This window comes from Bos javanicus, chromosome 16, assembly GCF_032452875.1.
Source record: "Bos javanicus breed banteng chromosome 16, ARS-OSU_banteng_1.0, whole genome shotgun sequence".
In the NCBI taxonomy this organism is placed as follows: domain Eukaryota; kingdom Metazoa; phylum Chordata; class Mammalia; order Artiodactyla; family Bovidae; genus Bos; species Bos javanicus.
Window position 1 is genome coordinate 1,561,078 of NC_083883.1, and position 142,620 is coordinate 1,703,697.

Below are 142,620 nucleotides of genomic sequence, written 5' to 3' on the forward strand. Positions count from 1 at the left end.
GCAAAACTAACACAATTATGTAAAGTTTAAAAATAAAATAAATTTTAAAAATAAATAAATAAATAAATGACATCTTTTCAAGTGTGCATACTCCCCTAGTTTCAGGTCACAGGGCCTCTGATCTTAATCCAAAGATACATTAATGAGATAACCTTCAGAAATAAACCTAGAGTGTCCTTTTAATAATTCAATTAAGCTTTACAAGGTAGCAAACAGCTGTGTGTGACGTGAGTCTTAGGCAGTAAATACAGACCTCAATTAACAAATCTAGAATTTAATATCGACTGAAACACCATCTTTCTATCTCTAGAATTACCCTCATTTCTAACAAATACTGCAAAATTGACTAATTTGTTTGCAAAATAAGTCTGGTTTCAACAAACTTGGCCTGATTACTTATATACTTGATCATATAGGCTTTTTAAAAATTTAGCTTTGCTGGTACTTGTCAAAAAGTTCTTGCTAGGGGCTTCCCTGATGGTCAGTGGTTAAGAATCCACCTTCTAATCCAGGGGACTAAGATCCCACATGTCACACTAAGACCTGATGCAGTCAATAAATAGATAGATACATATTTTTAAAAGTTATTGCTATGAGTCTTCTTCAAGAGGAAACATTTTTGCAAAGGCATAAGTGTAAAACAATGACCATCTATGAATACAAAAAAGACTTAAGAAGGTACAGTTAAGTGCCTGATTATACAATGCCATTGACAAAGAAACTCGGTTACTCCTAAGTAACTCAGTTACATACAATGTTTTAAGATAATAACTAGAATTATGACTGATAATAGTTTATCAGAACATACCATATTTTTAGAAATTCTATATAATTTTTAAAATATCTATATTTAAAACAGTAACCCAGTACTTCCCTGGTGGTCCACCAGTTGAGAATCTGCCTGCTCATTCAGGGGACAAGGGTTTGATCCCTTGTCCGGGAGGATTCCACATGCTGGAGGCAACTAGGCCCGTGTACCAGATCTACTGAGCCCATTCCTCCAGAGGCTATGCTCCATGACAAGAGGAGCCACCGCAACGAGAAGCCCTTGAAACACAATTAGATAGCAACCCTCGCTCACAGCTAGAGAAAGTCCAAAGACGGCACAGCCAAAAATAAAATAAATAAAAATTTTAAAAGATGAGGTTTCCCTCATTAAAAAAGGACTACCCATACAATATAACCTAAGATTTATTACCCATTTGACACTACTTGCCATTAATTAACATTCCAAATGAACCTAATTAAATATCTTTCTTTGGGATGTTTCAGGGCCCCTTAAAGCATCCCAAAGTAAGCTAGATGTTAAACTTCATTAGAATTTTATTTGGGGAGTTGGTCAAAAAATATCAAAGAAGTTTTAAAATTCTTGGTCAAATAGGATCATAGGTCACTGTGAAAAAATACTTATTCACTTAACCAATGTGACAATAAAATATATCAGAGGCAAATACAGAGGCAAATCAATTAAAAGATAAAGAACTTAAAATCAGCTATCAAAGCAGATCAACATTTTAAGAAAACTTTGTTCTCTTAACAGAGAGAAAAGCCAAATTTAAATTTCCACAGTTTACTTTTAAAATTGATTCAAAATTTAGTCCATCTTAATCATGCACAAATCTCTTCTCAAGGCTCCTTATCCATCACTTTCTATATCCATATTAGTTTATCCCTTATTTTCTCCATCCAGAAACAACCAGCTCTAGGACAAAATTTCTTTTCCTTAATGAAATGCAATTCCATTCTTCATATCTTCTTTTATTGAAAACATACATCCTACTTTCTTACTGCATACTGAAACTTTTATTATTTCCAGTAGCTTTAATGATATTTAAATTAGAATCCTCAACTCTTAAAAACCTTAATTTCTAGTGAAAACTAAAAAGTAAGCAATTGTGAACTGTCTACTACATTAACATCCTGTAGACTGGAAAGCATAAATATCAATAACAATTGCTAAAAACATGTACTTTTTTATATCAACTATCTCAGTATGGCACCAAATATATGTATTAATAGTAGTGAATACCTTTGGTTTCTCTGTGAAAGGAGGCCGATGTTTAGTAATTAAAGTTTCAGTATCTTATTTTATTTAAGAATGATAAACTTCTATCATTTAACTTAGCACAACTCTAAAATTTTAAGTTACCAAATACCTGGAGAGATTATTTTTAAGTAAACATTCCTGGGGGGGCTTTTCCGGTGCTCAGCTGCTAAAGAACCTGACTGCCAGTGCAGAAGATGCAAGAGCTGTGGGTTCAATCCCTGGATCCCTTAGATAAGGAAATGGCAACCTCCTCCAGTATTGTGCCTGGAAAATTCCATAGACAGAGGAGCCTAGCAGACTACAGTCATGACATGACTGAACACACATACACATGCACAGATATTCCTAAAATAGAATTACTCCTAAAGAGTTCACCCAGAAGCTCTTATCTTGTTTATATTTTACTTATAAAAATTTCGTCATACCAAGTTACTTCTCTTGCTGACAAATTTGCAATAGATGTTAAGACCTTATTTGACTTCTATTAAGCTTAGGTACAGTATGAGTACTACACTAAAATATCGATGTCTCTAAAGACATGTCCATATTAATTAATCAACAAGCTTTATTGTTGTTCATTCACTCAGTCGTGTCCAACTCTTTGCAACCTCGTGGACTGCAGCATGCCTGGCCTCCCTGTCCCTCATCATCTCTCAGAATTTCCCCCAAGTTCACGTCCATTGAGTCAGTGATGTCATCCAACCATCTCATCCTCTGTCATCTCCTTCTCCTCCTGCCTTCATTCGCAGCATCAGGGTCTTTTCCAATGAGTTGGCTCTTCACATCAGGTGGCCAAGGTATTGGGGCTTCAGCTTCAGCATCAGTCCTTCCAGTGAATAATCAGGACTGATCTCCTTTAGGATGGACTGGTTTAATCTCTTTGCTGTCCAAGGGACTCTCAAAAGTCTTCTCCAATACCTCAGTTCAAAAGCATCAATTCTTTGGTGCTCAGCCTTTTTTATTGTCCAGCTCTCACATCTGTACATGACTACTGGGAAAACCATAGCTTTGACTAGACAGACCTTTGTCAGCAAAGTCATGTCTCTGCTTTTTAATATTCTGCCTAGGTTGGTCACAGCTTTTCTTCCAAGGAGCAAGCATCTTTTAATTTCATGGCTGAAGCCATCATCTGCAGTGATTTTAGATGGTATTAATTTAATACTAGGTAACTCAGCTGGTGGGAGAAGGCAATGGCACCCCACTCCAGTACTGTTGCCTGGAAAATCCCATGGATGGAGGAGCCTGGTAGGCTGCAGTCCATGGGGTCGCTAAGAGTTGGACACGACCGAGCAACTTCACTTTCACTTTCCACTTGCATGCATTGGAGAAGGGAATGGCAACCCACTCCAGTGTTCTTGCCTGGAGAATCCCAGGGATGGAGAAGCCTGGTAGGCTGCAGTCCATGGGGTCGCACAGAGTTGGACACGACTGAAGCGACTTGGCAGCAACTCAGCTGGTAAAAAAATCTGCCTACAATGCAGGAGACCCTGGTTGGATTCCTGGGTCTGGAAGGTTCCCTGGAGAAGGGGTAGGCTATCCACTCCAGTATTCTTGGGCTTCCCTGGTGGCTCAAAACTTTAATACCAGGTATTAATTTAATACTAAAAATTTCCCAGTTCATGTGAGTACAAAATTCATTCTGGCAAATTTTTTATTCTGAGAAATTTATATAAGCTCTTTTCTTTAAGCCAATTAAGTAGAGCTAATATCATCCAAAGTTAGATGATATTAACAGACATATAGACAGATACAACCAGAGATCACGTAGCTTCATTTTAACACTTAACCATGAATCAAGTATTACAATATAAAACTCATTAGAGTGCCTTATTTTTGATCTCTGCCCCGAACTCCTGTGTTGAAAGTCAGTGACTGCAGTGGCTAGTGACCTAACCCTCGTAGAGGCAGATGGCAAATGGCAGTTTTAGTAGGCACCCACCTCGCAACAGAACCCCTCTCTTGACATCCTGAAACCCAAGAAGAGTGCAGTGACCTCAGGGACTGGGGTGTGGCCAGGTGGCATTGGGCTCCCCCCACTTGACTCTTTGCCCTTTCAGAGCTCTTTTCCAATATCCATGAGCAAGGACTTCTCAGGTCGGGATCTTTGTAAGGCACCCGGTCTGAGTGAGCATCTTCCTTGGGGTGGTCCTGAGGCAGTACCAGTGGCCCACGTAAACTGAAACTGTGGCAGGAGATTGCCAAGAGAGGGGTCCGGATGGAGGAGAGTGGAGAGAGCACTGTGCGGGGAGTCAGCAGCCTGGCTTCTTACTCCAGTTCTATTAGGACTCGCTATGGTAACTTACAAAAGTCTCTTCCTTCCACTGGCCGGTTTCTTTATCAATAACACGTGGACATTGGACTGGATACCCATGGTTTACGTACTGTGCTATGAAGAGGGAGATAGAGAAAAGAAACGAGGCACAAGAGGAGGTGGCACTGATGGAAATGACCTTGTGAAGCCAGGTCACTTGTCTGCATCTGGTGCCCTCATCTGAAAAATGGGAATTGCTAATAGATGAAAAGGTGTTCTGAAAGATAGAGGTAAAGCGAACGTGTTGACTCAGGATAGAGCCTTCAAAGCAACGTGTGCTGGAAGAACATTCAGTCAGTTCAGTCACTCAGTCCTGTCCAACTCTTTGCGACCCCATGAATCGCAGCACGCCAGGCCTCCCTGTCCATCACCACCTCTCGGAGTTCACCCAAACCCAGGTCCATCGAGTCGGTGATGCCATCCAGCCATCTCATCCTCTGTCGTCCCCTTCTCCTCCTGCCCCCAATCCCTCCCAGCATCAGAGTCTTTTCCAATGAGTCAACTGGAAGAACATTAGCGCCTAAGAAAATGCAGGGGCTGGTTTCATGGGAAAGGAGGGTTTCAGCTCTGAGGGGTAGGAGAGTGTGCCAGGGCTTCCAACTGACTGTTGAGGCAAATGGAGAAGGGGCGTCCTAGAGACTCGCAGGTGCCATGCCCTGCTGTGACCTGGATTCGCACATCAGACCCTACGGAAAGGTCTCTCACTCGGAATCACGGCCTTTGTTTAGAGGAGGGGATGAGGGAGGAGACAGAGGCCCAGGAGGGAGGGGCCGGGGCCGCCCCCGCCGCTCCGGCTGTGCGGAGCCGGGCAGCCTCGCTCCCGCGCCGGGCGACGGAGGCGCCGGGCGCCAGAGTTGAGTCTCAGCCAGTTTACTCTCCCTCTGGATTCTTCAAGCATCCCTGGAGCGAGCGACTGCGCACGGCGTGGAGGTAGGAGGGCGCTTGGACGGAGCCGTTCAGGTGGCTCGGAGCTCTGCCAGCTTTGGTAAGTCTGTACCTCGTTCGCCTGCCGGTCATCCCCAGTGGGGATGAAGGAAAGGGCTGACAGGGACTCCTAGAATCCCCCCCACCCCGGGACCGAATGTTTACGAGGGTCCCTGGGCAGAGCCGGACCGGGATTGGGGACAGCTAGGAAGCAGGAGCCAGCCGTGTCTCAGGTGGGGGGGGGGGGGGGGGGCCTATGGCATGCATGCGCGGCAAAGTGGGAGACGGGGATCCCCGCACCCTGGCCTCTGCTGGGCTCAGTCCTCCACACCCGCGTCTGCCAGACCAGTCCCAGGTGCGAAACTGGGGCGCTACCTCTTTAAAAGCGTCCAGTCTGAGCCTCTGCTGCACCATGTGATTGCTTGAAAGGCAGGGCTGGGAGCCTGGAGGATGGTGAACCGCTGCGCGGAGCCCAGAGCCCAGCCCAGTCTGGCGCAGCCTCTAGCCTCAGGAGGCACCAGGTGCCCAGAACTTTGAGCACCGCCTCTGGGACTCGCTGGCCCCCAGCAGACAGGATGGTGAGCTCCCTGCATCCTGTTCTATGAGCATGGGTAGGTAGAGTCAGGCACCGGGAGCCCTGTGGGTTGTGTGTGTGCTGGGAACTGCCTCACACCTGATAAAAAAAAAGCCAGTGGAGGAGTGAGTGCTGCTATTTTAAGTTGTTGAATGGATCCTCTGGGGTTGACAAGGAGAGGGGACAGAGATTAGGCAGAGAAAGGGTTAGCGTATCCCATCGGCTTGGGTAGGCACTAGATGTGCCAAGTGGGGCACATCTCCAAAGGGCAGCTGGAGTTCCAGAGCTGCCTGGCTCCCCTCCCCCCAGGCAGGCCTTCCCACCCTAGGCTTCCGTGACCACAGGTGCTTGCCTCCTGCCCCTTGGCGCCTGTCTGCTGATGTGCCCAGCCTGTGCCCACCATGCCGCCCTCCATCTCGGCCTTCCAGGCCGCATATATTGGCATCGAGGTGCTCATCGCCCTGGTCTCTGTGCCTGGGAACGTGCTGGTGATCTGGGCGGTGAAGGTGAATCAGGCCTTGCGGGATGCCACCTTCTGCTTCATCGTGTCACTGGCAGTGGCTGATGTGGCGGTGGGCGCGCTGGTCATCCCGCTCGCCATCCTCATCAACATTGGGCCGCGGACCTACTTCCACACCTGCCTCAAGGTCGCCTGCCCTGTCCTCATCCTCACTCAGAGCTCCATCCTGGCCCTGCTGGCAATTGCTGTTGACCGCTACCTCCGTGTCAAGATCCCACTCAGGTGAGTTTAGAGCAGCTGCAGGTACCCCATACCGGGAGGCTCGAGGGCCATGTGAAGAGGATAAAAGGTAGAACATAAAACCCCACGTGAGCCGCACTTTCCTTGGGCCGTTATGCCCCAGCTCTCACTCTGCAGCGCCAAGCTGAACTGAAGTTGAAGCAGGAAGGGGCTGGGTGGTTGGAAGAATGTGAACCTATTAGTGCTTGGGCCCCCAGAGCTGAAGCTGCTGCTGTTCTCCTGATCCGGCCAGGGCACCTGAGGCTGCCTGTCCGGCCCGCGGAGGCGGTGGTGGGGAGGGGCTAGGTGGTGGAGCTGAACTCCACCTGTTTGAGGCAAGTAGAAAGAGCAGAGCAGGTTGCTCGGGTGGGCTGAGGGTGACGCACTGCAGACAGGGATGCTGCTTCTCTAGCCAGACCTGGGAAGGCTTCCTAAAGATACTCCATAGCTCTCCTGTTCTCCAGATACCCCTGCGCTAGCCAGCTCCAAGCTCCAGGGCTGTCCTGTCGAACCTAAGCAGTCTGATTACCTCTGCCCAACTCCCACTTACGGAATCTCTGTTGCAGGGAGGAGGAGACAGGCTCTTAATGATCCCGTTCTGTTGTGAAATGGGTGTTTCTCCAGTCACAGCAGAGGTCCTTACGCTGTGTCCAGGCAGCACTAGAGTGGGTGGCCCAATAATGGCCGTCCTCTCACGCAGGTGTCAAGCCCACACTGGGGTTCCTTCCCTGGGCCTGCCAGGCCATAGGCTCATCACCAGGCAGTGCCTGGGCCACCAAGTGCCAGCAAATGCCTGGGCACACTGCCAGTGCTGCCTTGCTGGGACATTCTTGTGAGGCGTGCTTGCCTCCTCCTTAAATCTTCTCACTGGTAGATTCCCTCTCTACTGTGAAGTTCTAGCCATCTTTGTCACCAGCCATCCCTGGAGTAGCTTCCATACCTGGGACATGGGGCCCCTGGCCTCACTTGATAATTTTCCCAAGCAAGCCTAGGCACCCACATTTGTCCTGTTTGTACATTTAATTTTTCAAAGCTTCTTTAATGCACCATTTTTTCCACCTCTTTTCAACATGATTCTGTGAGGGAGGTGAAGTGGAACCTGGTCAAGGGGAAACAGATCCAGAGGCTCTCCTGGGGCTGGCTGGGAACGCAGCCTTAATCCCACAGCCTCCCTTCCTTCCTGACCCGCCGTGTCCTGCCCCTCCATGCCGTGCTCTCTGCCTTGCTTACCCCCCTCACAACACCCGAGTTTTCTAGGAAAGGTGAAGACTGCTGCTCAAGCAAGAGGGGAAGGCAGCCCACAAAGCCTGTGAGCTGAGGGGCCTTCATGCTGTTATCAGCCCCAGGTCATGGCTGGCCTGTGCTGACGAACCTGGTTTCAGTCCATTAGAGTGGTCTGGGCCTCTGAGCCTGGCCATTACAACAAAGTGTTGCCACAATCGGAAAGTCATGCAGATGTGTGAATATAGGAAAGCTGCTTAAGAAATGTGGTCTACTGAGTGGGTGCCAAGGTGAGACAAAGGCCTGGCCGTGATGTAACAGTGATCACAGACTCACAGAATGTGCCCAACTTGTCCTGTGGGGGTGGGGATGGCTGTGCTGGCAGGAACTGCAGGCTCATTCCTGCAGAAGGCAGCTTCTGCCACTCCTTGCTTCAGCCTTGGGGCGGCGGAGTGGCGGCGGGGGAGGTGGTGGTCTTTAGGGGCTATCATTGGAGAGCCAAAGCAGAGGCTTTGGCGTAGAGGCTAAGACTGCAGGCCTGGGTTCAAATCCTTGCTATGAATTCCTAGCTTTATGACTTTAAGAAAGTCACTTATTCACCTCCTTCATTTTTAATTTCCATGTCAATAAAAGGAGACATTAATAATAGCACCTTCCTTCTAGGGTGCTTGGAAGAATATAATAAATTCCTACATATAAAGCACTTAGTACTGTATTATACAATTAGCATTATATGCAGTCCTTAAGTGGTAGGTTTATTTTGTTGCTTTATTATCATTATTAACATATGGGTCTGAATAGGCAAGCCCTGTACTCCCACGCCCCACACGCTCAGCTCTTATATAATAACACATATGCCCATACACACATGTGCACACACACAACACACCACATTCCCCGGGAGGTGTCAAACTACTACGAAACTATATTTATACATGTTTCTTCTCCCTTGCTAGATTGTCATGCCTCAAGGGCGGCAACCTAGCAGTGACCACATTTTGTTAATTCTTACAGATTCTCTAAAATGCCTAGCATAGTGTCTGGCACATAGCAAATGTCTACTCAATGAAAGTCAATTGAATTGGATGAGTGTTCAGAGTCACACGGTGAAGCCTCAGGCAGGCCTCCCAGGGGTCTGACCTCTAACCATCCTGCTGTGGCCTGTCTTCCTGGCTTCCCACCTCAGGATCAGGACCACAGCTGCCCATACCAGCTCAGGCAGCTGCTTCAGAGCCACGTATCAATAGTGCCTGCGAGAAAAAGGCTGCCAGGCCTGGCTTCCAAAGCTGGGATCCCAGAGGCTGGGCTGAAGTGACAGACTCCTCCAGGTCCTTGCTGGTCACTGCCCAGGTCCCTCCTGCAGGAGGAACAGCATGCACGACTCCACTCTGGGCAGCTGGAGTCAGCAGGCTACCAGGCTGGGAGAATACCTCTCAGCCAGAGGCCCCCACATACCTGATTGCTTGCCCTGACAAGCCAGTCCGAGGCGGATGGGACCCTGGGAGCCAGGGAGTAGCATTGCCTAAGCATTGGTGAAGCATGTATGGGGCATTCAGTGACAGGAGTTAGCTGGACCCCTTACTAAGCAAGGCATGATTGGACTGGTCAACCACAACTTTTATTTCTTTCCATTTGGAAGTAACAGCAATTTTAAAAAGTTTAAATTGTTGATTCATCAATAACCTGTGGTTATTTACATGTATTTTACAGGTTATTTGTGTAGTACCTCCACATGTTTGGCAATGGATACCCTATCCCCCTCATTTCCTGCTTCTAGGGAACCCCTGGATTTTCTTGGTGGCACTGTGTCATCTTGATACCTACACCAGGGGCTTGTTATGGTGAGGAGTGCCACTCCCCAACCACCAAAGCCCTGTCTGTGGAAAGGGGATCTGAGCACGATCTGTCTGTCATCTGGGTTGGGGTGGGGGGAAGGGGTGATGGGCATTTGGGAGTAAGAAATACATGAGTTTGAACCTTGCTGTGTTACAAACTAGCTGTGCAACCTTTAATAAGCTATTTGATCTCTCTGAGCCTCCTCTTTGCTACCCCGCCCCTTGCTACCTGCATTCTGGATTTGAGGTCTCTGAGGTTCCTTTCACCTCTAACTTTCTATGGTTATTTCTCATCATGACTCCTGCCAATACTCTGTTGAAATCCTAGGAAGATTGTGTTGTGTTTTTTAGCTCCTAGTGGTGATGAGCTACACACAGTACTATATTTGTGTGTGTGTGTGTGTGTGTGTGTGTGCGTGTGTGTGTACACGTGTGTGCATGCACTCAACCGCTCAGTCATGTCCAACTCTTTGCTGCCCCATGAACTGCAGCCTGCCTGGCTCCTCTGTCCATGGAATTTTTTCAGGCAAGAATACTGAAGCAGGTTGCCATTTTCCCCTCCAAGGGATCTTCCCAACCCAAGGATTGAACCCGCATCTCCTGCATTGGCAGGCAGATTCTTTACCACCAGCCCCCTGTGAAGTAGTCATATTTTTTTTTATTATTATTAAATGAGATAAAGCATAATGCTCATAGTTTCTTGCTGGTAGAGATTATTATCCCCATTCTAGATACTTCTATAGATAAACTAAAGTCTAAAGCTCAGAGCATTTCAGTAATTTGCTCAAATATCTTATCAGGAGCAGAGAGAGGATTTGAATCCAGGCCTAGTGCATGCATGCATGCATGCTAAATTGCTTCAGTTGTGTCCAACTCTTTGTGACCCTATGGACTGTAACCCACCAGGCTCCTCTGTCCATGGGATTCTCCAGGCAAGAATACTGGAATGGGTTGCCATTTCCTCCTCTAGGGGATCTTCTGACCCAGTGATCCACATTTTGTCTGTTATATCTCCTTCATTAGCAGGCCAATTCTTTACCACTAGCATGACCTGGGAAGCCCTTAACTAGTGAGCCCATGTGTATTTTGAATCAGCCTCTAGAAGCTATAGGATTTAAGGAGGAGTTGCCTCCAGGCTGTCAGTGGGGGTGATTTTGCTCCTCTTATTTTTACCATGGACTCTACACTCTGCTCCAGCCCATGCTTGACGGCTCTCTCTCCCTCCTCACCTTTTCTCCAGTAGGCATTTGAGCCTCTGGCAGCCCTGCCTCTGTCCACAGCTGGAGGCCTGCCCAACTGGGCTGCTGACCAGGGAAGTACAGCAGAGTGTGGGGGAGGCCAGATTACTGGACCAGAGCTCTGACAGGGAAAGAAATTTGATAGATTAAGGTATGTTTGCTCTTAGGCATCAATTTAGGCAACCCCAACTCTCCAGCTACCCTGGGCTTTTCTGGACAGGTTAAGTGCCTCCTGTTCTTGAACCAGCAGGCACTCATCTGTGACCTCAGGGTCCCAAAATAATTGCTCTTCAGTGGCGCCATCTGCTTTCAGTAGACATAGGTCACCTCTAGCTCCTCTGTCTAAGGATGGGTTAGTCCTTGGCTTAGAGTGTCTGAGACAGAAGAGGAGTGACAGCAACCCTGAAGCCCAACTCCCTCACGTGTGGAGAAGAGGAAACAGAAGCACAGAGTTCCAGCGTTTTCAAGGTCACTCAGCCACAGGCTGTTTTCTCCTCCTTATTCTGACTGTTGTTCCCCAGCCTCTGATGTAAAAGGCAATCATCCTCAAGGACTAGAACAGAGAAATTCAGCCTCTACAGCTTGCCAGCAAATTCATGATGGGTCTAGAAGGGAAAAGTGATGGAGAGATGTCAGCTTTGTGATTAAAAAAATAGTGTCTTTGCTTGGACTAGGGATAGCCTTCAGATGGGTTATGTTAAAGATCGTGCTAAGCACTCTGGATTAGATTCAGTGGTGAAAGCTCCCGCTAGCTGGCATTGGAATGGCATCTAGGAAGCCTCCAAGTGCTTTAGGAGCAAGATACCCTGGTGGAAATGCTGCTTGGAAGCAAGGAAACAGCCAAGATACCTTCTGGATAACCCCTCTACCCAGAGATCATGGGGTAGAGTTTTAGAGGCTGTGCCCTGACATTTTATATTTATTTCCAAGCATAAAAGCAATCCATATTTATTGTAAAATTTTTGAGAAATATAGAAAAGAATAAAGATGATAAAATGTTAGTAGCTCAGTCATGTCTGAGTCTTTGTGACTGTAGCCCACCAGGCTCCTCTGTCCATGGAGTCCTCTGGGCAAGGATACTGGAGTGGGTAACCATTCCCTCCTCCAGGGGATCTTCTTAACCCAAGGATCAAACCTGGGTCCCCCACATTGTGGACAGATTCTTTACCATCTGAGCCACTCAGGTCTCCAAAATTACCAGTAATTCTGCCACCTGCACATGACTACTGTTAACTTTCTGGTGTTCCAGAAAATTTTCCCACATAGATGATAGATGGATAGATAGATAATTATGTTTTTATGTAGTTGAGTACATCAATGATTTTTATATCCTATTTTATTCACTTAATGTTATAAGCATTTCCCCATCAATAAAAATATTTTCTAAGGATTTTTATAATGATATAATATTGAATTGGCTTTTTACTCATCTTTTACGTTTTAGCTAAAGCAGCACCTTCATAGAGAGGCCTTCTCTGACCCCCTCCTCAGCTAACCCAGTTTCATTTCCTCTGTTATTTACTTAGGTTGGATATATTTCTCCTTCCCATCTCTCCTGGCCCAGGTAGTTCTTTCTGGATTTAGTAAGCACCGAAAGGGCAGGAACACATCTGCTCACATACTGATGTCTATCCCATGCCTGGCACAGAATAGCCATGCTGTAAACATTTTTAAATAAATGATTATCACATTTTGTTGATTCATTCTTATAATTTTGACTTTTTAGATTATTACTGATTTTTAAATTTTTACAAATGACACTGCAGTGATATCCACAGTTCACATTGTTTGTAGGATCAGGGCCAAGCCTAGAACTCTGGATTGTGCCTCCTAGAAAATGGCACAGCTTCTACCTGTAAGAGATTTTACAAGTTTACATATTCCCCAACTCCTTGTCCTCCTACTCTCCCTGCTCCTCCTGCCCAGTTTCATGAAAACTGCAAATCTCCACAGCTGCATGTGGCATTGCTCTGCTCATTTGCCCTTCTGGGCTAGGTAGGGCAGGAATGACTGGGCCCCAAGGCCAGTCCACAGGAGGCCTGGGCATCCTGTTTCTTTGTGTCTTGTTCAGGAGAGCACCCCCTAGAGGAGAGGGGCTTGGAGTATGGTACTTCTTGGTTGGCCTCATCTGGCAGGGTGGGCACAGGACAGAAAAGAAGGGTACCTGACTCCTTGAACTGCATGAATCACCTCTTTAGCCTCAGTCTCTTAACTCAAGCCCAGAGGAGGCTATCAGCTGCTGCAGAAGAAAGAAAAGGCTAGCAGCCGAAGGTGGGGTGGGATACAGAGGAGAGACAGGTAGGTGGGCCTTGGTATTCGTATCTCCTTGGAAATACTGGCTTGGGGGTGGGCAGACAGAGTGGGGAAGCTGGCAATGGACTTCCCTGACCCCTTCCCCAAAAAAAGGAGATCAGACATCTTATCTTGCAATGTTCCTCACCTTGGAATTTTTTTTCTTTAGCAGGATCGCAGGGAGCTGTTCAGTTAGGGAGCTGGTTATATCCATTTGTCTATTTCATAAACATACTTTTTTGTACTGACCATTTATTGGGTACTTTGTGGGGCCTGGGGATACAGAGATGGGTGGGTTGGTTTGGTCTCTATCTCTGTCTGGGGGTGCTTAGATGCTGCTGAAGTTGTGGATTCCTATATGCCAAGGTGGCCAAGTAGAAAATCCCAACCTGTCTATGGTGGGAGTAGGGGTAGCTGGAGAGCTGAAATCCAGCCCCTGACCCTTTGCAGTGCTTGGGCTAGTTGTCTGGGCCTGACTCCACATCTACTCTCTGTAGCCCCGGTAATGGTAGAGAGGGCCTTTGGGACTATCTTTCTACCACCTGCTTTCAGAACTCTGTTCTTCAGGAGAGGAGGGTAACTGATTTGTTAACCCTAATTTTTCTCCACTATGGTCAGAGGTTCATGACATTGTACAGTAGACAGGGATCAAGACCATCCCCATGGAAAAGAAATGCAAAAAAGCAAAATGGCTGTCTGAGGAGGCCTTACAAATAGCTGTGAAAAGAAGAGAAGCGAGAAGCAAAGGAGAAAAGGAAAGATATAAGCATCTGAATGCAGAGTTCCAAAGAATAGCAAGAAGAGATAAGAAAGCCTTTCTCAGTGATCAATGCAAAGAAATAGAGGAAAAAACAGAATGGGAAAGACTAGAGATGTCTTCAAGAAAATTAGAGACACCAAAGGAACATTTCATGCGAAGATGGGCTCAATAAAGGACAGAAATGGTATGGACCTAACAGAAGCAGAAGATATTAAGAAGAGGTGGCAAGAATATACAGAAAAACTGTACAAAAAGGATCTTCACGACCCAGATAATCCTGATGGTGTGATCACTCACCTAGAGCCAGACATCCTGGAATGTGAAGTCAAGTGGGCCTTAGAAGCATCACTACAAACAAAGCCAGTGGAGGTGATGGAATTCCAGTTGAACTATTTCAAATCCTGAAAGATGATGCTATGAAAGTGCTGCACTCAATATGCCAGCAAATTTGGAAAACTCAGCAGTGGCCACAGGACTGGAAAAGGTTAGTTTTCATTCCAATCCCAAAGAAAGGCAATGCCAAAGAACGCTCAAACTACCGCACAATTGCACTCATCTCACATGCTAGTAAAGTAATGCTCAAAATTCTCCAAGCCAGGCTTCAGCAATATGTGAACCGTGAACCTCCAGATGTTCAAGCTGGTTTTAGAAAAGGCAGAGGAACCAGAGATCAAATTGCCAACATCTGCTGGATCATCAAAAAAGCAAGAGAGTTCCAGAAAAATATCTATTTCTGCTTTATTGACTATGCCAAAGCCCTTATCACAATAAACTGTGGAAAATTCTGAAAGAGATGGGAATACCAGACCCCCTGACCTGCCTTTTGAGAAACCTATATGCAGGTCAGGAAGCAACAGTTAGAACTGGACATGGAACAACAGACTGGTTCCAACTAGGAAAAGGAGTACGTCAAGGCTATATATTGTCACCCTGCTTATTTAACTTATATGCAGCGTACATCATGAGAAACCCTGGGCTGGAAGAAGCACAAGCTGGAATCAAGATTGCCGGGAGAAATATCAATAACCTCAGATATGCAGATGACACTACCCTCATGGCAGAAAGTGAAGAGGAACTAAAAAGCCTCTTGCTGAAAGTGAAAGAGGAGAGTGAAAACATTGGCTTAAAGCTCAACATTCAGATAATGAAGATCGTGGCATCTGGTCCCATCACTTCATGGGAAATAGATGGGGAAACAGTGTCAGACTTTATTTTGGGGGGCTCCAAAATCACTACAGATGGTGACTGCAGCCGTGAAATTAAAAGACGCTTACTCCTTGGAAGAAAAGTTATGACCAACCTAGATAGCATATTCAAAAGCAGAGACATTACTTTGCCAACAAAGGTTCGTCTAGTCAAGGCTATGGTTTTTCCAGTGGTCATGTATGGATGTGAGAGTTGGACTGTGAAGAAAGCTGAGTGCTGAAGAATTGATGCCTTTGAACTGTAGTGTTGGAGAAGACTCTTGAGAGTCCCTTGGACTGCAAGGTGATCCAACCAGTCCATTCTGAAGGAGATCAGTCCTGGGATTTCTTTGGAAGGAATGATGCTAAAGCTAAAACTCCAGTACTTTGGCCACCTCATGCAAAGAGTTGACTCATTGGAAAAGACTCTGATGCTGGGACGGATTGGGGCCAGGAGGAGAAGGGGACGACAGAGGATGAGATGGCTGGATGGCATCACTGATTCAATGGACTTGAGTCTGAGTGAACTCCGGGAGTTGGTGATGGACAGGGAGGCCTGGCGTGCTGTGATTCATGGGGTGGCAAAGAGTCGGACACAACTGAGCAACTGAAATGAACTGAATTTGTCTCCACACAGGGCCCTAATTTAGAGGTATCTGTTCATTCATTCATAGGAGGCATCCTATGTGCCAGGCATTTTTATGGACACTTGAAATACATTCATTAATAGAACAAAGATTTTCATGGAGCTTGCAGGCTAGTTGAGTTGGTAGACAGATGCTAAATAAAAAACATAAAACCAAATATGTAGAGTGTTAGAAGGTAAAACATAGGGAGCCCAGCCTGGCACTCTGTTACAACCTAGAGGGGTGGGATGGGGTGAGGGAGGGAGGCTCAAGAGGAAGGGGATGTGTATAGAATTATGGCTGATTCACATTGTTGTATGGCAGAAACCAACACAACGCTGTAAAGCAATTTTCCTCCAATTAAAACAGAAAAAAGAGCAGGGCAAATGAAATTGGAAATGCCAGGATAGGGGCTGGCGGGCTGGGGGTGGCGGTGGTGGTGTTGGTTTTGCAATTATTAATGGAGTGATAATTGAGGCTTTCTTGAGAAGATGCTGTTTGAGCACAAACTTGGGAATGAGGAACTCTGCCATGCAGATATTGGGAGAATGATCCACGCTGAGGAAATAATTAGAGCAAAGTTTCTGGGGAAGAAATGTTTCTGGGGAAGAAATGTACCCAAAGTGGTAGCAAGGAAGTCTGTGCAGCTGAGATAAAAGGAGAGACTGGTTGAAGATAAGGCTGAAAAGTTTATAAACTGCTGGCTTGGAAGCCACTGGAAGGACATTGGCTTTTACTCTGAGGGAAATGGGAAGCTATTACAGGTTTAGAACAAGGAAGTGATATGATATTACTGACTTAGGTTTTCAATGCTCACTCTGACTGATGTGTGGAAATAGAGTGGAAAGCAGAAATTCAGGCAAGAGAAGAGGGAAGTGACTTGAATCAGAATGATAAAATAGCAAGCAGAGGAGATGGTAAGAAGTGATTAATTCTGGGTGTGCACTTTCAAATTTTAACATTTTGTATTGTTTTTACTGTATCCTTCCCTGGTTGGCTGAGATGGTAAAGAATCTGCCTGCAATGAGGGAGACCTGGGTTCAGTTCCTGGGTTGGGAAGATCTCCTGGAGGAGGGCATGGCAATCCACTACAGTACTCTTGTCTAGAGAATCCCTATGGACAGAGGAGCCTGGTGGGCTGCAGTCCATACATTCGCAGAGTCAGACATGACTGAGGGACTAAGCATACCCTTTTTATTGGGATAAAATATTCACACAATAAAGTACATAGTCTTACATGTACAGCTAAATAAACTTTTTCACATATGGATATATCTATGTAACTACCACCCAGATCAATATTTGGAACAATTTCAGCACCCTTAAGGTACTTTCCAAAAGATAATCACTATTCTTTTATCCCCATAGATTGATGTTGCCTGTTTTTGAACTTTTATAAAGAGAATGGAGTAGTATACCCTCCTTTCTGTCTGGCTTCTGAAGCTTAAAATTGTGTCTGAGATTTATCTGTACTATTGAATGAAATAGTAGGTTTTGCTTGTTGTTTTTTTTTTTCTCATTGTTATTAGAATTCCATTGAATGAATATGCCATGATCTGTTTAATTCTGGATATATTTGGAAGAAAGAAAAATATGTTTATGGCTTGAATGTGGAGTGTGAGAGAAAGAAGAGTTGAGAATGACCAAGATTTTAGTTCTAAGCAACTGGAAGTATGGAATGTGCATTATCCAAGGTGGAAAAGGCTATTGGTGATACAAGTTGTGGGAGCAGTAAAAGGAGTTCAGATTTAGACATGTTGAATTGTCTGTATCTATTAAATACCTCAGTGAAATGTTGAGCAGGCAGCTGGATGGATATACGAGGATGGAGTTCAGGAGAGAAGTCTGGGCTGGGGATGTGAATGTGAGAGCCATTGGCATGTAGATAGTGTTTAAATCCATAAGGCTAGATGAGATCACCAAGAGAGAAAGTGGAAATAAAGAAGAGGATGCAGATGATATGATACTATACATAGAAAATTCTAAAGACACCATCAGAAAACTACCAGAGTTCATCAATGAACTTGGTAAAGTTGTAAGATACTAAATTAATATACAGAAATCGGCTGCATTTCTATATACTAACAATGAAATATCAGAAAGAGAAATTAAGAAAACAATCTCATTTACCATTGCACCCAAAAGAATACAATACCTGGGGATAAACCTACCTAAAAGACAAAAGATCTGTAGTCTGAAAACTGTAAGACATCAATGAAAGAAACTGAAGATGATGCAAACAGATGGAAAGATACACCATGTTCTTGGATTAGAAGAATTGATATTGTTTAAATGACTATACTACCCAAGGCAATCTACAAATTCAGTGCAATCGCTGTCAAAATACCAATGTCACTTTTCACATTTGTATGGAAAGACAAAAGACACAGAATATAATCTTGACACAATCTTGAGAAAGAAGAACAGAGCTGGAGGAATCACATTCCTTGCCTTACGTAATCAAAACAGTATGGTAGTCACACAAACACACACACACACGGATCAATGGAACAGAACAGAGATCCGAGAAATAAACCCATGCACGTATGGTCAGTTAATCTGCGACACAGTAGGCAAGAGTACACAATGGAGAAAAGATGATCTTTTCACAAGTGGTGCTGGGAAAACTGCTGCTGCTAAGTCGCTTCAGTCGTGTCCGACTCTGTGTGACCCCATAGACGGCAGCCCACCAGGCTCCCCCGTCCCTGAGATTCTCCAGGCAAGAACACTGGAGTGGGTTGCCATTTCCTTCTCCAGTGCATGAAAGTGAAAAGTGAAAGTGAAGTCGCTCAGTCGTGTCCGATTCTTAGCGGCTCCATGGACTGCAGCCTACCAGGCTCCTCCATCCATGGGACTTTCCAGGCAAGAGTACTGGAGTGGGGTACCATTGCCTTCTGGATAGTTACATGTTAAAGAATGAAATTACAACATTCTCTAATACTGCATACAAAAATAAAGTCAAAATGGATTAAAAACCTAAATGTAAGACTGGATACTATGAAACTGCTAGAGGAAAAACATAGGTAGAAGACTCTTTGACATAAATCTCAGCAATATTTTTTTTGGATCCATCTCCTAGAGTATTGGAAATAAAAACAAAAACAACAAATGGGACCTAATTAAACTTAAAGTCTTTTGCACAGCAAGGGAAACCATAGACAAAATGAAAAAGCAACCTACTGAAGGGGAGAAAATATTTATAAACAGTATGAAACAATATGGGATTAATATTCCACACATATATAAACAGCTTACACGACTCAACGTTAAAAACAAAAAAAAAAGCTTAAAAAGTTGGCAGAAGAACTGAATACACATTTTTCCAGAGAGGAAATGCAGATGCCCAGAAGGCACATAAAAAATACTCAACATCACTAATTATCAGGGAAATGCAAATCAAAACCACAATGACACAGCAACTCACACCTGTCAGAATGATGTGGTTGTTGTTCAGCTGCTAAGTCAAGTCTGACTCTTTGCGACCCATGGACTGCAGCATGCCAGGTTTCTTTGTCCTTCACTGTTGCCTGGAATTTGCTTAAATTCATGTCCACTGAATCAGTGATGCCATCCAACCATCGCATCATCTGTTGCTCATTCTCCTCCTGCCTTCAGGCTCTCCCAGCAGCAGGGTCTTTTCCAGTGAGTCAACTCTTCACAACAGATAGCCAAAGTATTGGAGTTTCAGCTTCAGCATTAGTCCTTCCAATGAATATTCAGGGTTGACTGGTTTTAATCTCCTGTTGTCCAAGAGACTGTCAAGAGTCTTCTCCAGCACAGCAGTTTAAAAGCATCAATTCTTGATGCTCAGCCTTCTTTATGATACAGCTCTCACATCCATACATGACTACTGGAAAAACCATAGCTTTGACTATGCAGACCTTTGTCAGCAAAGTGATGTCTCTGCTTTTTAATATGCTGCCTAGGTTTGTCATATCTTTACTTCCAAGGAGCAAGTGTCTTTTAATTTTATGGCTTAAGTCACCTTCCACAGTGATTTGGAGCCTAAGAAATTAAAATGAGTTACTGTTTTCACTTTTTCCTCATCTATTTTCCATAAAGTGATGGGACTGGAGGCCATGATCTTTGTTTTTTGAATGTTGAGTTTTAAGCCACCTTTTTCACTCTCCTCTTTCACTTTCATCAAGAGGCTCTTTAGTTCCTCTTCACCTTCTGCCATCAGAGTGGTATCATCTGCATATCTGAGGTTCTTAATATTTCTCCCAGCAGTCTTGATTCCAGCTTGTGATTCATCCAGCCTGATATTTCACATGATGTACTCTGCATATTAGTTAAATAAACAGGGTGACAATATACAGCTTGTTGTACTCCTTTCCCAATTTTGAACCAGTACATTGTTCCAAGTCCAGTTCTAACTGTTGCTTCTTGCCCTGCATACAGGTTTTTCAGGAAACAGGTAAAGTGGTCTGGTATTCCCAATCTCTTTAAGAATTATATGCAGTTTACTGTGATCCACACAGTCAAAGGCTTTAGTGTAGTCAATGAAGGAGAAGTAAATATTTTTATAGAATTCCCTTGCTTTTTCTATGATCCAGTGGATGTTGGCAGTTTTATCTTTGTTTCCTCTGCCTTTTCTAAATCCAGCTTGTACATCTGGAAGTTCTCTATTCATGTACTGTTGAAGCCTAGCTTGAAGGATTTTGAGTTTGCCACCATGTGAAATGAGCGCAGTTGTACAGTAATTTGAGCATTCTTTGCCATTGTCTTTCTTTGGGATTGGAATGAAAACTGACCTTTTCCAGTCCTATGGCCACTGCTGAGTTTTCCAAATTTGCTGGAATATTGAGTGCAGCACTTTCACAGCATCACCTTTTAGGATTTGAAGTAGCTAAACTGGAATTCCATCACCTCCACTAGCTTTGTTCATAGTAATGCTCCTAAGCCCCCCTTGACTTCTTCATACTCCAGGATGTCTGGCTCTAGGTGAGTGATTGCACCATCGTGGTTATCTGGGTCATGAAGATCTTTTTTGTTTTGTTCCGTTTATTCTTGCCACCTCTTCTTAATATCTTCTGCTTCTGTTAGGTCTATATCATTTCTGTCCTTTATTGAGCCTATCTTTGCATGAAATATTCCCTTGGTATCTCTAATTTTCTTGAAGAAATCTCTTGTCTTTCCCACTCTATTGTTTTCCTCTATTTCTTTGCCTTGATCAATGAAGAAGTCTTTCTTATCTCTCCTTGCTATTCTCTGGAACTCTGCATTCAAATGGGTATATCTTTCCTTTTCTCCTTTGCCTTTTTCTTCTCTTCTTTTCTCAACTATTTGTAAGGCCTCCTCAGACAACCATTTCGCCTTCCTGCATTTCTTTTTCTTGGGGATGGTTTTGGTCACCACCTCTTGTACAGTGTTACAAACCTCCGTCCATAGTTCTTCAGGCTCTCTGTCTACCACTTCTAATCCCTTCAATCTATTCGTCACCTCCACTGTATAATCATAAGGGATTTGATTTAGGTCATACCTGAATGGTTTAGTGGTTTTCACTACTTTCTTCGTTTTAAACCTGAATTTTCCAATAAGGAGTGGATAATCTGAGCCAGTCAGCTCCAAGTCTTATTTGTGCTGACTATATAGAGCTTCTCCATCTCTGGCTGCAAAGACTATAATCAATCCGATTTTGGTATTGACTATCTGGTGATGTCCATATGTAGAGTCACCTCTTTCGTTGTTGGAAGAGCATGTTTGCTATGATTAGTGCGTTCTCTTGGCAAAACTCTGTTAGCTTTGCCCTGCTTCATTTTGTACTCCAAGGCCAAACTTTCCTGTTACTCCAGATATCTCTGGACTTCCTAATTTTACATTTTAGTCCCCTACAATGAGAAGGATATCTTTTTTGGTGTTAGTTCTAGAAGGTCTTGTAGGTCTTCATAGAACCATTCAACTTCATCTTCTTTGGCATTAGTGGTTGGGGCATAGACTTGGATTACTGTGATGTTGAATCGTTTGCCTGTAAGAATGGATTTCATCAAAAAAGCCATTGTTGATGTTGGATTTTCACATGTTGGAAAGGATGTGAAGAAAAGAGAATCCTCCTACATTTTGGTAGGAAGGCAAATTGGTGAAACCACTGTGGAAAACAGTATGGAGGTTTCTTAAAAAACTAAAAATAGAACTACCATTTGAACCAGCAATTCTAGTACTGAGTATTTATCTGAAAAAAACAAAAACACTAATTCAGAAAGATACATGCATCCCAATATTCATAGAAGCATTATTTACAATTGCCAAGATATGGAAATAACCTGTGTCCATTAACAGATATGGATAAAGATGTGGTGTGTGTGTGTGTGTGTGTGTATGCAATGGAATACTGAAAGTGAAAGTGTTAGTCACTGTTGTGTCTGACTCTTTGTGACCCTATGGACTGTAGCCCGACAGGCTCCTCTGTCCATGGAATTCTCCAGGGAAGAATACTGGAGTGGGTTGCCCTTTCCTTCTCCAGGGTAACTTCCTGACTCAGGGATCGAACCTGGGTCTCCTGCATTACAGGCGGATTCTTTTGTCTAAGCCACCAGGGAAACCCAATGGGATACTACTGAAACATAAAAAAGAAACAAAATTTTGCCATTTGCAGCAACATAGATGGATTTGGAAGGCATTATGCTAAGTGAAATAAATCAGACAGAGAAAGTCAAATACTGTATATCACTTATACATGGAATCTAAAAAATATAAGAAACTAGTGAACATAACAAAAAAGAAGCAGACTCATAGATACAGAGAACAAACTGGTGGTTTCTAGTGTGGGGAGCAGGCGGGGTGAAGGCAACACAGGGGTGGGTGAGTGGGATGTACAGACTATTGGTGTAACACAGGCTTAAGGGTGTATTGCACAGCATGGGGAATAGAGCCAAGATTTTGTAATAACTGTAAATAGAAAGCAACCTTTCAAAATTGTATAAGTATATTTTTTTAATTTAAAAAAGAAGAGGAAAGGACCAAGGACTGAGCATTAAGAGGTTGGGGAGATGAGACACCAGCAACCGAGACTAAAGGAGAGCCACAGATATTGGAAGAAACCCTGAGTCCCTAGCATGGTGTCCCAAAGGCCAGCTAGAGACAGCAAGTGAAGGGGGACCAAGAGGCTGGCTGCCACATGCTGCCAGTGTGGCAAGGGAGGCGAAGACTGAGAATTACCATTAGCAGAAGCAATGTTAATAGACGGTGGGAGAAAAATGTCTAATTGAAGAGGACTCAGGAGAGAAGATGAACGGAATCGAAGGCAGCTGGCACAGATTACTCCTTTGAGGAATTTTGTTGCAGAGCGCAAAGGCAGGAGGCAGGAGTTGCCTGGGGAAATGGGAGCTAGGCATTTTGCTCTGTTTTTGCTGAGGAGGGACATTGGTATGTCTGTGTACTTACTGAGACAATTTAGTAGAGAGTGCAAAACTAACAATAAGATAAAGAAGAGAATTTCTGGATTGATGTTGTTGTTCAGACGAACAGAGCTGGGACCTGGGCAAACTCTGAGGGGTTGGCTTTAGAGGAGCATGGGGGTCATCTAACTGGCAGGAAGGCAGGGTGTGGGCACTGGTAGGTGAAGTTCTTTTCTGAGTGTTTCGGTTTTCTTAGCAGTGGGAAGCAAGGTCATCAGCTGAGAGGGAGGAGGTGATGGAGAGAGTAGAAAGTGTGAAATAATTCTTTAGGAAATGGGAAAATGACTAGATTCAGCAAATCTAGTACAATTGGAGGCAGCGTTAAGGGCCCACCTGAAGTTCATGGTGATCAATAGGAGTGTTCAGCTGCATGGGCACAGGCATAGCGCAGGTGAACAATTCATTCTTTCACTTAATCAGAAGTGTCAGATTCCTTGCCAGGCATTGCGTATCTTACAATGGCCAAGATGTCAGCCCTGATCCCTGCCCTTGTGGAATTTAGAGACTAGTGGGAGTGAACCAAGACCCAGATAGTATTAATGCATATATGTATGGAATCTAGAAAAATGGTACAGATGAACCTATTTGCAGGGCAGGAATAGAGACACAGATGTATAGAACAGACTTGTGGACATGGGGTATGAGTGGGGGAAGGAGAAGGTGGGACGAATTGAGGAGTAGCATTGACATATATACACTACCATGTATAAAATAGATAGCTAGTGGGAAGCTACTGTATGACACAGGAAGCTCAGCTCGGTGCTCTGTGACAAACTAGAGGGATGGGGTGGGAGCAAGATTCAAGGGGGGATATATGTATACATGTAGCTGATATAGCTGATTCAGCGTTCCTGGTAGCTCAGTTGGTGAAGAATACACCTGCAATGCAGGAGACCCTGGTTCAATTCCTGGGTTGGGAACATACTCTGGAGAAGGGATAGGCTACCCACTCTAATATTCTTGGGCTTCCCTTGTGGCTCAGCTAGTAAAGAATCCGCCTGCAATGTGGGAGACCTGGGTTCGATCCTGGGGTTGGGAAGATCCCCTGGAGAAGGGAAAGTCTACCCACCCCAGTATTCTGGCCTGGAGGATTCCATGGACTGTATAGTCCATGGGGTCACAAAGAGTTGGACATGACTGAGCAACTTGCACTTGCACAGCTGATTCACTTTGTTGTACAGCAGAAACTAATACAACATTGTAAAGCAATTATACGCCAATAAAAAATTTAAAAAGCAAACACAAGCAGGTAGCTACAATTGCAACTTGAAAAGAATTTGAGGAAGGAAGCCATCCTGGAATCCACTGTAGCTGGCACTTGACTTTGGCTTCTGCAGACTTTCTGTCAGTCCAGCTCACTCGGGGTCCAAGCACTAAGGCAGGATCTTGTAGGCCCCAGGTGGTTCATGGTCAAGAGTTTGGTTTGGATTCTAGGTACACAGTGAAGCCTTTGAGTGCTTGAAGCAGGGAATGACATAGTCCAGATTACATTTTTAAAATGTCAAGTCCTTAACAAAAGAGAAGCAAATCAAATCCAGTGATACATAAAAAGGGTAATATATCACAACCAAACAGGTTTTATCCCAAGTATTCAGGTATGGTTTAACATTTGAAAAAAAATGAGTATCTTTACCACATTACTGTAAGATCACTCTGCCTGGTGTGTGGAGAATGGTTTAGAGCGGATAAGAGGAGACAGTAAGAGACCATGGCTCAGGCGGGGGTTGAGGCAGGCAGGTAGCCAAGGAGGCAGTGGCGATGGAGAGAGCTGCAGAGACTGCAGGCATGTTAGCATTAGAACCAGCTGGTAAAGAACTGGATGTGCAAAGTAGGAGAGGGATCAAGTGTGACTCCCCCAGATGAAGGCTGAAGCCACGGGGTGGACGGTGGTGCCATTTCTGGAGACAGGGAATGGTGAGGAAGGGAGGAATTGGAGAGGGGGCGACTCAGATCCTAGTAGGTATTCAAGTGGAATTGATGCAATGGCAGGTCTGGTGCTGGTCTCTCTCTTGCTGATTCACCAGCTTCTGTCCTTTTCATGTGGTCCAACAAACAGCCTTTTGGCCTCAAACCGCCTTCTTTAAAGAGTCCCTCAAACATCGAGCAAGCTTCCCGGGTGCCTCCAGCTGCTGCGTGTATTGTTCCCACCTCAATTCTCAGGGGGAGACTGGCTGTCTTAGGCTGAAACCCCAGAAATAAGGACATGCGACTTTGGACTCCCTAAAGCTTCCAGAAGGAGGTGGCAGAGTTGGGGGTTTGTCCTTCTTGCCAGGCTTCATTTAGAATGAGGCACAGTGGCTTCTGTGATAGCGAAGGCCACCTCGAGTCTCTGCCCATCCTCAGTCAGCCAGGCGCTCTCCGCAGATACTCTGTGTCCACAGCCTCATTTCCCACCCTCATCGCTGGAACCCGCCAGTGACCAGGCACTGTGCTGCTGCTGCCCAGTCACTCAGTCGTGTCCAGCTCTTTGCGACCCCAGGGACTGTAGCCTGCCAGGCTCCTCTGTCCGTGGGATTCTCCAGGCAAGAATACTGGAGCGGGTTGCCATTTTCTTCTCCAGGTCTGGCAGTGTGGACTGTGTTAATCCTCTGCACAATGGTTGTTCCTCTCCCACTCCACAGCAGGGTCCTCTCACAGCTGCTATATTGGGCACTGGGGGCCTGGTTTTAGCTAACACAGTAAAGATGGTCAACCAGTAAGGAGGCAGTTATCAGCTCTAGACTAGCCCTAGTGGGCAGAGCAGGAGGGCTGGGGAAAGCCCCAGGCTGGCATAGGCCACACAGGGACAGGGTCTCTGTCGCCATGGACTGCTTGGTGGAGCACTGTTAACTCTTCTATGCAGAAACAATCTCCTTTAGCCTTGTGTAGCAGAGAAAGCTTTGCATTACAGTTTGTGGGGTTGGTGCCAGCCCTGAGGGCACCATGCACTTGTTCTTAGAGCCCACAGGCTTCCGGTTCTCTGCTTCCCACCCCTGGGAAAGCAGGGACAAAGACTACAGGAGGGCAAGAGTTACTTCCTAGTCCTGTTTTTCTAGCCCAGTGGAACCAAGTGCTCTGATACATACCTACCCAGTTGGAATGGGAACATATCAGGCCATGATTCTCTTGGGGGTACCAGAGGGAAACGTTTCTTGGAAAAGAGCCTCTTAGCCCAGATATATTTCATTTTTTATTGAAGTATAATTGATTTACAGTATTATATTAGTTTCAGGTGTACAACATAGTATTTGATATTTGTATACATTATAAAACAATCACCAGGATAAGTCTAGTTGATTTTTTACCATACAAAATTATTACACTATTATTGATGATATTTCCTATGTTGTATATTACATTCCCATGACTTATTTTACCCCAGATATTTAAAATTTTTATTTATTTTTAATTGAAGGATAATTGCTTTATACTATTGTATTGTTTTAATTTTATCTATTTTTAATTGGAGGATGATTGCTTTACAATATTGTCTTGGTTTCTGCCGTATATCAACATGAACCAGCCATAAGTATACGTATATCCCCTCCCTCTTGGATCTCCCGCCCGATCCCACCCCTCTAGGTTGTACCAGAGCCTCCGGGTTGAGTTCTTTGAGTCAGATAGCAAATTCCCATTGGCTATTTTATGTGTGGCAGTGTGTATGTTTCCATGTTTCTCTTTCCACTCATCCCACTCTCCCCCCTGCCCCCCACATGCCCGCCACTCTCCCCCCCTGCCCCCCACATGCCTGCCACTCTCCCCCCCTGCCCCCCACATGCCCGCCACTCTCCCCCTCTGCCCCCCACACGCCCGTAAGTCTGTTCTCTATGTCTGCATCTCCACTGCTTCCCTGCAAATAGATTCATCAGTGCCGTCCTTCTAGACTCCATATGTGCACATTAATATATGATACTTGCTTTCCTCTTTCTGACTTCACTCTGTATAATAGACTCTAGGTTCATCTACCTCAGAATGGACTCAAATGCATTCCTTTTTATAGCTCAGTGATTTTCCATTGTATATATATATACCACAGCTTCTATCCCAGATATTTTTAATGATCACCTTTTCAGAGAAACATCTCTCTGGTTCTGCTTTATGGAGGTACACGAGCAGAATGAGGGGCAAGAGCAGTATCCCCAGACAGATAGTTCAGGTGCTTAGAACTAGTCATCTTGGAGTAGCTACTTAACCTTTCTGATTAAGGTTACTTAACTTTAAGGTTAATTAAGGTTAACTACTCAGCCTTTCTGATTAATGGTGGCTATTACTATCGTCAAATAACCCAAACTTGGTTTCACTTACCACTTGCTCTTCTGCGGCCACTGTGGCCCCACAGGGAGGAAGCTCTTGCTGAGACGCGTTGCCTGCTCTGTGAGAGAAGGACCTGGTTCTCTTCACCTGCCTCACTGACTGTATTTCAGGACCGAACAACACATGCCTGACTGGCACTTAGTAGGTGGCTGGATCAGTGTTTGGTGGGGGAAGGAAGCGTTAGTGGGGCAGACTGAGTAGCTAGATTGAGAAGTCAGTTGGATATTTTATATTCACCTGCAGAGTGCAAATGCAGGTATTGGAGAGTGAAGTGTTATTTTATTAAAACATCCCCAGGAGATCAGAGGAGTAAAGGGTCTCATCAAGCTTATCTGGCAAGTTAGGGGGAGTATTCTGGCCTCCTGATCCCCAGCTCAGCTCGCGTTGGTCTCCATTCTCCTGTTTCTATAAGGAAAGGGTGTGAAGAGTCCCTCCTGAGCTCCGTTTACCTTCCCAAAGCCTCATCCTTCCCTTTCTGGAGGGCTGGCCTCTGAGGGAGCTTCCGTAAGGGCTCCCCTGGGGGCCGGCAGATCCATAAATCCTCTCTGGGGAGGAAAACATTCAGTGTGTTAGAGGCCCACTGTGCTCAGCAGATGCACCTGATGTGGTTCCCTATCCTCTGTGGAGGAAACACAAGCCCGCACCCCATGTTGTGGGTTGCTGGTGCTGCCTCGATGTGGGTGGTCCAGCAGGGCCCGAGAGAGACACAGTCACCACTCAGGCCCAGGGGCTGACAGTCTGGGCGCAGCCAGCGCACCAGCGGGGGCTGTGACGGCATGACACCCCTGCCATCATCACCATTAGTCATGACAGGAGGCCCCGGTGGTTCTAGGCTCTTAGTGGTGTGTGTGTGTGTGTGTGTGTGTGTGTGTGTGTGTGTGTTTAGGGAGCTATAGCTTTTTATTTTTTAAGGCCAAGAAATTCTATTCTGGATTTGCAGCCCTTTCATTCAATTCTCATTCCAGTCCTTCATTCAAGGCCTAGGGGAGAGGCCCAGCAAGCTAATCTCTTTTCTGTTTGTGCCCCCACCCAATCCTCATGCCTCACCCCCACCTTTCTGATGTGGAAATACAATGTGTTCAAGTCAAGAAATGTTTTCTGACAACACAAGTCCTGCCCCCAAGGGCACAGCCCCATAGGCTGATGGGTGAGACTGGCAGTTTACCAGTTGCACGCACCAGGAGGCCTGAGCAGCCTGGTTCACACACAAGCACACAGGGCCAAGGTTACTCCCCCGCCTAGGACACTCAGCCCCATCCCTCTTTTTACCTATGCTCAAAACTTTCTTTGCCTCCTAGCCAGTTACAGCTTAATCTGTCCAAGCCTTGGAGTTGAGGAGAAATATAAAAGGATATTTAAAATATAAGAACATGTCTTAAACAAATACACACACCCCTCAGAAAACTATTCCCTTCTCTTTTCTAATTCTTGCTTGTTCCTTAATAGTCAACTCAGATGACACCTCCTCTAGGAAGCTTTCCTTGTTTTGTCATGTTTACAACTCTCCACGCTCCCCTGCTAGGAGAGGACAATGGCACCCCACTCCAGTACTTTTACCTGGAAAATTCCATGGACGGAGGAGCCTGGTAGGCTGCAGTTCATGGGGTTGCTAAGAGTCGGACACGACTGAGAGACTTCACTTTCACTCTTCACTTTCATGCATTGGAGAAGGAAATGTCAACCCACTCCAGTGTTCTTGCCTTGAGAATCCCAGGGACGGGGGAGCCTGGTAGGCTGCTGTCTATGGGGTCGCACAGAGTCGGACATGACTGAAGTAACTTAGCAGCAGCTAATTTGCTAATGCTCCCCTGTTACACAGCCCTTGTCAGATTGCGCTGAGGTAACCTCCTTAATTGGCCAGTGAGCAACTTGAGGGTGGGGCCCAAGCCTATTCATCTCTCCTTCACAGTGTCCAGCATAGTTTCTGCCCATTTTTGGTATCCAATACCTGATCAATAAATGAATGGTAATAGTAGCAAGTGACTCTTGAACACCTAATATTTGCTAGGCCCTGTGCTAAATGTTTTGTGTGGATTCTCTTGTTTAAATCCTTACACAATTTTATGAAGAGGAGCTAATAGTATTTTATAGTAATAGTTATAATATGTTCCTCTTTTCCTCATTTTCTGGGGAAGCTAAGGCTCAGAGAGGTTAAAGAGCTTGATATTAGTCACAGAGCAGCAAAGTGTAACTGGGGTTGTTGAATGAGCAACTGAACAGATGAATGAAAAGACTTGTCTTTGAGCCTTGACTCCACCATTAGTGCTGGGTGGTTTTGGATAAACCACTTACCTCTTTGGGTTTCGGTTCCCACATGTATAGAATGGGTGCAATTGCTAACCATACTGCAGAGAGCTGTCTGTAAGGCAGTGCTCTCAGAACAGAAGAGGACAAGGCTCCTTGCTCAGGGGTCAGCTGGCTCTGGGTGTGTCTAGGGGGAGGCAGGACCCCCAGTGCTCCAGCCCCACCTGTCCTCTGGTTGCAGCGCAGAGGAAGACCCACGAGTTGGGCAGCCGGGCGCACAGAAGGGCCAGAGGAGCTAACGCTGGCAGCAGGGCAATGGCTGTGCGAGGGGACAGGAACACGTGAGGCTGACACAGCTGCCGCTGGGAGGTGATAAGGCAGGAGGCAGGTGCTGCTGCGTGCCTGGCTGGGGCCTCGCGTGTCTCTGGAGCCGACATTTAGAAAGAGCACCTCTTCCCTCTTGGGTGTTATGCCGTGTTGTCTCCCCCTCACCAGAGCTGACACAGCTTCTGGCTGCTGGGAGAGGGCCATCCACCTCCAGCACAGTGGACTGGCGGCTCCACACCAACAATTCCCTGACCACACAAGGTCAGCAGGCACCTTGGGGCTGGTGGGGGAAACTCAGCCACTGGACGTGCAGGCTAGCATTGAGCTTGAAGTCCTCAGTGTTGAGCAGCTCTAGGGCCTCAAGGGTCTGGACAGGAGTGGTTGTCACCTCCCACTGCTGACGTCCACAAAGGCAAGAAGGGGACACTCTTTGGGCCCCTGTCTTCCGGTCAGAACATGGCCTGAGTCTGAGCTCAGTCTACTGTTGATTTAAAGAAAAGAAGGGAAACACTTGGGAGGAGAATCAAGGACAAGGGAACCCCTCCCCAACCAAGGAGACTTGATTCCTTCATTTTCCCAGGGCAGAGAGAGGCTGGGAGCCAGCAGCCCTGAGGCTGGAACTCGGACTGCACCCACAGACTGCACCATCAGACTGTTCCCATCAGACTGCACCCATCATCAGACTGCACCCATCATCAGACTGCACCCATCATCAGACTGCACCCAACATCAGACTGTACCATCAGACTGCACCCACCATCAGACTGCACCCACCATCAGACTGCACCCATCAGACTGCACCATCAGACTGCACCCACCATCAGACTGCACCCACCATCAGACTGCACCCATCAGACTTCACCCATCAGACTGCACCATCAGACTGCACCATCAGACTGCACCCACCATCAGACTGCACCCACCATCAGACTGCACCATCAGACTGCACCCATCAGACTGCACCATCAGACTGCACCCATCAGACTGCACCATCAGACTGCACCCATCAGTCTGCACCCACCATCAGACTACACCATCAGACTGCACCCACCATCAGACTGCACCATCAGACTGCACCCATCATCAGACTGCACCCACCATCAGACTGCACCCATCAGACTGTACCCACAGACTGCACCATCAGACTGCACCCATCAGACTGCATCCACCATCAGACTGTACCATCAGACTGCACCCATCAGACTGCACCCACCATCAGGCTGCACCCATCAGACTGCACCCACAGACTGCACCATCAGACTGCACCCATCATCAGACTGCACCATCAGACTGCATCCATCATCAGACTGCACCTATCATCACACTGCACCATCAGACTGCACCCATCAGACTGCATCTATCATCACACTGCACCATCAGACTGCACCCATCAGACTGCACCTATCATCACACTGCACCATCAGACTGCACCCATCAGACTGCACCTATCATCACACTGCACCATCAGACTGCACCCACAGACTGCACCATTAGACTGCACCCATCAGACTGCACCCATCAGACTGCACCCACCATCAGACTGCACCATCAGACTGCACCCATCAGACTGCACCCACCATCAGGCTGCACCCATCAGACTGCACCCACAGACTGCACCAACCATCAGGCTGCACCCATCAGACTGCACCTATCATCACACTGCACCATCAGACTGCACCCATCAGACTGCACCACCTGAACAAGCCGCCCCACTTCTCTAGCCCCACATCCCCACCAGGAGCGGGGAATCGCAGCCCCTACTGACCTCTCAGAGTGGCTGCAGGGACCCAGGGGGCAGCTCGTGTGCTGAGTCTGAAGAAGGGAGGCAAGCTGAGGGGCGCAGAACTATGTGTCTCAGGAGTCAGGCTGGCAGGGCTGGTTTCCTCGTCCTGACTCTGCGGCTCACTTGTTCTGGGATCTTGGCAGAACTCTCTGAGACTCAGTTCCTACATGTGAAAAATGAACATAAGGATATCTACCTCACTGAACAGCTGAGAGGATTACACGTGGAAATAATATAAACCCACCATCTTTCTCTGGTACCACAGGGCTTGATCTTCCCCTTTCCTGCTGTTTCATGGAAGGGAGGAGAATAGATGGATAGCAGCGTGTGTGTGTGTGTGTGTGTGTCTGTCTGTCTGTCTGTCTTTCTGTCTCTGTTGCAAACGGGGTGGACAGTTAACACACACCTGCACCACTGTTTCTTGAGGGCTCCTTCACAAGCGTCCCGTCTTTACCTTGGGGAGGTGGCTGCGGCAGGCTGGGAGGCACGCTGAGTGTGAGGTGGTGCTCCGTCACTGTTCCGGGTACAGTGCCCAGGGCTCCTCCCTCTGCCTGAAGCTCTTCCATGAGCCCCGAGGCTGTCTGACAAAGGGTCCCGAGGAAGGAGGCGTGTGATCTTGAGGGGAGGGGAGGCAGCTGCGTGCTAAGTGTCTCCTCAATGTCAGGAGCAGCATTGAGTGACTTCTTTGGCAGCATATTCAATTTTATTTAGCTGTGCAAGGCTGGTATAAACATCATTTCTACAAATAAAGAAATAGAGAACCAAGGAGGTAAAGGAACTTGAAAATTGTTATCCAACTAGTAATTAGCAAAAGTGGAGCTTGAACACCTGCCTGCCAGACACCAAAGTGAATGCTATTTGTGATACACCCACTTACCCGGCCACTGTGCCCAGGGATTTCCAGGGGAACCGCAGTCCCTGTCCTCAGAGAGCTTCTAGGCTGAGACGGAGCTGGAACACACAAGATTTTTCAGATAAGAGAAACTGGCTGAGAGGGCTGAGACTTCCAGGACAGGGGCTGCTAGCAGTGGGCACAGGCCTGGCATGACCCACCGTCTGGTTTCCTTTAGGCCCTGTCTGCTTTCTCTCAGGTTCCAGAGCCTGCGTGTGCTCATCTGCACAGCTACTTCAATCACAAGTGCAAGGAAGCTAAATCAGGAAGTGTCGCTAGCCTCGTGGCAGTAGAAATAGTCCAGTGAGGTCTGTGGAAGTGAGATGGAGGAGATGGGCTAAAGAGGCAGCCCAGCAGACGCTGGGCTTGGTCCTAGGGCTTAGTGTTGTGAGAGATTCTGGGAAACTTTCTCTGCCACCCGCTGGTAGCAGGAACCCTGTAAAGAGCACTGGGCCACAGTCAGAGGAACCTGGTTAAGTCTTTATTTGTCAAAATGATGTTTATACCAGCCTTGCATGGCTGAACCCTCTTAGGCCTCAGTTTCCCTACCTGTGAAATGTCAACAACAAAAGCTATCCTTTTGGTCAGACAAGATAATGTGTGCAACAGGGAGGATCCTTGGTTGGAGGTGCTCCGCCCCACTGTCATTTCGCTGAGGTGGAAGCCTCTTGCCCTTCTTTCTCCCGTTCTGGCTCCCTGCCTTTGCTCCCTCCATATGGTGGAGGTGGCTCTCCATAAAGAGAAGCAAGTCACACTGGTGGTTTGCAGGGGACTTGGCATGGATTTGAGTTCCTATTTCCTACAGGATCCAAGACATATGCCTTTCTTTTTCCTGGGCTCCTCAGACAGGCTTTTGCACAAACAACAGTGGGAAGGGTAACTTTTTGTGCCAACCATTCGGCTGAATACCACTGGGCCTTGCTCCTTCGACACACACTGAAGTCTGAGAAGCTTGGACGGTGAGGGACACTGGTGACGTAAGGCTATAGTCCCTGCTCTCAGGGTCTGCCCTGCCTCATGGGGATATGACTGTGTGAGACACCAAACCCTGGTCTTGGAGGGAGCTGGCCTGAGATGCAATCCCAGTTCTGACCACCAGCTGTATGACTTTGAGAGAGTACCCAGTCTAATCTGTGGAGATGCTGCCTTCTTCCCAGGAGGATTTTGAAAAGGGGAAAGGAGAGACTGCACGGAAGGCTCAGTGCCAAGTAGTTACTGTGGAAACACTGGAAGGTGGGTGAGGCAGCTCCGGAGATATCAGCTCCGTTTGATATCTGCCTTGCTAAGATTCTGAGAGGTGATGCAATCTGCTAACACAGCAGGTTTGAGTCTGACTCGAACCCCGGCCCTCTGATGCCTGTCACATGCCTGCCAGTGCTTTGTTATCTTGAGCTTCTTGCTTCCCTGGCCAACTAGTGTGACTCTGTTGCAGATACTGGTAGCGGCTTCCCCAGGAGAGGGGCAGTAGTGGGTGGTCAGGTCCTTTTGTGGGGCACTTGAGTTGGAACTTTCAAATGGCCCAGACTGTTGATATCAACATCAGCTGGGAGAGGAAGCCACTGTGGGGTCCCCGCCACGTGCCTGGTATGCCTCTCCCACCTAATCCTTGCTTGCTTGAGTCCCCAGGGTCCATTATTGCCCACAATCTGCCTTTACTTTTTGCGGCTCTGAGGCCAGCACTCTGAAGTTTTTGTGAATGGTAGACAGGAAAAAAGGCTTTGATTTTTAATAAGCTTCCTCCTCTCCCACATACATCATAATGTGAGATTCCCTCATCCAGGGTTGTGGCAGATGTGAGTGATTTATTAGGCTTTGCAGAAGTGGCAGAAGTGACTGAAAATGAGGTCATTGATCAAGGCTCCGAGAAGCTGCCTCACCAGGTCCCTGCTCTGGGATGCTGCCAGTGGCTCCATGTTGCTCCATTATCCTGATGCAAGTCACGGGGAGGTAGGCCAGCTTGCTGAGAACAGACTGTCCCCTACTTCCACCCAGGAGCAGCTGTAAGGACAAAGGCTAGCCTTGCAGCAGGAGGAAGTGTAGTTAGACTCTAAATAGGCTAGAATCACCTAATTAAGTAGCTTAATGTATTACGCTGGGTGACTTAGAATGGAAAGTGGGCTGGGTAACTGGGGCAGAAACTTAGGATTGGAAATCTCAAGGAGTCTATGGGAGGTTCCTCAGCTGGTGGGCTGGGTGCATGTTCTGTTCTTCTCCTTCCAGAAGGGATGTTGTGGCAAGAAGCAGAAAGCCTCAGAGCAGCTTCCTCTTCCTCTCCTTCCTGCTTTATTCCCATTTAAAATGGCCAATGATATCATATCTACCATGATAACATATCTACCATGTCAGTGCCTGTTTTCTATTCACTGAGTTTGTTGTTTCTCTCCCGCCTTCTGTTTTTCTGACGTCTCTGGTTTTCATTGAGCATTTTATGTGAATCTATTTTCCTTTCTAAAAATATTACTGTGTGCCTACTGTGTACCAGTACCATGGCCGGTGCCAGGAATACAACATTGAACCAGACCTGACTCCCGTCACTGGGGAACTTGCAGTTATATGCTCAGGGAGGAAAGCATAGTTTTAGTGATTGCCCCGCATGGCGAAGAGGACGGTATCAGCCTCCACCTTGATCCAGGTGAGCCGACTGCGAGAAGGCCTGGGAAGGGCACCTGGGCAATGCTGGGTGCTTCCCCATCTCTCACTGCATCAGGACCCTCCTTCTCCCCAGCCCATCTCTGGAGGTGCTACAGAAAAGAGGAGAAAAGCCTCCAGTCCAAGAAGTCGGAAAGGCAGGGTGGGACAGGGCTCAGGGCTGGCAGCCGTTGCTGAACTTTGCTGTGTGCTGCTGCCCGAGTGGCTGCGCTGGCTCCGGGACTGGGCCTGGCCTGCAGCTTCATGTGAATGTCCTGCACACTGCGGGGATCAGTGAGTAGGCCTGTGGTGGGGCTCAAGACAAAGGAAGCATGAAGAGGCACAAAGGAGGGACGATGGGAAGCTGCTGGGTGCTGGAGTTCTTACTGCTGCAATTGGGGCTCCAAATTTCCACCAACCTGAACGTGAGGCGGGAGAAATGTGCAGAAAATATGACTGCAGCTTCTTCCAGGTCCCAAGAGCAGTACTTCCTTGGGTTGGGATACAGCAGGAGGGACTGAAGTTAGATCCTGGGTAGGACTTTCTGGTGTAAAAGTACAAGCTATGGAATAAAGGCCTGTGGGTGAGATGGGACCTCTCTTTGGAAAGATTTCCACAGAGGAGGGTCTCCCTGTTCTCCTGTCCTCCTCCCACATCTGTTGCGTCTTTCCTAGAGGGCTGATGCTGTGACTTAGGGGACCCTGAAAGCCAAAGCGGCTTTCTTGGTGGTTCACTGGTAAAGAATTGCCTGCACTGCAGGAGACTTGGGTTCAATCCCTCGGTTGGCAAGATCCTCTGGAGAAGGAAATGGCCACCCACTCCAGTATTTTTGCCCAGGAAATCCCATGAACAGAGGATCCTGGTGGGCTACAGTCCATGGGGTCACAAAAGAGCTGGACGTGACTTAATGACTAAACAACACCAATGAGGCCCAGGAGGCTAAAGCAGAGTAAGGACCCGAGTCCTCTGAGAGCAGCGGCCTCCGCAGGGCGAGCACCACCACCCCCAGGCCAGGGGAGGCCTGGGGGCACCCCTGTGACTCCACGCTCTGGTCTGCTCTCTGGTCTCAGTGGGCTACCCGCTTCGGGCTGCTCTTGACTCTGCTCACTGTCTCTCTACCCAGGATGGGTCATGGCCCCTTGAGGGAAACAGGCCTTCAGGCAGATATTGAGTACTCTACAGTTCCAGACAGACTAGAAGATGAGCAGAGGAGGGTGGGAGACAGCGCCGGAGCCCCCCAAGACTGTCCCCCCATCTCCACTCTCTGCACTGGCCGCTTACTTGCGAGAGCTTTACTGGACTTAGCCAGGAATTAAGGTTTCTCCAGGGCCTTGTGTGGGGTGTAGTGCTGGGCTCAGCAAGTTCCCCATGCCCGTCCATTCCCCACCCAAAGACTCAGACACTAGTCAGATCAGGGGACACAGACTAGTTCTGTACCAAGGCTGAATTCAGGAGGGGAGCTGAAGTGAAACAAGTAACTTTTTGTTTCTCTGAGTTGCTGCAACCTGATTTGTTTCTCTTCAGGAGCTGACTGTGTTTTCTGGTAGAGCCAGGGGTGTCCTTGGGAGAGGGGCGGTGGTAAGAGGAGGCACCAGTTGCTACTATTCACAGAGGGGCCTTGTGGTCACAGTGAGCTTGCCAAGTAGGTCCTCTTGTGCCAGTGTGCTGAGGACAAAGCAAGGCTCAAGGAATTGTTACTTGGCCAAGGCCACAGACTGTTAACTGGTAGTGCCAAAGCTTAAACTCAGATCTGACTCCATAGCATTCTTCATTCATTGGAAAAGAGTTTCACCCAAGCTCATTCCCTCCTGCAAAGCCTGGACCAGAACTCAGCTCCATTTTCCTATAACATCAGGTCTTTCCACTCTGTTGGAAAAGAATTTGACACGCTTTACCACCGTGGTCAAACCAGAAAGGCCTCACCGTGCCAACCACTCATAGGTCATCAAATCTATATGCAGACAGGAATTTTTTTTCCATGCCACCGAATGAGTCAGAAAGTCTCCCACAGCAGGTGGGGCTATCTGGCCTTGATGTTTTCACCATCCTGGACTTACCCCAAGAACTGGAGACAATCAAATCTGAGAGCAGGAAATGGCCAGGAATGCTGAGGTCTGGGTCCTGTTTTCCTGAGTTTGAAGTTCAGGTAAGACACTCTCCTCCCTGAAGACCACCCTGTTCTTGGGATGTGGGGCTTCACTGGTCTCAGGAGTCAGAGTACTGGGCTAGGGAGGAAGTGACAGCATCTCAAAGTCACCCAGGGGACTGTGTCAGAGCACAGTCCCGGGTCTCCTGCTGCTTGTGTAGGGATGTTCTGATATGCCCTGGACTGCAGGAAAGGCTTGGGGATGTAGGCAAGGTTCCCTGGGGGCTCAGACAGTAGAGAATCTTCCTGCACTGCAGGAGACCCAGGTTCAATCCCTGGGTCAGAAATATTCCCTTGGAGAAGAGAATGGCAACCCACTCCAGTATTCTTGCCTGGAGAATCCCATGGAGAGGAGCCTGGCGGGCTACAGTTCCTGAGATCGCAAAGAGTAGGATACGACTTAGTGACTAACACTTTCACCTTCATACTTTGAGAGCATGCCTTCCCTGAATCACCCTACCCCCTGCAGTGTCCTCCGCATCAGATGCTCTGAACAAATCCCAACCCCTCTTCGTGAGGATGAGAGGACACAGCCAGAGAGGAGAGGGGCTTTGTCACAGGCTCCTAGGCCTCTAGAGGAGCTTGTGATGTCAGTTATCTGGACTGCTTTTGAGTCTGGGGCTGAGGCCAGGAACTTTTATTGGCCTTGTATGTTTTATTTAGCCTGGACTGCTCTTCCATCAGAGATTTAGGAGCTATACCTCCCCTGTCAGAAGGGGAGTTCCCTTGGGGCAGAGAATAGCATGTGTCTTCCACTCATTCCCAGATTCAAGGAAGCTCTGAATCTGAAGCAGAGAGGGTGGGGGAAGTTGTTTCAGAATAGAGGACGTTACTGGGTCACATGCTGCTGCTGCTGCTGCTGCTAAGTCGCGTCAGTCGTGTCCAACTCTGTGTGACCCCACAGACGGCAGCCTACCAGGCTCCACCATCCCTGGGATTCTCCAGGCAAGAACACTGGAGTGGGTTGCCATTTCCTTCTCCAACTGGGTCACATACATAGATATAATTGTTTTTCCTACCGGTCTGTTGAATTGTTTGTCCTCAGAACATGACCAGGAGTTATTTCCAAGGTCCATTACCCTACTAGCATAATTAATTTATCCAGCTCTGTTCTTTCAAGGAGTTTAGTGTCTTCCCCCACTGTCTGTAGCTCTGCAAAGTAGCCCTGAGGGTTTCAGATGGATCCTCTTTTTGGGGATTGGTAACACTGATATTTAGAGGTGGTGGGTAATGCCACAGGGCCTGAAGCAAACAATATTCAAGGCAGGATAATTAGGACCCAGACATCCTGGTCCTTCCCTGGGGCTTCTGATCCAGACTCCCGGGGGAATGTTACTATTAAATATTTTGTCCCTGGAGTGTGCTTTTCATTGTATATGGTTTCCTGTTTCCTTTGAAAGGGAGAATTTCTCTGCAGGAAGTAGTTTAATAGTCTGAAAGTCTTACGTCCCTGATCTTGAGATCCAAGTTTCCATTTATAAGTAGCTAAGATCTATGATAAGAAGGGAGGCAAGGAAGGCGGTAACCCGAGCTGTGGAATATGACTCCTTCTCACACGGCAAGAAAGGGAAGGGAAGATGGAGGATTCAGCCTCAGACTATCCAAACTGCATGTTGCAGAAAGGTGTGGGCCCCTTCCAGTCCGCTACTCAGTCTGCATGCCTAAGGCCTTGGTGAGAAGCAGGTGACGATGGCCTGCGGACCCTGCCCTGGTCTCAGCAGTTCACAGGACACTTCGTCACCCCTGCCTCCAAACAGAACCATGTGTAGCCTTTTCCACACTCATTCTTTGGATTATCTCTCTTCTTTTGAGTTAACACATATTTATTAAAAGTCTGGCCAGGTCTTTCGTCTCTCTAGCAGGGAGTTCTTTGTGATAACCACACTCAATTGTTCCTGCTCCAGCTTCACTCCTGAACCATTGGGATCTAACCTGGAACACAGAAAATATTAGGTGTTTACAACCGAGGGCTTTTAATGCCTTCATTAGGAACTGGTAACATAGGCCATGAAGCATCTGAAAAGTCAAAGAGGGGATAGTGAGGTAACTCAGACATTAGCAACAAAGAAGCTACCCCTAGGCTGAAGGACAAAAAAGGAGGTGGTCCCAGAACCCAGGGGCTGTGGGCGGTTAGTGGAAGCTGGAACCACAGTGGGCCTGATAGCCAGAGGTGGAGCCAAGGAAGAGATTTAACCTCTGCCTGAGACCCTCCTGTGACAGAGAGGTGGGTGGAAACATCCTTCCGTCTCCTCCTTCCAGCAGTCCAATGCCTTCGATGAACCGAGTGACCCAGGCCCTTGGGAGATGCAGGCTTCAGGAGTTAGCCCCCATCCCCTGTGACTCAGAACAGGGCAGGGTCGGGGGTGTGGGGCGGGTAGGGTGCCCAGCCTGAGGACAGCACACCTGTCTTGTCTGTGCAGGGCTGGAGCAGCTTCTCTGAGCGCCTTGCTCTGTTGGCCAGTTCTTTGTCCACCAAAGACTTTTTGAGGATCTGTTTTCCTCCCTTCTCTCTTCTTTGTCCAGTGCATCTTTCCTGCCTAGGTCCCCAGGTCTCTTTATCACCTGGTGGCATTCTAAGCTTTTCCTGTTCTAAGGAGCTTATTGTTCATGGTATCAGAGTCTGCCTAAAAATTAGTCCACAATGGTGTCCCTGAAGAGCCGTCCTATGACGCTGTAGGCAGGCAGAGGCCAGGCCTCTCTGCAGTCGGGTCTCCAACCCATGAAGAGGGCTTATTCATAATGCAAAGGGCCAATGCAGAGCTCAGGCATGCTCATAGCTCCTGCTGGAATTTAGCTTGAGATGGAAATGCTCTGGGAGACTCTGGGGAGACTGGTTCCGGCTGGGGAAGCCTCTGCTGGTTTCACTGTGTGTTGGGAGCAGGACTGCTGTGTGTGTTGGAGCCTGGCTGGTGGCCTGGTGGCACTCACTCATACCGCTCAGAAGAGGCCCTCGTCCTCAATCAATCATGAATGGTCAAATAAGTCGTTTTTATTTGTTGCTGAATAAAATGTGGTTGCCACTGCATAAATCATAAAGATTGAATAAATGGATATATGGATTCATGTGTCCATTTTTACGTGTATTTATTCACGTTGAGGGGTTGGGAGAGGAGAAGGGCCCCTGGTGAGAGAGGGGTCAGGCTCAAGGCGGGGGTGCCACTCTTCCCTCAGTGGTAGGGATCAGAAACTGAGTCTAGCCTGATGGTGCTCTCTCTCACTTGGACATCCAAACTCAGCAGCAGGTCCTGTGGGCTCTGCTCCCAACACCTCTGACAGCCGGGAGCTCCTCCCCACCCCCACCGTCACCTACCCGAGGTCACCACCTCGCCTCTTGCCTTCATGCGTGTAAGTCACTTCAGTCATGTCCGACTCTTTGTGACCCCATGGACTGGAGCCCACCAGGCTCCTCTGTCAGTGGGATTCTCCAGGCAAGAACACTGCAGTGGGTTCCATGCCCTCCAAGGGATCTTTTCATCAAACCACGTCTCTCATGTATCCTACATTGGCACGTGAGTTCTTTACCACTGAGCCACCATGGAATAGGGAGTCCCTGCCTCTTGCCTGGACAGCTGAAATAGGCTCCCTGTGGTGTTCTTGCTTTCCCCGCTGCACAAAGCACACTCCACACCGCAGCGCGAGGTATCTTTTAAAAACCAAAATTGGATTATATTCTTGCTTTGCTTACAACGGCTTTCCCTGCACAAGAACAAAACCTTGAAATCTTTCATGTGACCTGCCCAGCCCAGGGGGCTGCCCCAGACCACAGCTCTGACTGCCCTGCCCTGTGTCTTGCCCTCACTAGGCTACAGGGGTGGGCAGGGCTCTCCCTCGTTCCTTCAGTGATGTCTTCAAAGGGCTGCCCACCCCACTTGCCTGCGGTGGGGCCCCACTTGGTGTTTCAGTGCCTCGATGCAATTGCTTCCCCTTTGTCTGGGGCAGTCATCTCTCTGACTAGCTCTCAGCACAGCCCCAGGGGTGATGAGGCCTTAGACCATGACTTGAGGGGGACAAGCACTTGTCCTATTGAACATGCCCCACTCTATGTGCACCCCAGAACTTGCAGCCTCTGCTGCTCTTTCCCACATGTAAGGAGAAGTGAGTTTTTCTCCCAGCCCCGGGAGACAGCCCTTCCTGTGAATGCCTGCCCCTACCCCACCAAGGTTCTGAGTCTAATCCTTTCCCACTATGGAAAAAATAGCAAGAAAAACAGATGAGAACTGATACCGTAGGCTGCAGGGTCTGCTGGGACCTGGTCCTGGAGGAGCCCCAGGAAAGCTTTAACCCCAGGGCTCCAGGCAGTTGAGAAAGGTGCGGGAAGGAGAAAAGGGGGGCACCTCTTTAGACAGAAGCTGCCTCCTCCTTGTCTCCCATCTGGGACACTGTCAGAGTTCAGGTCCTCTCTTGGTGGGTCAGCATTGCCCAGATGTGAGTCCTGGGCTAGGCACCCCCGCCTCCAGTCCTCAGGCTGGATGGCAATACCAGAGCTCACCGTGTCTACCCTTCTTTCTCCGGGTAGTACCACCTGTGGACAGGCATTTTAAAGCTTGTCAGAAAGGGATATTCCGAATCTGCTTATCATCCACAACTAAACAACCCATAGTCAGCCTGCAGGGTGGTCGTGCGGATGACCTGAGACATGAATGTGAAAGCACCTTATAAGTGGCACACGTGATGTGAACACAGAGGTGATAAACTGTGACAGGGGACGCCTGCCTCCACCCTTCCTTCTGCAGCTGCAGCCCCATTTGGCCCTGCTGAGGCTCACGCCAGGGCCCTGCCCCCTGCTTGTGACAGCTGTGACAGAGTGCCTTTCTCTTTTGTAGAATGATCTTCAGTCCTTTAGTCACAGCCCACAGACTCTGCCAGAACTTCTTTCACCATGGGACACATGGGAAAGCAATTGGAGCTCATCAGAAACAAATCCTGAGCCAGATGATTGCAGACACATTGGGCTACGTTTGCTGAACATCTAAAGATAGCAGGGTTTCCCAGGTGTGTGTGTTTTCAGGAGCTTTGGAGGGGTAGGAGCTCAGGCACAGGAATGTTGGTGGGGTGCTTACAGAGCATTTCACATATATTAACTCATCCGAAGTAGGTCCCATAGTCTCATCTTACAGAGGAAGAATTGACCAAGTAGGTTGCAGACCTGGGACTCAGATATGGATCTGTGGCTCCAAAGTATGCACCAGGCTTGCTATTCTGCTGGGGATTCAAGAGGCAGAAATAGGCTTTAGTTACAGCAAGAATGCAAGGATTCAGTTCAGTCACTCAGTCGTGTCTGACTCTTTGTGACCCTCCTGTCCATCACCAACTCCCAGAGCTTGCTCAAACTCATGTTCATTGAGTCTGTGATGCCATCCAGCTATCTCATCCTCTGTCATCCCCTTCCCTTCCCACCTTCAATCTTTCCCAGCATCAGGGTCTTTTCAAATGGGTCACTTCTTCCCATCAGGTGGCCACAAAGCATTGGAGTTTCAGCTTCAACATCAGTCCTTCCAATGAACACCCAGGACTGATCTCCTTTAGGATGGACTGGTTGGATCTCTTTGCAGTCCAAGGGACTCTCAAGAGTCTTCAACACCACAGTTCAAAAGCATCATTCTTCGATGCTCAGGTTTCTTTCTAGTCCAAGTTATTTCTCACATCCATACATGACCACAGGAAAAACCATAACTTCAGATAGGCACAAGCAATCTGGGCAGCTTTCAAGACTCCTCAGAGCTCTGGGGACACAAGATTACAGAGTAGGGGAGGGGAACCACGCTGTGGTGTTGGAGTGTTCTAAGGGCCTCAGTTTCCCCACTGGGATGATGAGATTAGAAACGAGGTTCCCAGGGTCCCTTCTAGTGCTCATTTTTTAGGCGGGGTGGGAGTGGGTCCAGCTTCTCACATCCCCCAAATCATCCCCCTTTCCACTCCAGTAAAGTAAATATTGCTGTGGAGGACAAAGCTGCAGATTCTCCAGGCAGAGGACAGAAGAAAATGGAGCTAGGAGGAGGCCTCCGCCTTCACACCCGTGGGCCTCAGTAGCTGTTTACATGCTCAGGAGGCCACTCCATCCATCTCAGAAAGTGCATCGGAAAATAACAACTGGGCAAGCTGCTGGCCCAGAGCCAGGCAGGCCCCAGCCTTTGGCACTCATCCCAAGGCCAGTGCATGGGCCAAGGACATGCTGGCTGCTGGCTGAATTGGTTTAAAGGGAAGCGGGGAGCCCCTCTAGACTGCATCTCTTCCACCGTGGGGACAGTGGCAGAGAGAGAGGCATGGCCCACGGGCAGCCGCGTCCATTCTCAGGGCCCTCCTAATGGTTTCATATCTGTGTATGTTATGGCCTGAAGAGGGTTGGGGGCTCTGTCCCTTAATATGGTCCTGTTCATTTTCCTCAAAGGACATATCACAACCTGTAGCTGTATTCTTTCTTTCTTACTTTTATGTTTTCTGTTTCTTCACTCAAAATGTGAGCTGTGTAGAGGAAGGGGTTCTTTATCTTGGTCCCAGCACAGGGACCAACACCTGGCATTCAGAAAGCACTCAGAAAACGGATGACCTTGCCCAGGCATGCAGGCCTAAACTGAGGTCCCCTGCATGCAGTCCTCAGGAACCGTCAGTTCTCTTTTTTGAGAATAATTCCCAATTAGTTTGGGGGAGGAGAGCTGGTTCTTGAGATGAACCCTTCAGGAGATAAGCATTGTACAATGACTGTAAAAGGAGGGGAGGTTAGGATGGAGGTGGGGAGATGGGACGGAGCCATGGGAGGCGGGTGTGGGAGAGCTTTTTATGATAGTGAGTCAGCTGGCCCAAGGGGAGGGGTGGTTTGTTAATCATTTTGTTGTGTGGTAAGCTAGGAAGCACAGGATAGCCTGCACCCTCCGTGTGGCCTCAGGAAGAACACTTGATTACCTTGAACATCAGTCTTCTCAGCTGTCAAATGGGCCCTCATTCTGGTGGTGCTTTTCTACCACGTGGGGACTGTCATGAAGCCATGATAAGGTCACCAGTGGGGGTGTTCCAAGTGCGTATGAACAATTTTTACTTTGGTAATTTTAGTAAAACTCCTAAAGGAGTTCATCTGTTATTTCCTTCTAGATTTTTCCCACCCTCAGCAGGCGACATGAGCCAGTGCATTGCAAGTTCTGGCCTAAATTTTAGATCCCAAAGACTTTGCCCTCTAGCCAAAGACATGCACCTCCCCACTTACTGGGCCCTGGCTGAGCAAGGAGCTTCTCTTAGAGACCCCCGGGGCTGGGTGAACCGAGAAGGGGGCCTCACACTCTGCCCTCCTCTCCCTCAGGTACAAGACAGTGGTGACTCCTCGAAGGGCTGTGGTGGCCATCACTGGCTGCTGGATTCTCTCCTTCGTGGTGGGCCTGACGCCCATGTTCGGCTGGAACAACCTGAGCGCGGTGGAGCGGGACTGGCTGGCCAATGGCAGCGTGGGCGAGCCTGTGATTGAATGCCAGTTCGAGAAGGTCATCAGCATGGAGTACATGGTCTACTTCAACTTCTTCGTGTGGGTGCTGCCCCCGCTGCTGCTCATGGTCCTCATCTACATGGAGGTCTTCTATCTGATCCGCAAGCAGCTCAACAAGAAGGTGTCGGCCTCCTCCGGAGACCCGCAGAAGTACTATGGGAAGGAGCTGAAGATCGCCAAGTCGCTGGCCCTCATCCTCTTCCTCTTCGCCCTCAGCTGGCTGCCCTTGCACATCCTCAACTGCATCACCCTCTTCTGCCCTTCCTGCCACATGCCCAGGATCCTCATATACATCGCCATCTTCCTCTCACACGGCAACTCGGCCATGAACCCCATCGTCTACGCCTTCCGCATCCAGAAGTTTCGAGTGACCTTCCTTAAGATCTGGAATGACCACTTCCGCTGCCAGCCTGCGCCCCCCGTTGATGAGGATGCCCCAGCAGAGAGACCCGATGACTAGACTCCGCCCGCCACCCCCCCTTGCCCGCATCTGGGGTGTCTCAGCCCAGGGCTCCCCTCCCTGCTATCCCACTCGTCTCCCTGGTCTCTCCCTGCTGTGGGCTGTGGCTGTGACCCGCCCCTCACGGTCCTGGGGGAGGTTTGGGAGGTCAGTCTATGGGGAGAGAACCAGGTAACCTGAGGGAAAGAGGAAAGTGGCTTGGGCCTCCCCATCTGCCTGATCAACCCAAGGCAGCCCAGTGCCATGGCCTGAGTGGGCCTGAGACCCTGAGACTGCCGTGGGACCACGTAGGCCAGAAGAGCAAGCTCAGCTCCCACAGCAGGCAGGACAGTGGCTTGTCTGACAGGTGCTGGGATTGCAGCCCTGGGACCCAGCTTAAGGAGAGAAGCTCCCTGCCAAGACAGAGAGAAGGAGAGAAAGTGGATGTCCTGGCCTTGTTTTCTCTCCTGTTCTGCAGAAGAAGGTGGCCAGAGCCACTGACAGGCAGGAATCAAGGAGCCTTTAGTCCCCACCTCCCACAACCCTGTGTTTCTGACCATGATGCTTGCCAGGGTGCCTGCTCTCCTCGCCCCCGGGATTCCAAGGTTATACTTGTGAGAGGCAGAAAGAACGGGTCCAGAAATCATTTCCAGTGTTTGCTTCATTCTCCACTAGCCCTTGGTCCCTGAGTGGGAGCTCCAAGCTCCCTGGAACTAGTGTGGAATGGCAGGTGTGGGCCTCGGACAGCCACGAGGCAGAAGCATTGAGCCCTGACTCTTGCCCTGAGCATCCCAAGTAAGAGAATGAAGCGTTGTGGCTTGTCATCTGGGCCACCAGCTCTACCAGCTCCTCCAGTCCTCTGTGCTGGGCACCCTCCTAGGTGACACCCCTCTTTGCTGCTTCTGGGGAACTCCAGACCTGTCAACTCTTGGGAACATGCTGCCTGCCTGGGGAGGAGACGAACAAGGGAAAGTGGGCTGCCATGGGCACCGTGGGATGAGTGTGACAGGCTGCTCAGGCCGGAGGAGATGCCCCTCTGGCGTGTGTGGACAGGAAGGTCTTACCGGATTTTAAGTACCCTAAGCACCCCAGGCACTTAGTACTATATTCACGGGCTTTGAGGCTCTGTTGCAGAGTCTAGGCCTTTAGACTAGACCCTTGGGCAAGGGCCTACTCCTGGCCCAAACCAAAGCTCCTCATACAGAGGAGTGAGGGGCCAGGTTCTAAGTGTGAACAGCAACTCCAGGGCTGATTCCAGGCCCTTCCCTCTCTCAGGTGGAATGTCCCCTGGCTCCCAGGGAGGTCACTTGACTAATAAAAGACCGTCAACCCTCATGGAGAATGCACTCCACCACTGAGGGCAACAGGCAACCTCAACAGATAGAAATCAGTGGTGGTGTCTGGGGAGAAATGAAGGGAATCGGGAGGGCATGGAGGCGTTTGGAGCAAGGAGGGTTCCAGAGAAGGGTGTGTCTGTTCCTGTAGTTATCCTCTAAGGTCAGCAAACTGAATGTGAAACAATATCCTAAAAGATCTCATATCTGGAAAACCCCCATGAGATCACGGGTCCCCTCCCACTGGACCTTCCTCACAGTGTCAGAGGTGGAGACTCCATCATGGGGACCATTCAGCCCACCCTCCTGGGGACACAGCGCCCGTCACGCTGACTCTCACTGTCACAGAGGCGCTGCAGCATAACACCAAACACCTTTATTCAAGTGCTTCCCGCCCAGCATACGACTCTTTGCAGGAGAGCTCCGATCTTTGCAACTTCCAGGGCTCCTGGTGTCTAGAAGCCTGTCCAGAGGCCTGCTAGGCCCACTCCCAGCGGAGGGACAGAGGCGAGGCAGGTACCAAGGAGCAAAGCCATCAACTGTCGCTGTGGGGTGAACACCTCGGGCCTCTGAGGCGCTTGATTCTGGGCCTGGCAGCCCTGACCCCTCAGGCCTGTGGCACCTGGCAAAGAACGTTTCACGAGCCCCGCTGGTAGGCAGAGGTGGGAGACGTGCGCCTGCTGAAGAGATGATAAGGGGGAGAAGGCCTCCCTTCCCGGCCCCCCTCCCCTCAGGCCCTAGACCCGCAGCCCGGGCTCCAGCTCTGCCTCCCGCAGCTCTAGGATATACCCTCACCCGTCCAGAACCTCAGATCCACCTGGGAAGGGCAGTCAGGGCATGGTTGTTTCTGCTACTTTTCTGGCTGAGGAAATTATCCCACGGGGATGCCCCAGCCTAAGGTCATTCAGAGTCGGGACTAGACTCTGTCCTGTGCCCGTCCCCTGGATGCCCAAGCCTTCCAGGCCTTGCCAGCATCACCCTACTGTGCTGGGTCTCCGGAGCACCACCAGGACTGTGCAGGTATCTTGCCTGTGACTGCAGATTTATACTCAGCTGACTGCCACCCTCCCTTCTTAAGCCCACCCCTGCTCCAGGCCTCCACCCCCAGAGGCAGGAGAGGGGGTGCATGCAGTTACCTTTCTCCTCTTCACAGCTTCCACCAGAGGCTCCTCAGTGTGTGGCTGAGGCTGGGAGAGACCTGAAGGTTAGAGCTCAGGGAGGGGGTGGGTGTCTGCTGGGGACCCAAGTGCAGGGTGGGAGGTAGTGAGTCTCAAGCCCTCACCCAGTGAGCCGTGTGTCTGAGAGGCAGACTCCAGCCCTCCTTTTCCCACATTTGGAAAGTCCTCCTGAGAGCCTGACTTCTATCTTTACTATCCTCATCTTGCCTTGATTTTCAGCGCTCAGCCTCATCTAGTCCAGCAGGAGAAAAGATGGCTTCTCCTGGTCTCCCATGCATCAGAAGATTCCTAAAAAGCAGCCTCTCTCAGGCCTCACCTTTCACCTCCAGCCGGCAGTCCACAGACGCCTCCCCCAGCACATTGATGGCCTTGCAGGTGTAAACTCCGGAATCGAAGGGGCTGGGTTTCCGGATCTCTAGGGTGCAGACACCCTGCTCAGAGAGAGCTCGGTATTTGGGATCACCCTGGATGTCCATCTTGTTTTTCATCCAGATGATCTTGGGCTGGGGGGGCAAGGTCAGAGAGAGCTGGGAAGGGTGTGGGCCAGGATGAAGCCCCCGAAGGCCACCCTCAGGCTTAGGCAGAGTTGTCTGGAAAGATTCTTCACCTCACCTTGGGTGAAGCTCGGACACTGCAGGAGAGCTGTGTGCTGTAGCCGGGGGTGGAGGTGTGGTCAGCCAGGGGCTGAGTGAACGAGGGGGCTTCTGAGAAGTCTCGCTCAACAAAGCTTTTAGGTTTGGCAACAATATCTGGTTTCAGAGGAGAAAGAGGGGATGAGTTTGAGGTTACAGGACGAGACCTCTTAAGACTGACCTCATCTGTTTTCCTGAAATAATCACTATAGCTTACACCTAGGTATCCCATTTAATCTACACAGCATTCCTTTGGAAGGGTACGTTTATCACCCCAGCTAACAGATGGAAAACTAAGACCCTTCATGGATGAGGGACTTGCCAATCTCACACAGTGAGTTTGTGGCTTAAGAGGTGGAAGGCCACGTGCTGGTCGTGGCTCTTTGAGCAGAGAGCCAGTGGTCTGGAGGAAGGCTGAGGGCAGGCGACAGCCCACTTCACCCCTGCCTCCACCTCTGGAGCCCCATGGCAGGACCCCAGGCTCCTGAGATCTTTGGGAAGCCAGGCACAGCCAACATGCAGGAGCAAAGACAGAGTATCTCAGAGAGGCAGAGGAAAGCCAAAACCATGGCTGGGCGAGTCACAGGGAGGCAGGGAGGGGGGTGGCTGACTGAGGGTGGGGACTAAAACCCAGCAAGTCCACATGTTATTTCTCTTTGTCTTTGGAGACTTTACTGGCTTTCTATTTTTAAACAAAACCTTTTTCCTAATTCTGTGCAACTTAGGCTGGTGTTTAAAAGAGTGTGCTTTCTGTGGCCCACGCGGACTGTGTGGGGCCCTTAGGCCCAACGTCCAGGTGACACACAAGGTGACAGGGAGAAAGGACCGGGAATTTCACATTTGACGCAAGAGGACAATGTGTCTATGTAGAAACAGTAAATAACCATATCTCTGTTGTCCATCTACGTGGTGCTATATTAGGGTTGGGAGTTTGCTTTTAGCAAACTCGCCAGTCTACCTAACCACACACACTGTCCTTCAGAGTGGTTCTCTTGGGACGCTGTACATGAGACCCAGTGACTGCTATGATGTTGGCAACCACATGGCATCTTTAGCATAAGTGCAGTCTCCCAAGGGGTGCTGCTCATTTGCGTGGTTTACTCTGATGTGTTTGTTACGATCAGTCAACCACATCCATCTTTTACAGTCACTCTGTGAATGTGTGTGTCTGCATAGCGGTGGCCTGGGTGTGGAGAAGCAGCCAAAGTTCTGGCAAGTGGACTCCCGTGAGATGCACCCAGGGAGGGGTGCCGACACTCCAAGGGATGGAAGAGACGGGCATGGCGATGCCTGGCTTGCTTTCTGGTCTTGGACCCAGACCTACCTGTCTTTACGATGTGGGCGAGCTCCTTGGTGACAGCTGCTGAGGCGCTGAGTCCACACAGGTTTTCTGAGAAAACTCGGAAGGAGTAGGAGTTGCCCACGATGAGGTCGGAGACAGTGCAGCTGGTGGGGTGGCAGCGCTCGAGCACTGTGAACCATTGCTGCAAGAGCCCGGCCCAGCTGTCCTCACTCCCCATGCCCTCGCCCTCCCTGCGCCCCCTGGGGCCTTCTCCTCTGAGGGGCTTGGAGTGCGGAGAAGCAACTCCTGGGAGAAGGCGACCTCTCTGGGGACCTCAGAGAATTCTAGAACCTTACTGGTCCAAGTGTGGCCAGATGACCTGCAAAGAATCACCTGGGACCTTCAGAGACGTGTAGGATCTCAGTCCCCACCTCAGACCCACTGAATTAAGACCTGCATTTTAGCAAAATTCCTAGGTAATTCACATGTACATTACATTTTCAGAAGCACTGCTTTAGAGCTTGAAGGGCCCCAGAGAACAGTCCTTGCAGTCTTCAGAAGGAAACTGAAGTCCAGAGTTTAAAGAGATTTGCCAAAACCCACACAGCGAGTCAGGATGGCAGTGGGCAGACCAGAAGGCCTCAGTTCCTGTACTCTCTGTGGACAGGCCTTCCCCACCACCTCGGCCACTTCCTCTCCCCCAGACCCACCTCTAGTCAGACCCTCCTCCCTAACACCCTGCTCGAACAGGCCTCACCCCTGTCTTTTTGTCTGCCTTCTGCACCGTGTAGCCCAGGAGCTCTGTGTTGCCTGTGTCCTGGGGCGGTGTCCACTCGAGGGTAGCGTTGCAGTTCCAGACATCCAGCAATCTGATACTCCTGGGGGGTCCAGGTTTCTCTGCAGGACCACAGAGTAAGGAGGAGGGCTGGGCTCGCAGCAACCCCTCCCTCAACACGATCGGGCTGCTACCGCTCTCTCTTGGCCTGACCCCCCTGGCCATCAGTCCTGGGGCAGGGGAACCTCAGCCCTTGCCTCCCCCGGTCCCATACCAATCACCAGGATGTTGATGGCTGCCTTGGCCTCCAGGCCTTTCAGCTGCACAGTGAGCTCATAGCAGCCTGAGTCAGAGCGCTGGGCGGAGCGGATGAAGAGGATGGAGTCCTGGTCCCCAGTGCGCACGCTCACCCGCTGGCTGTCCAGGGCATGACCGTTGTGGGTCCACAAAGCCTGAGGCTTGGGATTCCCCTGGGAGGGAGAAACTCTGAATGGGAGCAGAAGGTGGCAGGCCCCCACCACCGCTCCAGGGTTCTCTGGAGCTGTGCTCAAGGGAGCTGGCCGCACCAGCCTTGCCTAGGAAGGGCAGCAGCGGCTAGAGCCACAGGTGCTTCCTAGACCCTCATCATCCGGTTGTCCAGCCGGCCCCGGGGCCACCTGTCCTATTCGCCAGCTGGAGAATCGACTGAGTCACGCGCATCTTGATGGGTGGGTCTCAGCAGACCTCCAAGGGAACCCTGACATTTTCTGGGCTCCTCCGATACACCTCAGGCGGGGCCCTGTATTTCCACCCATGCTCTTACCCTGGGAGGGAGGCATACCCACCTGGAAGGGGATTTGCAGGTTAATCGACTCTCCCACCTGGCGAATGTAGGTCTGACGAAGGTGGCGGGGAACACGGATCTTGGGGGCCTCTGCATTAGAACCAGAGTCTAGGCTTAGCACAGCAGGGGGGCTGCTGAGAGGCTTCTGCGGCAGGGGACGGGACAAACAGTGAGGCTGCGCCCCGCAGGAGGGCTCCTGGGATGCTCTGAGACTGCCTCCTTGTGGGCAGGGCAAAGCTCACTCCCCAGATTCAGGGGCCAGAATCCCCTGAGGCCCTTGGGGAGTTGAGAGACAGGAGGTTCCAGGAGGGCAGGACCTCCACGGTGTGAACTGGTAGGCATCCTAGGCACTCCCTTGGTGCTCCAACCCTGCCAGGCTGGGATTTGCCCTGCAGCCCTGGCATTCCTGGACTCCAGATGGGCCCTGCTGGCTCCCGGGCTCCCCCTGGTGGGCAGTGCGTGTGCACCTGTCGCCTGCATTCCCAAGAAGGATGGCCAACTGTCTCCTTCCTAATGCCTCTGCCCTTCTGCCTCGCACCAGCCCAGGCCTTCAGAGACGCCCCGTGAGACCCATTTGCACACTGTTCTGTCCCCAGTCCAGGTGAGAGAACTGGGGTCTTTCCCTTGCTAAAGGGAGCCAGAGCAGGCATACCCGCTTCCTTCTCTTTTCCCTCCCACTACCTTTCAGTCTGCGGTTGGGAGGTCCTTCCTGACACCTTACTTCCGACCCGTGCTCCAGTGGAGAACCACATTCCTGACCATCACCTCATCAGGTGCAACCACTGAAGCTGTTGGGCATTCCACGGGGAGCTGCAACACCCTCGCAACTCTCTGCCTAGGCGGGGTGGGGGTGGGGGTGGCTGAGGCCCCTCAGTGACAAACAGGTGGCAGCAGGTGGTTAGTGGCGTGCAGGGCGGAGAGGCAGGGGACAGTGAGAAGGAACACGGTGTCTCTGAGGACTAGCTGCGCAGGCACTTGGCCCTGGGAGCACCCGGGGTGGAATGTTCCAGAGGCAGCTGCAGGGGGCCAGGAATGCTTGGCAGCTCCAGGTGGCTGAAGAGGGACAGCTGAGCAGCTGAGGACTCTAGACAGGGTCCCCACCCTGCCCTGCCCCTAAGAAGGGCCTGGCTGCTCCCTGTTTATTCACAACCTCCTCCTGCCCGCTTCTCTCCAGGAAATCCCCTTCTTTCCTGCCAAAGGAATTTTAATGGAGTAGTGGGTGCCGAGTCTAGCCGACTCCTCCAACGTTAGGCCTTGAAGTCGAAGGTCCTGGCCCCAACAAGCTCTCAGAGTCCAAACTCCTTGTGCCATCAGGGAGGGTCCAGGATGCCTGCCAACGCCCCCTTCCCAACCAGGAGGTCTCCCTGCCACTTCCAGGCTAGAATCACACTGAGCTGCCAGGTGGGACCATGTCTCACCCAGACTCAAAGGGTGGACATGTCCTCTGGTTTTGAAATTCACCAGAAAAGATTGCTTGCCACCTGGTGGGACAGGAATGGTCCTCTGTGGGAGTCTGTTCTGGAACTGCCACTAATAGTTTGGGTGACCTCAAGGGAGTCCTGGGGTGTCTTGGCTTGGATGGACCAGCCATGACAATCTATAATTCTATATTGCCTAGCCCTGTGGTTCCCACATCTCTCAGGCCTTAAAGCTGAAAAGTATTTCCTTGAATCCAAACTTGACTCCCTTCTGTGGCCATGAAGCCCCCTCTTTCTGGTGGCCTTGTCCAGAGTGCGGGGTGCCCCTCTGCCTCTGGGAGAGAGGAGGGCAGGACAAGCAGGAAGGTGGAGCAGGCCTCGGGCCACCTGCTGGCCCATGTCTCTTGTCACTCTGGGGCTCTGGGCTGTCCCCAGAGACCTTGGATCAGACCAAATGACTCACTGCCATTAACAGACTGAAACCCGACCAGCCTTGGGAGGGGAGCAAGGGTAGGCTTGAGGCTAATGCACCCTACAAATAGAAATCTTAGCAAGGAGACAGCAGCTGGCCTCCCAGGTTTCCAGTTCAGCACTGGCCTCTGGGGATGGAGAAACTTTCACAGGTCTTTTGCAGGGTGTTCGTCTTCTTTCCACTAGGGACTTGGTACAGTAAGAGGCAAACAAAGATTTTTCTCTATTCCAAAACCTTTGGGAGAATCTGGAACCCAGGTCATATGAAATGAGCAGAAAATGAGCTTCTATGGCTGCTGAAGGGATTACGATTAGATAGGAAGAATGAAATGACTCTTAAGTGTTGGGACTCTGAGCAGGTGACCGGGGCAGCGTGAGCTTTCGTTTCTGGGGGTCGGGAAGCCCTTCCTCCAATGCTTGCAAGCCGGACCACCCAGAAAATTGACCTCTTTGACCTCCAGAGACTCCTTGCTGCTGAGGAACCTGGAACTTTCTTAAGGCAAGATGGCGCCAGCAGGTGGCTTGTGCACGTGAGTGTGGGGAAGCGACTCTATCCATTGGCCTCCTTTTCTCCATCCATTAGCTAAGGCGCCTGGGAAGGACTGGGGAGCAGGGATGGGCTTTACCGATGGTCTCCTGGATGTGGATGAGCCGCTCCAGCACCGCCGGTGGGCCAGCCCCTGCAGAGCTCACTGCAGCCACGCGCACGAAGAACTTGTCACCTACAGCCAGGTTCCGCAAGGTCTGCTGGGTCACCATCATGGGCCGGGCATTCACAGGCACCCAGTCCAAGGCTGAGAGGAATGAAGACAGTACAAGGTCCTGCCTGGCCCCATGGCCGCCGGCACCCTTTCTCAGTGGGGCTTCCCTGCTCACTGACGGTCTGGGGAAGCTGGCCTCCCTTTCCGGGCCTTATTTTCCTTCTGCTGTCCCTCCTTGACTTCTCATGTATCAAATGGCATCAAAGACACCTTGTGTCAGAACCTTTGAGTGGTGGCCAGAAACGGGTTTCCTGAAGCCCAGAGAGGCTTGGACACGTTCACCAAGTCACACAGCAAGGCGGAGGCAAAGGCAGGAGCCAGACTGAACTTGCCTGCCGCGGAGGTGGACAAGACGGCAGCGGACAAGATGGCGGCATCAGGAGTTTGGCCACAGCCCCGCTCCTTCTCCTCACTGTCTCTTGTTCTAACTTAGCCCTCTCCCTCAGCTTCTTTACAAGCAGGGTCCTCTGAGACTCAGGACCTCCTTAATTCTTACAGAGGAGAACCGCAGTGTCACCGACCATTTTACCCTTGTTACTCAGAGGCTTCCTGAAGCTGGAGGACAAGGCACCTGCTGAGGCCCCTTGGATGCCCTCCTGCTTTCAGAGATGTGTAGGTGAGCAAGACGCTGTCCATGAGGCTTAAGCAGACTGCCTCCACTCCCGCTCTGCGTCTCCCTCTGTTCTGACTCAACTGCAGAGTCTGGGGGCTTGTCCCTACTGCCCCCCAGGCCCACCTCCCCTCCGTATATGAGGGCTTAACCCGGAGCTCACCTCCCTCTCGACGGAGTTCCAGCACATAGCCCTGAAGCCCCAGCCTCCCCAGCCTCTCTGGAGGCTCCCAGCTCACAGTCACCGAGCTGTCACTCACATCCTCCACGGCCAGCAGCAGCGGGGCACTGGGGACATCTGAGGGAGAAGCAGGGGGCGGTGAAGGGGTTTGCAGCCGAGACCTCGCCCCCCACCGCTCCCTGCCATGACTGCCTCCCCCCTCCGCCCACCCCAGCTCTCATCACCTTCACGTGGAAGTGCAGGGTCAGTGGCTGCAGGGCCTGCGGGGGCTGCAGAGGCTGCGGGGTCAGGAGGCTGAGGGGCAGACTCCTGTGGGTCAGAAGCCTGCTGTCCCCCGGGAGCCTGCTCCCCCCCAGGAGCCTGCGGAGCTGCCGTGTCTCCAAAGGGCTCTGTAAGGGGCACATGTGCAGACTCAGAGGTGGTCTCCTCCAGACCACAGGCAGGGGCCTCCGAGGTGGCTTTTTCTGTCATTGCAGTGCCCGCTGGAGGGTCAAGCTGGAGTGTGCAGGGATTAGCACTGGAGGAGCTGTGCTTCCAGGGTGCCTGGGACTACCTAGGTTCAGTCTTATATAGTCAGGGGGCTGCCCCACCCCCAAGCAAATGTTCCCAGCTGTGGGGTCAGGTCAGGCAGGGGGACTGAAGGGAGAGGGAGGCGCATAGGCCAGGAATAGCTCTGGGGGAGGAACTGCAAGGGTCCCTTGAGGAGCACACAACCTCGTCCATCATCCCGATTGAATCTTAGAGACAGGGTTCTTGTGCCCAGATGGGAGGAGGGCACAGATCAGTGAGATGGGACATTGCCAGGAGGCTGTGCCAGGGGTCAGGGCATTGGGAACCAGAGCTTCCATCTGGATAATGAACCCAGATCAGTCTCTGTGTGTTTGGCCTCTGTGGGGCCACTTGTGCTCAGGGCTTCTCGGCTTGGGTGCACACAGCCTGCAACAGCCTTCTCTTAGAGCACTCCCAACTGTGTTCCTGGGCTCCTACACTCCCCTAGCCCTCACATTCCCTGGGAATTTTCACTTGGGCTGTATGAGGCTGAGGGCCTAGAGAGGGAGGGAGCTGAGATGCCCAAAGTGGGCTGGATTGCAGGAAGTCTTCTAACAATGGGACCCCAGGAAGGGAGTCCAAGGCCCCAGGTTATCCAGCCTCTCAAATTCCTGCTCTGGACCTCAGTTTCCTTGTCTGTTACAGAGGACACTATGACAGTCCCCTAGCCCTTGGGGTGAAATCAAGTCGTAAGACAGATCTGGAAGTGATCTTGGAGGAGGACAGCACTCAGAGACTTCTAGAGTCCTCGAAGCAGAACATGGCATGGACATGTGCCACGGGGGAAATGAGGCAGGTATGGCCAGATTTCTAGTCACTGAGTCATTCATCCAATAAAACATTAAGATTTGTTGCTGGCGGGAGTGTAGATGGGAGCAATCTCTTTGAAAAAAGTGAGATGGTATCTAGTCAAACTGAAAGTGTGTGACCGAGCAGTTACAGTCCTAGAAACATGCATGTAAACATTCACAGCAGCATTGTGTATAACATTAAAGTTGGAGAGCACAGCTCTGCCTCAACAGAGGAATGCATAAATAAGTGGCGTATATGTGCACCTATAAACCAAAAGTGGAATAAAATGAGCAAACTTCAGCTACTCGGTTGATCTAACAGACATAACAGGGAGCGAAAGAAGCTGGGCACAGAGAGTGATGCGACCCCATTCATACTCAATTCAAACACGGGCAGCACCAGCTCTCTTCTTCACGGGGCATCTTTAGGTGATAAGACCACAAAAGAAGGCAAGGAAGATTAGGATAGGGCTTGCCGCTGGGTGGAGGGACAGAGATATGGAGTTTCAGAGGCACAAATGAGGTCTTGTTTCCTGTCCTGAGTAGTAGTTATACAGCCTTTCACTATATAGTAATTCTTTAAATTAAAAAAAAAAGAAAATACATTTTGTGCACTCTTCAGCATGTATGATATATCCTACCATTTTAAAATCAATGCCTGTGTAATTTATTTCAAGCCATCAGTCGCGTTCACACTCTGCCCCTTCCCCAGCGCTGAGGGCACAGGAGTGTGGTGGCCACGTCCCATGGTGGCTGTCCTTGTTGGGAAAGGCAGTGGAGGGCCTCAGGAGCCTCTTCATCCTGCCCTGCTTGGGTGCCCGAGCCCTCTGCTGGGTGAGTCAGAGTCCTGCCGGGCGGGATTTAGGTCCCGAGACCCGATCCCCATCCCTGGGCTCTGACTCTGCAGCTATAAGTGAATGTGACTAACTCTGTGGGACCCTGAGTCAGCCCTGCAGAGCCTGTCCCAGGATGGGGGAAGGGTGGCCGGGGGAGATGGGGAGGGGGGTAGCTGCACTGGAGGATTCACAGCTCCTGGCATTTCAAAGACCCCAGTGTGGTGGGAGGGCTGTAGGCACAGATTGGGAATGCTGGGCCCACTGGCCTGCAGTGAAATGCCAGGCAACCTTGAAGCTCTGGCCAAGTTCTCACTCTTTGCCTTTAGCTTGGCAGTGACCTTGGGATTAGTTGCTTCTGCCCTGCTCCAGCTAGTTCAGATTTCAGGGAGGCCGATAGGTATTTCCTTTCCCCACACCTCAAAGTAGTGTCACAAACCACTGGGCCAAGTCACAGATAATTCAAACAGCCAGGAATCCATGAATAAATTCTCTTTGATTTTGGAGCATGCAGATGAACTCAGGATACAAAGCTTGTCCAAGGCTCTTGGAGTGTGCAGAAACTGTTAAGAGCATCTCTACTTTATGAAGACTGGAAGCCTGGCTGATCTGAGCTCATCCTATCTGACCCACACTGTCTCATCTGGCCCCCACCTCGTGTCCCAGGCTGGGCCAAGGAGCCTTGATTTCTGCATGGGCTGAGGGCTAAGTGTGTCCTGAGAGGAGAGAGACAGAGGGCTAGGCTACAGCCCTATGACATCTGACCAATTTCAGTCCAGCAATGAAAAGGGCTCTTCTAAGGTGATGAGCAACTGCTCACTGAGAGTGTGAGGGGAGCTTAGAAGGCCAGCTCTCAAGATCTGCAGAGACTAGACCAGTGATTGTGGGACAGTGTGTGAGGTAACATTGGTGTCTCCTACCTCTGAGTCCAGGGTCAGGGCTCTCTCTAACCCGGCCCTATATTGGCTCCTACCCCTCCCCAGGGTGAGAAGAGATGAAGGGCTGGGATTAAAGGGTTTCCTTCCTAGTGCCTGCTAGCCCCTGGAAACAGAAAAGGCTTCTTTCAACAAAGAACCATATAGAGAAGTCTGGATGACAATGAATTTAAGATCTAGAAGGCCTCCAGCACTCTTGGGTTAAGCCCACAACCGATGAATCTGGTGATGCTTGCCCCTTTGGGGGATGCCCTGGAGGCAGCAGAGGACAGGGTGGTCTCACTTTCTGCACCTCAGGGCTCCCAAGTCTGAGAGAAAGGATTCCAGAAGAGAGGTGGGAGGTGAGCCCAGTGGGGCCACAGATACTGAAGCAAGTGCCAACAACGGGTGAACCCTGGTGCTTTATTGAGCAGATCCAGAACCAGCAAGGGGAAGTGGGATGGAGATACAGTTATGTTCCCGGGAAAAGGTTTCAAGCCAGGCCTTGCAGACAGTGTAATTAGTGTGGTTGCTGCTTCTTATAAGGCTGTGTGGCAGCAGAGCTTGCCAAAATGGCGTCCTTAGGCATCAGGCCCCAGAGTAAGCAAGGGGAAGAAATCTCCCGGTGTCGGGCTTGGCGCTGCTGAGCATTCTTGTTCGTCAGCAGGTACGTGCTGACCCTGCACTGTGCGCTGTGCTGGCCCCACGGCCCCACCCCGGCCTGCCCCTCAACCAGAGCTGAGCTCAGACTGCAGAGCCGTGGCCCTCACATGGGCCCAAGGAAGGGAGGCTGAGGCTCAGCGGGGCCCCAGCAGGGCAGGAGATCAGGCTTCTGGTCAGTCAGAGCCAAGTGTGAGAGGCGTCTCTGCCCCACTGTGAGCCCAAGGGCAGAAGGCTACACCTCAGCAAGCACATCTTTGATGGCACTTGTGAGAGGAAAGGCCAGGTTCTGCCCACAGAAGGTGCCCCGGAAGTCATCCAAGTCCAGGGCCCACACCATGGCGCCAGCCAGCTGCCTGTTCTTCAGGTACCGTGCCTGGTGGGGAGACCCAAGGCGGGCGTGGCTGGGTTCCCGTGCCAGGGTGCACATGGGGGCATGCTATCTAGATGACACTGGGACCCGAAACACCCCTGTAGCCAAGTCCCACCCTCGGTGCAGGGGGCGTCCCTCTCGCTTTTCATCTGGGGGGTGTGGCCTTGTGAACATACCTTGTTTTTGACACTCTCCTGGTCGTCATACGCCACCCACTGGTTGCCCTTGGTGGCATAGGGGACCTGCTGGTCACGGAATCTGTGGGTGGTGGCTCCGTGGAGGAAGTCACAGATCTGAGCAGAGAACAGGGCAGGGGTGGCTGGAGAGCTGTGCTGAGATGTTGCCGGTCACTAGGGGGATGTTACCCCCCAAATCTATTGCAGCCCCTTGCTTCATCCTGCAGGTTGCACCTGCCCCTAGAACCTGCAGATTTCACGCAACTTTACTTAAAATAGATGCAAATATCCCGGGGTTCTGTGGCTGCTCTCCACTGACACTGAGGACTGGCCAAGGCAACTCAGAGCAGCAGAAGTTGGGTCAAAACAAAACAAAACCTACCTCTTGGCTGTTGCTTTTTCCTGGGCTAAAAGGAAGGCCCCAACTTGGTGGCCAGAGGGGATGAAGACGTGATGTGCCTGCCCTCCTCCTCCCTCTTCTCTAGAGTGCTAAGTCTGCTGGAATTTTTTTTAATTTTTTTAATTTTCAAAGGAGTAAAATGAGGATGATTTGGAGGGTCACCTTCCCCAGGGCTGCCGATGCTGTGGGAAATCTTACCTTCTTCCTAGCTCATACCTCATAATAGGCAAGGATCCCTTTCTCCTTGGTGAACTGGCCTGGAATTCCTGGCCCTGAGATGGGGGCTCCCACATCTGTCTTGGAAGAGGCCAGAGTGTAGCTCCTCCCAAAAGTGGGGATACCCATCACCAGCTTATTGGCTGGAGCCCCCAGCCTCAGCATGTAGCTCACAGCGTAGTCCTGGGTGTGGGAAGGGCAGGACAGTTTGAGCAGTTAGTCTAGGAGGGAAAAGGTCGTGCAATTCCCATTGCTGCCTTGAAGGGAGTTCCAGATCTAGATGCACCTGGAATTCCCTTCCTTCCGGGAACTTATAATGTCAGTCTAAAAAGCACTGTACAGTTTCCATCTCAAAGAAATCCTCTTAGGTATAGGAGAAGATGCTGTTTCATAGTTGCAGAAATCAGGTGACTGGCTCACATTTCACAGCAAGCAAATGGCAGGGCTAGACTAGACTCTTGGCTTCTCAGCCCCCAGCCCTCTTTTGCTCTCTCCCACCTGCCCTGTGCCTTCACCCTGTAGGCCCGTCAGGAGATATCTTGATTCTGTATGTACATATCACCTCCTCAGTTCCCAGAGCCATGGAGGATGCATGAACTTTGCGCCTCGGATTCCTCATCTGTGAAGTGGGCCCCTAACCCCTCCCTTACAGGATTACTAAGCAGTGGAGAGGTTGGTGTGTGGGCTCTGGCAGGCGGCAGGCATTTATGGCCCCCTCTCAGCCTTCCCTCCTTTGGGACACTCACAGCGTTACTGAATCTGTCAGAACTTGCATCTTCCTGGCCTCGAAACAGGGGGCTGTGATGTCCGACTGTCTGGCGCCAGGCTCCGTGAAAGTCATAGGTCAAAAGGCTGATGAAGTCCAGGTGTCTATAGAAGAGTGGATGCAGGGCAAGGAGAAAAGTTTAAAAGCACACCACCCCAACAGGATGTGAGCAAGAAAAACAGGCAGTCATTAATCCAAAATCTGGTAGAACCCAGTGACCAGACTAGGCTGCTGGACCTAGGCTCCTGCTCAGGGTCCCACAGGAGCATTCAAAGCAAGAACAGGGCTCTTCCTGTCTGCACCCAGGACACAACTGGGAGCTGCCCTCCAGCACATCTCAATCCCTGCTCTCCAACCACATTCATCTTCGAGAAAGCAGATTAATATCATCAGTAACTAGCCTTGTGGGGAAAGAGCAGGACCAAAGGATGGCCTGAAACTATGATTCCTTGTAATACGGAGTAAGCTTTCTACACACACAGATTAGGGGTCTCCAGGTGGATTGCATGAATATGAGCTTTAGGTGTTTGGGGCAAATGATTGAGAGCCACCTCATTCCCACCCTCTAAGTGATCAATGATCACTTGACCACCCTCAGTGATCAAGGCAAAGAAATAGAGAGAAACAATAGAATGGGAAGGACTAAAGATCTCTTGAGGAAAATTAGAGATACCAAGGGAATATTTCATGCAAAGATAGGCACAATAAAGGACAGAAATGATATGGACCTAATAGAAGCTGAAGATATTAAGAAGAGGCGGCAGGAATACACAGAAGATGTACACAAAAAGATCTCCATGACCCAGATAACCACGATGGTGTGATCACTCACCTAGAGCCAGACATCCTGGAGTGTAAAGTCAAGTGGGCCTTAGGAAACATCACTATGAACAAAGCTAGTGGAGGTGATAGAATTCCAGTTGAGCTATTTCAAATCCTAAAAGATGATGCTGTGAAAGTGCTGCACTCAATATGCCAGCAAATTTGGAAAACTCAACAGTGGCCACAGGATTGGAAAAGGTCAGTTTTCACTCCAGTCCCAAAGAAAGGCAATGCCAAAGAATGTTCAAACTACCGCACAACTGCATTCATTCCACACGTTAGTAAAGTAATGCTCAAAATTCTCCAAGCCAGGCTTCAACAGTACATGAACTGTGAACTTTCAGATATTCAAGCTGGATTTAGACAAGGCAGAGGAACCAGAGATCAAATTCCAATATCTGTTGGATCATCGAAAAAGCAAGAGAGTTCCAGAAACACATCTACTTCTGCTTTATTGAGTATGCCAAAGCCTTTGACTGTGTGGATCACAGCAAACTGTGGAAAATTCTTAAAGAGGTGGGAATACCAGCCCAACTTACCTGATTCCTGAGAAATCTATATGCAGGTCAAGAAGCAATAGAACTGGACATGGAACAACAGACTGGTTCCAAATAGGGAAAGGAGTATGTCAGGTTCTATATTGTCACCCTGCTTATTTAACTTATATCCAGAGTACAACATGTGAAATGCTGGGTTGGATGAGGCACAAGCTGGAATCAAGACTGCTGGAAGAAATATCAACAACCTCAGGTATGCAGATGACACCACTCGGGAAGAAGAAATAAAGAGCTTCTTGATGAAAATGAAAGAGGAGAGTGAAAAAGCTGGTTTAAAACTCAAAATTCAAAAAACTAAGATCATGGCATCCGGTCCCATCACTTCATGGCAAATAGATGGGGAAACAATGGAAACAGTGAGAGACTTTATATTTGGGGCTACAAAATCACTGCAGATGGTAACTGCAGTCATGAAATTAAAAGATGCTTGCTCCTTGAAAGAAAAGCTATCATCAATCCTAGACAGCATATTAAAAAGCAGAGACGTTACTTTGCCAACAAAGGTCCATCTAGTCAAAGCTATGTTTTTTTCCAGTAGTCACGTATGGATGTGAGAGTTGGACTATAAGGAAAGCTGAGTGCTGAAGCGTTGATGCCTTTGAACTGTGGTGTTGGAGAAGACTCTTGAGAGTCCCTTGGACTGCAAGGAGTTCCAATCAGTCCATCCTAAAGGAAATCAGTCCTGAATATTCATTGGAAGGACAGATGCTGCCACTGAAGCTGAAGCTCCAATACTTTGGCCACCTGATGGGAAGAATTAACTCATTTGAAAAGACCCTGATACTGGGAATAATTGAAGGCAGGAGGAAAAGGGGATAACAGAAGATAAGATAGCTGTATGGCATTAGCAACTTGATGGACCTGAGTTTGGTAATGGACAGGGAAGCCTGGCATGCTGCAGTCAGTGGGGTTGCAAAAAGTCAGACACAACTGAGTGACTGAACTGAAGTGATCAATTAAAGCAATTAAAACAATGAATCTACATGTGCCTGAGACCCTAAAGAAGATTCTAGTCAGAGTGAAGAGTCTTTGTCTCTTACTCTTGGGTTTCCTAAGATCCAAGTCTTGTTCCACCAAGAAATCAAGCTGCTTGGCTGGAGACTGCTCATCGCCACATGCATAAGGAGGCAAGGCGAGGAGAAGGGACAGGTGGACAAGAAAGGGGAGTCTCTGCAAGACAGAGTCCCTTGAGGACTCTCCAGCAGCCTAGAAATGAAAGGTATTGTTAACTGCTGCTTTTCCCTTCCAGAGACTAGTGACTGGCTCATTTGTATAACTCTCTCTACTTCTTTTCCCACAAACATACATTCATAGCAATTTTCTGAACTGGTCAGCACAATATCCCAAGTGAAAAGGAAAGATAGGGATTATTATACCCCTTTTGACAGATAGGAAGACTGAGGCACAGAGAAGTGATGTGACTTGCTCAAAGTCACTCATCTCTGGAGAAATTGGGACCAAAAGCCCAGTATTCTGATTGTACACAGACTGCTAAGGCAGAGTAGATCAGGAGACTCACCGGGATATCTGGGCAATGTCATAGCCTCTGTCAATAGCAATCTTCCCTGCAGGCACTGCTGCGCTGAGCAGGAGCTGCTCTGTGCCTGCTTGGGCTTCCCTTACAAACTCAGCCTTCATTTCCTGGTTGGGAGAGAGGCAGGTGAGTGACAGCAAGCCTTGTGGAGAAAGATCTTTGAGGATGTCATTGGCCTTCCCTGTCTGCTGTAATCTCCAACCAGACCGGAGCTTAGTGGGAATGATAAAGTGGTCCCATCTGCAGGCTCACCCATCCTTTTCCTAAAAACAGTTCGGGCCGATCTCATCCCTACACCCCATGTGTACTCATCAATATTCCATTTTTCTTTGTCCTGCAGGGACCATGAGAATAAAGAGTCATCCCGCTTAGTCCACAGATAGAGCTGGAAGACATTTGCCTGTCGGTCTCTGCTTTGTTTAAGGTAGTAAATGAGAACACAAAGTTAAAGTGATTCATATTGATTGTTGTTCAGTCTGTTGTTCTACTCTGTTCAGTCACCAGGCTGTGTCTGACTGTTTGCGACCCCATGGACTGCCACACACCAGGCTTGTCCGTCCCTCACCATCTCTTGGAGTTTGCCCAAGTTCATGTCCATTGAATCAATGATGCCATCCATCTATCTCATCCTCTGTCACCCCCTTCACCTCTGCCTTCAGTCTTTCCCAGCATAGGGTCTTTTCCATTGAGTCGGCTCTTCACATCAGGTGGCCAAAGTATTGGAGCTTCAGCTTCAGTGTCAGTACTTCTAATGAATATTTAGGATCAATTTCCTTTAGAATTGACTGATTTGATATCCTTGCAGTCCAAGGGACTCTCAAGAGTCTTCTCCAACACAACAGTTTGAACCATCAATTCTTCAGTGCTCTGCCCTCTTTCCGGTCCAACTCTCACATTCGTACATGACTACTGGAAAGACCATAGCCTTAATTATATGGACCATTGTCGGCAATGTGATGTCTTTTCTTTTTAATACACTGTCTAGGTTTGTCATAGCTTTCCTTCCAAGAAGCAACCATCTTCTAATCTCACGGCTGCAGTCACCATCCACAGTGATCTTAGAGCTCAGGAAGAGGAAATCTGTCACTGCTTCCACCTTTCCCCTTTTGTTTGCCATGAAGTGATGGGACTGGATGCCATGATCTTCTTCTTTTTAATATTGAGTTTTAAGCCAGCTTTTTCACTCTCCTCTTTCACCATCATCGAGAGGCTCTTTGGTTCCTCTTTGCTTACTGCCATTAGAGTGGTATCATCTGCGTATCTGAGGTTGTTGATATTTCTCCCAGAAATCTTGATTCCAGTTTGTAATTCAGCCAGCCCAGCATTTTGCATGATGTGTTCTGCATATAAGTGAAATAAACAGGGTGACAATATACAGCCTTGTCATACTCCTTTCTCGATTTTGTACCAGTCAGTTGTTGAGATTCTAACTGTTGCTTATTGACCCACATAGTTTCTCAAGAGACAAGTAAGATGGTCTGGTATTCCCATCTATTTAAGAGTTTTCCACAGTTTGTTATGATTCACACAGTGGAAGGCTTTATTGTAGTCAATGAAAAAGAAGTAGATGTTTTTCTGGAATTCCATTGCTTTCTCTATGATCCAGCAAATGTTACTGATACTGTGAACAATTTGTTTGATTGCTCTGCCCCTAGGGTAACTAGAGATGCTTGGGCTGCCCCCAGATGGAGTTGAGTATCCCTGATTTAGTGCATGCTCGGGAGTGCGCAGTGTCAGTTTGAGAATGAATAGAGGACAATGATGCTCGACTAAGTGGCAGTGAGGAGTAGGTGCCCTGGTTAGTGAACGCTGCCTCTTAGAACCCCAGCCCACCTCCCCTGTTTTCAGCGGATGTCTTCCCTGCTGTGTCAGGCCTCAGGACACAGGCCTGTTTGTCTTACCTTTGGCCCAGATCTCAGGACTCTGCAGCAAGGAGGCTTTAGTCTCCCTTTGCCTGCCTCGGGAGAACATGCCCAAAGATAGCTTCTGCCCTCCTTACTCCTTGGTGCTCCCCATCTCCCTGCCCCTTTCCCCGACCCGACCAGCACCTTGACCAGAGTGGTGAGATGCCGCTTGTCTCTCCACCCGGGGTAGAGCCATGCTAGGTCCAGTCCATCAAAGCCATGGGTCCGCAGAAATGGTGGCACCGACTTGATGAAAGTCCTGCGACTCTGGGTCTTGGAAGCTATCTTAGAAAATCTAGAACCAAAATCACCACAGTAGAGTGCTCAGCACCAAAATGCTGGGTGCCTTGGCCCCTTGGAGTGGTCTCTGGGGCATGTGCAGCTGGGAGCCTGAACTCACACAGCTATAGGAGGGCATGGTTTGGACAGGACCCACTTCTAATCATCTTATTAATAGAAAGAACATGTGCATTATAATCAGATATCCCTGGCTCTATCACCTAGTAGCCAAGCCATTTTGAGCAGATTATAACCTGAGCCTTAGTTTCCTCATCTGTAAAACAGGCATAAATGTAATATCTCACAGTGCTATTATGAGGATTACATGTGATAGTGGTTGGACAGGATGCCTGACACATAGCAACCACTCAATAAATGAGAGCTGTTGTAGCCATTACTTTAACTCTTTTTAAAGCTGCTCCAACTCTACCCACTCCAGGAAGTCCTCCCAGGGTCTCCACTCCCAAATTCCCATTCATTCCATCTTGCTCCTTCCAACCCTTAGGACAGTATCCCCTCAAATTTCTTTGTTTTCATGTCTGAGAAGTAGTAAAAAGAGCATTGGCAAGCAATCAGAACATTGACTGCCATCTTGCTGTGTGTCTCTTGGCAAGTTCCTTCCCCTTTCTGGGCTCTGGTTTCATGATTGCACGTGATGCAAACTCCTGACAACCATTCACGTCCCTGTGCCTGACCATTCTGGGGTCCCTGTGACCTTCATCCCATGGGTGTAGAGAAACCTATGCTTCCTCTTATCCCATCATCCTCTGGGGGATGCATCCTACCTTTGCGAACCGAAGTTCCATCCTCCAACAGATAGGAGGGTCTTCAGGTTGGGGTTCCTGTGGGGCACAGAGAGGCAGGAAGGCTGGGGTTGAGTGAAGTTGCCATGATATGGGGTGGCCCCATGTTTAGGAAGCTGTAGTAGGCTTCTAGCTTTGGGTAGAGGCTGAATCAGGCCTCCAAGGCCCTTCCAACCTTGAAATTCACTATTCTAAGGTTTTCTAAGTATTTGTGGCATGTATTCTGAGATGTGTTGCCCATTTTTGTTCCCTCCAGTGGGAAGCCACGATATGGCAAAATAGAACCATGAACATTTTCTCTGTGGAGAGGCACCCACAGGGGACAGAGAGAGTTCCTTCTCCCAGGGGAGTTCATCTATGCCTTTTTCTGCAGGCTTCTTCTATACCCTGACCTCTGCCCTCATCACTTCCTCCCATTTGAGCCAAGGCCCTCCAATTCTCTACCCAGAAGTGAGTCCTGGAGACCTTGCCCATCCCCTTGAGCAGGCGCACTCTACCCTGAAACCAGCCCTCCTGACCTCCATCTTTCTCCTGCCCTGGCTAGTCAGTGGCCCAACCTGTTCTTGAGTGTGTTCAGTGTGTCATAGAGCGTCACGTCATTCCACTCCCAGGTGTCGATCTCATTGTTGCTTATGTTGGCAAAGCTGTAGATGACATGCGTGCACAGGAAGGGGTCGATGGCGTCTGGGAAGCAGCTCCCATCACCCTCCCGGTACTGGGACCAGCTGGTGTAGTAGCAGATCAGCTTGTATGCAGCACCTGAGGAGAAGGCTAGGGTGAGCCCTGGGACCCTCTGGCTGGGGCCCTGAGCTGAGCACCAGTGGGGTTTTGGGGAGGGGTGGGATGGATGGGTAGAATTGTGAGCATAGTTAAAATTCTCAGTGAAAGCAGCTGGCTCAAGGGAGTTCTCTGTCTGGTGAAAATAAAACCTATTTTGAAAATGCTTAGGAAAGATCAAAGTATATAAATATACTGCAGACTAAGAACAGAACACTGCATGGAGTGAGGAGGCTTTAATGAATAAAGATGAGATGGGACTTGGTACAAGTAAGGAAGGTTCCCTGGAGGCTTTGAAGGAAAGGAGTGGCCTAGCTCCAAACAGCCAGTGTTAGAAGACCTTTGCCTTTCAGGAGTCCTTGATCTGAGAGGCTCTGGCCTGTCTCTTCTCTGCCTTCATGGGGAAGGTACCCCTGACTTGTAACCCACCCAGAATGGCAGTCTCCGGCCCCTCAGTCCATCCCCCTAGCTGAGACACAATAACCCAGTGGACTGGAAAGTTCCCGCTCTCTTCTTTTTCTAATTTCTGCTGCTGCAGAGCAGGCCTCTCTGCCCTCTTGATTGGAGTGGGCATCACTCATGCACACTGTTCCTGGGCTCCTATTAGTGGTTCCCACTAGGCTATTGGTTGAAGCCTTCATTGAACCTGAGCCTTTGAAAGTTTTTAATTTTGAAAAATATTAAATATACAGAAAAGTAGAGAGTAGTATAATAAACATCTATATACTCATCACCTTGGTTTAACAAATGCTAATGTTTCTGAGCCATTTGCATCACAGAAGAAACTGGGGAAAAGTGCCAAGTTCCCTTCCATATAGCCCTCACCACACCCCCACCTTCCATGAGTTAAAAGAAGGTTACTTACAGCTCTGGAGCAGCACCAGGACCACAAAACCTGAAGGGAAATCCAGGATGAGACCCCCTGCAAGCACCTCTGGTCCTCCCTCCTGCTCCCTGCACCCGCCCCGCCACCACCATGGAATCCAGGGCCTCCTCACACCAGGCACCTCCTCTCTCCCCCCTGGCTCTGCACCACCCCTTCTCCCGCCCACTGCCTCTCCCCACAGCAGGTAGGAGGCCAGTCTCTGCAAGCAGTAGCTCTGCGGCCAACCCAGAGACCTATCTGAGCCGCCCTCAGCCCCATCCTGGCTGCAGCAGAGGAGGGCATGGCGCGGCCTCTTCCTGTGCCTTCAGGTTCCTGCTCCCCAGCTGCCTGAGCAGGACGCTTCCTGGGCCTCCAGCTTCCTCTTATACGTACCCTTCTCCACTCCCCTGCACCGCAATCCTCCCTTTACTGGAAACCGAGCTGTGTGTCAGTGAAGGAACTGGCAGACTGTGAAGTGGCGGGGGAGGAGCACTGTGGGCCATGAGAGGCAGATTGGGAAACCCTGGAGAGTCTTGAAAACTTGGGCCAAGTCTTCCTGAGGCATCTGCCAGTAGAACAGCCATTAGAGGGATGATCTGGGGGCTCCTGGGCCCAGTGACTCAGCCTCCCACTCACTTTTCTCCAAAAGTCAGCAGTTCCCCTGTTTTTCTGGCAACCCCTACCTTTGCCTCTCCAGCCCTCTGTCCAGGCCTTTGGCCAGGCTGAAACTGGGCACAATTGAATTCTGCAACCCGCAGCACCTCCAAACAAGGCTGTTATTTCTTCTCTCCCTGACCCCGGCATCACCCTGCCTGACCTCCTCTCCTCCTCTCCAAGCCTGCTTCCCATAGCAGCCTGAAGGTCAAGGTGAGGGCCAGAGAGCCTTTCAGCGACTGACATGCTGATTGTTTAACAAGAAAAGCTAGAGAGGAGTAGGAAGTGCTGAGTGGCACTCTGAGACCTGCTGCTGCTTTCCCTCCTTTTGAAATGCCAGTTACAATGAATGAGAAAGAATTTGGCAAGTCTGGGGCTTCGGTGAAGTACCAAGAAGTAAAAATGCAGACTACTCAGTTTCCCCCAGGAGCAGATAATCTCAGAAGATCAATAACCCCCATTCCCTCAGCTCCTCTCTTTTGAAACCCAAGTGTAATGATACCACCCCTTTCTAGATCTCTCAGTGATTTTTTTTTTTTTTTTTTTTGGTCACTCTTCAGATAAGAACAAAACTTCTTAACAAGGCTCTGCATGATTTGTCTTATTTGTGGATACATTTTGATCCAAAGATCCTGGACAACTCCATTCTTTGTAGGCTACAAATGAATTAATAGGCAGGGAGTGAAAAATTCAGAACTCCAGTTGCTGGAAGAGGTCAGAGGGCTTCTCAATAGATACCTTTACTTTGACACTAACATTCGGTACTAATCTGATGTTAGCCACGCTGGTTTCACAGCCCTCTCTTGATGAGGTCTATCTCTCTGTGCACTTCTCTTCCTTCCTCTCCCTGTAAAACTGAAACAACTCTTCACTGAAAGAAATGATCAGAGAGCAGTTTGTCCAGAGTCATACTCATGAATACTAAAGGGTCATTGCTTCACCCTTTTAAGGTAAATAGCCTTCTTTTGTACCCTAGATAATTGACAGAAATGATAGTTCATAATAACCTTTCTTTGTTTGGGGCACTGGGAAATAGACTTCTTCTAAGTCTAATAGAAATATTACAGTGGTAGGTATGTAAAAATTTTCATAACAGGGTGCAGGATGTTAAGAAAACACCTACTTTCACTCTCCTCCTTTGTTAAAAATTATTTCATAGGCTTAGATTGGCCCAAGCTTTATCCTGTGCTCCCCTAAACCCAGTTCATCGGTTCCACATGTCGTGCATGAATGTGGCCAGAAGAAGCCAAGACATTGCCTGGGGCTGCCCCAGCATGACTGGCCGAGGGTCCCAGAGCACCTCCCAACCTCATCTCATGTCCTGCCCGCTTCAGCCCCTGTAACCCATCCATTCATTCCATCTTTCTTTTTTTACTTTATGTCCGCGCCACGTGGCATGTGGGCTCTTAGTTCCCTGACCAGGGTTCGAAACCAGTGGAAGCACAGAATTTTCATTGCTGGACCACCAGGGAAGTCCCACTGCCCTCCTTCTTGAACTTTCTTATATTTGCTCTGCTCTCATCCACCACACAGCTTTTGCATATGCCGTCTACTTGCATGTCAATAACGATGAAGGGCCTGAGATTTTCTACTACTTGCAAGCTAATGAGATAGACAGCCAGTCTTATGGATTCCGGCAGAAGACACAGAACCTTAGGGCAGAGACAAAGGACTTTTCATGTCACAACAAGCAGCATGAACTCCATGTTTGCATCATTTCTTGTGATGAGGCAGCTATTTGAGTTGCTGCCTAAGCATTTTGCAGTATGACAACTCTACTCACACCCAGAATCTGGCAATTTAGATAAGAACCTGAGTTTAGGATTCCAGCCACAAGGTCCTGCTTTGCATTTCCCTGGGCACCTTTTAATATAAAATTTTAAAGTTGAGCCCTCGAAAAGTAAGTGGTGCTCCTCAACCACCTTGTAAGTAAAAGGTGCTTGCTCTCTGTCTCCTGCCGGCTTGTGACCTAGGACAGATCACTGCTCCTTGCACTGGCCCCAGCTCCTTGTATGCCTCCCTCCTCTGTTTCTGGAGTCTGTAAGTAATCCTGTCACTTCACTTTCTTTGTGTATTGAAACCGTACCTTCAATCAAAACAGCCCCAGGGTTTTCATTTCCCCAAAGTCGTAGCTGATAGTGAAGGAGCCTCCTGCCCACCCTGTGTGCATGGCTCGTGCCTCCTCGGTCTGCAGGTCATAATCTGCATATTCTCAACTTAACACACTTACACATCCTTCAGACTGCAGCTCAGCAAGCACCTTCAGAAAAGGCAGATTCCCCTGTGAGGGAAGATCCCTACTGGGGCTGTCAGAGTACTTTGTACCTCTCCTCCTAGCACATGACTCTGTTATAATCTTACATCTTGTGTGTGAGTGCGGATGTCATTGATGTCTGCCTCCCTCACCAGTCTATAAACTCAGTAAAGGCAAAGACGGGGTCCTGTTCTACTCACGTTTGTGTTCATCCCTAGTGCCTGTCACATAGTAGATGCTTAGGGAAGTATTTATTAAGTGACTGAATAAATGAAAAAATGGTCTCAGGATGGTACAAAACTCCAAACTCTTCTGCTTTGAGTTTGGAACCGAAGGTGCTAGAAATTTCATCTTTTCAATAGTTATGTCACCTTGTGAATAACCAACTCAGGAGGTACAATGAAAACCCAAAGAAAGCACCCTGACAATTTTTCCCTGATCCAGTCATTCTAATCGTCTGCTCTTATCCTTCATTTACTCGTGCAACCAATGCTAATTGAGCACTTACAGTTGCCCTGTACTGTGGGAGGCGGTGGAGGCAGAAAACAGTGAAATCAGAGAATCAGCGCCTGTCCTCATGAAGCACGTGGTCTGCAAAGAAGATGGACGTTAAACAGCGGCTCATATAAATCAGTTATTTATTACAACTGTGAAAAGTTCAACAAAGTACTTCTGAGGGTTAGGAGAGTTTACAAATGCTGTGGGTGGTCAGGGAAGTCTTCCTTGGGAAATGATGTTTCAGTTGGAAGGGGAAGAACAGGTGCTAACCTGGCAAAAACATATGAGGCAGGAGAAACAGAAAAAGCCCGTGATGGGAAGAGGCTGCCATGTTCCAGGATCTGCATGGATTTAAGAGGTTGAAGCATGAAGTAGGGTAAGGGAGGCACCTTGGTGGCCCAGACAGTAAAAAATCTGCCTGCAATGCAGAACTGGGTTTGATCCCTGGGACAGAAAGACCCCATGGAGAAGGGAGTGGCTAACATAACAACTCCAGTATTTTTGCTCAGAGAATTCCAGGGACAGAGAAGCCTGGCAGGCTACAGTCCATGGGGTCACAAAGGGTAGGACACTACTGAACGCCTTTCGCTTTCTTTCTTTCACTTTGAAGAGCAAAGTAGGGCAAGGGAGCCACAGATAAGGCTGGATCAGGAGGCTGTGGGCAGACAGAACCATGTCAGAGGACAACTTTCTGGATCCCAGGGATGGCCTCTCAGGCATAACTGTTTTGAGGATCCTTTCCTTTTGCATGGAGCGTCAGAACAAATGAAGGTGATGTTAACATCCTACCAAGTATCTGAGGGGAAGTTCTTTATTCACAGGCAGGTCTCTTCCTCAAATTCATTTCCAAATCCTGGGCTCCAGCATGGTATTAGTGCCAGCACATAGTAAATGCTATCAAAGACTCAGACACAGAAACATCTGGACAAGTAAACAATTGCAAAAGTAACTTCAGAAAGAAAGCTTTGTTGAATACAAATTGCAACAAGTATTTAAAAAGTGAAAAAAGATGACTAAGGCTCCTATGTTCATAGTAGAAATCAGCAGCTTTCTTAAGTGTCCATCATATTCAGTTTATCTTCACTTGTTAGCATGGTAAAAATCAAGGAGAAAATAGCTTTTGTCCAAAGTCCATATTTATGAGAAATAGTCAGAATTTACTATTATGGAGTCTGAAACCAGTCAGGATAGCCTGTTGTTTTTGATTTATATCCATATAATGAACTTCTGTCTGGAGGCTTGTGAAACTCCTAGGCTGGGAATTACTTTTATGTGTCAGAGAAATTTTACCATCCTTATTAAAAATTCCCATATTTGTTAATATGTCTGCCAGTAAATGAAATTTTTGAATTTCACAAACCATAAAGCTGTCCCAGAAAACTTTTCCTGAGAAGACTTCATGTCATCCTTACATGTAAAATATAATCTTTGTTCCTTTAAAAAGGGCTTATCACACCTAATTAAGTGGAATTTTTGGCATAGTCAATATTCAATTATATTCTGGTAGGAAAAATGGATAGATTCTTACTGAGCCTATATAAATAATCTACATGATCACAAGTATTAATTCTCTGTAAAGGTAAATAAGCTATATCAGTTTGGTTACATTGCCTCAAACTTATAAAATACGGAATTTGGCCATGAAAAGTATAGGAAATCAGTAAAGGCACTTTCCATATTTAACCTGTGTTATCATTGTTCTGTAGACAAGCCCCATCAATACAGATCATTACAATTTACAACATTGTTCTTTTTAAATTGTGCTAATGATATATCAGCTTATAATCTATTTTAAGATAAGTCAGGTATTATTTTTTTTCCTTTTGAAATCTGAAAGTTCAATTGGGACAAAATGACATTCAAAATGTGATTCGGTAGGCTCTAAAGTATAAAAATAAACACTAGATTTAAAATAAAACTGAAGACAGAGAATTTAAAATATAGGCTATCTGTAATATTTTTTGCATTGATTATATGTTGGAATGTTAATATTATGGATTATATAGGGTTAAATAAAGTATATTATTTAAAAGTTAAGTATATTCTAAGTTGAGGGTAATAAATAGATTAAAAAGAAAGGTTTTATCCTTATGCCAATTAATATAAATGTTAATAATATGAGATCAGTCCCTTTAGTCTATTTAACTGTAGGTAATTCATTTTAATTTTATTGATCTGGGGTTAGGTAGTCTATTTCTGGAGAAGGAAGTGGCAACCCACTCCTGTTTTCTTGCCTGGAGAATCCCATGGACCCCTGATGGGCTACAGTCCATAGGATTGCAAAGAGTTGGTTGCTGCTGAGTGACTTAGCCACAGCAGCAGTCTATTTCTACAAAGCTTTATACTTTTAGGTGAGTTGCATACCTTGTATGTAACCACTGAGTTCTGCTGTTGTGGGAAGTGAGCCATAGATAACAGTGACTCAACGAGCATGTTGTTGTTCAGTCGCTAAGTCCTATCTGACTCTTTTGCAACCCCATGGACTGTAGCCTGCCAAGCTGCTCTGTCCATGGGATTTTTCCAGGTAAGAATAATGATGTTGGTTGCCATCTCCTTCTCCAAGGGATCTTCTCTACCCATGGATGGAACCTGCATCTCTTGGGACTCCTGCATGGTAGGGGGATTTTTTTTTAACAGTGACCTACCAGGAAAACCCCTCAATGAGCGTGACTATGTTCCAAAAAAGCGTTATTTACAAAAACAAACAGCTAGTTGGATTTCTCCTGAGGGCCATAATTTGCTGACCCTTATTCAAATCTAGACCAAAGTCACTCTAGAGAGTCTGACTTGGTGACTTGGCTCAGCCTGATAGGCCTATGGTAAGGATGTCCATTTATTTAGGGAGATCAATGCAAAGAAATAGAGGAAAACAACAGAATGGGAAAGACTAGAGATCTCTTCAAGAAAATTAGAGATACCAAGGGAACATTTCATGCAAAGATGGGCTCGAAAAAGGACAGAAATGGTGTGGACCTAACAGAAGCAGAAGATATTAACAAGAGGTGGCAAGAATACACAGAAGAACTGTACAAAAAAGATCTTCATGACCCAGATAATCACGATAGCGTGATCACTGATCTAGAGCCAGACATCCTGGAATGTGAAGTCAAGTGGGCCTTAGAAAGCATCACTATGAACAAAGCTAGTGGAGGTGATGGAATTCCAGTTGAGCTATTTCAAATCCCGAAAGATGATGTTGTGAAAGTGCTGCACTCAATATGCCAGCAAATTTGGAAAACCCAGCATTGGCCACAGGACTGGAAAAGGTCAGTTTTCATTCCAATCCCAAAGAAAGGCAATGCCAAAGAATGCTCATACAACCGTACAATTGCACTCATCTCACAGGCTAGTAAAGTAATGCTTAAAATTCTCCAAGCCAGGCCTCAGTAATACGTGAACCGTAAACTTCCAGATGTTCAAGCTGGTTTTAGAAAAGGCAGAGGAACCAGAGATCAAATTGCCAACATCTGCTGGATCATCAAAAAAGCAAGATAGTTCCAGAAAAACATGTATTTCTGCTTTATTGAGTATGCCAAAGCCTTTGACTGTGTGGATCACAATAAACTGTGGAAAATTCTGAAAGAGATGGGAATACCAGACCACCTGACCTGCCTCTTGAGAAACCTATACATAGGTCAGGAAGCAACAGTTAGAACTGGACATGGAACAACAGACTGGTTCCAAATAAGAAAAGGAGTACGTCCTTTTCCTATTTGGTGTGTATAAAAAGGTGTGTATTGTCACCCTACTTATTTAACTTATATGCAGAGTACATCATGAGAAACGCTGGGCTGGAAGAAGCACAAGCTGGAATCAAGATTGCCGGGAGAAATATCAATGACCTCAGATATGCAGATGACACCACCCTCATGGCAGAAAGTGAAGAGGAACTAAAAAGCCTCTTGATGAAAGTGAAAGAGGAGAGTGAAAAAGTTGGCTTAAAGCTCAACATTCAGAAAACGAAGATCATGGCATCTGGTCCCATCATTTCATAGAAGTGACACTATTTCAGTGTCAGACTTTATTTTGGGGGGCTCCAAAATCACTGCAGATGGTGATTGCAGCTATGAAATTAAAAATGCTTACTCCTTGGAAGGAAAGTTATGACCAACCTAGACAGCATATTGAAAAGCAGAGACATTACTTTGCCAACAAAGGTCCGTTTAGTCAAGGCTATGGCTTTTCCAGTGGTCATGTATGGATGTGAGAGTTGGACTGTGAAGGAAGCTGAGCACCAAAGAATTGATGCTTTTGAACTGTGGTGTTGGAGAAGACTCTTGAGAGTCCCTTGGACTGCAAGGAGATCCAACCAGTCCGTTCTAAAGGAGATCAGCCCTGGTGTTCTTTGGAAGGAATGATGCTAAAGCTGAAACTCCAGTACTTTAGCCACCTCATGAGAAGAGTTGACTCATTGGAAAAGACGCTGATGCTGGGAGGGATTGGGGGCAGGAGGAGAAGGGGACAACAGAGGATGAGATGGCTGGATGGCATCACCGACTCAATGGACGTGAGTTTGAGTGAACTCTGGGAGTTGGTGATGGACAGGGAGGCCTGGCGTCCCGCGATCCGTGGGGTCACAAATAGTTGGACACGACTGAACGACTGAACTGAACTGAACTGAACTGTACCTGTGAGTGTATGTCCTATGGGGTTCAAGTCAAGAGTACCAACCAGATTCAGGGTTTTGTTTTGTTTTATTGACGTTCCTTTGTTAGTTATTTCTTTCAGAAGACTGAATTTCTGATTTTTCAGCTTATAGCAGGGGCCTTTAGTAGACACAAGGAAAACTAATTTGTAATTATGATTAATAAACTATCATCTGTAATAATAAGATTACATGGTTCTGGTTAGTCAAAAGATGGGGTAGGATTGTAGAGCCTTTTTCATCCAAGTACAATATTCAATCCATTTGTGTGAGAGAGTGAATGCAGAGCTACATGGATCTCTTATACCATAGCCAGGAGATGGTTCCTTTAAGGGCTTTCAACACTAAAACAGGCAACTAGAAACATCTATCAGAGATCAGTCCCTCAGTCGTGTCCAACTCTTTGCGACCCCATGAATTGCAGCACGCCAGGCCTCCCTGTTCATCACCAACTCCCGGAGTTCACTCAGATTCACGTCCATCGAGTCAGTGATGCCATCCAGCCATCTCATCCTCTGTCGTCCCCTTCTCCTCCTGCCCCCAATACCTCCCAGCATCAGATAGGTCCTCCATTCTTAGAATCTTAAGCCAGGCACTTTGGACTAAGATAACAAAATCTCTTTTGGAGCCTGGGAAATAGATGAAGTTTGAAAAGAATAGCTTATACACTAAGACATTGCAATAAACAGAATATGGGTTCCCCAAAGATACCCACGTCCTGATTCTTGAACCTGGGAATACAGCACCTTACACACAAAAAGAGCTTTGAAGATGTGTCTAAATCAAGAATTGTGCAATGAGGAGATTACTCTGGATTATCTGGGTGGGCCTGATGTAATCATAATAATCCTTCAAACACAGAAAAGGGGATGTGATGATGGAAGCAGAGGTTGGAGTGATCAGCTCTGAAGATGGAGGAAGGGGCCACAGACCCAGGAATGCCGTGGCTTGTTGACAGTAAAAAGGCAAGCAAATGGATTCTACCCCAAAGCCTCTAGAAGGAGTACAGTCCTGCTGATGCCTTGATTCTAGCACCACAGAATTTACCTCTAGAACTGTAAGAGAATAAATATGCTACTAAAGTTTGTGGTAATTTGTTACAGAAGCAGTAGGAAACTAACACAGAGGTTGTTTTCTCCAACTAGCAACAAGGAAATAGAATAGGTGAATTCCCAGGTCATTCCTCTGCTGTGACAGAGCCTGCCCTAGAGCCCAGACTTCAGTTTTGTTCCAACAGGCACAGCGTAAAGCAGACCTGAGCTCAGGGACTATGAGGCCATGCCTGAAAGTGAGGGTTCCCCTGCAAAGCCTTGGGAGGTAAAACCTGCGCAGTGTGAAATGAATGCCCCTGGAATGTTGAAGGGGCCATTGCAGCTCCCTTAATAAAAGCAAACTTCAGACAGGACTGCCTGAGTTGGCGCTGGAAGAATTCATACACGGGAAGGGCAACTGGACCACGTGATCCCACCTTGAGAGGCTATCAGCAAAGTGGCCTTGGGACACTGGTTGTCCCTCAATGAATACTCTAGCCCAGGAGGTGGCACGCCTTCCCTCTGCAGAGTTGGGTCTGAGCCACTGGATTCAACTAAGACGTTAGGGGCGGCTCCGGGGTGTCAAAGGGAAGTGAGCACTAAGCGATGGATTCCACAGGAAGAAGACCTTCCAGCTATGGTCTCCCGCTGATGCTGTAGGAAGGGTGCCATCTCACAACCACTTTTCAGGGATGCACCCGTGTTCCTGAGCTGGGGTTAAGAGAACCATGCCCAAAAGACTGGAGATCCTTTATTGTCTGCCTAAGACCAGTCTTAGGAGCTCTGATTTCCAATAAAGATTTGCCCTTTCCCCACTAAAGTGCAAACCTGAGTCCCTAGAAGAAAAAGTCCCCACACTTTCTTCCTCTCCTCAGGGAGACCGAACTCCTGACCTATAGACGTGACCTGGCTCACAACCCAGCCCGCAGGAATGTAACAGTCATCCAATGCCATATCATGTGTACACTGGTCAAAGCACTAAAGTGTTCACTAGAGCCTAGGATTCTGTCATACCATTTATCCATTCTGAGGGAAATGGGGGCACTTTTATGGGTTCCAAATGCTTGACACTTATTATGCCAGTCACGGCTTTGGCAGTTCCTGGAATGGAGGTATTGTTCTTATCCTTGTTTCGCAAATGAGCAAACTGAGACATGAAGAGGATAAGTAATTTCCCCAAAGTCATGCAGATTTTAATGTGGCAGAACAAGGGTTTGGACCAGACTGTGGCCTTTCAACTACTGAGAGTGGGGGTGGTTTAAGAAAGCCTGCTGTCTTGGGAGAAGAGCAGGAAAAGGTTAGAATGACCGCATGGTAAGAAGGCTCATGGTACAGAGTCAAACACTAGAACAGATCGGTGGAAATCAGGGCTGTCCTAGATAACTGGTGGGGTCTTGCCAAGAGAGGCAGTCAGGAGCTAACTATAGAGCACGACCACGTCTCTGGGAACTGCATCGGGCTCTGGACTCAGCCACTTCTCCCTGTTGGTGATTTTCCATTCTCCCCACTGTTTCCCTGCAGTGACTAGCTTTTAAACCTGAAACTGAAGGTGATGGCCAGGAAGCAGATAGCAAAGGAGTCTTTGTCCAATTTTGCAGCTAATTTTGGAGGAGAGAGAAATCCTACAATATGGTGCTTGTGTGGGCAGGTTTGAGAAACTGTAAAAATGTGGGGGAGAGTGCTGAATCCCTGGTGGTATGGAAGGAGGAAGAAAAGAACTCACAGGAGATGGGACCCAGGGCTGCACCTACCATCCTTTCAGGAAGTGATTGCTGAGCCCTATTAGATACCAAGTCCTGGGATAAGCAGTGTGGGTAGGAGTGATGAGTGCGTGGAGGGACTTACTTTACCCTGCATGGCCAGGGAGGTCTCTCTGGAGAGTTGAGCTTAAGCTTAAATCTGAGGGATAGGAAGTTAGCCATGCCAAGAAATGGGAAAGTGAGCTAGGTAGATAATACCATATGTGAAGTCCCAGGAGTGAGAAACAGCTTTGATATTTTATTTTTTAAGTAAGAGAAAGAGACAGTCACTGTGGCTATGGCAGACTGAGCCAAGGGGCACAGAGGCAGGAAGCCCAGTGGAGAGAGAGAGGAAGCTCTGGGTCAGGGGGACCTTGTAACCCATGGGGGGAGTTTACTCTGTGTGCAATCAGATGACACTGAATGTTTAAGCAAAGAGGTATGTGGTAGGATTTGTGTTTTTAAAAGCCACTCTTGTTGCTCTGTAAAGAATAGATATAGAGTGGAAAGAGGTAAGAACATAAATAGCTATTAAAGAGTCGAAGCAAGAGACATCAAGGCCTGCACCAGGCTGGTAGAGATGGAAATGGAGGTAAGTGGGCAAATTCTAGACATGTATTGGAGGAGAATTAACAAACTTACTGATGAGTTGGATGTAAATGGATGATGGAAAAGAAGGAATCAGGAACCACCTTGGACTTCTAGCAACTTGGAGAGGATTGTGGTAATTTTCTAAAGTGAGGAATATTTGGGGTGAGGATAGGTTTTAGAGTAAAGAGTTCTGTTTCAGACATGGTAAAGATGAGCTGTTTACACTTCCTCTGGGTGGGAATAACATGAAGGCTTATGGATATATATGTCTGGAGCTCAGAGGGGAGCCTTGGACTAGAGAGATAGAAGTATGGGTGTCGTTAGCATAAACATGCTATTTAAAGCCATGAGAATGGATGAGATCTTCCAGGGATGGAAGGGCAGCCAGCCCTTGTCCAAGCCCCGTGATGGTTAGAGATCAGGCAGAGATAGTAGCGCCCAGAAGGTGCAGCTGGAGCCACTTCATTCAGCCAAACACTTTGTCCAGCCTACAGGCTTGGTTGCACAGATGCTAGAGACACCGGAGGAGGAGGACACGGCCCCTGCCCTCAGGAGCTCACAGTGCGTGTGAGCATGTGTATGAACCTGTAATTACAGCACAATGTGGTAAAGCAGTTGTAGAGATGGACCCAGGAGAAGGAGCTGAAAATGTCTGCTGGTCTCTGAAACTGGGAGTATGGCTGAGTCTATGGGAGGGGCCATGAGCCTCTGGAAGGTGAAGAGAAAGGATGCAGAGGCTTGGAATTATTCCTGATCTGGTGGATCTCCCGTGAGACTCCCCGAGTCTCCTTGAACTTCAACTTCACCTTCAACTTCACCTCTCCCCCGCCCTCCACACCCTAGTCTTCTTCCACCAGAATACCCACTGTCCATGCCAACTCCATACAGATCACTCTTAGTTTCCATCCCTGTCTCCAGCCCCAGGTCTCCACCCCTTCCCAGACAGACTAGCACCCTTACAAAGAAAACTGCTTTCAAAAACAGGATTGACTACAGAGCAAAATTACTCTGGCACCTTGCCCTCTCTCAAGGCAGGATGTTGTCTCAAAAACTGTTGCTTAATTTCTTACTGTTGAGAAATCGTGTATGTCGACCAGCTTGTTTTTCACACTGCTTGAAGAAGAGAAATGTGTCTCACTGAACTTCTCAGAGAGAAGCCAGTTCAGCCCCCGCATGACTGCAAGTGAAGACCCTCCTCTGCCCACCCTCCCCCCACCCATCCACTGATGGGGGAAGGGAACCTGGCTGCACTTGCTCGCTTTGCTTCTAGGTCAAGGCGCACTGTGGCTCACTCCCCCCTGGCTAGGTCCAGTCCACGACCTTGCACAATCTGGCCCCAACCTCTACTTCCATCATTGTCTTGTGTGTGCCTCCTTTGTGTGTGCCATGTCCAGTCAATCTGGCCGTGCCCTGGGGATCCTGGCACTCAGTCCTTGCTTGGGTAATGCTCTGCCTCTGAGATTGAGGAGGATCTGAACCCACATCCGAGGCTCAGTCTCAGTGCTGGCACCTCTGTTAAAGCCCTCACCCAGCACCCAACCAAAGAAAATTTCTCTTCCCTTTGAACATGTTTACTTTGTTCCTCTTTCATTCTTTCTGGCATTTTAATCTTGGAGTATAATGCTTCAGGCATGCGTGTTGCCCCTTCTAGTTCTATAAACTCCAGGAGATCAAGCCTTGTGTCTGGGGCCCAAATCTCATTTATCTCCATCCACAGTCTTAGCAGAGATCCTGTAAAGTTTGTGGAATGGGTGAGTTTTGATTAAAGTTGTAGGGGGAAACTTGAAATGATGTGGGAAATGCAGCCTAGGACTTAATTTTATTGGTTCTCTGGGAAAAATTCATCTCTCTGCTAAAAGCAGTATATAAAGGGATAACATCCATCCATTCATTCACCCATCCATTCATTCAACAAACAATTATTAAGTATCTTCCATGTGCCAGAAATAATGTTAGATGCTGGAGATAGAATAATAAGACTGCTAAGTTCTTACTCAGGTAGAGATTCTGTTCTCACCCAGGGAAACAGATGATAAGCAAGGAAAACATCAGTTAGTGGTAAGTGCCATGATAAAGAATAAGTCAGAATGATGTGACAGTGTAACTGGAAAATGAGTGCCAGGGCTCTCTGAAGAAGTGGGTCTTAAGGAAAGACCTGAAGGATGAGCATGAGTGGCCACAGAAAGGCAAAGAGAGCAGTCCGTGAAGGGGGGAACACAAAGCTCTGAGATTGGGGAATGCGGGAAGAGAGACGGAGCGAGTTTAAAGGCTGTGAGGACTAGAGGGAGGGGAGAGTGACTGTGTCATGGGAAACAAGTGTTCAATAGGGAGCTGATAGTGAGATAGCCCATAAAAGATGCATAGTATATAGAGTTTTAAAACAAAGGATGAATTTGAGTCCTGATTCTAATTATTAGTGGTGTGTGAACTTGGACAAATTTTCTGGGTCTTAATTTCTTCATTTGTAAAAGATCTCATTTTTAGAATTTTTATGAAATTAAATGATATGATAGAAATAAGCATCTACCATGTTGACTCTTTACGAATGGTAAATTATAATCCGGGTAGTAATTTAGAAACAAGCTTAATAAGGTTAGGGATGACCGGGAACATGAAGCTCAGAAGGTGAGGCATTATTAGCAGTTGTCCTAACAAGTCGTCCCTGCTCTCTTCTAATTCCATCTCCCTCTTCCTCCCTAACTTTTCTCACTGCTTCACCTTTTTTCTTACCCTTTATTTTTCTTTCTTTTCTTCCATCACAAATTTCTTATTTGTGCTTTCCTTCACATTATTTCAAGTTGTATCGTTTCAACTAACCAAACTTTAGATTAAAGACGTATTTAAAAACATTGATTATTTAGTATAGCTTTGTTTACCTTTTAAAATTAGGTGTGTTTAATGCTTATACATCTCTTTAAGCTAAAAAGGAGCAGCAGCAGCATCCACACCTAACTTAAGCAATTTTATGTGATTATATGACCCATGGATGTTTTGTTTTTTCCACTGAGGTCACTGTCTCTTAATAGAAAATGGTCCAACCTCCTGGATTAAAGGATTGGAGAGAGATTGTTTCAAGGCATTTGAGGACTGGTGTGCTGAGAGATCGCTCCACCACTGGGGAGTGGAGGTCTGGATGTCCCCCAGAGGCCAGTGACCTCTGAATCACTCCAAGGATGCTCTGGAGCACAGCCAGAACATTATGCTCAGCTGTTGGCTGGCTTTGGCTCTGAGGCCGCCCCTGCAGATGTGGAACAGGGCAGAGGCAAGGGCAGGGAAGGCCTGGTTGAAGTCTGCTAGCGGAGATGGAGACCCTGAGAAATATGTTAAGACAGATTCTGGCATGAAGGGCAATGGAAAATCCCCATTCTAGTGTTGCAGCTCCTTTGCTTGGCCAAGGAAGCACAAATTTCCTATGCGTGTGTGTGTGTAGGAGAAATTCACAGGGCATGTTCCCAACATTCAGCTCAAGACTTATATTAAAAGTGGCCTTTCAGTTGGGAGAACAGAGTGAGGGGGAAATGTTTAAGCCAAAAGGAGGTTCTGGCCTCCCCATGCTGTTTCCTGGGAAGAGGTGTTCGGTGGTTGGTGGTGGCTGGTTGTGGCCAGTAAGTCTCACCACCCGCTGTACAGCAGGACACTAATGACTCAGGATCAGAAGTGACTTGCCCAAGGCCGCACAGGGAGGCCGAGGTAAAGCCTAATATACGTTCTGCCTTATCAAGTCACTTTTCAGTCTGGGTGACAGTGGTAGGAACAAGATGGGGTGACAATCTTTCCGTACTCTGACTTTAGGGGTTCCAGATGTCTGGCTTCAAATCCTGCCCTGGCTCGTGTTACACAGTCTGAGCTCCTCATATTTGAAGTCTGCCTTTCAGGGGGGCAAGGGTGAGTGAAGGAGCCTTGGGTTGTACACTGGAAGGGAGCCCAAGACTTACACATGGACACAGAGAAGCCAAGAGTGTTAATTGAGGGCTTACTTTAAAAATCAATAGGGTGAAGTTTTCCAGACCTACAGAGGTCCAAATAAGCTTGCGTGAATTATTACTATAGCTCCAGGCTCTCATATTTAATGCTAGGAAGGACCTTAAGGAAAACAAGACCCAAGGCCTGTGGTCTGGGCTGGTTTAGACTGGTCTGGCTCCCCAGGACCACAGCTATTTTGTCTCAGAGGAAAGCCAAGGGCAAGTCACAGTGATGATGGAAGTTATGGACACTGAGTCCCTCTGCCCTTTTCATCCAGGTGCCTCTCCTTCTGAGGTTGCCCCTTCGGTGTCCTTTCTTGGAGCATGATCTCCAGGAAATGAAGGGGCTGAGAGGATGGGAGGACTGGGAGGACATCCTCAGCTAAGCCTGGGCTCCCGGCTGCTTTGAGCTGTCAGTTTGCTATTGGCTCAGGCAACAGCTGGAAATAGCAAAGACACTCTGAAGTGGATGATGGTGCGGCCATCCTAAACGCCCAAGATTTCACATGCCGTATGGTGGGGGCCAAGGAGGAGAGGGGAGTGCCAGGAAAGTCTGTGTGTTTTCTTCTCCCTACTCCCAGTGCTAAATAAAATGAGGCAAGGCCCAAGGGAATTTGAACAGTCAGCTTTCAGAAGCTATGCTTTTCTACTTGAGATGTATTTAAAACACACTTTTTTGTCTGAATGACTGAGTTAATTATTGGCTTAATTAATATATGACTGGCTATTTTCACTTTGCACCAAGATCTGAACAGGAGGAAATGGGTTTTCTTAACAGCAGAGAAAGGTGGAATGAACTCCAGGAGTGCTTGTTAGAAGGGACTCCACACTGACCTGTGTGGTGGCATCCAGTGAAGATGCTTAGCAGAAGTACTGTATTACTAGCTGCCTGGCAGCATGACACGGCAGGGGTGTCCAGGGGTCCTTTAGCACCCCCCAACTCCTGATATGGCCTCCGCTAGCCTCTTAGAAGCAGCTCTATCTAAAATGCCTTTCCATACCTCTCCATTTGTAGCTCTCATGGTGCTGATCCCTTAGCCACAATCCCTTCCAGTTTTCCCCAAACTCATCAATAGCAGGCCCTAGGGTCAAGGGTTGCAAGTGTTTCCCAGGTCTTACACTGGAGGGAGAGTGGCATCCAGAGGCCTTTGCCTTCTGGGTAGGGGTTGGGGTCAGGGCAAAGGAAGGAAGCAGAGAGGCATAGGGGAAGCTAGTTCTTTGAGCCTGAACCCCCTGGAGATCCCTGGGGGTATCTGAGAACTCTTTAGTGGGAGGAGGTAAGGATGGTGTGTCTAGATGGGCTGCCTTTCCAGGAGACTTGTAACTGTCCATGGGACCTTCAACAATCTGAGTCCACCCCACTGACTTCTGAGATTATGGGTGTGCAACCTGACCCAATCCTCTCCAGGGCCACTTGGGAAGGACAGATGGGAAGAAGAGAGAACCAGTAACCTCCCCAACTTTATCTCAAATGAAGGCTGTACCAGAAGCACAGGATACTGTACTCTGAGTAAATAAAAGCAGGCTCTAATGCCACCAGATACAACTCTTAGATTCACTGAGGAGGAAGGGAAGAACTTTGGCCCAGAGAATAATAGAGTTTCAGCCATCAATCTACTAAAGGAAAACTAGAAAATTCAACAGTCCTGTAACCACAAAGAGACATTTAATTAGCAGTTACAAATCATCCTCTGTGAAAGTATGGCACAAACATTCAAGAAATAGATGAGTCCTTCAATGAAACTCAGAGAATGGAAAGATTGAACCTCTCCAACTCATTTTATAAGTTTAGCAAAATTCAGTTTAAGCCTAGAAGGCAGCAAGAGATGGCAAGGACATCCTAGAATGTAAGAAAGAAAACATACAGGCCCATCTTATTCATTAATAAATAAGTGCAAAAACACGAGACACAATATTAACCATATCCAGTAATATACAAAAACTGTAAGCTATCAAGACTCAGACTTGCCCTAGGAATGCAAGATGAGCTTAAGAGAGAAAACTGAGGACTGTAATTTACTATGTTATGAGAATAAAAGCAAAAAGTGTTATAAATGAAAACCATATGATAAAATTCACAGCCCTTCTACTTATTTTCTAGAACATTACAATGTCTCAGCTTTATTCCTTAGATTTTTTTCTTACAGCTTTGAGATATAATTGATATACAGCATTGTATACAAGTGTACAACATAATGATTTGATCGACACCATGGAACAATTATCACAAAAATTTAGTGAATATCATCTCATATAGGTGCAAAGCTAAAGAAACAGAAAAAATATTTTCCTTGTGATAAACTCAGGATTTATTCTCTAAACTTTCATATGTAACATTCAGCAGTGTTATTTGTATTTATCATGTTGTACATTACATCCCCAGTACTTATTTATCTTATAACTGGAAGTTTATATTTTTAGACTGTCTTCATCTAATTCCCTCTTCCCCCATCCCTGCCTCACTCAGTTCAGTTCAGCCGCTCAGTCATGTCTGACTCCTTGCGACCCCATGGACTGCAGCACACCAGACTTCACCGTCTATCACCAATTCCCGGAGCTTGTTCAAACTCATGTCCATCGAGTCAGTGATGCCATCCAACCAACTCATCCTCTGTCATCCCCTTCTCCTCCTGCCTTCAGTCATTCCCAGCATCAGGGTCTTTTCCAGTGAATTCGTTCTTTGCATCAGGTGGCCAAAGTATGGGGTTTCAGCTTCAGCATCCGTCTTTCAATGAATATTCAGGGTTGATTTCCTTTAAGAGCGACTGGTTTGATCTCCTTGAAGTGCAAAGGACTCTCAAGAGTCTTCTCCAACACCCCAGTTCAAAAGCATCCATTCTTCAGCACTCAGCTTTCTTTATGGTCCGGCTCTCACAGCCATACATGACCACTAGAAAATCCATAGCTTTGACTGGACAGAACTTTGTCAGCCAAGTGATGTCTCTGCTTTTGTATTATGCTGTCTAGGTTGGTCATTAACTTTTCCTCTAAGGAGCAAGCGTTTTTTAATTTCATGGCTGCAGTCACCATCTGCAGTGATTTAGGAGCCCCCCCAAAACAGTCTGTCACTGTCTACATTATTTCCCCATCTATTTGCCATGAAGTGATGGGACCAGATGCTATAATCTTAGTTTTCTGAATGTTGAATTTTATGCCAACTTTTTCACACTCCTTTTTCATTTTCATCAAGAGGCTCTTTAGTTCTTCACTTTCTGCCACAAGGGTGGTGTCATATCTGAGGTTACTGATATGGTGTCATATCTGAGGTGGTGTCATACTGAGGTGGTGTCATATCTGAGGTTACTGACATTTCTCCTGGCAATTTTGATTCCAGCTCCCACTTCATCCAGCCAAACATTTCCCATGATACACTGCATATAAGTTAAATAAACAGGGTGACAATATACAGCCTTGATGTACTCTTTTCCCTATTTGGAACCAGTGTGTTGTTCCATGTCCGATTGTAACTGTTGCTTCTTGACCGTCATACAGATTTGTCAGGAAATAGGTAAGATGGTGTGGGATTCCCATCACTCTAAGAATTTTCCACAGTTCGTTGTGATCCACACAGTCAGCTTTGTTGTAGTCAATAAAGCAGAAGTAGATGTTTTTCTGGAACTCTCCTGCTTTTTTGATGATGCAACAGATGTTGGCAATTTGATCTCTGGTTCCTCTGCTTTTTCTAAATCCAGCTTGAACATCTGGAAGTTCACAGTTCATGTACTGTTGAACCCTGGCTTGGAGGATTTTGAACATTACTGTGCTAGAGTGTGAAATGAGTGCAGTTGTACAGTAGTTTGAACATTCTTTGGCATTGCCTTTCTTTGGGATTGGAGTGAAAACTGACCTTTTCCAGTCCTGTGGCCACTGCTGAGTTTCCAAATTCGCTGGCATATTGAGTGCAGCACTTTCACAGCATCATCTTTTAGGATTTGAAATAGCTCAACTGGAATTCCATCACCTCCACTGGCTTTGTTTGTAGTGATGCTTCCTAAGGCCCACTTGACTTTGCATTTCAGGATAACTGGCTCTAAGTGAGTGATCACACCATCGTGATTATCTGGGTTGTGAAGATCTTTTTTGTATAGATCTTCCATATATTCTTGTTACCTTTTCTTAATATCTTCAGCTTCTGTTAGGTCCATACCATTTCTGTCCTTTATTGTGCCCATCTTTTCATGAAATATTCCCTTGTTATCTCTAATTTTCTTGAAGAGATCGCTAGTCTTCCCCATTTTATTGTTTTCCTCCATTTCCTTGAATTGATCACTTAGGAAGGCTTTCTTATCTCTCCTTGCTATTCTCTGGAACTCTGCATTCAAATGGGTATATCTTTCCTTTTCTCCTTTGCCTTTAGCTTCTCTTCTTTTCTCAGATATTTCAAGGCCTCCTCAGACAAACATTTTGCCTTTTTGCATTTTTTTCCTTGGGGATGGTCTTGATCATTGCCTCCTCTATAAAGTCATGAACCTCTGTCCATAGTTCTTCAGGCACTCTGCCTATCATATCTAATCCCTTGAATCTATTACTCACTTCCACTGTATAATCATAAGGGATTTGATTTAGGTCATAACTCAGTGGTCTAGTGGTTTTCCCTACTTTCTTCAATTTAAGTCTGAATTTTACAATAAGGAGTTCATGATCTGAGCCATAGTCAGCTCCTGGTCTTATTTTTGTTGCCTGTATAGAGCTTCTCCATCTTCAGCTGCAAAGAATATAATCAGTCTGGTTTCAGTATTGACCATCTGGTGATGTCCATATGTAGAGTCATCTCTTGTGTTATTGGAAGTGGGTATTTGCTCTGACCAGCGGGGTTTCTTGGCAAAACTCTGTTAGCCTTTGCCCTGCTTCATTTTGTACTCCAAGGCCAAATTTGCCTGTTACTCCAGGTATCTCTTGACCTCCTACTGTTGCATTCCAGTCCCCTATAATGAAAAGGATATCTTTTTTGGGTGTTAGTTCTAGAAGGTCTTGTAAGTCTTCATAGAACCGTTCAACTTCAGCTTCTTTGGCATTAGTTGTTGGGGCATAGACTTGGATTATTGTGATATTGCCTTGAAAATGAATAGAGATCATTCTATCATTTTTGAGACTGCATCCAAGTACTGCATTTTTCAGGCCTTTTTTGTTGACTATGAGGGCTACTGCATTTCTTCTAAGGGATTCTTGCCCACAGGAGTAGATATGATGGTCATCTGCATTAAGTTTGCCCGTTCCAGTCGATGTTAGTTCACTGGTTCCTAAAATGTTGGTGTCACTCCTGCCGTCTCTTGTTTGGCCACTTCCAGTTTACCTTGATTCGTAGACCTAACACTCCAGGTTCCTATACAATATTGTTCTTCACAGCATTGGACTTTACTTCCATCCCCAGTCACATTCACAGTTATTTTTGCTTTGGTTCCGTCTCTTCATTCTTTCTGGAGTTATATCTCCACTCTTCTCCAGTAGCATATTGGGCACCTACCGACCCAGGGAGTTCATCTTTCTGTGTCCTATCTTTTTGCCTTTTTGTGGGGTCCTCAAGGTGAGAATAATGAAGTGGTTTGCCATTCCCTTCTTCAGTGGACCATGTGTTGTCAGAACTCTCCACCATGACCCATCTGTCTTGGGTGACCCTACACAGCATGGCTCATAGTTTCTTTGAGTTAGACAAGGCTGTTGTCCATGTGATCAGTTTGATTAGTTTTCTGTGATTGTGGTTTTCATTCTGTCTGGCTTCCGATCAGAATAAGAGGCTTATGGAAGCTTCCTGATGGGATAGACTGACTGTGGGGGAAACTGGGTCTTGTTCTGATGGGCAGGGCCATGCTCAGTAAATTTTTAATTCAACTTTCTGTTGATGGGCGGGGCCGTGTCCCCTCCATGTTGTTTGACCTGAGACCAAACCATGGCAGAGGTAATGAAGAGAATGGTGATCTCCTTCAAAGGTCCCATGCAGGCACTGCTGCACTCAGTGCCCCCGACCCTGCAGCAGGCCACTGCCGACCCATGTCTCTGCCGGAGACTCCTGGACACTCACAGGCAAGTCTGGCTCAGTCTCTTGTGAGCTCACTGCTCCTTTCTCCTGGGTCCTGGTGTGCACAAGGTTTTATTTGTGCCCTCCAAAAGCCTGTTTCCCCAGTCCTGTTTAAGTTCTGTAATCAAATCCCACCAGCCTCCAATGTCAAATTCCCTGGGAATTTTCAGTCCCTTTGCCAGATCTCCAGGTTGGGAAATCAGTTGTGGGTCCTAGAACTTTTTTAACAGTGTGAGAATTTATTTGGTATAATTGTTCTGCAGTTTGTGGGTCGTGTTCTTGGCAGCTCTATGGTGGGGAATGGTGACCTCCTTGAAGAGAGCTTGTGCCACATGCTGTGTGATCCAGGTCTGCTGCACCCAGAGCCCCTGCCCATGTGGCAGGCCACTGCTGACCTGTACCTCTGCAGGAGACTCTGAAACACTCAAAGGCAGGTCTGGCTCAGTCTCTGGGGCGTCCTGGTGAGCACAAGGTTTGTTTGAGCCCTCTGAGAGTCTCTGGTGGGTACAGGGTTTGCTTCAAAACTCGATTTTGCCCCTCCTACCATCTTGCTGGGCTTCTCCTTTGCCCTTGGATGTGGGGTATCTTTTCTGGTGGATCCAACATTCTCCTGTCGACGGTTGTTCAGCAGTGTATTGTAACTTTGGAGTTCTTACAGGAGAAGATGAGCGCACATCCTTCTACTCCACCGTCTTATCAAGGCCCTGCCCCTGAAAACCACACCACAAATCTGAACTCTTTTTCTGTGAGTTTGTTTGGGTGTTTTTGAAGTATAATTGACCTTCAACACTAATTTAGTTCCCATTAAGTGACATAGTGATCTGATATTTCCATATATTTCAAAATGATCATATAATAAGTCTAGTTATGATATGTCACCATACAAAGATACAACATTGTTATTGACACTGTACATTTCATGCTGGTGACTCATTTATTTTGCATCACAGCCCTTCTTATGAAAACTCTCGGCAAATTAGGAATAGAAAGAAACTCCCTTTGTCTTATAAAAGGGATCTACAAGAACCCTACAATAAATAGCATACTTAAGATTGACTGTTGCAAACATCTGTCTGGCCAGAAACAAAATAAAGATGCCCACTGTCACTGTTTTTATTTACCACCATACTGGGGGTGCAGACAACAAGAAAATTAAACAAAGGTCATAAGGTTCATAATATACAACACATTCATGGAGGCGATATGATTGTCTGCATAGAACTTTCTGCAGAATAATCACTGAAATTAACAAGAAGATTGGAAAAGTTTCTGAGCATAACATCTATATCCAAACATCACTGACATTATTATACACTAGCAACAATTAATGAAAAACTTTAATTTTTAAAAATGATAAAATTTACCAAAAATTAAAAACCTAGGAATAAGTATCATAAGAAATGTATAAGATCTTTATGAAGAAAATTACGAAATTTTATTGAGCTACTTTTAGAAGATAAAACTAAATAAAGGGATATACCGTGTCTTTAGAATAGGAAACAATAAAAATACAAATTCTCCCTAAATTAACCTATAAGTTTAATATAGTTCATATTAAAACCTAAACAGAATTTTTAATGAAATTTGGCAAAATGATTCTAACATGTACATGGAACGAGTTAAGAATAGCCAAGACGTTCCTGAAACAGAAAACAGAAGGATTTACTGTCCCATCTATCAAGATGGGGGACCAAGATATGGAGCTTGCATGGTGGCTCGGATGCTAAAAAATCTGAGTGCAATGCAGGAGACCCGGGTTCGGCCCCTGGGTCATGAAGATCCCTGGAGAAGGGAATGGCAACCCACTCCAGTATTCTTGCCTGGAGAAATCTGAGAATAGAAGAAACTAGCTTCATCCAGTCAGTGGGGTCAAAAGAGTTGGACAACTGAGCAACCAGCACACACAAGAAGAATGAAAAGCCAACCTCAAACTGGGAGAAAATATAGTCAAACTTGTAAAGATTTCAGGATTGGTGTTCGGAATATGTAAAGAACTCATACAATTGATAAGAAAGAGACAAACAACCCAACAGAAAAATGGGCAAGAGACACTCACTCTACTCAGAAAAGAATGAATACAAATAGCTTACGACACAGGAAAATATGGTAAAGTAATGAGTAGTCATGAAAATGAAAATTTAAACCATAGTGAGATACCTATTTGCACCTCTTGGATTGGTAAAAAGGATGGAAGGCAATGTAAACTTTTCAATAGGGGGAAAAATTTGTATAATCACTTTGATAAAACATTCACCAGCACCCAGTAAAAATGAACTTATGCATGCCTCAGGTCCTATCAAGTCCTGGACACACTCTATACACACTCAGCAATAGTCATGCTCAATATGCCTCATGTCCTATCAAGTCCTGGACACACACTACACACCCTCATCAGAAGTCATGCTCAACATGCCTCAGGTGCTGTCAAGTCCTGGACACAACCTATACACACTCATCAAAAGCCATGCTCAACATGCCTCAGGTCCGATTAAGTCCTGGACACACCCTATGCACACTCATCACAAGTCATGCTCAAGACTGTTCACACCAGTATTGTTCATACCAGTATTGTCCACACTGGCCAAAAGCCGGAAGCAACCCAAAATGCCAATTGACAGCAGTGTGTATAAGTTGTGGTATAGTCATGTGAGGGACTGCTGCACAGCAGTGAAGAAGACTGGGCTCCAGCTCTGGGGAGCATACTCAGTGGGCCACAGAAGGTACCACACGTATGTTTCTATTTATTTAAAGTTCAAAAATGGCTAAACTAAACAATATCTTATTTAGAAACATATACACAGTTGGTAAAACTAACAAAAAAGAAGGAATGACTAACCAAAGTCTGGCTACAAGAGTGTGCTACTAAAGAGGGGCCCATGAGTAGCTTCAAAGTTCCTGGTAATGTTGTTTCCTTACCTCCTGTGATTGATTTCTGGAAGATACTGAACATTCATATTTTAAACACTCTTTTGCTCCTGTGGTAGATTTCATAGTTGAAACAAGATAAAGACAATAGTGCTTCAGTTTCCGTGGCTCCAGGTGAGGTGTGGCACAGTCAGAGGTGGATGATGCTGGGGCAGTCCTGTGGGCCCACCAAGAGAGCTGGGTCCCGGGTTGCATAGGGGTTGAGGATTTGCCTGTTCCAGCAGGCGTATTAGACGTGGTGGTGAATGCTCAGAGTGTGCTCAGAGAGAAGACCACAGGAACTCCTCTAGGGGGCTCAGAGTGGTCACTGCTGTTAGGAAGAGTGGTCTAACAGCAATTCATGGGCTAAGCACTAAAGCATAAGTGACCCCAAATTCCTTTTTATATAAACTGTGTGGCTCAAAGACAAGCAAATTCTAACATTTCAGGCAGCATTTGCACCTGACTTCAAAGGCCTGCTCCACTCAAGGGTGCATCACCTAGTTTATAAAATTAGGGGTGGATGGGTAGGATCAACTGGAGATCAACGGACTGGTGGATCAATGGAGACAGTCTTGTTTAAAGCAATATTTGCTATGGGGCAGGGGCTCAGATTATAGGAAGATGTAGACATATGATGGTAGACATCTGGGGATCCTATATGAAAAGCTGGCATGTCTGAGGTTAGCACTGACCACTGGGGTACCTGGCAACCAAACTGGAGTGGAACGATAGATGTGAGAGCAGGAGAAGAGACTAGGGCCTGATGGAAGGTCTTGGCACTTGACAGAGACTTTATTCTTTAGACAGGAAGAAGTTGTTGGTAGTTCTTGAGCATGGGAGATGACAGGATTAGATTCCTAATTTAGAAAGATCAAGCTAGTCACAGTGAGGAGGTTGGACTGGCTGAGAGAGGTACAAGAAGCAGACAGCCCACTGAGAAGGCTCGTGGGAGGCAGTGCTGATCATGTTGATCCAGCTAATGTGTACTTAATGCTCACCCACCCTGCCAGCAGGATGGACTAGGACACTGAGCTCCCATTTCTTCCCCAAAACTCACACGACTAGTAGGTGGTGGGCAGGAAGTCAGCGCTGCTCCTGCCTGGTGCTCCCCCTACCATAAGGAGACTTCCATTCTACACTCCATTCTGAGCGGAAGTTAAGTCTCAGTTGAGACCTCAGCGGAAAAAACATGGGCAAAAGCAGACCTGTGCTCTGGACTGAAGAGCAGCTTTCAGAAGGCTGGCACACAGGCAGGGAATAAAGGGGAAGTCCCTGCTCAAGGGATCTGGTGCTGCTTCTACCCATGCAAAGAGTCAGCTCATTTCTCTCCCTACCTGTCTCCATCCTTAACTTCCTCCCTGAGTACTGCCCCAAAAACAGCCTTGGGTGAGGGCAAGACAAAATGGATCATTAGTTTAAATGGATTATGCAGATTTTATTCAAATAGAATGACCAAGATTCAGCCCAAAGCTTCAAGAACTAGCTTCAAGGATTAGTATCCTGTACAAAAGTGTATGCTTAGGCATTCAGTTGGACATGACTGAACAACTGATTGGTGCCCAATTTGCTAATGGAGAAGAACAGAGAAATAACTCCAGAAAGAATGAAGAGATGGAGCCAAAGCGAAAATAACACCCAGGTGTACATGTGCCTGGCGATGGAAATAAAGTACAATGTTATAAAGAACAATATTGCATAGGAATCTGGAAAGTTAGGTAATTGGTCCATCAGTTCAGTTCAGTTCAGTTGAGTCACTCAGTCATGTCCGACTCTTTGCGACCCCATGAACTGCACCATCCAGGCCCCCCATCCATCACCAACTCCCAGAGTTCACCCAAACTCACGTCCATCGAGTCAGTGACGCCATTCAGCCATCTCATCCTCTGTCGTCCCCTTCTCCTCCTGCCCTCAATCCTCCCAGCATCAGAGTCTTTTCCAATGAGTCAACTCTTCGCATGAGGTGGCCAAAGTACTGGAGTTTCAGCTTTAGCATCATTCCTTCCAAAGAACACCCAGGGCTGATCTCTTTTAGAATGGACTGTTTGGATCTCCTTGCAGTCCAAGGGACTCACAAGAGTCTTCTCCAACACCACAGTTCAAAAGCATCAGTTCTTTGGCACTCAGCTTTCTGCACAGTCCAACTCTCACATCCATACATGACTACTGGAAAAACCATAGCCCTGACTAGACAGACCTTTGTTGGCAAAGTAATGTCTCTGCTTTTTAATATGCTGTCTAGGTTGGTCATTAACTTTCCTTCCAAGGAGTAAGCGTCTTTTAATTTCATGGCTGCAGTCACCATCTGCAGCGATTTTGGAGCCCCCCAAAATAAAGTCTGTCACTGTTTCCACTGTTTCCCCATCTATTTTCCATGAAGTGATGGGACCAGATGTCATGATCTTAGTTTTCTGAATGTTGAGTTTTAAGCCAAACTTTTTCACTCTCCTCTTTCACTTTCATCAAGAGGCTTTTTAGTTCCTCTCCACTTTCTGCCATAAGGGTGGTATCATCTGCATATCTGAGGTGATTGATATTTCTCCCAGCAATCTTGATTCAACTTGTGCTTCTTGCAGCCCAGTGTTTCTCATGATGTACTCTGCATATAAGTTAAATAAGCAGGGTGACAATATGCAGCCTTGACGTACTCCTTTTCCTATTTGTAACCAGTCTGTTGTTCCATGTCCTGTTCTAACTGTTGCTTCCTGACCTGCATATAGGTTTCTCAAGAGGCAGGTCAATATATCAGGGTAAATTGGAAGTGGTTAAACAGGAGATGGCAAGAGTGAACATCAACATTTTAGAAATCAGTGAACTAAAATGTACTGGAATGAGCGAATTTTATTCAGATGACCATTATATCTACCTCTGTGGGCAAGAATCCCTTAGATGAAATGGAGTAACCATCATAGTCAACAAGAGTCAAAAATGCAGTACTTGGATACAATCTCAAAAATGATAGAATGATCTCTATTCATTTTCAAGGCAAACCATTCAATATCACAGTAATCCAAGTCTATGGCCCAACCACTAATGCCAAATAAGCTGAAGTTGAATGGCTCTATGAAGACCTACAAGACCTTCTAGAACTAACACCCCAAAAAAATGTCCTTTTCATCATAGGGGACTGGAATGCAAAAGTAGAAAGTCAAAAGATACCTAGAGTAATAGGCAAATTTGGCCTTGGAATACAAACTAAAGTAGGGCAAAGGCTAACATAGTTTTGCCAAGAGAATGCGCTGGTGATAGCAAACACCCTCTTCCAACAACACAAGAGAGGACTCTACGCATGGACATCACCAGATGGTCAATGTTGAAATCAGATTGATTATATTCTTTGCAGCCGAAGATGGAGAAGCTCTATACAGGCAGCAAAAACAAGACTGGGAGCTGACTGTGGCTCAGATCATGAACTCCTTATTGCCAAATTCAGACTTAAATTGAAGAAAGTAGGGGAAACCACTAGACTATTCAGGTATGACTTAAATCAAAACCCTTATGATTATACAGTAGAAGTGAGAAATAGATTCAAGGGATTAGATCTGATAGACAGAGTACCAAAGAACTTGGAAAGAGATTCATAACATTGTACAGGAGGCAGTGATCAAGACCATTCCCAAGGGGAAAAAAAATGCAAAATGATTGTCTGAGGAGACCTTATAAATAGCTTAGAAAAGAAGAGAAGCTAAAGGCAAAGGAGAAAAAGAAAGATATACCCATCTGAACGCAGAGTTTCAAAGAATAGCAAGGAGAGATAAGAAAGCCTTCTTCACTGATCAATGCAAAGAAATAGAGGAAAACAATAGAATGGGAAAGACTAGAAATGTCTTCAAGAAAATTAGAGATACCAAGGGAATATTTCGTGCAAAGATGAGCACAATAAAGGATAGAAATGGTATGGACCTAAAAGAAGCTGAAGATATTAAGAAAAGGTGACAAGAATATGTGGAAGATCTATACAAAAAAGATCTTCATGACCCAGATAACCACGATGGTGTGATCACTCACCTAGAGCCAGATATCCTGGAATGTGAAGTCAAGTGGGCCGTAGGAAGCATCATTACAAACAAAGCTAGTGGAGGTGATGGAATTCCTGTTGAGCTATTTCAAATCCTAAAAGATGATGCTATGAAAGTGCTGCACTCATTATGCCAGCAAATTTGGAAAACTCCGCAGAGGCCACAGGACTGGAAAAGGTCAGTTTTCATTCCAATCCCAAAGAAAGGCAATGCCAAAGAATGTTCAAACTACTGCACAATTGCACTCATCTCACACTCTAGCAGAGTAATGCTCAAAATTCTCCAAGTCAGGCTTCAACAGTATGTGAACCATGAACTTGCAGATGTTCAAGCTGGATTTAGAAAAAGCAGAGGAACCAGAGATCAAGTTGCCAACATTTGATGGATTATCAAAAAAGCAAGAGAGTTCCAGAAATACATCTACTTCTGCTCTATTGACTATGCCAAACCTTTGACTGTGTGGATCACATCAAACTATGGAAAATTATTAAATAGATGGGAATTCCAGACCACCTGACCTATCTCCTGAGAAACCTGTATACAGGTCAAGAAGCAACAGTTAGAACCGGACATGGAACAACAGACGGGTTCCAAATTCGGAAACAAGTACACCAAGGCTGTATATTGTCACCCTGCTTGTTTAACTTATATGCAGAGCACATTGTGAGAAATGCCAGGCTGGATAAAGCACAAGCTGGAATCAAGATTGCCAGGAGAAATATCAATAACCTCAGATACACTGATGATACCACCCTTATGGCAGAAAGCGAAGAAGAACTAAAGAGCCTCTTGATGAAAGTGAAAGAGGAGAGTGAAAAGGGTGGCTTAAAACTCAACATTCAGAAAACTAAGATCATAGCATCCGGTTCCATCACTTCTTGGCAAATAGATGGGAAAACAATGGAAACAGTGACAGACTTTATTTTGGGGGGCTCCAAAATCACTGCAGATGGTGATTGCAGCCATGAAATTAAGACACTTGCTCCTCAGAAGAAAACTTAATGACCAACCTAGATAGCATATTCAAAAGCAGAGACATTATTTTGCCAACTATATCCATCTAGTTAAGCTATGATTTTTCCAGTAGTCATGTATGGATGTAAGAGTTGGACTATAAAGAAAGCTGAGCACCAAAGAATTGATGCTTTTGAACTGTGGAGTTGGAGAAGACTCTTAAGAGTTTCTCGGACTGCAAGGAGATCCAACCAGTCAATCCTAAAGGAAATCAGTCCTGAATATTCATTGGCAGGGCTGATGCTAAAGCTGAAACTCCAATATTTTGGCCACCTGATGCAAAGAACTAATTCACTTGAAAAGACCTTGATGCTGGGAAGGATTGAAGGCTGAAGGAGAAGGGGGCAACAGAGGATGAGATGGTTGGATGGCATTACCAGTTCGATGGATATGAGTTTGAGCAAGCTCTGGGAGTTGATGTTGGGCAGGGAAGCCTGGCGTGCTGCTGTCCATGGGGTCACAAAGAGTCAGACACATATGAACAACTAAACTCAACTGCATGGAGCAACGAAGCACACACGTTTGTCCAGCATGCTGTGTGTGCATGCCCTTCTGTTCCATATTGGTCGATTTAAGTCTTTGTTCTGGTCCCAGAACTGGGTTACAATAAATCTTCAGTTTAAATACCTGTAAAATGAGGTTAATAATTGACCCAGACTCCTCTGGCAACTAGGACTTCCCCAGTGGCTCAGCAGTACAAAATCTGCCTGCAGAGCAGGATACTCAGGAGACAAGGTTGTGATCCCTGACTTGGGACTATCCCTTAAGGGAAGAAATGACAACGCACACCAGTATTCTTGCCTGGAAAATCCTATAAACAAGAAGCCTGGCGGGCTACAATCCAAAGGGTACAAAGAGTCAGACATGACTGAGCGCACACATCGGGCAAAAGAGCTTAGGAGCAGTGGGCCTGGATTCTCATTCTAAAGCAGAGAGACCGTCCTGCTGCTGCTGCTGCTGCTAAGTCGCTTCCGCCGTGTCTAACTCTGTGCAACCCCATAGACGGCAGCCCACCAGGCTCCCCCGTCCCTGGGATTTTCCAGGCAAGAACACTGGAGTGGGTTGCCATTTCCTTCTCCAATGCGTGAAAGTGAAGTCGGTCAGTTGTGTCCGGCTCTTAGCGACCCCATGGACTGCAGCCTACCAGGCTCCTCCGTCCTTGGGCTTTAAGCGTACTGGAGTGGGGTGCCATTGCCTTCGTGAGCAGAGCTTTTAAGGCAGGGAAAAGCTCTTTTCTGCTGCCATCTAGTGTGCATCTTGGGAATAACACTTGAGTGGAGGTTACCAGGAAAAGTTCTCTCCAAAGGTTTCTGAGCCAGTGAATAACCCGTCAGATCCAGGGCCATGCCCCAGATGCAGTCATCTGTACCCGGGATGCGGCCCACTGGAAAATGGAGTCTTCAAGGAGAGACCTAGAGCAGAACCTGACATACCCTGCATGGACCACCTTCTCACCGGGCTCTGACCTAGGCATACCTTTTGTCACCTCCCACTCTTGGTTCTCTGCCTTCCTCAGGGTAGGTTTTGAACTAACAGAGTGCTCAGATAGCCTCTGTAAATTATCACATCTGAGGACAGTGAGGTGCAAGCCAAAGATTTATTTTTCAAGTAAAATAAGGCAGCCCAGGAAGAGCAGAACGGGGCTGCTGACAGAGGCTGCCCAAGGCTGAGAACAGAAAGCTTGGATGAGGAAAGACGCAGGAAGCCTGACTGTAGCCACCAGGGAGCGCTAGGGAGGTGGGTTGGGGAATGGTCCTGGGCCCTTACCCAGGTGCTGGGGCTGAAGGGGCCTTGGAGACTCAACTCCAGATGCAGAGTTTGCAAGAGGAGCTGAATACCAGGCTCCTCGGGCTGCTTTGCTGGAACAACCACCCCCTGTACAACTGTAGTAACTGGACCGCTCCAGAGGGTTGGGGTGAAGCCCATCAGCTTTGCCCTGGCATGAAGCGTCTTTTCCAAGGCTGGAACCATGCTCAGGTTCAGAGGGCTGGGGTGATGCAGAAACATCTGGTTCTGGGGGGTCTAAAGGCATATATGGAAGACCTGGGGAAACAGCAATGATTCAAACAAGACTCTTCCAAAAGATCTCAAACCCACAGGCCAACACACAGACAGCATAGTCAGTAGACCGTAGTCAGGCAGCAGTTCAACATGCCATAGCCTAGGGGCAGGGAAAGTCAGACACCCCAGGCAGAGAACAGCCATTCCCACAGCTGGAGCACAGCTCTACAGGAAACACCAGGGCTGCAAGTGCCACAAGTGGCCATCATGTGCAGACCCAACCAAGTAACGGTGAGGGCCAGTGGGGGCCACACTGAAGGCTGAGCACAGGCTTCCTCCTTGAGAAGACAGGCTGAGCGCCCTCTGCAGGGAAGCGCTGGTCACCAACACCCTTGGCCAGCACCGGCACAATCATAAGGAGGAAGAAGAAAGTGTGAAAAGAGAACGGTTGCAACAGCTTCCTCAGCTTCTGGGGGAAGAATTTGAGAAATCACAGTACTGGGGCAATTATTTCCTCAGAAGAAGCCAGAACCTAAGGTTCAGGGAGGTGGGGCGGGGAGGGGGGTATTCATACTTTACCCAGAATTTTGCCTCTGGCTCCTAGCCCCTTACTCACTCAATTCCTACTGCAATGTCTTGATGAGGGGATACCAACTCTGGTTACAGAAGAGGCCAGCAAAATCATCTGTGTCCAGTTTCCAAACCATGGACCCTGCAGTGCTCTCTGTTTCAGAAAGCTGAGCTGTGTGAGGGTCAGACCGTGGTGGAGGAGCCCGGGGAAGCCTGGGCAGAAGCCCAGAGCCAGCTTTCTCATCTACGCAGAGTTCTCTTCTCCACACCCCCACAGGACCACGAGTCCTGATTCCTGCTAGAAATGATTCATTCTGGAATCTTATGCATAATATAAGCACAGTGGGGGTGGGCATGAGGGTAGGGGTATGAGGAATATATAGGTTTGTGGCCTTCCTTAGACTGGAAGCCTTAACATCTCAGCCTTTTCTGTTTGGGGTGCTGTCTGCTAATTGTGAGGAGTTCAGTTACCATAGGGAATGACTAAGCTTCCCCAAAGACCTGAATCCATTTCATCTTCACGTATTTTTCCATCCCAAGGGCCTTCTTTCCCCCACCAGTTCTCTGGGGCTTCTTTAGGGGATGGCTGTGTGTCCCTTCCGAGTAGGCTTTCCTGGCCCCAGCCCCGTTAGGGGGCCAAGGCTTACCTCTAGTGTGGTGCTGGGGTTAGAAGGTAGGGGTGGTCTGGCCCCAGTCTCCCTCCCTTTTGACACCAGTCCCCACTCAGGCCTCCAACTTGTTCTCAGAGGCCGTCTTCCCCTTTCCCCTCCACCATGTCCTTCTCTTGCACTTTCCTCCCCAGAAGGCCCAGCTTCCCTGCTTTAAGACTTCCACAAAAGCTCTTCCACCACAATCCATCCTCTCATTTTCCCCAGCCAGGATCATGCTTCCTCCTCAGTTCCTCCAAGGCATTTTGTCTACACCTCCGGAAGAACCTGCCTCTGTCTGCCCTTCATAACTGACATGAGACAGGAAGATGAACAAATGCAGGTCCCTCTACAGGAACCGACGACCTCACTGAAGAGAAAGACGTGGAGACAAGTAAATTACTCAAGTTTTGAGCCACCAACTTTGGGCAGCAGTGGAGAGGGTGTCATGTAAGTAAATCAAAGGGTCTATAATTTGAACATTCACCAAATATTGTCAATGGATTGAATAAAATGACATGACTTAAGGAGTTTCAAAAGGGAGGAGTTATGTGTCTACCTATGGCTGATTCAGACTTCCCTAGTGGCTCAGGTGGTAAAGCGTCTGTCTACAATGTGGGAGACCTGGATTCGTTCCCTGGGTTGGGAAGATTCCCTGGAGAAGGAAATAGCAACCCACTCCAGTACTCTTGCCTGGAAAATCCCATGGACGGAGGAGCCTGGTGTCCATGGGGTCGCAAAGAGTCAGACACGACTGAGCGACTTCACTTCACTTATGGCTGATTCATGTTGAGCTTTGACAGAAAACACCAAAATTCTGTAAAGCAATTATCCTTCAATAAAAAATAAATTCATTTTTAAGATGATATGCCTTACTGTATGCAGTTTTCCTCTTATATGACTGTATAATTAGTATTTAATAAAATACGAGTATTTTCAGAGTGACACTCAGTACAGAGCAGTTTTTGTCATTGTGTCTTTTCTTGCCAAGTGATAAGGGTACAGAGTGTTATCACATGGGGTTCTGTGAGATGCTGGGATATTTCTTCCTGAAGAGATATCTCTTCTTGAAGAAATAAAAGGATATTTCTTCTTGTAGAGATTCTTAATACTGTCGTTGTTTTCGACAGGCCTTGGGCACAGAACCACCTTCTCCTGGAAGGGCTGAGTCTCACCTTAGTTTTGAAGCTCTCCACATCATCAAAACCTACCCACTATGCCCTGAAAGACATAGGGCACCTTCTGGTCCTTGATTCTGTGCTCAGCAACACCCTTCCATGAGCAGACCTGTAGGAGAAGAAGGCAGAGCTGGAAAGGCGATGAGAGGCACTGCATGCATTGTCTCCTTGTTATGAGGAGACTCAGTTCAGTTCAGTCACTCAGTCGTGTCCGACTCTTTGCAACCCCATGAACCGCAGCACGCCAGGCCTCCCTGTCCATCACCAACTCCCAGAGTTCACTCAAACTCATGTCCATCGAGTCAGTGATGCCATCCAGCCATCTCATCCTCCATCGTCCCCTTCTCCTCCTGCCCCCAATCCCTCCCAGCATCAGAGTCTTTTCCAATGAGTCAACTCTTTGCATGAGGTGGCCAAAGTATTGGAGTTTCAGCTTCAGCATCAGTCCTTCCAATGAACACCCAGGACTGATCTCCTTTAGGATGGAATGGTTGGATCTTCTTGCAGTCCAAGGGGTTCTCAAGAGTCTTCTCCAACACCACAGTTCAAAAGCATCAATTCTTCAGCACTCAGCTTTCTTCACAGTCCAACTCTCACATCCATATATGACCACTGGAAACACCATAGACTTGACAAGATGGACCTTTGTTGGCAAAGTAATGTCTCTGCTTTTCAATATGCCATCTAGGTTGGTCATAACTTTCCTTCCAAGGAGTAAGCATCTTTTAATTTTATGGCTGCAATCACCATCTGCAGTGATTTTGGAGCCCAAAAAAATAAAGCCTGACACTGTTTCCCCATCTATTTTCCATGAAGTGATGGGTTCTGGCTGCCTAAAACCAGCTTGAACATCTGGAAGTTTATGGTTCACGTATTGCAGAGGCCTGGCTTGGAGAATTTTGAGCATTACTTTACTAGCATGTGAGACAAGTGCAATTGTGCGGTAGTTTGAGCATTCTTTGGCATTGCCTTTCTTTGGGATTGGAATGAAAACTGACCTTTTCCAGTCCTGTGGCCTCTGCTGAGTTTTCCAAACTTGCTGGCATATTGAGTGCAGCACTTTCACAGCATCATCTTTCAGGATTTGAAATAGCTCAACTGGAATTCCATCACCTCCACTAGCTTTGTTCGTAGTGATGCTTTCTAAGGCCCACTTGACTTCACATTCCAGCATGTCTGGCTCTAGGTGAGTGATCAACATCGTGATTATCTGGGTCGTGAAGATCTTTTTTATACAGTTATTCTGTGTATTCTTGCCATCTCTTGTTAATATCTTCTGCTTCTGTTAGGTCCACACCATTTCTGTCCTTTATCGAGCTCATATTTGCATGAAATGTTCCCTTGGTATCTCTAATTTTCTTGAAGACATCTCTAGTCTTTCCCATTCTGTTGTTTTCCTCTATTTCCTTTCATTGATTGCTGAGGGAGACTTTCTTATCTCTCCTTGTTACTCTTTGGAACTCTGCATTCAGATGCATATATCTTTCCTTTTCTCCTTTGCTTTTCACTTCTCTTCTTTTCACAGCTTTTTGTAAGAGCTCCCCAGACAGCCATTTTGCTTTTTTGCATTTCTTTTCCATGGGGATGGTCTTGATCCCTGCCTCCTGTACAATGTCACGACCCTCCATCCATAGTTCTTCAGGCACTCTAACAGATCTGATCCCTTGAATCTATTTGTCATTTCCAATGTATAATCATAAGGGGTTTGATTTAGGTCATACCTGAATGGTCTAGAGGTTTTCCCTACTTTCTTCAATTTAAGTCTGAATTTGGCAATAAGGAGTTCATGATCTGAGCCACAGTCAGCTCCTGATCTTGTTTTTGCTGACTGTATAGAGCTTCTCCATCTTTGGCTGCAAAGAATGTAATCAATCTGATTTCAGCGTTGACCACCTGGTGATTACCATGTGTAGAGTCTTCTCTTCTGTTTTTGGAAGAGGGTGTTTGCTATGACCAGTGCATTTTCTTGGCAAAACTCTATTAGCCTTTGCCCTGCTTCATTCCGTACTCCAAGGCCAAATTTGCCTGTTACTCCAGGTGTTTCTTGACTTCCTACTTTTGCATTCCAGTACCCTATAATGAAAAGGACATCTTTTTTGGGTGTTAGTTCTAAAAGGTCTTGTAGGTCTTCATAGAACCGTTCACTTCAGCTTCTTCAGCGTTACTGGTTGGGGCATAGGCTTGGATTACTGTGATATTGAATGGTTTGCCTTGGAAATGAACAGAGATCATTCTGCATTTTTGAGATTGCATCCAAGTACTGCATTTCGGACTCTTTTGTTGACCATAATGGCTACTCCATTTCTTCTAAGAGATTCCTGCCCACTGCCGCTGCAGTCGCTTCAGTCATGTCCGACTCTGTGCGACCCCATGGACTGCAGCCTACCAGGCTCCTCCATCCATGGGATTTTCCAGGCAACAGTACTGGAGTGGGATGCCATTGCCTTCTCTGTTCCTGCCCACAGTAGTAGATATAATGGTCATCTGAGTTAATTTCACCCATTCTAGTCCATTTTAGTTCGCTGATTCCTAGAATGCCGACGTTCACTCTTAGCATCTCCTGTTTGACCACTTCCAGTTTGCCTTGATTCATGGACCTAGCATTCCAGGTTCCTATGCAATAATGCTCTTTACATCATCAGACCTTGCTTCTACCACCAGTCACATCCACAACTGAGTATTGTTTTTGCTTTGGCTCCATCCCTTCATTCTTTCTGGAGTTATTTCTCCACTAATCTCCAGTAGTATATTGGGCACTTACCGACCTGGGGAGTTCCTCTTTCAGTATCCTATCATTTTGCCTTTTCATACTGTTCATGGGGTTCTCAAGGCAAGAATACTGAAGTGGTTTGCCATTCCCTTCTCCAGTGGACCACATTCTGTCAGACCTCTCCACCATGACCCACCCATCTTGGGTGGCCCCACATGGCATGGCTCAGTTTCATTGAGTTAGACAAGGCTGTGGTCCATGTGATCAGATTGGCTAGTTTTCTGTGATTATGGTTTCAGTGTGTCTGCCCTCTAATGCCCTCTCGCAACACCTACCGTCTTACTTGGGTTTCTCTTGCCTTGGATGTGGGGTATCTCTTCAGGAATGCTCCAGCAAAGCGCAGCCACTCCTCCTTACCTTGGACGAGGTCACCCGTCTGACCTTGAACGTGGAGTAGCTCCTTTCGGCTCTCCTGCGCCCTCGCAGCTGCCACTCCTCGGACGTGGGGTAGCTCCTCTCAGCCGCTCCTGTGCCATCGCAGCCTGGCACTCTTGGTCCCATGAGGAGACTAGAGACTAAAAATTCATGTCTGAGAAGCCTGGAGAACCGAGGAAGTTCTAGACTGAGTGATCTAGAACTGTGGATTTAGTGAGGCACCTGGGCTTAAGGATAAAACCAAAAGGACATACATGGGATGGAATTTATCAGACCAGAATTCACTATGCCTGGCATCCTAGTTCAGAAGTTACGGGAGAAGGAGCCCCTGCTCTGCACAGTACTCAGGGTGGTTCTGGGTTTTCTTACTTCATAGTAAGCTAGCAGTCTTTGGTTCCCCTCCGTCTTTGGTGAAGGGATCAGGAATTCCATGCCCTGTGGCTTGAGCCCTCACTGTGGTGTCCAACGAGGAGGCCAGGGTAAAGGATCGTCTGTAGGTGGGCATAGCCACCATTGTGTGGCAGAGTCCTGGTAGTAGATGAGGAGTGTCAGGGTTAATTTTCTTTGCCTTCAAACTGGGTCTGCTCATCCAAGGCTGGTGGCTCCAGAGGAGTTTCATGAACCTTTACTGGGGCTCCAACCCTGCCACCATCCTCTTTAGATCCTATCTTAGACCCTCAACCCAGTGAGAGAAGCTACATGGACCTATAGCCAAGGGCTTGGGCTCTGGAGTCTGATGGTCATTGACTGAGTAAATATTTATTGAAGGCTTGCTGTGTGCCAGGTACTGTCCTAGATGCTTGGGATAACTCAGTGAGCAAAGATCCCTGCCTTACTCAGCAACTTATTTGACTGCTAAGCCTCAGCCTTCCTATCTATAAAATGGAAGTAATAAAAGTATTTGTCTCTAAGAGCATTGTGAAAATTAAAAGATATAATGCATGTATAAGATCTAAGACAATGCAATAAAGGGGAGCTGTGATTATGATCATTACAATCACTGCTGTTTCACTTTCAGTACAAGAGCAGAGAATTTTATTTATCTCTGTATCCCCAGTGCCTAGAACAACACCTGACACTGAGATGCACGAATAGAACAAATGAGCACAGGGCTTCTTCACCACCTCTGCACAAGGCCTTCTCCCATCGTGTACTGCTTGACGTAACACCCCCAGGCTTACAACATGAGGAGGTACACCATACAGCCCTGTAAAATAAACAAATAATGAAGACTCTTCCTTGCCAGGGTGATGGGCTCATTTTCTCCAAGAAGCCATTCTGCTTTAGTCCAGATTTCCTAGTTACTCTAGCAACCTCTTAGCACTTAGGTTATTTTCACTGTACTGACTGACGTGTATTTCTTTTTGATGGTCTGTAAGATTTACCTCTTTGATCAAATTAGAGCTTTCTGAAAGCAGAGATCAGAGCACCCTGCTAAGCTCTGTGGCATTTTTATCCAAATTTGGAAAATTCACCCCTCTGATCAGAAGCAGTCTGACAGGGCACACAGTACGCAGAGTAGAAGGCCTCTTTGTAGGAGGGGAAAGGCCTCCATTCCCCCAGATTGACCCAGAGCACACAGTTTGGAGGGCACCATGCCAGTGGGGGTTCTACCCCCTCACCTCTCAGCTGAAGGGTTTTGTGTGTCTCCCCACATACCCGGGCTGGCTTCCCCTAGGACCCATACAGTTTTCCAGGTGAGAGTGGAGGGTTGGGATGTGTGAGATCTAGACACCTGGCCCCAGTGCCTAAAGAAGTATACTTTATTTGTGAAAGAGTCACACAAGTCCTAAAGGTTCCACCTAGCTGACACACAAAGATGTGGGCTCCTCAGAATTAACAAATATTTTAATTTAGGACACTTTGTTGTTCTTGTTTATGCTAAGAAGGAGAAATGATATGGCCAGTCTTGACTTTTAAAACATAGGATGGGCTTATAAAACCATCTAGCCTACTCAGTGAGGAAGAGCTGGGCAGGAAACCCCCCCACCCAACCCCCCCAGTCTGGATTCAGGTCTGCCCTTTCCAGGGACTGGGGTGGAGTAGGGGTGGCTCTTCCCTGAGTGACATCCCCTGAGATGCTGTCAACTTGGGAAAGCTCTTGCCTGTTAAAGCACTTTCCAGAATGTCAGTTAGTGACAAGGAGCAAAAGTTATCCATTATTGTGAAGGAAACGGGATTGAGGGTATATGAAGGGAGCAGGAACCATTTGAACTGGAAACTTGAGCTCAAAGACAGCCTCCCAAATAGTCACTGGTTTATATGATACTGTTAGATTGGTTTATTGTGTCTAATATAAGCCAAAATGCTACACATTCTGTCACATCAAGAAGAATAAAATACCTAGGAACAAACCTACCTAAGGAGACAAAAGACCTGTACTCAGAAAGCATGAAAGCTGGCTCCTGCATGGAACACTAAAAACCAACTTTTATTATCTACAAGAAGTGCCTATCTTAACACTGAACATTAGTGAAGACTTTAAAGGAAAACATGACAGTCTGGTTGAAAAGGTAAAAGACTTTTTGAGCACTTTGTGATCTCGCTAAAGGCTACACGCAGCCAAATGATTCCACCTTCTTCAGCTTTGTATCTGCATAGGTCCATTTTCATATGACTCTCTTCTAAATCCAAGTTTTTAACTACTTTTGTTCCAAAAATATTTTTTTTATATGAATCCTATACAAAAGTTAAGGTCTGCCTAGTCAAGGCTCTGGTTTTTCCTGTGGTCATGTATGGATGTGAGAGTTGGACTGTGAAGAAGGCTGAGTGCTGAAGAACTGATGCTTTTGAACTGTGGTGTTGGAGAAGACTCTTGAGAGTCCCTTGGACTGCAAGGAGATCCAACCAGTCCATTCTAAAGGAGATCAGTCCTGGGTGTTCATTGGAAGGACTGGTGCTGAAGCTGAAACTCCAATACTTTGGCCACCTCATACAGAGAGTTGACTCATTGAAAAAGACCCTGATGTTGGGAGGGATTGGGGGCAGGAGGAGAAGGGGACGACACAGGATGAGATGGCTGGATGGCATCACTGACTCGATGGACGTGAGTCTGACTGAACTCCGGGAGTTGGCGATGGACAGGGAGGCCTGGTGTGCTGCGATTCATGGGGTCGCAAAGAGTCAGACACGACTGAGCAACTAAACTGAACTGATACAAAAGTTTATAACTAGCTTCTCTCTCTCTCTCTCTCTCTCTCTCTCTCTCTCGGGGATTTAAAGAAGCAAAGACATTTAAGTATCCCTTACAAGAAGGAGTCTGGGGGTAGGTGGTTCCAGAATCATTATAGTAGTTAAACTACATCATAAAGGATCCAGCCTCCTTCTGTCTTTCCTCTATTATCCTCCTCAGATGGTCGACTCTTTCTTTTTTCCTGGTGCTTCTCATCTCACTAACCAGTTTCTTAGCTGGAAACTTTAATGCTACATAGCAAATGGTAATATGTCCTGTGTAAGTAAATTAGTGTATCTATTAAAAATTGAAACATGTAATTTAAGGAATCCCTTGTGGCTCAGCTGGTAAAGAAACCACCTGCAATGTGGGAGACCTGGGTTCGATCCCTGGGTTGGGAAGATCCCCTGGAGAAGGGAAAGGCTACCCACTCCAGTATACTGGTCTGGAGAATTCCGTGGACTGTATAGTTCATGGGGTTGCAAAGAGTCAGAGTTGACTGAATGAATTTCAGTCACTGAAAACTATAAGATGCTGATGAAAGAAATCAAAGAAGACACAAACAGATGGAAAGATATATCATGTTCATGGATTGGAAGAATTAATATAGTCAAAATGTCTATATTACTCAAAGCAAACTACAGATTCAATGCAATCCCTATCAAATTACCAACATCATTTTTCACAGAACTAGAACAAAAAATCTCAAAATTTGTAAGGAGAAACAAAAAAACCCAAATACCCAAAGCAATCTTGAGAAGGAAAAGTGGAGCTGGAGGAATCAAGCTCCTGACCTCAGACTATACTACAAAGCTACAGTCATCAAAATAATACAGTGCTGGTGCAAAAATAGAAATAGAGATCAATGGAACAGGATAGAAAACCCAGAAATAAACCTACGCATTTATGATCAATTAATCTATGACAACAGAGGCAAGATTACAATATTGGAAAGATCCCTTCAACAAAGGTACTGGGAAAACAGGACAGCCACGTGTTAAAAAATGAAATTAGATCTTTCTTTAACTCATTTACAAAAATAAGCTCAAAATGGAATAAAGACCTAAATGTGAGACCAGACACTAAAGATCTCCTAGAGAAAAACATAGGCAGAACACTATCTGACATAAATCACAGCAACATCTTTTTCAATCCATCTCCTAGAACAATGGAAATAAAAACAAAAATAAACAAATGGGACCTACTTAAACTCAAAAGTTTTTCTTTTGAAAACTTAACCAAGTTTTCAAAAGAAAACAATAAACAAAATGAAAAGACAACCCACTGATTGGGAGAAAACATTTGCAAATGATTTGACTGGTAAGAGATTAGTCTCCAAAATTTATAAACAGCTTACAAGGCTTAACAGCATCAAAGCAAACAATCCACTCAAAAAATGTGTAGAAGACCTAAACAGATATTTCTTTAAAAACAAAATACAGATGGTCAATAGGCACATGAAAAGATGTTCAACATCACTAACTATTCAGTTCAGTTCAGTTCAGTCACTCAGTCGTGTCTGACTCTTTGCGACCCCATGAATCACAGCACGCCAGGCCTCCTTGTCCATCACCAACTCCCAGAGTTCACTCAAACCCACGTCCATCGAGTCAGTGATGCCATCCAGCCATCTCATCCTCTGTCGTCCCCTTTTCCTCCCACCCCCAATCCCTCCCAGCATCAGAGTCTTTTCCAATGAGTCAACTCTTCGCATGAGGTGGCCAAAGTACTGGAGTTTCAGCTTTAGCATCATTCCTTCCAAAGAACACCCAAGACTGATCTCCTCTAGAATTATTAGAGAAATGAAAATCAAAAATACAATGAGATATCACCTCACATCAGCCAGAATGGTTATCTCCAAAAAAATCCACAAAAATGCTGGAGAGGATGTGGAGAGAAGGAACCCTCCTACACTGTTGCTGGGAATGTAAATTGGTACAGCTACTATAGAGAACAATATGGTGGTCCTTGAATAACTAAAATTATAGCTACCATTAGATACGGTGTTATGTCCAACTCTTTGCAACCCCAAGGATTGTAGCCTACCAGTCTATGAAATTCTCCAGGCAAGAATACTGGAGGGGGTAGCCATTCACTTCTCCAGAGAGCTACCATATGACCCTGCAATCCCACCCCTGGGCATATATCCAGAGAAAAACATGATTTGAAAAGATACATGCATCCCAATGTTCATTGCAGCACTGTTTACAACAGCCAAGACGTGGAAGCAATCTAAATGTCCATCAACAGATGAATGGCTAAACAGGATATGGTGTGTGTGTGTGTGTGTGTGTGTGTGTGTGTGTGTGTGTGTGTAAGAATGAAATGATGCCATTGGCAGCCACATGAATGGACATAGAAAGCTCATACTGAGTGTAGTACATCAGACAGAGAAGAGGAAATATCATATGACATCCCTTATATGTAGAACCTAAAAAGAAATGATACAAATGAACCTACTACAAAACAGAAAGAGACTCACTTAGAAAGTGAGACATGGTTGCTGGGGGAAAGGATAGTTAGGGAGTTTGGGATGAACATGTACACACTGTTATATTTTAAATGGATAACCAACAAGGACCTACTGTATAGCACATGGAACTCTGCTCAATGTTATGTGGCATTGGATAGTAAGGGAGCTTTGGGGGAGAATGGATGGACACATGTATATGTTGTGACTGAGTCCCTGTACTCTTCACCTGAAACTATCACAATATTGTTAATCAGCTATTGCTGTTCAGTCGCTCAGTCATGTCCGACTGTTTGCAACCCAATGAACTGCAGCACAACAGACTTCCTTATTCTTTACTATTTCTGGGAGTTTGCTCAATCTCATGTCCATTGAATTGGTGATGCCAGCCAACCATCTCATCTTCTGTCATCCCCTTCTCCTCCTGCCTTCAGTCTTTCCCAGCATCAGGGCCTTTTCCAATGAGTCAGCTCTTTGCATCAGGTTGTCAAAGTGTTGGAGTTCCAGCTTCAGCATCAGTCCTTCCAGTGAATGTTCAAGGTTGATTTCCTTTAGGATTGACTGGTTTAATCTCCTTGCAGTAGAAGGGACTCTCAAGGGTCTTTTTCAGCACCACAGTTAGAAACCATCAATTCTTTGACACTCAGACGTTTTTATGGTCCAACTCACATCTGTACATGACTACTATAAAAATCATAGATTTGGCTATACAAACCTTTGTTGGTGAAGTGATATCCTGCCTTTTAATACTCTGTCTAGATTTGTCATAGCTTTCCTTCCAAGGAGCAAGCGTCTTTTAATTTCATGGCTGCATTGATTTCGGAATTAAAAAAAAAAAAGTCTGTTACTGTTTCCATTGTTTCCCCATCTATTTGCCATGAAGTGATGGGACTGGATGCCATGACCTTATTTTTTGAATGTTGAGTTTTAAGCCTGCTTTTTCACTCTCCTCTTTCACCTTCATCAAGAAGCCCCTTAGTGCCTCTTCACTTTCTGCCATAAGAGTCGTAACATTGCATATCAGAGGTTATTGGTATTTATCCCGGCAATCTTTATTCCATCTCGAGCTTCATCCAGACCAGCACTCACATGATGTGCTCTCCATATAAGTTAAATAAGGAGGGTGACAACAAATAGCCTTCATACTCCTTTCCAAATTTGGAACCAGTCCATTTTTCCATGTCTAGTTCTAACTGTTACTTCTTGACCTGCATATATATTTCTCAAGAGGCAGGTAAGGTGGTCTGGTCTTCCCATCTCTTTAAGAATTTTCATAGTTTGGTGTGATCCACACAGTCAAAAGCTTTAACAATGAAGCAGAAGTAGATATTTTTCTGGAATTCCCTTGCTTTCTCTATGATCCAATGAATGTTGGCAATTTGATCTCTGATTCCTCTGCCTTTTCTAAATCTAGCATGTGTATCTTAAAGTTCTTTGTTCACAAACTGTTGAAGCTTAGCTTGAAGGATTTTGAGCATCACTTTGCTAGCATGTGAAATGAGTGCAATTGTGTGGTAGTTTGAACATTCTTTGGCATTACCCTTCTTTGTGGTTGGAATGAAAACTGACCTTTTCCAGTCCTCTGACCACTGCTGAGTTTTCCAAATTTCTAATGGCATATTGAGTGCAGCACTTTAATAGCATAATCTTTTAAGATTTGAAATAGCTCAGCTGGAATTCCATCACCTCCACTAGCTTTGTTTGTAGTAATGCTTCCTAAGGTCCACTTGACTTCACACTCCAGCACATCTGAATGTAGGTGAGTGATGATACCACTGTGGTTATCCCAGTCATTAAAACCTTTTTTGTATAGTTCCTCTGTGTATTCTTGCCTCCTCTTCTTAATATCTTCTGCTTCTGATAGGTCCATACTGTTTCTATCCTTTATTGTGCCCTTTTTTGCATGAAATATCCCTTGGTATCTCTAATTTTTCTTGATGAGATCTCTAGCCTTTACCATTCTATTGTTTTCCTCTATTTCTTTGCACTCTTCACTTAAAGCCTTCTTATCTCTCCTTGCTATTATTTGGAACTCTGCATTCAGATGTGCATCTTCCTTTTTCTCCTTTGCCTTTAGCTTCTCTTCTTTTCTCAGCTATTTGTAGGCCTCCTTAGATAACCATTTCCCTTTTTGCATTTCCTTTTCTTGGGGATGGCTTTGGTCACTGCCTCCTGTACAGTGATAGGAACCTCTGTCAGTAGCTCTTCAGGCACTCTGCCAGATCTAACCCCTAATCTTCCAGATCTAACCCCTTGGCCCTATTTGTCACTCCCGCTGTATAAGCATAAGAGATTTTACTGAGGTCATACCTGAGTGGCTTAGTGGTTTTCCCTGCTTTCTTCAACTTAACTCTGATTTTGCAATAAGGAGCTGATGATCTGAACCACAGTCAGCTTCAAGTCTTGTTTTTGCTGACTGCATAGAGTTTCTTCACCTTTGGCTGCAAAGAATATCATCATCTAATTTTGATATTGACATCTGGTGATGACCATGTGTAGAGTTCTCTCTTGTGTTGTTGGAAGAGGGTGTTTGCTATGACCTGTATGTTCTCTTGCCAAAACTCTGTTAGGCTTTGCCTTGCTTCATTATGTACTCCAAGGCCAAACTTGACTGTTACTCCAGGTATCTCTTGACTTCCTACTTTTGCTTTCCAGTCCCCTATTATGATAAGGACATCCTTTGGGGGTGTAGGTTCTAGAAGGTCTTGTAGGTCTTCACAGAACTGTTAAACTCCAGCTTCTTTGGCGTTAGTGTTGGGGTACAGGATTGAATTACAGATGTTCAATTCCAGATATTCAAGCTGGATTTAGAAAAGGCAGAGGAACCAGAGATCAAATTGCCAATATCCATTGGATCATCGAAAAAGCAAGAAAGTTCCAGAAAAACATCTACTTCTGCTTTATTGACTATGCCAAAGCCTTTGACTGTGTGGAGAACAACAAACTCTGGATAACTCTTAAAGAGATTGGAATACCAGACCACCTTACCTGCCTCTTCAGAAATCTGTATGCAGGTCAGGAAGCAACAGTTAGAACTGGACATGGAACAACAGACTGTTCCAAATTGGGAAAGAAGTAAGCCAAGGCTGTATATTGTCACCCTGCTTATTTAACTTATATGCAGAGTACATCATAAGAAACACTGGGCTAGATAAAGCACAAGCTGGAATCAAGATTGCCAGGAGAAATATCAATAACCTCAGATGTGCAGATGACACCACCCTTATGGCAGAAAGTGAAGAACTAAAGAGCCTCTTGATGAAAATGAAAGAGGAGAGTGAAAAATTTGGTTTAAAGCTCAACATTCAAAAACTAAGATCATGGCATCCAGTCCCACCACTTCATGGGAAATAGATGGGGAAACAGTGTCAGACTTTATTTTTGGGGGCTCCAAAATCATTGCTGATGGTGATTGCAGCCATGAAACTAAAAGACGCTTACTCCTTGGAAGCAAAGTTATGACCAACCTAGACAGCATATTAAAAAGCAGAGACGTTACTTTGCCAGTGAAGGTCTGTCTAGTCAAAGCTATGGTTTTTCCAATAGTAATGTATGGATGTGAGAGTTGGACTATAAAGAAAGCTGAGCATTGAAGAATTGATGATTTTGAACTGTGGTATTGGAGAAGACTCTTGAGAGTCCCTTGGACTGCAAGGAGATCAAACCAGTCAATCCTTAAGGAAATCAGTCCTGAATATTCATTGGAAGGACTGATGCTTAAGCTCCAATAATCTGGCCACCTGATGCAAAGAACTGACTCATTTGAAAAGACCCTGATGCTGGGAAAGATTGAAGGCAGGAGGAGAAGGGGACAACAGAGGATGAGATGATTGGATGGCATCACCAGTGCAATGGACATGAGTTTGAGTAAGCTCTGGGAGTTGGTGATGGACAGGGATGCATGGCTTGCTGCAGTCCATGGGGTCACAAAGAGTAGACATGACCGAGTGACTGAACTGAACTGAACTGACTGTGATATTAAATGGTTTGCTTCAGAAATGAACTAAGACCATTCTGTCATTTTTGAGATTGCACCCAAGTACTGCATTTCTGACTCTTTTGTTGACTATGAGGGCTACTCCATTTCTTATAAGGGATTCTTGCCTACAGTCGTAGATATATTCATTATCTGAATTAAATTTTCCCATTCCCATCCATTTTAGTTCACTGATTCCTAAAATATTGATGTTCACTCTTGTTCCTGCTTGACCACATCCAATTTACCTTGATTCATGGACCTAGCATTCCAGGTTTCTTTGCAATATTGGTATTTACAGCATTTGACTTTGCTTTCACCACTGGACATATCCACAGCTGGGAGTAATTTCCTCTTTGGCTCAGCCTCTTCATTGCTTCTGGAGCTATTTCTCTGCTCCCCTCCAGTAGCATCTTTGACACCTACTGACCTGGGCAGTTCATCTTTTAGTGTCTTATCTCTTTGCCTTTTTATATTGTTCATGGGGTTCTCAAGGAAAGAATTCTGAAGCAGTTTGCCATTCTCTTCTCCTGTAGACCACAGCTTGTCAGAACTCTCCGCCATGACTCATCTGTCTTGGGTGACCCTACATGGCATGGCTCATGGTTTCATAAAGTTACACAAAGCTATGATCCATGTGATCATTTTGGTTAGTTTTCTGTGATTTTGGTTTTCATTTTGTCTCCCCTCTGATGGAGGAGGATAAGAGGCTTATGCAAGCTCCCTGATGGAAGGGGCTAGCTGTGGGGAAAACTGTGTCTTGCTCTGGCAGGCAAGGCCATGCCCAGTAAATCTTTAATCCAATTTTCTGCTGTTGAGTGAGGTTATGTTCCCTTGCTGTAGTTTGGCCTGAGGCCAAACTATGGTAGGGGTCATTGTGACCTTCTCCAAAGGGACTTATGCCAGTTCACCATGCCTCCCAAGACTGCTGCTGTCTGTGTCCCTGACCCTGCGGCAGCCCACTGTTGACCCACGCCTCCACCAGAGACTCCCAAACACTTGCAGGCAAGTCTGGCTCAGTCTCTTTTGGGGTTACTGCTCCTTTATCCTGTGTCCTGGTGCATACAAGGTTTTGTTTGTGCCCCTCCGAGTCTTGTTTCCCCAGTCCTGTGGAAGTTTCTCCTCGGCAGTGACATGCAACAGGAAAATAAAGCAAACAAACAAGCATGAAACAGACAAATCCTGTCTTCTCCATGCCTTGCTTGGTATCCTGCTTTTCCCTTCCATTAGGTTTCTTAAGGCTGGAAAGGGGCTGCTGGAAAGGGCCTGTGCAGGGCGTCTTCTATCACTTCACACCTTGAGCCTGTCCATGACGCCACACGCTCCCTGCCTCTTACAGAGGGAGCTGTCGTGCCCTGTAGTCTTCTCCCAAGAGCCATGGAAGTCATAGGCCATCAGGCTTTGGAAATCCAGGTTCCTGCATGAGGCATGGGAAGAGAGGGTGAGGGGCTAGTGAGTAGGGTGGAGCTCTCCCCCTTGTTCACTCCTTCCTTCCCCGCACAGTGTGTGGCCTGGGGAGAGACCAGCCAGCCACACGCTGGGTGGTGGGAGCAGGCTCTCTCTGGCTCTGGGAGACACGAGACCCCGGTGGCACTCCCCAGTCACTGCATTATCCAGGCCATTCTCATTCTTGGCAGCTCGCGTCTTTAGCATGCTCCCCCATCTGTCCCCTCAGCACCCTCAGGACAGAGTCCATTCAGGATGCCTTATGCTATTTTGAAGGGAAATCTAGTTCAGCATTTCTCAAATTTTAGTTGTACAAATAAATTACCTGAGAATCTCATTAAGGTAAAGGTTCTGATTCTATAGGTTTGGGGTGGGAAGGAGCTAGACAACTCATTCTCCTAGAGATGCTAAGGGCTTCCCTCTTTCCCCTCCCAGGAGTATTTCAAGACTGAATTCTTAAGGGAAGGTCCAGGGCTCCAAAGAGAGGGACTCCAGAGGAGTGAAGTAGCAGATATGGTAAGCAAATCCTTTCTGGGTCTGCTGGTGGTACAGGTGAGTCCCCACTCTGAGGGAGGCTTAGCTTGCCCTTGGTCTCTCTCCCCTGCAGAGAACACAGAGTCCACGCCATCTGCCTGAGACTCACAGAGCAATTTTGTCCACCTCATTCATATCCAGCTTCTTTGTAGGGTCGTCCTGCTGGGATGGCTCAGCTCAGCAGAAGGCATGCCTTCCTTGAGGTCTGGGCTTCCTGCTGAAAGGCATTGACCAGGTCCTGCAAGAGTAGCTCAGAGTAAACACACAGGCAGGGACCATGTAGCACAGTGAACCCCAAGCAAATTTTCCCATGCAGGAATCTGAAAACTGACCACAGGTCGATACTTTGTAGATAAATAAAGCAGCTGAGCCTGGGGCAGAGCAGCACCTATGTGTCCCCCTGACCAACTAGATCTCTCCTACCTCACCCAATCATACCTGCACCAGGGCGGTGAAGTGCTGCTTATCTGAAGGAGGGTTCCCTCAGCTTCCTGGGTACTCCCAGTCAAGGACAAGGCCATCAAAGTCATATTTGTGCAGAAACCTGATGGCTGAGTCGACAAAGGTCTGCCAGTTGTTGACTGTAGCTACCATGTCTGTCCTGAATATTCACTGGAAGGACTGATGCTGAAACTGAAACTCCCATACTTTGGCCACCTGATGCGAAGAGCTGGCTCATTTGAAAAGACCCTGATGCTGGGAAAGACTGAAGGCAGGAGAAGGGGATGACAGAGGATGAGATGGCTGGATGGCATCACTGACTCGATGGACGTGAGTCTCAGTGAACTCTGGGAGTTGGTGTTGGACAGCGAGGCCTGGCGTGCTGCAGTCCATGGGATCACAAAGAGTCAGACATGACTGAGCAGCTGAACTGAACTGAACTGAAGTGAACCAAGTCCGTGAACCTGTGGGGTGATGAAGGGCAGTGTGGGCCTGTCTTCATGTGGTACAGTGGGTCATGCTTCTTCAGAGTCATGAGAGAAACTTCTCAGGATATTGGCACTCAGCTATCTAGGCCAGCACAGTGCTGGAGGCATGCTTCAGAAGCTGCTGGCTATTTGCTGGGGGGTATAGTCCCGGCTAAGGGAAAGGGACAATGTAGACGTGTGCTCTGCCTCCCAACACTGACATCAACAGGGGCACACTGACTCACTAAGAGCTCTGCTTCCCAAAATTTCCTCCAGAAGCCTACTGCCACTTCCCTGCCCAGAGATTTATCCTACTCTGAATCAGAGCTGGCTGTCAACCTAGCATGGAGGTTGGGAAAAAGAAGAGGAGTCAGTTTCTAAGATGAAGAGGAAGAGAAGCCCAGCAGGTTAGTGAGGATCTGGTAATCTTGAGACCTGCTGGGCTACTTCCTTGGCAGGATAACACGGTCACTTTTCTTCTAAGTCACATTTGTAGAGTGCTTCGTGGCTATTATTATTACTGTTACTAATCCAGAGCTCTTTAAAAATCCTAAGGTGCCCCAGGAACTACCTCACCACATCCCACTTTCTCAAGAAGTCCCTGGACTACTTGGGGGTCTTGAGTTTTTAAAGACTATTTCTATCTCTATTTTTTTTATTTATTAATTTGACTTATTTAATAGCATCAATTTTTAAGTGGGGTTTGTGTGCCTAGGAACTCCAGGCTAAGAACTCTGAATTTCAATGAAAAATCTATATAACTAGTGTTTTGGGAAGGGGAATCATAAAATTCATCAGGTTTTTAAAAGGGGTCATGATCCAAAAATATTAGAAAGACTGGCTTAAAATTTAGGGGACCACATATTTATGACTTTCTAGGAAAACTCTGATTCCAAATATACCATTCCACTATCTCCATAAATAATGAAAAATACCTTAGAAATGTCAATATTCTGCTATCCCAGCTCGATCTCACTGACTGTCTTTGATACCCAGAAAGGAAACAAAAGTCCCCAGATATACTGTTTCAGAGCTCAGAAAGTATAGACATTAAATGTTGTCTGGGATTAGAGACTCTCCCTCTACCCATTTCATGGAGGAAAAGGCTGAGGCCTGAGACGAGGTCAGAATCTCTGGGTCGCATTTAAAGCAAGACAATATACAATGGCCTGGAGCTAAAGCCACTCCACTGCCTCCCAGTGAAGTAGCAAGAACTCAGAAGGAAGCTCAGCTCTCAGAGTCCACTCTTCCCTCTCACCCCCCCTCACCCCAGCCACACCTTAGCATGGCTGATTCCCTGACGGGGGTCTCTCTGGCCAGTTCCCCATCAGGGACCCTGCCATGTAGGTGCCCACAACAACTCACTTCTGAGTGCCAAAGCTCCAGCCCCCAATGGCCAGCAGCGTCTTCAGCTTGGAGTTCCTAGGGAAGACAAGAGAAGGGCCAGGATTGATCCAGCCAGATCCTGGGACTCATTTCACTAACAAGGAAGCAAGGAGACTTGCAGGGCTGATGGGGTGAGGTTCAGTTCAGTTCAGTCGCTCAGTCGTGTCTGACTCTTTGTGACCCCATGAATCGCAGCATGCCAGGCAAAATTAGGGACATCTAAATCCCTATGCTCAAAATCAGTACCAGGGAAGCTCTAGATTGGGAAAGAAAAGACATATTCTGGCCTTTAAGGACCTCTTCTCTGGCTGGGGAGCTGTACACTCAAGGAACTCGGAAAGCAGGAGATCAGGGCAGATCTTCAGACAGGCTTTATTAAGGTAGTAATAACACTTGAGCTGGGCTTCCCTGGTGGCTCAGCAGGTAAAGCGTCTGCCTGAAATGCAGGAGACCTGGGTTTGATCCCTGGGTCAGGAAGATCCCCTGGAGAAGGAAATGGCAAACCACTCCAGTACTCTTGCCTGGAAAATCCCATGGACAGAGAAGCCTGGTAGACTACAGTCCATGGGATCACAAAGAGTCGGACACGATTGACCAACTTCACTTTCTTTCTTTCTTAACGCTTGAGCTGAAAGATAGATTTTAGGAGAAATAAGGGCACTCATTCCCAGCAGAGGAAAAGTTTCACAATCCAGATTCCATGTAGACCTAAACTGGAAGGGCCCTAAAGAAGTCTTTATCTACACTCGCCTCTTCCATATAAGAACAAGAAGCTCAGAGAAGAGATGAGGTTTGCCCAAATCCACATAGCAGGTCTGTAGCTAGATTGCAGTGCTGGGGAAGGTTTCTGGCTTTGAGAGGAGGCACCTGCTTTCTCCACCTCCCACCCTGACTCCCTCCACTGCAGCTCACATCTTCCGCAAGCCATGGAATTCCTTGTAGAGTGTCTCTTCATTCCACTCTATGGAGCTGAGCTGGTGACTGTCCATGCCGAGGTGGGTGCACAGACTGGGGTCCACATCCTTGGGTAAGAAGCAAGCAGCCCCCTCTCTGTACTGGACCCAGTTAGTGAAGTAGCAGACCAGTTTTGCAGCAGAGCCTGGCCAGTCAGGGCAAAGAAAAGAAATGGCAATCAGAAAGGCCTGCTGTGGACTGGCACCTTCTGCCTGGAGGCAGAACCTACGTCATGCCAGAGTGTGTTAAACATGGCCCTTTGTCAACTGAAGGCAGAGGCGGGACTTTTAAAACACAGCTTGGAATACTTTAGAATGTTAATTAAAACACAAATACTTAAGGTAGCAGAGAGGAGGCCACAGGCGCAGGCTGAGTTTATGTTTCTTTAGTCTTGCTTCAAAGAGATTTGCGTTTACTTTTATCCCCATGGGGTTGCAAGGAGTAGAACACGACTGAGCACCTTTCAGTTTCACTTGCAGGGCACCTGTTTATTAATATTACTGACAGAAAGTGAAAGTGTTAGTCACTCGGTCGTGTCCAACTCTTTGCAACCCCATGAACTGTAGCCCTCCAGGCTCCTCTGTCCATGGGACTCTCTAGGCAAGGATACTGGAGTGGGTTGCTGTTCCCTTCTTCAGGGGATCTTCTTGACCCAGGGATCTAACCTGGGTCTCCTGCATTGCAGGCAGATTCTTTACTGTCTGAGCTACTAGGGAAGCCCAAGGTTCTAATAAAAAGTGTATTTTCTCTAAGAAACGGCAGCTTGTTTCTGGCACCCTCACAGCCTGTGGAAGGAAGGACTCTGTGTGTAGGGCTTCTCCTTCCAGGTAGGAGGTTGTCTAGCAGTGATGGCTCCCACCAAAGGCAGCACTGTGTTAATTTGGCCAGAACATCAGGAAACAAGGATCTCTGCAGCTGCCAGAAATATACGTTGGGCTGATCTTCTCTTTAGCCTTGGCTTAGAGGTCCCAATCTGAAAATGATGGTTTGGTCTCTGAGGGCTCGTTTAGCCTCAAGACTATGATTTGTGTGTGTTGTACAGGCCAACATTTTATGCCAGAGACTTGGCAGAGTGAGTTTGGACTGGAGCATGTCTGTGGCCATGGTCTAGACCCCAGAATTTTGTTTTGCACAGACAGGTTCTCTCAGCAACCCCCTCCAGTCCCCATGTGAGCAAAGAGAGGATGGGGTGGGGGGGGCGGGGCAGTGATGAGTGGCTATAGGAGGGTGTGTGGGAACCCAGAGCATGGAAAGCTGGCTGAGACTCCCCACCCCCAAGCCCATGGCGCACTCCCAGGAAGGGGAGTCAGAACCCTTAGATTGTCACTGGCCCTAACCAGTGGTACCTGGGGGTGAAGTTTGCAATTGGGACTGGAGGTGTTGCCTGAGTGATATAGAAGGAGGATTAATGACTTTCCCAAAGCAAAAGAAGGAAGGAAGGGATTAACCGGTAGAACGCATACCTGGGACCATCTAGGAAGGAGCCAGGAGGCTTTTTTTAAATTTTGTATCATCTTGCCATAGCATATGGAATATTGTGCATGTATTTTTGTACTATATAGGCAACAAAGTCTGGTTAACAACAGGAACCTTGGAATTTCATGCCTAGGTTGAAATCCCAACTCTGCAACTTTTTAGCCAAATAATTCAACTCTCTGCTTCATAAAATGGGAATGATGATTTTTCTTATTTCCAGGACTACTGTGTGAATGGAGATGTGTATGAAACACACAGAGGAATGCTGCCTTAGTAAGTCTGTTTTACATGCTTTACGTATATTAACATTAACCCTTCATCCACACAAGATTCTATTATTGTAAGTAAGAGTCACACAGCAAATTCCCACTGGCTATCTATTTTACATATGACACTATATAGGTTTCCGTGCCACTCTCTCCATACATCCCACCCTTTCCTTCCTTCCAACCATGTCCGCAAGTCTGTTCTCTATGTCTGCATCTCCAATGCTGCACTGCAAATAGGTTCATCAGTATCATCTGTCTAGATTCCCTGCTGCTGCTGCTAAGTCACTTCAGTTGTGTCCGACTCTGTGCGACCCCATAGACGGCAGCCCACCAGGCTCCCCCGTCCCTGGGATTCTCCAGGCAAGAACACTGGAGTGGGTTGCCATTTCCTTCTCCAATGCATGAAAGTGAAAAGTGAAAGTGAAGTCGTTCAGTCGTGTCCGACTCTAGGGACCCCATGCACTGCAGCCTACCAGGCTCCTCTGTCCATGGGATTTTCTAGGCAAGAGTACTGGAGTGGGCTAGATTCCCTATATATGCATTAATATACCATATTTGGTTTTCTCTTTCTGACTTTAGGCTCTAGGTTCATCCACCTCATTAGAACTGACTCAAATGCCTTCCTTTTTATGGCTGAGTAATATTCCATTGTGTATATGTACCACAGCTTCTTTATCCAGTTATCTGTCGATGGACATCTAGGTTCTTCCATGTTCTAGCTATTGTAAATAGTGCTGCAATGAACAATGAACATGTGTCTTTTTCAATTTTGGTTTCCTCGAGGTATATGCCTAGGAATGGGATTGTTGGGCCATATGGTGGTTTTATCCGTAGTTTTTAAAGGAATTTCCATACCGTCTTCCATAGTGGCTGTATCAGTTTACATCTAAACAACAGTGCAAGAGCGTTCTCTTTTCTCCACACCCTCTCCAGCATTTATTGTTTGTAGACTTCGGATGATGGCCACCTGACCGGTGTGAGGTGATATCTCATTGCAGTTTTAATTTGTGTTTCTCTAATAACGAGTGATGTTGAGCATCTTTTCATGTGTTTGTTAGCCTTCTGTATGTCTTCTTTGGAGAAATGTCTGTTTAGGTCTTTTTCCCCACTTTTTGATTGGGTTGTTTGTTTTTATGGTATTGAGTTGTATGAGGTACTTTTATACTTTGGAAATTAATTTTTGTCAGTTGTTTCATTTGCTATTATTTTCTCCCATTCTGAGGGCTGTCTTTTCACCTTGCTTATAGTCTCCTTTGCTGTAAAAAAGCTTTTGAGTTTAATCAGGTCCCACTTGTTTACTTTTTTGTTTTTATTTCCATTACTCTAGGAGGTGGGTCATAGAGGATCTTGCTTTGATTTATGTCATCGAGTGTTCTGCCTATGTGTTCCTCCAAGAGTTTTATAGTTTCTGGCCTAACATTTATGTCGTTAACTCACTTTGAGTTTATCTTTGTGCATGGTGTTAGGAAGTGTTCTAATTTCATTCTTTTGCAGGTAGCTGTCCAGTTTTCACAGCACCATTTATTGAAGAGGCTGTCTTTGCTCCATTGTATATTCTTGCCTCCTTTGTCAAAAATAAGGTACCCATAGGTGCATGGGTTTATTTATGCACTTTCTATCTTGTTCCATTGATCTATATTTCTGTTTCTGTGCCGGTATCATACTGTCTCGATGACTGTAGCTTTGTTGTATAACCTGAAGTCAGAAAGGTTGATTCCTCCAGCTCCATTCTTCTTTCTCAAGACTACTTAGGCTATTAGGGGTCTTTTGTGTTTCCATATGAATTGTGAAATTTTTTGTTCTAGTTTTGTGAAAAATGCCAATGATAATTTGACAGGGATCACATTGAATCTGTAGATTGCATTTGGTAGCATAGTCATTTTCATACCATTGATTCTTCCTACCCAGGAGCATGGAATATCTCTCCATCAGTTTATGTCATCTTTGATTTCTTTCATCAGTGTCTTATAATTTTCTGTGTACAGTTCTTTCATGTCCTTAGGTAAGTTTATTCCTAGGTATTTAATTCTTCTTGTTGCTATCGTGAATGGTATTGATTCCTCAATTTCTCTTTCTGATTTTTCATTGTTAGTTATAGAAATGCAAGTGATTTCTGTGTATTGATTTTGTATCCTGTGACTGCTAAATTCACTGATTAGCTCTAGTAATTTTCTGATACCGTCTTTAGGGTTTTCTATGTACAGTACCATGTTATCTGCAAACAGTGAGAGCTTTACTTCTTCTTTTCTGATCTGGATTCCTTTTATTTCTTTTTCTTCTCTGATTGCTGTAGGACTTCCAGAACTATGTTGAATAATAGTGGTGAAAGTGGACACCCTTGTCTTGTTCCTGATCTTAGGGGGAATGTTTTCAGTTTTTAACCATTGAGAATAATGTTTGCTGTAGGCTTATCATGTATGGCCTTTACTCTGTTGAGGTAAGTTCCTTCTATGCCCATTTCCTGAAGAGTTTTAATCATAAATGGGTGCTGAATTTTGTCAAAGGCTTTTTCTGCATCTATTGAGATTATCATATGGTTTATATCTTTCAGTTTGTTAATATGGTGTATCACATTGATTGATTTGTGTATATTGAAGAATCCTCACATCCCTGGAATAAACCCAACTTGATCGTGGTGTATGAGCTTTTCACTGTGTTGCTGAATTCTGTTTGCTAAAATTTTGTTGAGGATTTTTGCATCTATGTTCATCAGTGATATTGGCCTGTAGTTTTCTTTGTGTGTGTGTGTGTGTGTGTTTTGTCTGGTTTTGGTATTGGGATGATGGTGGCCTTATAGAATGAGTTTTGAAGTGTTCTTTCACCTGCAATTTTTTGAAAGAGTTTTAGAAGGATAGGCATTAGCTCTTCTCTAAATGTTTGATAAAATTCTCATGTGAAGCCATCTGGTCCTGGGCTTCTCTTTTTTGGGAGATTTTTTGATCACAGCTTCAATTTCAGTGCTTGTAATTGGGTTGTTCATAATTTCTACTTCTTCCTGGTTCAGTCTTGGAAGATTGAACTTTTCTAAGAATCTGTCCATTTCTTCCAGGTTATCCTATTGTCATATAGTTTTCATAACAGTCTCTTGTAATCCTTTGTATTTCTGCACTGTCTGTTGTAACCCCTCCTTTTTCATTTCTAATTTTGTTGATTCGATTCTTCTTCTTTTTTTTTTTTCTTGATGAGTCTGGCTAAAGATTTGTCAGTTTTGTTTATCTTCTCAAAAAACCAACTTTTACTTTTATTAATCTTTACTATTGTTTCTTTCACTTCTTTTTCATTTATTTCTGCTCAGATCTTTATGATTTCTTTCCTTATACTAATTTTGGGGTCTTCTTCTTCTTCTTCCTCTTCCTCTTCTTCTTCCTCTTCTTCTTCCTCCTCCTCTTCCTCCAGTTGTTTTAGGTGTAAAGTTAGGTTGTATCTTTGATGTTTTTCTTTTTTCTTGAGGTAGAATTGAATTTCTATAAACTTCCCTCTTAGAACTGTTTTTGCTGCATCCCATAGGTTTTAAGTTGTTGTGTTTTCATTGTCATTTGTTAGTAGAAAGTTCTGATTTCCCTTTTGATTTCTTCAGTAATCCATTGGTTATTTAGAAATGTGTTGTTTAAATCTCCATGTGTTTGTGTTTCTTACAGTTTTTTCCTTGTAATTGATATCTAGTCTCATAGCATTGTGGTCAGAGAAAATGCTTGATATGATTTCAATTTTCTTAAATTTACAGAGGTTTGATTTGTGACTCAAGATGTGGTCTATCCTGGAGAATGTTCCATGTGCACTTGAGAAGAAGGTGGATGCTTCTGAATTTGGATGGAATGTCCTGAAGATATCAGTGAGATCCATCTCATCTAATGTATCATTTAAGACTTGTGTTTCCTTATTAATTTTTGGTTTTGATGATCTGTCCATTGGTGTGAGTGTGGTGTTAAAGTCTCCTACTATTATGGTGTTACTGTCAATTTCTCCTTTTATGTCAGTTAGTATTTGTCTTATGTACTGAGGTGCTCCTATGTTGGGTGCATAGATATTTGCAATTTTTATGTCTTCCTTTTGGATTTATCCCTTGATCATTATGGAGTGTCCTTCCTTATCTGTTGTGATATTCTTTATTTTAAGGTCTATTTTGTCTGATATGAGGATTGCTTCTCCAGCTTTATTTTGTTTCCCATTTGCAAGGAATATATTTTTCCATCCTCTCACTTTCAGTCTATGTGTGTCTTGAGGTCTGAAGTGGGTTTCTTGTAGACAGCATATATATGGGTCCTGTTTTTGTATTCATTCAGCCATTCTGTGTCTTGGTTGGAGCATTTAATCCATTTACATTTAAAGTAATTATTGCTATATATGTTCCTATTTCCATTTTCTTAATTGTTTGGGGTTGATTTTGTAGATTTTTTTTTTCTTCTCTTGTATTTCCTCACTATATAAGTCCATTTAACATTTGTTGTAAAGCTGGTTTGATGATACTGAATTCTCTTAACTTTTGCTTGTATGAAAAGCTTTTGATTTCTCCATCAATTTTGACTGAGATCCTTGCCAGGTACACTAATCTTGGTTGTAGATTTTTCCCTTTCAGTACTTTAAATATATTCTGCCATTCCCTTCTGGCCTGCAGAGCTTCTGCTGAAAGATCAGCTGTTAAGCATATAGGGTTTCCCTTGTATGTTACTTGTTGCTTCTCCCTTGTTGCTTTTAATATTCTTTTTTTGCATTTAGTCTTTGTTAGTTCAATTAGTATGTGTCTTGGCATGTTTCTCCTTGGGTTTATCCTGTATGGGACTCTGTGCCTCTTGGACTTGATTCGCTATTTCCTTTTCCATGTTTGGGAAATTTTCAACTATAATCTCTTCAAAATTTTTCTCATACCCTTTCTTTTTCTCTTCTTCTTCTGGAACCCCTATAAATTGAATGTTGGTGCATTTGATATTGTCCCAGAGGTATCTGAGACTATCCTCAATTCTTTTCATTCTTTTTACTTTATTCTGCTCTTCAGAATAAAGTTATTTCATTTTGGTGGAAATAAGTAATTTATGATGGTGGAAGTTATTTCCACCATTTTATCTTTCAGCTCACTGATTTGTTCGTCTGCTTCAGATATCTGCTATTGATTCCTTCTGCAGTATTTTTAATTTCAGTAATTGCGTTGTCTGTCTCTGTATGTTCATTCTTTAATTCTTCTAGGTCTTTGTTAACTGATTCTTGCATTTTCTCCATTTTGTTTTCAAAGTTTTTATCATCTTTACTCTCATTATTCTGACTTCTTTTTCAGATAGTTTGCCTATTTCCTCTTCACTTATTTGGATTTCTCTGTTTCTAGGTTGTTCCTTCATTTGTGCAGTATTTCTCTGCCTTTTCATTATTTTTTTTAGCTTATTATGTTTGAGGTCTCCTTTCCCCAGGATTCAAGGTTGAATTCTTTCTTCCTTTTGGTTTCTGCCCTCCTACAGTTGGTCCAGTGGTTTGTGTGAGCTTCGTACAGGGTGAGATTTGTGCTGAGATTTTTTCCTCTGATGGGCAAGGCTGAGTGAGGCAGTAATCCTGTCTGCTGATGATTGGGTTTGTATTTTTGTTTTGTTTGTTGTTTAGGTGAGGCATCCTGCACAGGGTGCTACTGGTGGTTGGGCCATGCCAGGTCTTGTATTCAAGTGGCTTCTTTTCTGTGAGTTCTCACTATTTGATACTCCCGAGGGTTAGTTCTCTGGTAGTCTAGGGTCTTGGAGTCAGTGCTCCCACTCCAAAGGCTCAGGGTTTGATCTCTGGTCAGGAATGAAGATTCCACAAGTGGTTTGTTATGACATTGACATTGATGTCACTCACTTGTGTCCGACTCTTTGCGACCCCATGGACTGTAGCCTACCAGGCTCCTCTGTCCGTGGAATTTTCCAGGTAAGAGTACTGAAGTGGGTTGCCATTTCCTTTTCCAGGAGATCTTCCCAACCCAGGGATTGAACCCAGGTCTCCCCCATTGTAGGCAGACGCTTTACCATCTGAGCCACCAGGGAAGTCCCAACAAATATCCAAAAACAAGAAACCAAAGATGAGCCCCACATAAATGGCAGTTACAAAATCAGGCAAATAATAAGTAAAATAATGGAATATACACATATACATGTACACCCATGAGCAAAGTCAAAACAGTCCAACTAAAATAAAGTAAAACAGACTGACCTAGAGAACAAAGAAAATCAAACAATATATTTACCAGTTAGGAACAAAACTAGCTAAAGCACAAACTGGAAAACAAAACTAAAGCAAGGTGCCAACTGGAGAATAAAGCAATGAAAATAAAACTAACAAATATGTTGAGAGAAAAGGAAAGGAAGAAAAGGAAAAAAGAATAGATATGCAATGTTAAATAGAGGTAGATAAAGAAGATGTATATATATATATATATATATATATATATATGTATCTCAAAGGTTAACTGCAAGGGGAAAAGAACAATAGGAAAAGCAAACAAAGGAATAAATTTAGAAAATATAATAATAGGTTTAAAAAATTAAAATTAAAAAGAGGAAAACGCCACAGAACTGCAAAAGCCTAATGTAGAGGCAGAGGTTTATAAAATCAATAAAAATTGTTGACTGAAGAAGAAAAAAGAAAGCTCAAAAGCTTAATCAGATTTCATAGTGCCATTAAAATTGACAACAACAACAGAAGGGGAACTAAAAGAAAAAAATCAAAAGAATCTACAAAGCAAGTCAAAACATAATATTCTTATTTATTATTCCATAAATGTTTCTCTTGAGTCACTGCTGTCAGAGTCCTTTCCCTCGCTGGGAGTCACTGTCCACCTCACCTCCCTAGGATGCCCTCCAACACTGTGCCCGTCCCTGGACCTGCTGTGGGGACAGCTCACATTCTAATCTGGTCCTACTCCTGTGTGATCTTGCCTCCAATGCCCACAGCTATCAGAACTAGTGCATTTTCTTTTATGGGAGCTCTCAGTGGCCTTTTATATATTCCATAGACACAGAGTCTGCCTAGCTGATCGTGTGGATTTAATCTGCAGCTGGTGGGAAAGTTCTGGGTCTTCTTCCTTAGTTACACTGCTCCTGGGTTCCAATTGTGCTTTTGTTTCTACCTCTGCATGTGGGTCAGACTTTCCTTGTGGCTCAGACAGTAAAGCATCTGCCTACAATGTGGGAGACCTGGGTTCGATCCCTTGGTTGGGAAGATGCTCTGGAGAAGGAAATGGCAACCCACTCCAGTACTCTGGTCTGGAAAATCCCATGGACAGAGGAGCCTGGTAGGCTACAGTCCATGGGGTCGCAAAGAGTCGGACACGACTGAGCGACTCACTTTCACTTTTCACTTTCTGCATGTGGGTAGTCCACTGGGGTTTGCTCCCGAGGCTGCACTGAGGGACTTTGGCTTGAAACTGTGAGGGCCAGGTGTGGAGGCGGTGCAGCTGCTTGGGTTGCAGGGGTTCTGGCAGCACCAGGTTCTCAGAGGGGCTGGCAGCTAGAGAAGCAGGAAATACAGTGCTCTAGAAGGGTATGGCAACCAGTATTGGCCAATGTGCTCCAGTATTCTTGCCTGGAGAACCCTCCTCCCTGACAGAGAACCCTGGCAGGCCACAGTCTACAGGGTCACAAAGAGTCAGACACTACCAAAGTGATCCTGCGCGCATAGACACAGGACATTTTTTGCCTGTGGCAGCTCTGCCCCAGTGACTGTTGAATGTGAAGGTGGTGCAGCTGCTTGGCTTGTGGGGACCCTGGCGGTGCCAAGTGTTCAGGGACACAGACTGCCTCTGACACAGGAGTTATGGCCCTATCCCAGTCTTTTTTCAAGCCTCTTGTAGCTGGCGATCAGAAGGCCTCTTTGGCCAGTCTTTCTCCATAACTCCACCTGTTCAGGCACTTAGAGGGCTCCCTTGCCTGGGGTCCTTCTCTGTTGTTCAGCTTCTCAGGCACATAGGGGGACCCCCTGGCTGAAGTCCTACTCTGTAGATCAGCATGTCAGGCACTTAAAGGAGCACCCTGGGTGGGGTCCTACTCTGCAGTTCAGTGAGTCAGACGTTCGATGGGCCAGCCTCTCTATTCTTCAGCTGCTGATGCTGGCAAGTGGGGAGAGAGAGGCTATGGTGATGGCTCCACCCCCTACGTGTGACTCAGCAGTATCGCCTTGCTTGCATGGCTGCCTGGCTTTCCTTCACCACTATCTCCTCCCTCGCATCCCCTCGATCTGTGTCTCCGCAGTCAACAGCAGCCCTTGCCCTGAGATTGCTCCACAATCCCCAATCTCCAGCTCCTAGCCACTCCCCTTCCAGGAGACCTGAGTTCCTGTCCAGTGTATGTAAGGAACTGTTGCAAGGCTGCTGCAAGGACTGTCTGATTCTCATTCCATTTAGGCTGCCACAGATCAGCTGTTTCACTCCCAGCCTTAAATATTTCTCCTCTGACCCAGACAGTTGACCCGATGCGGGGATGGGACCCCCCTGCCTCAGTTCCCCCTCCCGCCGAGGGCAGGTCCAGTCCCACTAACACTCCTGTTTTCCCCCTGGTTCCTTCATCCTCCCGAGTTTTGCGTGGGTCTATGTATTCTTTTCCACTAGTCAGGTCCTCCTGTCCACTCTCAGCTGGTGCTCTGCATGCACGTCTGTGTCTAAAGGTGTATTCCTGATGTATCCATGGAGAGAGATGTACTCCATGTCCACCTACTTCTCCACCATCTAGTTCTCTGCTCCCCCCCACCCCGCCCCCACAGATCTTTCTTTATTTTGATTCCCATTCTTAGCCTAAAGTGCTGAGGCAGTTATTCAGTGAAAGATCAACCTTTTTGTGAGCAGTTTTTTTCAGTTCTTCTTTCCTGCTCCTGGCTTATTCGCTTCTTCCAAACTAAGAAAGCCTAGGAGAGTCTGGAATAACTATTGATATAATCCAATTTCAGAAATTAACATGTTTCTGGGTCACCCAGATGACTTTGACCTGAGCTGCTGTATGTAAGAGCTAGAAGACTTATGCCTGTGATACGGCACTTTTGAATTCCAACTCAAAGTGTGTGTGCACGCATGTACGCGAATGAGTGTGCATGTGTTGGGATTGGGAGAGGTAATTTTACAAAGGTTCCCACTCTTAGTGGATCCTAGACTTCAATTCCAGCCCCGTAAAGCTATCAAAAGTAATACTTAACCTCCCATCTGCATTTTCTTGATTGGGCAAAAGGGGCCCAGATGCAAAGCTCAATTTCAGCAGATAAATCCATGATTCTTCAGTACTTTATTAGTGTTTCCATGCTCTCGAGCAGGTATTTCATTCTTTTGATCTGTTCTAGTTATTCTCAGTGGGATACTTCTGCTTCATTGATTACACTAAAGCTTTTGACTGTGTGGATCATACCAAACGGTGGAAACTCTTTCAAGAGACGGGAATACCAGACCACCTTACCTGCCTCCTGAGAAATCTATATGCAGGTCAAGAAGCAACAGTTGGAACCGGACATGGAACAACAGACTGATTAAAAGTTGGGAAAGGAATAAATCAAGGTTGTGTATGGTCACCCTGCTTATTTAACTTATATGCAGAGTTTATCATGCAAAATGCTGGGCTGGATGAAGCACAAGCTGGAACCATGATTGCTGGGAGAAATATCAACAACCTCAGATATGCAGATGACACCACCCTAATGGCAGAAAGTGAAGAGAAACTAAAGAGCCTCTTGACGAAGGTGAAAGAGGAGAGTGAAAAAACTGGTTTAAAACTCAACATTCAAAAAACTAAGGTCATGGCATCTGGTCCCATCATTTCATGGCCAATAGATAGGGAAAAAATGGGAACAGTGGCAGATTTTATTTTCTTGGGCCCCAAATCATGTGGACAGTGACTGCTGCCATGAAATTAAAAGACGCTTCTTGGAAGAAAAGCTATAACAAACCTAGACCGCATATTAAAAAGCAAAGACATCACTTTGCCAACGAAGGTCCGTCTAGTCAAAGCTACAGTTTTTCCAGTAGTCATATATGGATGTGACAGTTGGACCATATAGAAGGCTGAGTGCCAAAGAACTGATGCTTTTGAACTGTGGTGCTGGAGAAGACTCTTGAGAGTCTTCTCTGCAAGGAGATCCAATCAGTCAATCCCAACTGGAAATCAATCCTGCATATCCATTGGAAGGACTGATGTTGAAGTTCCAATACTCTGGCCAAAGCATCCAATACTCTGATGCAAAGAGCCAACTCATTGGAAAAGACCCTGATGCTTGGAAAGATTGAGGGGAGGAAGAGAAAGGGGTCACAGAGAATGAGATGGTTAGATAGCATCACTGACTCAATGAACCCATGTTTGAGAAAACTCCGAAAGATGGTGAAGGACAGGTAAGCTTTGTGTGCTACAGTCCATGGGGTCGCAAAGAGTTGGACACGACTGAGCGACTGAACAACACAGCCAATTAACAATGTTGTAATAGTTTCAGGTGGACGGCAAAGGGACTCAGCCATGCACATACATGTATCCATTCTCTCCCCATCTCCCTTTCCATTCAGGCTGCCACAGAACATTGAGTCGATTTCCCCATGCTCTACAGTGGGACCTTATTGGTTACCCATTTTAAATAAATCAGTGTGTACATGTCAATCCCAAACTCCCTAATGATCCTTTCCCCTCCTCCTCCCCCCTGGCAACCATAAGTTTGTTCTCTAAGTCTGTGATTTTGTTTCTGTTTTGTGAGTAAGTTCACTTAGGGTACTTCTTATTTTTAAAATCTCTTAAACATATTAACATCAAGAATAAAACCATAGCTATTGACATCGCTTATGACAGATGAAAAATTGAACACACTCCCCTTTCGACCATCTACTTTTTGTCAAGGTAATTTGTGATATTAAAATCTGAATCGTAATTATGAAGTCTTTATTATATATAATTGTAAGGATCTCATTTTTCTTGAGTTTTATATCATATTAATCAAAACAATTTTACTTACATAGCTTTATTAGTTTTATTGATTTAATTATTCTTTGCCTTTTGCACTATCATCTTTGGGGTTCTTCATTTGGATTCATTTCTCAGGTGGCAGGAATATCTCATAAATATATTCTCCAGAACTGTTTTATGGAAAAATCCCCGACCTCCAGTTGAGCTCACTAATATCCGGTATCAGTTATCAATATATTACCTTTCAGCTCCAAATGCACCCTATATACATGTCTGGGCTGTCTTCTCCCTGGCACATGCAATGCTTTATCAGCAGAGGGCACTGGAGGGACAGGAGGAGAAGCGCCTCCTCCTGGTTCCTTTGCTTTCCTGCTGACTTATTCTCAGGACTCTGAAGTCTGGTGGAGCTTACCCCCAGCAAGTTTCAGCAGTTCACCTGCTCGTGGCATCTCTACGGCTAGTTTTATGGACATCTCTTCTAGTTTCCCAGCGGCAAGTTTAGCTACATCCTTCATGGGTGGATTCCTGATGAAAGGCAGGGGTTACTGATAAGTCCCACAAGCAACATTCTCCCAAAGAGATTTCTCAGTGAGTTCTTGGGAGCCCTAGGTGGCTTCACCATGATCAGCTGCATTCCCCTAAAACAACTTCCTGGGAATTTTACGGACACTCAGCAGGACACTCAGCTGGCAGCCCAAGACTGTAGTTCTTGCCCGTCAGTCTAGGATCTCTGACTATGGACCAGTTTTGTCCAAAGACAACTCAGAGAATTTCTCTGCCATCCATGGGCTGCACCCACACCTTCCCCAACAAGGGCTGAACCCCAGCCTTGAGGAACCCCTCTCCTCTTCCTTCCTGTGTGTTCCTTCTTTCTGTACTCTCATCAGCCTTAGGAGATTTTTTTAAACAATCCCTTTTATTCCCACTCTGTAGTTAATTCCCTGAAAATAATTAATTTTTATATCAAAACTTCCCTTTTCAAATGACTATGCAATTTCTCTCTCCTAATTCAACTGTGATTGGAGCACTACCACTAGTTCAGAGGCAAGGGAAAACTGGGAAATTCCTACCTAGACTTCTCTACTCAGAATGGAAAGAAGCAATGGAATCTTACCACTGTTAACATCTCTAAACATTGCACTTGTGTCTGGAATCTGCACAGGGAAGGAATCTGCAGAATTACAGCTTGCTTGAAAGGTGCTGTGTTGGGTGAGGCCACTGCAGACAAAGTTATATATAGTGAAAAGTGAAGTGAAGTGAAAATGTTAGTCACTCAGTCATGTCCAGATCTTTGCAACCCCATGGACTATATCCCGCCAGACTCCTCTGTCCGTGGAATTAATTCTCCAGGCACGAATACCAGAGTGGATAGGCATTCCCTTCTCCAGGGGATCTTCCTGACCCAGGGATTGAACATGGATCCCCTGCATTGCAGGCAGATTCTTTACCATTTGAGCCATGAGAGAATCCTGAAGTCATACCTAACAGACAGTCAAACCAGTTGGAGAAAGTGTTGTCAGTGTTCCATAAAAACTATGTCCCTTCTGACTTCTGACTTGTATCCACTGTTCTCCTAAGACCCCTTGGCTGGAATCTCAGTCCAGTTTCTCTCGTTGGTGTCCTTAGCTACTCTCACTGCCATTGCTCTATCCAAGATCTGGTCACCTAGCTAGGAATTCCCCCTGGAAACGCTCGCTGCTTTCCCTCCATAGGTTCCTGAGTGCCAGCTCAAACTTCACCTCCTAGAAAGCTTCCCCATCAGCTTGGCTCAGTGGTTCTCCTCATCCTGACTTTTTCTAATGTCTGTACAGATCTTAAAGCACTTTCCTAAGTCTACTCTGCCACATAACTGGGGCAAATCAACACATTCCCGATCAACCTGGGCTGCCTTGATGAAACCTGATTCAGATTAGCAGAGGAAAATAATGCACTTATTTGTATAGAAATGACATCCTCTGTTGGTAAGTATATATAATGACTGCATTTTTTCATAAGCTGTATAAGGACCCTCACTCCCCAAAGCTGAGAAAACCAAGGAAACTCAGCTGCCCCTCTCTGCTCACCTCACTCCCTCACAGGTAACATTCAATCCACTGACCCGCTCACCAGATTTCTACCCCTTCCTAACACAAAAGAGGTCCCTGATGCCGAAGTCTCTTGGACAACAATCTGTAACATTTACTGAGTACCTGCTGTATGCCATACATAGGATTAATTTCCTTAAGTATGGTATATCATTTTATCCTCATAGAAACTTTATGAGGTAGACACTTGGGAAAGGCTCCTTGAAGCAAACTTCAGCATGTGTTAGCCGTTTAGCATTTGTCCAACCTCTGCCATATACCATGCCTGGGAAAGTGATCTGGCTGGGCACAATGTGCCAAAGAACAGAAATTCTCATTTCTACCACACAAATGCAGAATCATAATCTTTTGTATTTATAGATTCTTCATATTTGGTATCTCATTGAATGTTGCAATAATCATGAGACATAGTGATTATCATTCCCATTATACAAACCAGGAGAGAGACAAGCTAGGAGACTCGCTCAAGATCAACCCTCCAGTTAAACGTGTCCTGTCTGTTTGGGAATACCACTTTCCTAGATATGTAGCCAGCTGTTGTCAGTCCTAGCTCAGACTCTCCTCCGTGATGTGCAGGCTCTGAGAGTTTACCAGTGGGATAGTACAGCCCTTTTAACTCAAACTCCTACTCAGCCCTGAAGCTGATAACCACTTCTCATGAGATCAAGTAAGAGAAAATATACTTCCTGACTGGAAGAGAGCCATGCCTTGCCAACCTGACATTTAAAAACCCCTGTGGCAAAAGAATGCACCTGGGGCGTTCCTCACCTTTTCAGCAGTTTTCCTTAGCCAAGTTTCATTAGAGGGGACCCAGTAGACCAGAGTCTGTCTGTGGAAATGGAGGGACCCAGGGCTACCTGAGTACAGCTTTCACCTGCCACAGGGGGTGGCTGTGTGGCAAGTCTTGTGGCAGAGAGCTGGAGTTTCCTGGATCTTAGGGGAGCTGTCATCTCCACCACCCTCTCAGGGTCCTGGGTTTGGTCCCCAAGTTGCCTCTGTATCTGTCAAATGCCCCTGAGCTGTCTTTGGAATGAATGAGTATAAAGAGTCGCATCAGACAAGCTCCCCTCCTCCAATTCCCACCCCCTTACAGTTCCACCTAACAGACAATGGGGATACAGCTGGAGCACACACAGGGCCCGAGAAGCCCTGTGGTGGGATAGTGTGGGCTTAAGATCTCATTGACTCAGGTTCAAATTCTCCACTCCATCACTTACTAAGCTAGGTAGCTCATCAGGATAAGGTACAAATGAAGGTAACAGAAAACCCACAACAACAAAGCCTTTAACAAGGTACAAGCTTATTTTCCTCTCACATAAAAGTCCTGAGAAGGAGTTCAGGACAGGTGCAATGCCCCAGTCTCCTCCCAGACCGTTACTCTGTGCTCTCAGTGGTTCAGGGTGGCTCCCACCTTCCAAACAGCAAAATAGAGGGAGGGACAAAGAAGGGCCGCCAACCTCTAGAGTAAGCAGCAAAGACTTGTCTTACCTTCACGTCCACCACTGTGACATCTGTGAAAAGAGAATCTTCTCACTCACCTTTCTGATACTGCTAGCAATTTTGTAAGGAAACACCAGCCCAGCCCCTCATGGGAGCCCCAGATCTGATTCTTGCCCTGGTGCGGGTGCTGAAGCCCAAGAGAGCTGAGACTTAATTCAAGGAGAGATCTCAGACGTGCAAAAGCCTGTGGGAAAGCTGAGGCAACGCCAGTGAAGAGGGCTCGCTGGGCAGGGACCAGCTTCTCTCACACATCAGTGTCAAACTCATCAAATCTCTCTAAGGCAGTGAGAGCGACCCTTAATCACATAACCACTGACCCCCACGTTTAGAGTATAACCCAGAGCAAGTGACAATAAATAAAAACACTGCCTTCAGTCTTCTCTTTTTTCTTTAAAATTTGTTCAAATTTTACATCAGTAAAGTACTTACATTAGGTTCCATACATATGAACCTTCAAGCTGTGAACTTTCAAAGATGTGAAACATCAGGCGTGAGTGAAATTGCAGCTTGCTCTCCGTCTCCTTTCACTGCCTTTCTCACCTCCTCTCCCTCCTCCAGTCAGTAAGTCTCCTTGCCAGTTCACTTGACACCAGCCTCCGTATGCCAGCTATTATACTGTACTACTGTGCTTTTCAAGATACCATACTGTAAGATTAAAAATGTTTTTATTTTTTGTATTTGTTTATGTATGTAGTATTTGTGTGAACGGTATTATAAACCTTTTATGGTATACTGCTATATAGATAATTGTGTCTGTTGAGTACCTAGGCTAACTTTGTCGGACTTACAAACAAATTGAACTTAGGAATGTGCTCTCAGAGGGGAACTCATTCATATACAGGGGCTTACTGTAGTTACTTCAAAATGTGTGTGCGTGCTAAGTCTGTTCAATCTTCAAGGACTCTCTGTGACCCCATGGACTGTAGCCTGCCAGGCTCCTCTCTTTATGGGATTCTCCAGGCAAGAATACTAGACTGGGTTGCTGTGTCCTCCTCCAGGGGATCATCGTGATTTGGGAATTGAACCAGGGTCTCGCGCAGCTCCTGCATTACAGGTGAATTCTTTACTGCTGAGCCACCAGGGAAGCCCATTACTTCAAAATATATTTCCCTAAATGCTGCAACTAAATTTACACTCCAGCAGTGTATACCACGTTTGTCCTTTACCTTCGCTTGTCCTCAGCCCACTGTTCATGCCCTTTGGAGTCATGGCATCATCCCGTATGTTCGTGTACAATCCCATGTGATATGAACTATGACATGGACGGACAGATTTGGAAATTGAGTTTGAGAGGTTACCCAGACTGCCAAAAGAAAGACAAAGAATAACTGGTTGAAATGGCCCCTCTGGCTCTAAATCCTTGTCCTGTAATCATCATGTAAGAAAGTAGGGGCTACCCACCACCTGGTAATGGAACCTGTTGCTAAGGGCTCTTGGCCATTCAGGGGAGTCAGCAAGGAAGGGGTCCAAGGAAGGAAGGCCTCTCCTAGATGACGAGATTGAGCTTCAGGAATTGTGGGCCATTGACTCCAGGAGTTACCACCAAATCAACCTACCAAGATGCCTGAGGCTAGAGAGATGCTTCAACTAATAGCAGGGGAGCAGCTTGGGACTTGTTTGGGACTCTTTTGCATATTGCCCTGAACTCAAGGGTAGAGAGCCAGGACCAGATAGGACTGGGAAGAGGTCCTCACCACTGTTCAGTGACCCTGAAAAAGGCAAGATCCTTGGTGAGCTACAGTCACTCATGAGGGCTGATTTCAGCCTGAGGTTCAGGAGTTCCTGGGGGAACTGAGGCCCATGGGGCCAAGAAAAGCAAGACATGTGCACTGTCTCTCCGTTACTAGAAGGGTACACAAATGCCTCATGTGATCCTGGAGATGCCGAGCACGGAGGAGAGTTTATAGGGAATTACGGTAAGGAGGCGATGATCTAGACCTGGCTGCCTGCTAGAGACACCAGCCTATTTCAAGCCATCTTCTGACTTCCTCTGGCCATGGGTTTGGAAGTGGCTGAGTGCAGAGAAGCCCGAGGCCGGCAGTCTGGGGGATTCCCGGTGTGCCTCCGGGCTTTGTCCTGAGCTGTGGGTGCAGCTTCTCCCATCAGCTCACGTCCAAGGTCCCAGGCAGCAGCCAGGCTGCACACTTCTGCACTCAGAGAGGTTGCTGATGCTGCAGAGGAGTCCCAAACCATTCACCTCCTTGTCCAGCCCAGAAAGAAGTTATTCTGTAGGCCCTGCAGGAGGATGGACCAGGCACAGAGACAGTCCTGGGAGGAAGTCCAGCCCCTGACCTCTGCAGCAGCTCCCCACCCACTTCCCTCCACCCTTTCTCCTTCCTGCTTTCCAGGTGATCGTGGGCCCAGGACAGAAGAAAGGAGCTTCTTTCTTGCTTTCTTTCTTGCTTTTCTTTCTGGCCTTGCTTCTCTGGCCAGAGGAAAGGAGCCAAGAGATTGCAATAAAGCCCTTGGGTTCTTGGACAAGAAGGCAAAACAAAACACAAAATAAAAAGCTCAGTGAGATCACTGTCCTGCCCAGAGGCAAGTCATTGCTCAAGTCAAGTCAGCCAACCTGGCCTCTATCCCTGCTGAGTCCCAGAGAGAGGCTGCCTGGCTGGGCAGTCTGATGGGGGTGGGCGGGGGAGCAGAGCCCCTGCCCTGGAGCTCCTGGCCCAGGGGACGGATGCTGCCTTCCTCTCAGAAAACCACAGGAGGGAACAGCTTGCAGGACCATTTTCCACCAAGGATAAATCAGGCTGTTTCCAAAGGGGCCTGCGGCCAAGTAAGGCAGAGATGAATCTAAACCACAAAGCATTTAAACTCAGACAAATGGCTGAGTCCCTTCCCATGGCCCAGTCAGCGGTTCTCTGGTCTTCTGACCGCCCAGGTTATCCCCTTTGAAACACTTACCGAAGGGCCGCTGTGGGCCTGTCCTCCCCAAGCTGGGGGTACAGACAAGTAGCTTGCAGAGTAGGGTGGGTGCTGGGCTATTCCCATGGAGCGACAAGCTATGTAGGAGGCTTCTGCCTGGGGAGAGGTATTGGGTCTGCCTCCCAACATCTAAAAGGAAGTGATACTCACACTGAAGGGAAACCGCAAGGAAGTGATGCTCACACTGAGGAGGCAGAAAAATGATCAAAATGATCTGGGTAGATGACAGGAGCAAGGCCCCGCTGAAGCTTCTGCCCCAGAGGGACCCAGGGTCAGTGCCAGGCAGACTCATGCAACTGTCAGTATGACCCATGGAAGACTACAGAGCACTTTAGCTCACTGAGTATTTCATTTACCTTTATTCTGTGACATAGATCAGAAAATAAAGTTCAGAGAAGTGAAATAACTAACCCCAGGACACACAGCAAGAAGCTCTGATCCCACATTCCAAGCCTCAACTAGTTTTTTATTAGCCTCTACCCCCAACTCCCAGAGACAGAACCCTGTTGAAAACGTGTCTAGAACTTGTTTTTTTCAAGTTGGTTCACATATGGAGACCCGGCTCATGCCAACCAAACACACAGGAGGTGGATGGGCAAAAAGAAACCCAGTATGCTCATTTACAGGCATCATAGGTTTGTCATTAAGGCTAGTGTTGAGAATTTGCTGAAGCCACCCATTCCTCCATGGCAATGCCCAGAAATGCAGAGCCCAAGCAAACGGAGCCAGCCCATTCTGAAGGACTCACCAGTCCATCAGATCAAGTGATGGAGAAGCAGGATGTTCTGGAAGCTTGAAGAAAGGTGACTCTGGAGCAACCTGGGTTGCAATCTCATCTCTACCAGCCTCTGATTGTGTGTCCCTGGCAGGTTACTTAATCCTCAGCTTCTTCATCTGCTAGATGGAGACAATCATAGGACAATGCAGAATTGTTGAAGTGGATTAGACTTGAAATGTATATGACACCTTGTCCAATATGTGGGGGAACTTAATAAATGGTAACTGCTTTGTCATTATGATAGTGGTGTAGGTTTTACAAGCTTCAAGTTCAGAGACCTTGTCTGTGTAACCATGGTGTAACTGGAGTATACTAATGACAAGATCTTTTTTTTGTTGTTGTTAATTAATTTATTTTAATTGGAGGCTAATTACTTTACAATATTGTAGTGGTTTTGCCATACATTGACATGAATCAGCCATAGGTGTACAAGTGTTCCCCATCCTTAGCCCCCCTCCCACCTCCCTCCCCATCTCATCCCTCTGGGTCATCCCAGTGCATCAGCCCTGAGCACCCTGTCTCATGCATTGAACCTGGACTGGAGATCTGTTTCACATATGGTAATATACATGTTTCAATGCTATTCTCTCAAATCATCCCACCCTCGCCCACTCCCACAGAGTCCAAAAGACTGTTCTATACATCTGTGTCTCTTTTGCTGTCTTGCATATAGGGTCATCATTACCATCTTTCTAAATTCCATATATATGTGTTAATATACTGTATTGGTGTTTTTCTTTCTTACTTACTTCACTCTGTATAATAGGCTCCAGTTTTATCCACCTCATTAGAACTGATTCAAATGCATTCTTTTTAATAGCTGAGTAATATTCCATTGTGTATATGTACCACAGCTTACTTATCCATTCATCTGCTGATGGAAATCTAGGTTGCTTCTATGTCCTGGCTATTGTAAACAGTGCTTTGATGAACGTGTCTCTTTCAATTCTGGTTTCCTTGGTGTGTAAGTCCAGCTATGGGATTGCTAGGTCGTATTGGAGTTCTATTTTCAGATTTTAAGGAATCTCCACACTGTTCTCCATAGTGGCTGTACTAGTTTGCATTCCCACCAACAGTGTAAGAGGGTTCCCTTTTCTCCGCACCCTCTCCAGCATTTATTGTTTGTAGACTTTTTGATATTAGACATTCTGACCAGCGTGAGATGGTACCTTATTGTGGTTTTGATTTGCATTTCTCTGATAATGAGTGATGTTGAGCATCTTTTCATGTGTTTGTTAGCCATTTGTATGTCTTCTTTGGAGAAATGTCTGTTTAGTTCTTTGGCCCATTTTTTGGCTGGGTCACTTATTTTTCTGGAATTGAGCTTCATGAGCTGCTTGTATATTTTTTAGATTAATTCTTTGTCAGTTGCTTCATTTGCTATTATTTTCTCCCATTCTGAAGGCTATCTTTTCACCTTGCTTATAGTTTCCTTTGTTGTGCAAAAGCTTTTAAGTTTAACTAGGTCCCATTTGTTTATTTTTGCTTTTATTTCCAATATTCTGGGAGGTGGGTCATAGAGGATCCTGATGTGATTTATGTCAGAGAGTGTTTTGCCTGTGTTTTCTTCTAGGAGTTTTATAGCTTCCAGTCTTACATTTAGATCTTTAATCCATTTTGAGTTTATTTTTGTGTATGGTGTTAGAAAGTGTTCTAGTTTCATTCTTTTACGAGTGCTTGATCAATTTTCCCAACACCACCTGTTAAAGAGATTGTCTTTCCTCCATTGTATATTCTTGCCTCCTTTGTCAAAACTAAGGTGTCCACAGGTGCGTGGATTTATCTCTGGAGATCTTATACGTGAATTGCTGTTAGAGCTCATGGGTGGAAAAGTTAACTTCACAAAGAGGAAGACAGGGGAGGTTCCTTGTGGGCATATGGACCAGGTCTGCTCACACCTGTCCCCTCATGTGTCTCCCCCATCACTGTCTTAGATCCCGCTTGTCCCCTTCAGAGCATCCACAGTGCGATCTGAGGAAAGAGGGTGGGGAGAAGGACGCCCTGCAGGATGGTCCGCTCCCTGAGCCCTCCCGCGTCACCAGGGCATTTCTAGCCTGGAGACCTGAGGGCTCTCCAGGAGTCTGGGGATTTGGGATCGGGTGGGTGGAGAAGAAGCTGAGGCAGGAAGACTGAGGCCTTTCTGAAGAGCCTTTCTTCTCCCTGACAGACCCCCTCCCTGCCTCTACCCCGACCCCACACTCTCTGTACACAAACTCCTGAAGGAGGCAGGCAGTCTTAAAACAGGTCTTCTCAGGGACACCAGCTCAGGCATAGCTGCCAAGAAAGCACACTCATATCTGCTGCCATCTGCTGTGATTTGGAGCCAGTGGGTATGGATTAGGGGCTTCCCAGGTGGAGCCAGTGGTAAAGAACCTGCCTGCCGATGCAGGAGACACAAGAGACACAGGTTTGATCCTTGGGCCAGGATGATCCCCTGGAGGAGGGCATGGCAACCCACTCCAGTATTCTTGCCTAGAGAATCCAAGGACAGAGGAACCTGGTGGGCTACAGTCCACAGGGTGGCAAAGAGTCAGATAGGACTGAAGCGGCTTAGCAGCAGCCGCAAATGTGTGACTGCGTAGGACAGTGGCGGCGCCCATGCTTGGGCTGCACACGTCCGATGAGCAGTGCTGTGGGGCAGGCATTCGGGAGGGGCTTGTTGGCTTCTCTTCACAGTTCAGCAACTGTTATTAATTGTCCCTAAACCACAAGACTCAGAAGAGGTTTTGTGACAAGTACTAAATGTATAATGACTTATATCTTGAGCATTTAAAATTCTACCAGATTCTAGACTACATTCAACCATCTCCATTTCCTAATGCTGTGAGGTTTACTGCCTTTGTTTCCACAGGCTCGGTGCTCTGGCGTCAGGTACGGAGCAGTCTATACTGTGGCATAGGCTCTGCACTTGAATATTTGGGTAACACAAGGATTTGCCC

The 142,620-nt window shown here is 46.6% G+C and overlaps 4 protein-coding genes across 10 annotated transcripts; 1 reads left to right on the plus strand and 3 right to left on the minus strand.

Annotated features, from left to right (window-relative positions):
• Positions 1-5,256: 5,256 nt before the first annotated feature.
• ADORA1 (adenosine A1 receptor) lies at positions 5,257-46,748 on the plus strand. Of its 3 annotated transcripts, none has more exons than XM_061381877.1 (3): positions 5,257-5,343; positions 6,201-6,598; positions 44,753-46,748. In XM_061381877.1, the coding sequence occupies exons 2-3, from the start codon at positions 6,258-6,260 to the stop codon at positions 45,390-45,392; spliced, it is 981 nt and encodes a 326-aa protein (XP_061237861.1). In that variant the 5' UTR covers positions 5,257-5,343; positions 6,201-6,257; the 3' UTR covers positions 45,393-46,748. The 3 variants fall into 3 exon arrangements, with proteins under 3 accessions (XP_061237861.1, XP_061237862.1, XP_061237860.1); XM_061381878.1 differs by having other exon boundaries at positions 5,263-5,343; positions 6,166-6,598; XM_061381876.1 differs by lacking the exon at positions 5,257-5,343 and having other exon boundaries at positions 5,352-6,598.
• A 311-nt stretch (positions 46,749-47,059) lies between these two features.
• Positions 47,060-58,232, minus strand: MYBPH (myosin binding protein H). Of its 5 annotated transcripts, none has more exons than XM_061381870.1 (11): positions 55,061-58,232; positions 54,819-54,953; positions 53,911-54,078; positions 51,397-51,485; positions 50,847-51,042; positions 50,555-50,694; positions 49,840-49,999; positions 48,496-48,632; positions 48,200-48,386; positions 47,842-47,892; positions 47,060-47,327 (listed from the first exon to the last, which is right to left on the minus strand). In XM_061381870.1, exons 1-10 carry the CDS (start codon positions 55,305-55,307, stop codon positions 47,876-47,878), a joined length of 1,476 nt encoding a protein of 491 aa, XP_061237854.1. In that variant the 5' UTR covers positions 55,308-58,232; the 3' UTR covers positions 47,060-47,327; positions 47,842-47,875. The 5 variants fall into 5 exon arrangements, with proteins under 5 accessions (XP_061237854.1, XP_061237856.1, XP_061237855.1 ...); XM_061381872.1 differs by having other exon boundaries at positions 47,060-47,382; XM_061381871.1 differs by having other exon boundaries at positions 47,060-47,385.
• A 94-nt stretch (positions 58,233-58,326) lies between these two features.
• CHI3L1 (chitinase 3 like 1) lies at positions 58,327-68,449 on the minus strand. The gene is made up of 10 exons (XM_061381875.1): positions 68,310-68,449; positions 68,056-68,085; positions 66,971-67,172; positions 66,396-66,452; positions 65,476-65,626; positions 63,413-63,534; positions 60,495-60,618; positions 59,749-59,931; positions 59,133-59,249; positions 58,327-58,959 (listed from the first exon to the last, which is right to left on the minus strand). Exons 1-10 carry the CDS (start codon positions 68,356-68,358, stop codon positions 58,819-58,821), a joined length of 1,176 nt encoding a protein of 391 aa, XP_061237859.1. The 5' UTR covers positions 68,359-68,449; the 3' UTR covers positions 58,327-58,818.
• Positions 68,450-94,849: 26,400 nt separating this feature from the next.
• CHIT1 (chitinase 1) lies at positions 94,850-120,873 on the minus strand. Its single transcript, XM_061381840.1, is given in 15 exon segments — positions 94,850-99,252; positions 99,255-99,425; positions 100,000-100,098; positions 100,101-100,125; positions 101,776-101,815; positions 101,817-101,887; positions 105,293-105,310; positions 105,312-105,525; positions 115,836-115,958; positions 116,631-116,650; positions 116,652-116,759; positions 116,960-117,122; positions 118,795-118,851; positions 119,728-119,994; positions 120,818-120,873. Coding segments are annotated over 15 exon segments (1,503 nt in total). The 3' UTR covers positions 94,850-99,181.
• Between the last annotated feature and the right edge of the window lie 21,747 nt (positions 120,874-142,620).

Bases quoted from the DNA above. Each gene is read 5' to 3' on its own strand.
- MYBPH (XM_061381870.1), bottom strand. From the start codon at position 55,307: ATGACAGAAAAAGCCACCTCGGAGGCCCCTGCCTGTGGTCTGGAGGAG. The intron at 54,079-54,818 runs GTGAGCTCCGGG...CATTCCTCTCAG, and splicing joins GGAACTCCGTCGAGAGGGAG to CCTTGGACTGGGTGCCTGTG. The intron at 48,387-48,495 runs GTGAGGTGAAGA...TTGCCCCCCCAG, and splicing joins GTGTCCGAGCTTCACCCAAG to CCCAAGATCATCTGGATGAA.
- ADORA1 (XM_061381877.1), top strand. From the start codon at position 6,258: ATGCCGCCCTCCATCTCGGCCTTCCAGGCCGCATATATTGGCATCGAG. The intron at 6,599-44,752 runs GTGAGTTTAGAG...CCTCTCCCTCAG, and splicing joins CGTGTCAAGATCCCACTCAG to GTACAAGACAGTGGTGACTC.
- CHI3L1 (XM_061381875.1), bottom strand. From the start codon at position 68,358: ATGCCCTCCTCTGCTGCAGCCAGGATGGGGCTGAGGGCGGCTCAGATA. The intron at 66,453-66,970 runs GTTGGGCCACTG...TGTGCCCCACAG, and splicing joins CTGAACACACTCAAGAACAG to GAACCCCAACCTGAAGACCC. The intron at 59,250-59,748 runs GTATGAGCTAGG...TTCTCTGCTCAG, and splicing joins GGATCCTTGCCTATTATGAG to ATCTGTGACTTCCTCCACGG.